Here is a 144,179-nt window from a genome sequence, read left to right on the forward strand (position 1 = left end):
CAGACAAATGCAGCAGGCTCAGACAGTCCTTTTAATTATCAGCCTTAGACAAGGACCCAGAGACCATCCAGGTACTAGGTGAAGAGTTTTCTCAAGATATAATTAAATATCTAATATTCTTTGGAAGGTATGAGATTTATAGTTGGTGCCCCTGGAACTGGCACGGTCTCTCGCAGAGTGACAAATGTGGGCATTATAAACGTCTGTACCTAAGGTGATTCCAGCCAAGGTGATTAATTTCTGGGAGATTAATACAGGGAAGCCGAAGGCCATGTTTTGCAATCAAGTAGATTTCTCTTGCCTCAGCCTGTATTGAATTCCAGCCTTGGAGTGGAAAAAAATTATGGAATAGATATTTCACGAGTGCCATATACACAGCGGCACCCTCACCTCGGAAGTGAAGGAGTGAAATAAAGTGCTATGGTTTTGGGGAAAAGCTGCTGATGCCCAGCTTCCCATAACGTCACATACTTTTCTCAAGGACAACACAGCAAAGACGTTCGGTGGTGGGATGGATTTTTCTTGGAGGAGACCTGGAGTTGAGCTGTCATAGCTCAGGCTATTTTTAGTGGTGATGCTTTAAAAACTTAAGGAGCCTGTCTCCCCTCGCCAGGCTCCAGCACAGGGTTGCTATGCAACAGGCCCATCATCCTGGTGGCTCTCCCACTCTTTTCTCCCAGATATTCAGTGGACTGGACCTTGGCAGAAACAGAACAAGAGGGTGGAGCCTGAAAGGAAGAGCAGCAGCTTTGGAATCTCTCAGACCAGAATCCTGCCTTGGGCAGATATCTGTATCTCCCTGAGCCTCAGTTTCACCATGTGTAAAATGCGGATTCTGTTAGTATCTAACTCATAAGATTATTGCAAGGATCAAATGTGATTCTATATGTGAACCACTTAAAACAGGATTGTTCTATTACAGAGCCCAAGCTCACACTGATCACCATGTGACAGGCCAATAAAAAATAGAGAGGTGAGATGTTAGGGCGAGGAATAGCAACTTTATTCAGAAAGCTAGCAGACCGAGAAGATGGTAGACTAGTGTCCCAAAGAACCATCCTCTCCAGCTTAGGATTCAGGATTCTTTTATTCTAAAAGGGGAAGGGGTGTGCCTGGTTGTTGTAAACTTCTTAGCGCCAGAGTCCTTTGGTCTTGCAGCTGTTCATGTGGTCTAGTCACAACGTTTCTGTAAACCTCCAATAAGACAAATGATATTCTCTGTTTTGCAACTTTTAGTCTCTATATGAATGAAAATTGTGATACCTTTAGAGGTCAAGCCTGGCAGTCAGAGCCTTGAGAATGGGCTGCTATGTATATTTCAGATTTGTCCCTCTCTGTTACAGTTTCATAAAACAGCAGTCTGTTATAAGTTGCACAAAATGAGTTGATAAAGTCATGTGGGTAAAATCGAGGAAATCCTTTTGATTAAAACTTTAGTTCCCCTTCTGCCTCTTCTGTTTATTAGAATCTATCATAAGATGATTTTCTATAAAACCAAAAATAAAACAACAGTGAGCATATGATGAGTACAAGTGTTCATAATTAGAGACACTGTTTCATTGATTTTTTACAAAGAACCCTGTGACTTCATAGCTTTGCTGCCTGGGCATCATAGAGAAGCCTGAGTTATTCTGAAAGTAAGGTCCTGCTGCCTCTCTATGTAGGCTTCCCCGATTGCTCAAGTGGTAAGAATCCACCTGCAATGCAGGAGACACAGGAGACGTGTGTCCTGTAGGAGGAAATAGCAACCCACTCCGATATTCTTGCCTGGAAAATCCCATAGAGGAGCCTGGCGGGCTGCTGTCCATGGGGTCGCAAAGAGTTGGACATGATTGAGCATGAACACACCCCCCCCCACACACACGTCTCTATGTGTGTTTTAGGGCCACTGGGACAGAGTAAGCCATGGACCACTAAATTCTCATTAAGGCTCTCAGCTCTTTAATACTCATCTAGAGAATGAGAGAGAATGAGCCTTGCATGTCTATTCTTAGTTGCTCAGTTGTGTCTGACTCTTTGTGACCCCATGGACTGTAGCCCACCAAGCTCCTCTGCCCGTGGGGATTCTCCAGACAAGAATAATGGAGTGGATTGCCATGCATGTGTGCCCACCAGTGAAAATAACCTCCTTCACCTGTAAAGCTCTTCACAGTTTGTAGGGTACTTTCATGCAGATGATAACACCAATTGCTTGCTATGTGCCTGCAGAGTCCTGTTTGCCTTTTAAGTGTTGTAATAGTTAAATAACACTAACCATGTGTGTGTATGAGGGGGCAGGGAAGAGGGACAGTTCTCAAATAAATGCAAGGGTTTGGGTTTATGGAAATGCCACTGCAAACGATGATAAAAGATCCCAGTGCTAGTACTGATTTTGCCAAGAACACTGCGGTCTTCAGGGTAACTACTTGTTCTACCTGGTTTGGCCTGACCCCTCTAAACCACATTTCCCCAGCCCCCATCCCATCCTGAGGACCCTATTTTTAAAGTGACCTTATGCCCTGAGTTTTCTGGAGCAATCCTCATTTCAGTATCCTGTCTTGATTTCCAGCTTTGTAGCCAAATCTGCACCCCAACTTTTGGTTTTGAAAATATGGTCCTTGTGATTCTGCCGCAGCAAGAACACATAAATGGTTGGTTTGCTTAATTGATACTCTGTGTGTCTCAGTGGGGCTTCCCTGATAGCTCAGCTGGTAAAGAATCCACCTGCAATGCAGGAGACCGTGGTTCGATTCCTGGGTCGGGAAGATCCGCTGGAGGAGGGATAGACTACCCACTCCAGTGTTCTTGGGCTTCCCTTGTGGCTCAGCTGGTGAAGAATCTGCCCGCAATGTGGGAGACCTGGGTTCTATCCCTGGGTTGGGAAGATCCCCTGGAGAAGGGAAAGGCTACCCACTCCAGTATTCTGGCCTAGGGAATTCCATGAACTGTGTAGTCCATGGGGTCATAAAGAGTTGGACACGACTGAGTGACTTTCACTGTGTCTCAGTGGTTCTTAAGTTTTGGGAGTGGGGAGTCATGGAACTTTGGGAATTTGGTGAAAGCTATGGATCATCATCTTAGAAAAATGCACAAGGGCATAGATATGGAAAAAATTGCATTTTTCTTTAGAACATTTCAGACACCCTCTCAAGCCCATTCCAGTGCAGGACCTAATTGGATCCATGGACTCCAGATTAAGAACTCTTGCTGTAGATGGTGGATGCTGATAGACAGCTAGAGAGATGAACCATCTTTCTCTATACAACTTATTAATATGCCACCCACCATCTTAGCAGTTTTATTTCTGCCCCAGCTGCAGAGCATAGGTGATTTTTCACCCATGGAGGCAGAGTATAGATGGATGGGCTTATATGTGTTCTGAACATAAGCAGTGTTTCATTTTATCTAGTCATACTTTCCCAATTAATATGGTCAGAGCCTCTTCTCCACGGACATCGATTTGCTTGTATGTGAGTTACTCTTAAATAGAGAGAGAGAGAGAAAGATGAATAAATGGCTTTTCTAACAGCAGAATACATGTTTTCAAGTTTCTAAAACTAGGAAGAGACCTTGAGGTCTTTTCATCTGAGACGTGAAAACACTGTCTACCTTATTCAATGAATGAAATAAGCCTGTTGCATCATTTCAGTAAGCTCACACCCTGTTTGCATATGACGCACTTAGAAATAGCCTTGAGTTCACAGAACATGTTCTTTTTGCCACTTTTATTGAATCAAGTGGCTTTCATTGTCTACCTGCCCTTGTACATATATATATATATATATGGTTGCTCGGGCCCCATCTTAACTGGGTTGAAGCTGCACAGCTGTTAACAGCCGTGTCCACGAGGAATGCAGATGTATGTGACTGAACCTTTTGATAGTAGAAGCTGGGAGCTGGGAATTTGCTTGGACATCTGTTGACTTTAAAATTCTTGGCCATGTTGTTTTCTGCATTTGTTTGTTTTTATTTTATACTGTGCAACCCAAAGAAAACACGTCTGCAAATCCTGCCAGTTCGCTGCTAGTTTGTGATCTTTAATCTGGTCCAGTACCTCATTTCACAGGTCACAGTGCTAAGGAGAAAATGACATCTGTGTTTACTCAGTGAACAGAAATGTTAAGGGATTGAAACCAGGTCTCCTGATTTTCCATTTATTTAAATTCCTCTTCCATCATGCTGTTCCATGAATTTCATTCTCTGTAGCCATTTTGACTTTGTTGAGGGTGTGAAAAAAAATGTTGCCTGCTGTATCAGTAAACAAGGGATGTTGCAGCCATCAACCAATCACATTCCAGCCACGCTGACAGTGAGCCCTGAGGGAACTCAAGGTAGAAACAGGATGCCCACCGTCAAGTCATCAACCACTGCAACCACCGCTGACCGTGCACCCTGAGGACGCTGAGGATGGGGAGACACCAGATCTGGGCCCCGACAGGTGCACTGAAATTAGTGAGCCCAGACTTTTGCATCTTCCCAAACAGAGAGAAGCATGAAACTCATTAACTTGAGATACCTGACTTTCTGTAATTAACAGCAATCTTTTGAATTCTGACTACCAGGGTTTTTTTTGCAAAATCTCCTATATAGCCTGGCTCCCCCCTTTCCTTTTTAGAGCAGTCCCTCAGAGTTATCTGAAAGGCTGTGTCTAGGGCTCAAGCCCTTAGTTTTGTCTCCCAAATAAAACACAATTCTCAACTTTTAGGTTGTGCTATATATTTGTTTTCAGTTGACAAGGGCAAAGAGCATCCATAAATTTAAGCTATATGAGTGGAACTCTGAATCCTGAAGACATTCTTCAACCAAGGGCCAAAGGTTCTAGAGTCTCTTAGGTGATAATTCAAGTACACAGCAAGCACATTATTTCTGGCAACAAGAACAGGCAGTAAGAATCCTTCACACAACTTTCTTCTGTGCTCCACCACAGCATGCTCTCCCTGCAGATAATTTGCCTTAAAACATACTGTATTTAGAGACTCATTAAGCCATAAGTCAATTACTCTCCAGAGCACCCAATATTAAATTTATTCAAATCAAATCGTTTTGGTGGTCTGAAACCAGAGGCTCTTGCAAGGCTGCAGGATTGTATTATAGCAGAAAATGTATAAAATAGCTCTTTAGCCTGATAAAAATCATTGAAAATGCATAAGGGTTTGTCAGTATTTCGATTTAGGGCTTTAACATGATCTGGGGAATCGATAGAGCGTGACCTTCTTTGATAACATTTGGAGCAACAATGCATTGATTTTTCATATCCTGCATGATGACTGGCTAGACGTTCAGTCCTGGAGGGAATAAACAAAAAAGATGAGAATTATAAAGAATATTCGTTTCAAATGTCATCATGGGCAAGAAGTCATGCAAGAATTAAGGTAAAGGGGAAAAGGCCATGAGCCACTGTTTTCAGGAGATGGTTATGACAGGACTACAGAAACAAGTGGAACAGTCTTCTCTGTTGAAACAGTTTAATTGTGAAGATGCTTGGTTCGTGATCAGAAAAAGCCTTGATTGTAAGATCTTTGGGCCCGTGCCAGTCTTTTTCACCTGTGTCATCCAGTCATTCAACATAGGACCTGGTGCTTAGTAAGTGCTTGATACATATTCAAAGCCTTTTATTTTTAATTTATTAAGTGCCCGCTCTCTTTCTTTGTGGGGGAGGGGTTTCTTCCAACTGCCAGAAAAAAATCAGAGTTGAAAGTACCTCAAGTACCACTGATGCAGGCAAGCACTGATCAAAAACATAATGTACTCTTAAAAGTGTGAAGATCAACAGAAAATATACACACATTTATTCCTGTGAATCCTAGGCTTTTTGCTCTGCTGTTCTGCTGAAACCTCTTTGTGGACTCCGTAGCTTTCCTGGAGCTATTTTCATTCATAAACAACAGTCTAACTGTGCCTTGTGGGGAGGTGGAGGCTGGGGTCTCCTACGCCACCGTCTTGATCCAAACCACCCTGTGTTGATGTGCCATCTGTTTTCTGTCAAGACACTAACAGATAAACCATGATCACACTAGGAAATCTGCTCAGAGAAGGATGCTGTTAGAACTGGGGGAAATATCTATTTAATAACCTTAAAACTTAGGGGAAAAAAATAAATCAGGGTAGCAGTTTTAAAGTGATGTCTCTGCAGACTCATCATGGATGGTGTGGAGTAGGGATCCAGAGTTCAGGGGATGGCTGCCATTGCCCAAGTCAGAAATCACAGGAGGGAAACTGGGACTAGGGGGGTGGTACTGAGAGAGATGGAGAGACATGTGTGGGCTCAGAGATACTTAGCAGGTAGAATCTACAGTGTATGTGTTGGAGAGAATTGCAGAGGGAGAAGAAGAAATTGCTGATGAGGTTTACTGGCTTTCTGGGTTGTCCATTTGATTGGACAGTGTTATTGTTTACTGAGATAGGGGACCATGGAGGAGGGTATATGGAAGGGCAAGGGCCATATGTTCAATTTTGGATACACTGAGTTTTTAATATCTGACAAACCTAGACAGCATATTAAAAAGCAGAGACATTACTTTACCGACAAAGGTCTGCATAGTCAAAGCTATGGTTTTTCCAGTAGTCATGTATGGATGTGAGAATTGGACCATAAAGAAAGCTGAGCACTGAAGAATTAATGCTTTTGAACTGTGGTGTTGGAGAAGACTCTTGAGAGTCCCTTGGACTGCAAGGAGATCCAACCAGTCCATCCTAAAGGAAATCAGTCCTGAGTGTTCATTGGAAGGACTGATGCTGAAACTGAAGCTCCAATACTTTGGCCACCTGATGCGAAGGACTGATTCATTGGGAAAGACCCTGATGCTTCAAAAGATTGAAGGCAGGAGGAGAAGGGTTGACAGAGGATGAGATGGTTGGATGGCATCACTGACTCAATGGACATGAGTTTGAGTAAAGTCGGGGAGCTGGTGATGGACAGGGAGGCCTGGCGTGCTGCAGTCCATGGGATCTCAGAGTTGGACACAACTGAGTGACTGAACTGAACTGAACTGAATGGGGATGTCAAGTGGTATACCCCAATGCAGGAAAAGTTATAAAAGTCAAAGAAGAGGTCAGGGCTAGGAATATCAATCCTGGTATACTCAGTCTGCAGATTGAACTCACACCTGTGCGCATGGGTCAGTTCTCCTACCAAAAGGTTACAAAGTGATACAAAGTGTTAGTCGCTCAGTCCTGTCTGACTCTGCCGCCCCATGGACTGGTAGCATGCCAGGCTTCTCTGTCCATGGGATTCTCCAGGCAGAAATACTTGAGTGGGTTGCCATTCCCTTCTCCAGGGGATCTTCCCGACCCAGGGATTGAACCCACGTCTCTGGCATTGCAGGCGAATTCTTTAGCATCTGAGCCACCAGTGAAGCCACAAAGTGGTACAGAGCAGAGTTTCTTGTTCTCAGAGCCATTGGCAGTCCTGTGCTGGGCAGTCCTCTGCTGTGTGGCTGGCCTGTGCACTGTGGGATGTTTCGGAGTGTCCGTGACTTCTTGGCTGGTACACACTACACGCCATAGCACACTCTCTGCCAGTTGTGACCACTGGTATGTCTCCAGTTGTTCTCTCCTGTCCCCTGGGTGGGGGCAAAATTGCTCCTGGTTGAGAACCACAGGTGTGGGGTAAGGGTGGTGAGCTGAGGTTGTGATACCTGACTTGGCTCTGTCTAGGATGAGCCCAGGGTTGGAGAAATGTGTGGAATAGAGGCAAGTGCAGGAGGTGATACATTTGCTTTAATGCAAGAGCTCGAGAAAATCGTGTAGAGGAGAGTCTGGCTCATATTAAGTATTTGTTGTTGTTGGGTTTTTTTTTTTTTTTTTTGGTGTTACTGAGAAGTGGATAGGATCTAGAAGTGAGCCTTGAAAAACTCCAGCAGGAGGAAGAGCCAACAGTGAAGACAGAGCTAATGAATGAGTAGCTGGAAGGTAGGTGGAGAGATGAGGTGACACGATGTCACAGGCGTGAGGAGAGGATGGGGTATCAGAGGAGGGGGGCTCGGTGGGCTTCTCACCCCGTCTGTGAAGTCTGAGCTCCTGCGTGCCCATCACCACCTTTCCCCCACACTTGGGCCTGGGAGAAATCAACTCTGTATATTGTATTGAGACAAAGTACTCTGGAATGTCTTTGTTACATTGATTGGAGTTTAGGGTCTAGGAGTCTGGATCTCATGTTCTTAAATGATGCTCAGAATGTACTTATGACATTTTGGTAAAGACTTTTTTCTTGGTCTCAGGCTGATATTCATTTTCAAAAAAAATTTTTTTTTTCTAATTTATCTATTTTTGGCTGTGCTGGGTCTTCACCGCTGCACAGGCTTTACTCTAGTTGTGGTGCACGGGCTTCTCACTGCAGCAGTGTCTCCTGTTGCGGAGCATGAGCTCTGGGGCCTATGGGCTTCAGTAGTTGCAGATCCTGGGCTTAAAGCACAGGCTTAGCAGTTGTGGTGTGCGGACTTAGTTGCTCCAAGGCATGTGGGATCTTCCCAGAGCAGAGACCCAACCCATGTCTCTTTCTTGGGCAGACTGATTCTTTACCACTCAGCCACCAGGGAATTTAATATTGTAAAGAAACATACGTTTCAACTGAAATTATGAGCTTGACGTTGATAGCCTACGGTGAACGATATTGGATTTCTGATCTCTGAAGAAGAAGATTTAGCTTTGGGATCAGGAACCAGGCTTGATCACTCAAGAACTTTAGTGTAGCAGAGTTTCATTAAAGTGAAAAAGGGACAGAGAAAAGTTCTGACACAGACATCAGAAGGGGGACAGAGTGCCCCCCACCTCACTGGTCTTAGCCAGAGAGCTATATACTTTTTCAGTTGGTTATTACAGTAAATCAAAAGAATGTCTCAAGGTTGTAAAGGTCTTACCAGACCCACTCCCATAATATACATTTTAAGATAACAGGATTAGTCAGAAGGTTCTCAAGAAGGAGAAACATGTCCTCAAGCAGGATACATTGTTGTTATATAATCCTTCAAAAAAAAAAAAAAAAAAGTTAAGTCACTCCATCATATCTGACTCTTTGTGACCCATGGACCAGGCTTCTCCGTCTATGGGGTTTTCCGGGCAAGAGTACTGGGGTGGGTTGCTATTTCCTTGTCCAGGGGATCTTCCCAACCCAGGGATCAAACCCAAGTCTCCCACATTGCAGGCAGATGCTTTACCTCTGAGCCACCAGATCAGTTCAGTTCAGTTGCTCAGTCGTGTCCGACTCTTTGTGACCCCATGAATCACAGCATGCCAGGCCTCTCTGTCCATCACCAACTCCTGGAGTTCACCCAAACTCATGTGCATCGAGTCAGTGATGCCATCCAGCCATCTCATCCTCTGTTGCCCCCTTCTTCTACTGCCCCCCAATCCCTCCCAGCATCAGAGTCTTTTCCAATGAGTCAACTCTTTGCATGAGGTGGCCAAAGTATTGGAGTTTCAGCCTCAACATCAGTCCTTCCAATGAACACCCAGGACTGATCTGCTTTAGAATGGACTGGTTGGATCTCCTTGCAGTCCAAGGGACTCTCAAGAGTCTTCTCCAACACCACAGTTCAAAAGCATCAATTCTTCAGCGCTCAGCCTTCTTCACAGTCCAACTGTCACATCCATACATGACCACAGGAAAAACCATAGCCTTGACTAGACGAACCTTTGTTGGCAAAGTAATGTCTCTGCTTTTGAATATGCTATCTAGTTTGGTCGTAACTTTCCTTCCAAGGAGTAAGCGTCTTTTAATTTCATGGCTGCAGTCACCATTTGTAGTGATTTTGGAGCCCCCCAAAATAAAGTCTGACACTGTTTCCACTGTTTCCCCCTCTATTTGCCACGAAGTGATGGGACCAGATGCCATGATCTTTATTTTCTGAATGTTGAGCTTTAAGCCAACTTTTTCACTCTCCTCTTTCACTTTCATCAAGAGGCTTTTTAGTTCCTCTTCACTTTCTGCCATAAGGGTGGTGTCATCTGCATATCTGAGGTTATTGATATTTATCCTGGCCCAAATATATAATCCTTAGTACAGAGTTTAATCCTTAATCCTTAGTACGGAGATTATTATATATATATATAATATAATAACATATAATAATATATAATATAAAATATATAAACATAATATAATTTATAATATATAATATGTATTATATGCATTGTATGTATTATATATAATATAATATATAATATGCATTATATAATATAATTATATATAATATAATAATTATAATAATTTTGGGGGGAATGCAACAACTTTATTGAAAGAGAAATGCAATGTAATTTATCAAAAGCTTAAAAGGGGGAACTTAAAATTCCTCCTCTCAAGTGCAGGACCAAGTGCAGAGTGGACTCTCTGGATGTTGTATTCAGACAGGGTGCACCCATCTTCAGCTGTTTCCCTGCAAAGGTCAGCCTCTGCTGGTCTAGGGGGATGCCCTCTTTGTCTTGAATCTTGGCCTTGACATTCTCGATGGGATCACTGGGCTCCACCTCCAGGGGGTTGGTCTTATGGTCTAGGTCTTCATGAAGATCTGCATCCCACCTCTGAGGCAAAGGACCATATATATATATATATATAATATATATATAATATTTTATTTATTATTTTATTTATTATATAAAATAGATAATATATATTTTATATTTTATATATAATATTAATATACATTATATATGGTATAATTATTTATATATAATTTATAATTATATATATTATATAATTATATATTATATATATAATTATATATTTTTATTTATATATAATATATATTATATAAAATATATACATATTATATATATGTATACATATATATAATATATATACAATATATATTATTGTATATATACAATATAATATATATACAATATATAAAATATATACATATTATATAAAATATATACATACAGAGTTTAAGCTGAGTTGTTTTGTTGTGTAATCATAAAGTCCATGCTCAAAGAAAAAAACGTTTTATGTGATTACGACTAAGGAATGTAGAAAAAAAACTTTTGTCCTTTCCTCCTCCTTGAGAATTCCAGACCTGTATCTCCTCTTCAAGAGTTCCAGACCCCTTTCTCCTCCTTGGGGACCCCGGACTTCCTACCTAGAAATCAACCTACCTAGAAATTGACTCTCTCAATGTGCTGGTATGTTTTTACATAATACATGTTAAACTTCATACATGATTTTTAACATATGAAAGGCTCATCTATACACCCCCTGCCTCACCTCAAGCATGCAATGTCTGTCTCTTTAATAAGGCTGTAGGTAAAGAGAGGGTGGAGGGTTATAAGTGAGTGCGTGATATTTCCACATCCATGTTTTAGAAGCACCACTCAAGTGGCAGTGTGGAGAGAAGAGTGGAAAGGGAGTCAGATTTTCAAAACGTTTGTCATTCATTATCTGCAAAGTTCCAATAATTCACAAACACATTTCCTCTACTCTGCCGGCAGGAACACTGGAGGTAGGGCTGAGGAGAATCGCTGTTATTGAAAACATCTGATTTTGTGATGGAGGCATCACCAGCCTCTCCCCTTCAAACCCGAGAGCCTGTGATTCTGCCTCATCTCATGATAATTCTGTATAAATTCAAGATTTATGATGCTTTATGATAGAAAGTGACATCTTTTAGTTGGAGGAGAATGTTATTGTGAAAATGCAGGTTTTAAGAGACACTGTCTTTTCTGTCGGGGAGGAAAATTTCCCCTCTACCCTTGTGGGTTCTTATGGCTGGCTTAGTCATTAAAGTGACGTGAGACAGGTGAACAGGAGAAAAAAACAAATGTAATGACATACATATGGGGGCTCCATAAGAATGTGAGGCTGCAGAACAGGTTAGGAAGTTGAGGCTAATCTGGCATCTGAGAGAAGGAGAAGGGGGCAGGGGGTTGGGATTTCAAACAGTTTACATGAAGGTTGGGAAATGTAGATCCTTGGTAAACATGTGCGTCATTCTGTGCAGACACAACAGGACCCAGGGACTTTGATCAGACGGGCCTGGCTGGTTTCCCCTCAGTCAACCCTACCTAGCTCATGTTCCTTGTAGCTGACTCTGGGGGAAACTCTTTTCCGGGGACCCCCACCCCCACCTCCACCCCATGGAGACTTCTCATTTTTTAAGTCTGTTTTTTTTTTTTGGTGTGAACTTATTTTGGGGGTCTCCCAGATGGTATTAATGGTAAAGAACCCACGTGCCAATTCAGGATACATAAGAGACGTGGGTTCGATCATGGGGTCGGAAAGGTCCCCTGGAGAATACTGGCATGGCAACCCACTCCAGTATTCTTGCCTGGAGAATCCCATGGACAGAGGAGCCTGGCGGGCTGCAGTCCCTGGGGTCACAAAGAGTCGGACACGCCTGAGACCACTGAGCATGCACGCAGCACCCTGGGTCTTAGTTGGAGCATGTGGGGGTTTTATTAATATTTGCGGCATATGAACTCTTAATCGTGGCACGAGGGATCTAGTTCCCCCACCAGGGGTGGAACCCAGACCCCCGGCATTGGGAGCTTGGAGTCTTAGCCAGTGGGCCCCCAGGGAAGTCCCCTGAGACTTTTATTTCTTAAAAACAGCCAACCTAAAAGAATCCTCACGCCAAAGACACACATCGTGCAGTGGCACCTTTTGCTCCCCTCCTTTCCTGAGGGAGGGACCCTGGTGACAAGTCAACTCAGATCTGTCCCTTCCTCAGGAAACACAGGATGCCTGGGTGGCCTGTTGTGGCTCGAGACCACCGTAGTCCCTTTCTAGCAAGGTAAAGGAAGTCTAGAATGGTCAAGTATGGTTGCTCACCATCAAATATAGGAAAAAATCCTTTCATAGAATCAAGGCCCAGGGTCAGATATGCAGATGCCCGCAAGGAGCGCACAGGTGCTTATAATTAATGATGCAGAGCTGGCAGACTAATGCACCTGACCCTATGGGGTTAACAGTTACTCAGCAAAACCTGCTAGTTACCTAATGTGGCCAAATGGAATGGGCCCAATGTCTTTAGAGTTCTGGCCTTTTAAAGAATATCTGGATTCTTTATCTCCTTTTCCCCTCCACTTACCCCTTAAAAAAAAGCAGACTCTATGGACCATACATTAATAACCTCAGAGCTACCTTCCCATCTGATTTTGCAGCATTTCTGATAGTACCAGCTTCTGCTTGGTCACCCCCAGAGACAGGGAGTTCATTACCATTCAAGTCAGCCCTGTTAGACAGGAAATGTTTGTGTTCAACAGGATGTCTTAAGAAATGGAATATTTCCTTCCGTATAAGCAAACAAGGGTGTCACAATCGCCAGCAATTGCAGCCACTGTGGATAGAGAGCTGGCGAGCCCTGAGGAAGCTCAGGGTGTGAAAACACAGGGTTTGTTGTTGTTGTTCAGTCGCTCAGTCGTGTCTGACTCTTTACAACCCCGTGGACTGTAGCACACCGGGCTTCCCCCTCCTTCGCCATCTCCCGGAGTTTGTCAAACTCATATCCAGTTAGTCGGTGATGCCATCCAACCATCTCATCCTCTGTCACCCCCTTCTCCTCCTGCTCTCAATCTTTCCCAGCATCAGGGTCTTTTCTGATGAGTCACCTCTTTGCATCAGGTGGCCAAATTATGGGAGCTTCAGCATCAGTCCTTCCAATGAATTTTCAGTTGATTTCCTTTAGGATGGACTGGTTTCTCTCCTTGCTGTCCAAGGAACTCGTAAGAGTCTGGCCCCAGATACCTGAGCTGCTTATCAAAGGAATGATTTCAGTGAGCCCAGACTCTTGCCATCTTCCCATACACAGAAAAGTGCTAAATTCCTAAACTTGGGATATCTAGTTTTCTTTTATTTCAGTAATCTTTTGACATTCAGACCATTTGCCCTTTGTTGCAAAACTTCCCTTGAACCTGGCTCCTCCCCTCACCTCCTTAGAGCAGCTCTCTCAGGGTCACTTGAGATGCATCTCCTGGGCTTGAAGTCCTAAAAATTCCCACCCAATAAAACAGAACTCTCAACTTTAGTCGTGAATATATATTTTTAAGTCCACAGTCTTTATGAAAAAAAAAAAAAAAAAAAAACCACAACCCACATGTCTTAGCTTGCCATTCAGGCTTCTTCCCTGCACCCGTCTGCACGGCACATACCTCAGGAGTCATCCTCTGCTCCCCATAATGTCGTTTCAGTGTCTCCCAATTTGCCAAATGTCTTCACCAGGGTTTTCCTTACCCACCCCCACTGTCTAGACTCTCCGGTGCTCCGCTCTCCGATATTCTAAATTTAATAGCCCATTTTTAAAAGCTAGCAAAATCATGTCTGCAAAAGCAATGTGCTTCATTAAAAAAGGCAAACTGTGGATTCTGAATATGGTTTTGAATAGCTCCTCAAGCTGAGCCTGCCTGTTTGAACACTTCTAGTCAAAATCATGGTTGGTTTAAGGAAGGAACACAAAAATGAAATTTGCAGGTGGTTTCCATCCTAAATTATATATGTATGTATTTCTCAGTAAGTTGGCCAAACTTTAGATTTATTGGAGAGAGAGGAAAGGTGAGAAAACCCATAATTTGGCTTGAGTATTAGAAAACATTTTCGTGAATTAGATATTGATTTTTCTAAAGAGTTTTTCTCTGGTGGTGGTTAGTGAGCAGTGTGCAACAGCATGCTGAGTTGGCAGGAATGTAGGACTACCTTATCACCATCCCTTCCTGAGTCCATTGCAGACCTCAGTGGAGTAGACCACACCCACCACATTCTGAGCACAGGCCCTCAGAGGGCAGGAACCATGTCCCATCTGTCAAGTGCAATCTCATGTTTCAGGTGCACCCATCTCTCCAGGTCCTCGGAGGACAAAGAGATGCTTGGCAAAGGTGGAGTTCAGGCATCGCCAGCTCCCTTGTCCTAATACTATCTTAATACCATCAAACCTCCAAGATCACCATGTTCTCAGTTGGTATTATGCTTGAGAAGACCATCCTATGAACAATTTAAAGGAAGAGTTGGCAAGGGGACATGTGGAAATGATGCAGCCTCATGAGAAATAGAATAGTCTAAGGAAGAAATGACAAGGCTTTGAAATCGGGAGATGGACAAGAAGGAATCATAGTTGAGAGTGTTGTTGGGGTGGGGCTGCCATGTTTGGCAACTCGAGAGAGGAAAGAGCATCAAGTCTTCTGGAGACTAGAGAACTGGGTTAAAACCTTTCCATTAAATGGTGAATAAACTTTATAGGGACTGTTGTTTAATTCCTCCAGGCGTCAGTTTTCTCTTGCGTGTATTGCTAGGTCAATGATTAGAGTATCTATCACAAAGGTTTGATTAACACTGGAGGCTAAACAGGCAAAATAAACTGTTTTGATCTTAGGGAGCTGTGTATCATTAACTGGATTTGAAGACATCAGAAAGCAAAGATGAAGGATATTTTTGGCAGCCAGAATTGTGAGGCTTGCATATTGACTCAATAAGGTGTACGATGCAGCCAGCAGAGACGGATACTCTATGCTTTGTTTTGTTTAATTTACAGACATATTATTAACTATTTTAAGGGTTAGTGGGAGTCATTGACCAATGTTGTTCAGGGAGGAAGAAATTTTTCTCTACCTTTTGAGGTGCTTCTGGCTGATCTAAGAATTAAATTGATACAAGACAGATTTATAAGAGAAAATCAGAAGTTTAGAAACATCCATCCGTACGTAACAATTCCTCGTTAGTACAGTGGTTAGTGCCCCCACCTGTCACACAGCCGTCTAGGATTCAATTGCCTAATGGAGATGGAGATGTTGGTGATCTTTTGGGCTTCTCTGGTACCCAAAATAGTGAAGGATCTGCTGGAAATGCAGCAGACCCAGGTTTGATACCTGGGTTGGGAAGATCCCCTGAAGGAGGGGATGGCTACCCACTGCAGTAGCCTGGAAAATTCCATGGACAGAGGAACCTGATGGACTACAGTCCATGGGGTTGCAAAGAATTGGACACAAATGAGTGCCTAAACAACAACAGTAACATACATGGCTGAGACCCAGGAAAACTGAGTAACTTGTCGAAGTGACTGAAACCCTCACTTTAGATACAATCTTTACCTGAAAACAAAAGAGGATGTTGGGGAGATCGGTTTGGGACTTCAAAGAGGAGGAAGACAATTCACATGGATGTGGTAAAGCAAATATTTGGTAAACAAAGAACGTTTGGTGGGCCACACAGACAGTGGGGACCAGGGTGGACTCAGGGTCTCTAGGTCCTGCCTAGAGTTTCCCCACCACTTAGCCCAGAGGCTTTGCAGATATCGGTGGCGACACCTCCATTTGCAGAACAGGCCCTTGATCTGAATTCTTTTAGGCATTTATGGGAAAGATCAAAGTTGCTTGCCAAGTCTTTTGGGCCCTGATTGTTTTCATCAAAATTATCTTCATGCCAAAGGAACATTTGGGAGTGGCAAGTTTTGCTCCCCAGCTCCAGTGCATTTGGTTTTGAGCAAAACAGTTGGATGCTTGAGAAATATATAAGGATCTACCCTTCTCTGGGTATTTCATTATTATCTTTATAACCTCCTGGGCCCCCAGATGGATAATTCTCTTTAACATCCAGTAGCTGCTATTGTATCTGCACCTGGACTTAACTGCTAAGCATAATGTCAGCCAAGTATTTTTGTTTTCCCCTGTCACTTTAGCACCGAGGGCTGTGTGACCCGGAGTTTCCTTCCACACATTTCTAAAAGGAAGTGAACTAGCACTGTGGATGGACAGGCCTTTTCACATTTGCAAAGCATTCTTTTGGGTCATTCCAACTCCCACTGCTTTGCTTTTGGCAGGCAGTGTAGCTCCCAAGCAAGTGGCAGACCATCTTTTATTCTCATAAAGCCATCAGGAACGTCTCGTAGTGCCGTCGTGATGAGCAATTTGCAGTTGGTAAATTCACGGCCCTTGGACGTGTCATGGGCGGACGGCCACTTCCTCCTGAGGGCAGACTGACCTCTGCACGCTTCCACCACGGCTGGTGATGTGGGGAGACGGGGTGTGACAAGCCCTCTGAGAAGGAGGAAACGTGCACCGTCGCGGACAGAAGAGAAGGTAATGGAGGTGTGTGAGCCTCTCGGGGTCGAAGCAGACTTAATTTACCCATTAGAAGCATTTCCTATAATTAGCTGAAAATGGATTTCGCCTCTATTAGATTAGAACTAGATGAAAAAATTGACAGAAATCTCAAAGCAAGTGAAAGAAATGCCCTTCAAATACTCTCATTAGAGAGCAAATTATCTTCCCTTAGAAGAGCTTCCGCCCTCAACAAGACAGCGGGGAAGGAACACCGCTGACATCCCTGGTTTTGCCACACGGTGTTTTTAGTGGCTTGTGTGCACTGAAGGGGTCAGAACAGCCTCCCCACAATGTGCCACTCTGGCATGTGGATTGTTTTGAGCCGGAGTCAATCAAGGCCCTAAAGACACAGGAAGAGCTTTTCATCTCCCTCTGTAACTGCCTCAATCTGAGTCACTTTGCTGTACGTTGGAAAGTAATACAATGTTATAAATCCACTATACTCCAATATAAAAAAAATTAAAAACCGTTACATAGAGAGGGTTTCCCAGGTGGCTCAGATGATAAAAAATCCTCCTGCAATGCGGGAGACCTGGGTTTGATCCCTGTTTTGGGAAGATCTCCTGGAGAAGGGAACAACATCATGGTATCCAGTTCCATCACTTCATGACAAATAGATGGGGAAACAGTGGAAACAGTGACAGACTTTATTTTCTTGGGCTCCAAAATCACCGCAGATGGTGACTGTGGCTATGAAACTAAAAGATGCTTGCTCCTTGGAAGAAAAGCTGTGATAAATCTAGGTAGCATATCAAAAAGCAGAGACATTACTTTGGCAACAAAGGTCTGTATAGTCAAAGCTATGGTTTTCCCAGTGGTCATGTATGGATGTGAGAGCTGGACCATAGAGAAGACTGAGCGCCAAAGAATTGATGCTTTTGAGCTATGGTGTTGGAGAAGACTCTTGAGAGTCCCTTGGACTGCAAGAAGATCCAACCAGTCCATCCTAAGGGAAATCAGTCCTGAGTATTCACTGGAAGGACTGATGCTGAAGCTGAAGCTCCAATACTTTGGCTACCTGATGTGAAGAACTGACTCATTTGAAAAGACTCTGGTGCTGGGAATGATTGAAGGCAGGAGGAGAAGGGGACGACAGAGGATGAGATGGCTGGATGGCATCACTGACTCACTGGACATGAGTTTGAGCAAACTCAGGGAGATGGTGAAGGACAGGGAAGCCTGGCGTGCTGCAGTCCATGGGGTCGCAGAGAGTCAGACACGACTGAGCAACTAAAGAGCAACGACAGCAACATATTTGGAATGGACTAACAACAAGTTCCTACTATATAGCACATATTCAATATCCCGCGATAAACTGTAATGGAAAAGAGTGTGAAAAAGAATGCGTACATGCGTAACTGAGTCACTTTGCTGTGCGTTGGCAACTAGCACAATATTGTAAAGCAATTATCCTTTGGTATAAAATTTAAAAAACTATTATATATAGAATGGATAGGACTTATTGTACAGCACAGGGAACTATATTCAATATCCTGCGATAAACTATAATGGAAAAGACTCTGAGGAAGAGTATATACATGTGTAACTGAGTCACTTTGCTATAAAGCAGAAATTAACACAACATTGTAAATCAACTGTACTTCAATAAAATTCTTAAAAATAAAGAATTTTGATAGAGGGGCTGTTTCAGGAAGAGAGCTGTCACCCAAGACAACTACAAATGATTGGGCTTGGTGTAGGAGGCTGGGAGACCTCAGCTAAGCCTGTTTGTTCAAATTCCTCTCTGGATCTCACTGTCTGTTTGCGCCAAGACTCAGATTTGTTTACCAATCTTCTTGTAAATTATCTTCCTTCCCTTTGAAGTCCCAGACCCCTGCCTGCTTCTCCTTAGCTCAAGATGGCATGTAAGCTTCAGTGTCAATGTGAAGCTCTTACATGTAGGAAATTCAATTTGTTTTTCCTCCTGCTAATCTCTCTTAGGTCAATTTAATTAATAGACCAGCCAAAGAACCTAGAAGGTTAGAGGAAAATCTCCCCTATGGTGCCAAGAACTGAAGATAAGAAGACGGAGCCAGGAGCAGGAACCAGGAGCTTCTCCCCTTCTCTGAGCCCAGCTCTGTCTCCTCCAGTCTCTGTGTGATCCCAGCCGAGATGCTGGCCCTATGTACCCTTCTGTTTACCCTTCTCAGAACCCAAAGCTTTCCCAGTTTGTGATTCTGTGAACTCTTTAGGGAGACGCCTACGTACCAAAAAAAGATGGGTAATTCCACTGTATTTCATGTAAAATCCAAGTCGCAAGTATGTTAGGAGGAGGGCAGAAGAAATCAGTGGAGGCTGCAGTGTTTGTAACTTGAGGGAAAGACTGGAGGAACCAGGAGGGGTTGTAGTCAATGGTACAGAATCTGAAGACAGTCCTGGGTTGAATCCCTACTCTGCCTCAGTGTTCATATCTGTAATATGGGGCCACAGGGTGGGTAGTAGAGGTAATTGACATCATGTGTGTGTTCAAAAGTTAGGATAGTGACTTAACAGTGTTCCTGTAGATCTGCCCTGCCTTTTGAGCTGCTGAACATAGTCACACAGCCTCTTCTACTCTTTCCCTTGAGAGGTAGAGACAAAGTCCCCTTTCTTTCAGTCGGGTCTAGCCTGAGCATCTTCATGACTAACAGAATGATGTTCTGGGACTCATGAGGCCAGGTCCTAAGAAGCCTTGCACTTTCTGCCCTGGCTTTTGGTAAACTTGAACAACTTGAGCCATGAGCCATCACGCAAAAAGTGTGACTGCTGTGGAATTCTTGTGCTAAGGTGAGCCTAGGTGGAGGCACACGGAGAGACCCTGAGTTTGCATCCAGAAGGGTGCTCGGCAGTCCCAGTGGTCCAGCCTTCAGCCATGGGGTCAAACCAGGGGAAGCCCTAGACATCATGCAGAAGAGACAAGCTGTCCCCTCTGTTCCACCACCCACCCCCCACCTGCCCCCAGAACCCTGAGAGATCATAAAAGACAGCTGTGGCTTTCAGGTGGTGTTACACACACCGAGGGGCTGCACAGATACTCACATTAACGTTGTTGACATTCAAGGAAGGTGAAGTGGGAGTCCTTTCCTTCTGGCTCTTCCCAGCTTGTCTCTTTCATTCCCAAATTTGAATCGGCAGTTCTGTCTGAATTATGCTTGGCTCTGAACCCTTGTCTCCCTTTTCTAGTTTCAGTGCAAATAATACACTGAAATCACAAGGAGGACATAAAATAGAGTATGTATATACATATATATATATATATATGTGTGTGTGTATGTGTGTGTGTATATATATATATGTACATATATATATATCAGTAGCAGTGTGTGAAGGAAGTCCCTGACCTAGTAAAAAGCGAATTGAATAAAGATCTGATTCCTGTGAGAATCAGCCAAATAAATATCTCATTCATTGAATTAGATCATTTTCATAAAACTAAGGGGTCCACTGGGACACAGCTTTTGTTGTAACTCGGAATGCTGGGCATGGATCAGCTGACTTCTTTATTTGGAACATCTAACCCAGTACTGTGTTTGTTCCTTCAAATGAGAGAGAATTCCAGGCATGTCTCTCTCAAAACCTAGAGTTGGATAAAGGACAGAATCGGGGTGGGATCCTTGCCACAGAAATGCTTCTTGCATTTTGGTAATCGCACAAGGTGGGAAAGAGTAAACACACTTTCTCTGGAGGAGATGGGGTATTTTTCACTGGAATACAGTCAATTGGTTCTTTGTCTTGCTTAGTCTGATCAGTTTCTGACTTTCTGATAAAAGTTATAGACTCTTTCAAGAGATGCACTTATACACACCCAAACAATATGCTGCTTACGCTTATGGAAAGAGGGGGAATGTCCCAGTCCTAAGAAGTCTATTTTTATGTTGAGAATTCTTGACCTAAAGAAAGATCTTGTATTTTGATAATACCTCTTCCTAGACAGAATAGCCTTCAAATATATAGTTATATTTGTTGTTGCTTGTTTGATTTGTCTGCTTAGGTTATATGGTATAGAATAATTCATCCTCCTCCCCAGACTGTCAGAGGTTTCAGTATGGAGTTGAGGTTGCTAAGACTTTGACAATCTTTTATACAGTTAGATGCATGTGTGCGTGCTCAGGCACGTCCGACTCTTTGCGACTCCATGGACTGTAGCCCTCCAGGCTCCTCTGTCCATGGGATTCTCCAGGTAACAGTACTGGAGTGGGTTTCCATGTCCTTCTCCAGGGGATCTTCCCAACCCAGGGATTGAACCTGCGTCTCATGCATTGGCACTGACACCACCTTGGAAGCCCATACAGGTAGGTGATCAGAAGTAATTAGACTGAATCCTTGCCTTCTTATTTGTTGTCTTTCTCTCAGAGGCTTCTTGATTTTGCTCCATTTATTAGAACCACACTCAACACTTCTGAAAGCATCTGCTTAGGAGCGGAACTCATCTTTATCCGAGATCAGCTAAGCGAACTTCCCTCCAACGACACTGATTGCAGAATGCGATGCATAATTAAGTGTTTACTGAAAAAGCCAGCAAACAGGGCCGGTGGGAATATGTCAGAGCAGCTCTTGTCTCCATAGCAACACCCGACGAGCCTTGCAGAAAAATGAACGAATTCGCAGGATCACTGATGCAAAATGATAAAGCCGCAACTAACAAGCACGCAAAATCAACTCCATCGTTCTGTTTGGGGCCTTAAATATTTAATACCTTAGCTTTCCACATCATCATTCAATAATCCTAATTCATTTTTGGTTGTTTCTAAGTTGCTTAAGTGGAGAACAACTGACATCTGTTGATTACACACACTTCATGACTGCAAGTCTCAGTGTTATTTGCACAGGATGGTAGAATACATTTTATAAGCAATTAGGAAAATGCATTGTCATAGAATTATACTAGCCACGATGCCAGACAACATTCTCCCCTTGACAAACAAATATTTATCCTTCTCTGAAATGGAAGAACATTCCAAACCACTTGGGGCAATGATCTTTCCTCTTTTGACAAGTGTGTTCTGGGATTTCAGTGGGCTTGGGAGAACGTGAGTGGGGTCTGAGGAGCTTCCGGTTGTCTGAGGTGTGTGTTTGTTGAGCGTTCTTCTCCCCAGTGTCTGGAGGGCCATGCCCTTATCTCAGATGCTTGAGTGTAGGTGGGGCCACTATCTGCCATCTTTCTCTCCATTGCTTGATGTCATGGGGTTAGCCAGGAAGCAACAGGTCTGGGGTGGCCCCATCCTCCACAAGTCCATTTATTTTGCTGTCTCAGTGACACTGACATCCATCACAGGTAATCAGAATCTATATGTGAAAAAAATTAGCTTAGAGGCAATCGGTGAATGCAAACAGAGTACCAGTGTAAAAGAAACTCTGCAAATGAAGTGGGGACAAGACCCAGGAAAGCACTTACCTTGATCTTCTCACTTCTATGTTTGGGAGCTTTATGTCACTGGTTATGTATTAATAGGGCTTCCCTGGTAGCTCAGATGGTAAAGAATCCACCTGCAATGCAGGAGACCTAGGTTCAGTCCTTGGAGGGCATGGCAGCCCACTCTAGTACTCTTACCTGGAAAATCCCATGCGCAGAGGAGCCTGGGGCTACAGTCCTTGGGGTCACAAAGAATCAGACATGACTGAGCCACTAAGCACAGCCCAGCATAGCATGTTTGCATAGATATTGTAGAATAGTCACACATATTACCTTTGAGTGACTGTGATTTGTCATACACTTTACTGGGAAATTTTACATTTATTATATGCAGTTATCACAATGACTCAGCCAAGTAGTTAAAAAATTTTTTTAATTGAGGAGTAGTTGATTTACAATGTTGTGTTAATTTCTGATATATAGCGAAGTGATTCAGCTACACAGATATATGTACATATCTATTCTTTTTCATATTCTTCTCCATTATAGTTTATTACAATATATTGAATATAGTTCCCTGTGCTCTACAGTAGGAGCTTGTTGTTTATCGATTTTATGTGTAGTAATTTGTATCGGCCAGTCTAATCTATCCCTCCCCTGTCTCCTCCTTCCCCCTTCAGTTTGTCTTCTATGTCTGTGAGCCTGTTTCTGTTTTGTAAATTCCACGTATGACTGACATCATGTGATATTTCTCTTTCTCTGTCTGACTTCCTTCACTTAGTATGATAATCTCTAGATCCATCCATGATGCTGCAAATGGCATCATTTCATTCATTCTTATGTCAGCCAAGTAGTTGATCTTCATTTCCAAACAAGGAAAACTGAGGTTCAGAAAAGCAAAAAGATTTGTCCAAGACTAGCAAGTAATGGGGCTTCCCCGATGGCTCAGCAGATAAAGAATCTGCCTGCACTGCAGGAGACACAAGTTTGACCCCTGGGTTGGGAAGATTCCCCTGAAGGAGGAAGTGGCAATCCACTCTAGTACTTTTGCCTGGAAAATCCCATGGACAGGGTCACAAGGAGTCGGACATGACTGAGCAACGAAACAGAGACGGCAGGTGATAGGTGAGGACTCCAATCAAATTTTGCCTCCAAAGATGGCATTTCCCCGTAAATGTGCACGCGTTCGTATAGGGTTCTGTAGCCTCACAGGCTGCTTGATGCACGTTTCTGGGCCCACAGCCCCAAGCAGCCTAGCAGCCCTGATGTTTTCAAGTTGGGCGATGAGTCGTGAAAGCGTTGCCATAGCCATGGTTTGCTCTCTCTGCCTGAGATTCCATAGAGCTTGCTGCTGGTGTTTGTGCTTTCCTCTGAGAGACTGAAGAGGTGGGTGGTGTTGGGTGAAACCACTGGAGACGAGCCGTAGGTCTTGATGGTGGCTGTTGTGCTGTAACCAGCCTCCCTTCGAGAACCTCCACGTGTTACCCAATGCAAGTTCATGTGCCCCACGCACAGTAATGCCAAACAAACTGACTCTGGAGCAGAGAAAGGTTTATTGCAGAGCCGAGCAAGGAAAAAGGGTGTCTTGTGTTCAAAAAACCCTGAACTCCCTGAAAGGTTTCAGCAAAGCATTTTTAAAGGCCAACTGAGGGAGGGGCATCTCAGGTCACATGATCAGCTGGTACAGTTTTCTGATTGGTTGATATGATCCATCCTTAGGTATCAGAAGGTCTGATCATTACTTAATTTCCTCCATTTGTTCGTGGTGGTTTTTAGTATCTGAAAAACTCAGGAAATATGCATCAGATCTTATTATTGGGGGACATCAGAGACGAGCTACAGCAAGAGGATATGGGGGTGGGGTCTGTCCCAGGACCTGCTCAGTTACACTTGGAAGCAAGTCCTGAAATTAAAGGGATCCACTGAGATATGACTAAAGTGGAGATGTGTGTATAGGTGTGCATGTGCGCACACACACACAGTATAAATATTCATGGTCGTTCATTATCTTTGCCTTTAGATCTTGTATTTCAGTCTCTCAACTGATGACTATAATTGGAGGTTGGTTGATGAGATTTGTTATATGATGTAAAACAACCTCTCTGGGGGTGTAACCTGGTACTCTCACTTTCTAGGATGGCCTATAACAGGGAATCACCCTGTTTACTCATATTCATAATGATTTTAATACTTATTCAATAAATGTTAAAATGGTGACATCACAAAGTAATAACTAAGGGATTTATGTGGATTATTTCCTTTAATCCTCACAGCAATGCTTTTAGATAAAGAAACTGAGGGTTAGTGAAACCAAGTAACTTGACTGAGGCCACAAAGCTGATGAGAAAGGGAACAGACAGGCTTCCTCTAGAGCTCACAGTTTTTCTTAGACCCTGGGACTAAATTGATAGGTTTAGTTCCTATTTCTTTGGGAAGAAAATCAGAAATTACCTAGACAGACATTTAAGTCTTTCCTTACCTGCATTTGTAACATATTTCCGTTAAATGAGATTAAGACCACGATGATATACTTAAACAGGTAGGTTTGTTCTGTGTTCATTGATTCATGCACTGATCCATAGAGATTGTTGAGTACATACAACGAGACGATGTCTGTGCTGAGTACCGAGCAGACAAAGGTGAGCAAAATGTAGTTCCTTGAGAGAGGCTGGAAAATTATACAGGAACAAAAGGCATGCATGGGATATTATAAGAACCATGAGAAAAGCACTTCTAAATTTGGGGGTCCGAGTGGAGTTCACCGTTGTAGCCTGCAGCCAAGAAGAGGTGCCAGGAAGCAGTCGAAAACAATCAGGAAGGGTGCAAGGCTGGGGTGATCATTTAAATAGATAATTTCTGGATTCTTTACTAAGAAGCCTAATATTCTTTCAACTCCTCTCTACCCATGGAGCAATAACAAAGTCTGAAGCATCTTAGAGCCAGAAAGCCTTCAATGGATAACAGAGAATTGATATTCTCGACATTGTGGAGTTAACTCCACTGCTCAGAAACCTCATGCTCCCATTACTGTGTCGGCTTAAAAGTGAACACCGTGGGAATGGAAAATGGTACCACTTTTTTTTTAAAGATCATTTTGATGTGGGCCATTTTAAAAGTCTTTATTGAATTTGTTACAATATTGCTTCTCCTTTATGTTTTGACTTTTTGGCCACAAGGCATATGGAATCTTAGCTTCCCCACCGGGAACTGAAACTGTACCCTCTGGATTGGAAGGCGATGTCTTTAACCACCGAATCGCCAGGGAAATCCCGGAACAGCTATTGTGGAAAACAGTTTGGCACATACACTTTCAAAAATTACATATAAGGGGAAAGTGAAACAAATAAGGTGAAAAAAAGAAGTTAAATATGCATTTACTATATAATCCAGCCATTCCACTCCTAGCTTTCTTCCGAGAAAAAGGAAAATGTATGTTGCCACCAAGACTCACGCTAGAAATAGATAGCAGCCTTATTCATTCATAAGGTGAGAAAGTGAAACAACCTTAAAGTCCATCAAATGGGAAATTAATAAGCAGTACATTATATATACAGTGGGACAATATCCAACAAGAAAAAGGAACAAAATTCTGTTACACGCTACAACATGGATGAACCTCAGAAACAGGCTAAGTGAAAGAAGCTGGGTGCAAGCATATTTGTCTGGTTCTGTGTATATGAAATGTCCAGAAAGGCAGACATTTGGAGACAAAAAGGAGATTAAGGTTTTCCTAGGGCTGGAAGTGAAAATGAAGAATAACTGCTAACTGGGGTAAGGGATCTCTTCAGGAGATGGAAATGTTCTAAAAACCAAACTGTGGTGATAGTTGCAAAATTTTGAAAATGTATTAAAAATCATTGAATTGTCTGCTCAAAAATGTATTTTATGGTGCATAATTATACTTTTAGAAAACTTTTAAACAATGACCAAATGTCCTACTAAAATTTCTGTTTGAGTTGGTTGGAGTGTCTGAAATGTCCATGTTTATCATTAACAACTGTAGCAGCCATCCTGGCTGTTTACTCTTTTAAACATAGCCTTCAAATCTGTTTTATTCTTTGTCTTTAGAAAGAACACAAGACTTTAAAGATGGCTCAGGGCATTAGTAAATCATGGAAGCTAAACCTTTTCACCATGTTAGTTAAAATGACAAGATTTATGATTTACAGATGTTTTCCAGCAGATCTGAACTTCTTGTCAGCATCTCAGATTCTGTAGGACTTTTTGGATTTGTGATGGAGTGATTAGTGCTGGCAGTCCTTTTCTGTAATTGTGTAGTATCTAAGGGAGGCCCTGGAAGTAAGTGCAATTCCTCAACCAAGAGCCATGAATTAGCCAACATAAGACTATGTTACTTTGGGCAGAATCCTTGGACTGCAAGGAGGTCCAACCAGTCAATCCTAATGGAAATCAACCCTGAATATTCATTGGAAAGACTCATGCTGAAGCTGAAGCTCTAATACTTTGACCACCCAATGCAAAGAGCTGACTCATTGGAAAAGACCCTGATGCTGGGAAAGATTGAAGGCAAAATGAGAAGGGGGTGCAGAGACTGAGACAGTTAGATAGCATCACTGACTCACCGGACATGCATTTGAGCAAATTCTGGGAGGTGGTGAAGGACAGGGATGCCTTGCATGCTGCAGTTCATGAGATCACACTGAGTCACACAACTTAGCAACTGAACAACAACAACAACAAAATGTATAAAATTAACATTTCACATTTTTTTTTCATATCTCTTTTGAAAAGCCCTGGAGCCAAAATCATGGGAAACATTTAAAAAAATCTAGTTGTCTTGAATTCCAGTTGTGCTTATCAAGCCAACTTTTCTTGGATAAGGATTGAAAAGTCAGTAGAGCAATTTAACTCTAGGAGAGGAATTGATAGGATTAGCACAACTCGTTCTCAAGAATCAGGTGGGTGTCATCTGAAATTGACTTGAAATTTCATCTCCTGGGTCCCCTGTTCTGTGCTTCCCTAGGGCAAGGAGATCCAACCAGTCCATCCTAAAGAAAATCAACCCTGAATATTCACTGGAAGGACTGATGCTGAAGCTGAAGCTCCAATATTTTAGCCCCCTAATGCAAAGAACTGACTCCTTAGAAAAGACCCTGATGCTGGGAAAGATTGAAGGCGGGAGGAGAAGGGGATGACAGAGGATGAGATGGTTGGATGGCATTACTGACCCAATGGACATGAGTGTGAATAAACTCCGGGAGTTGGTGATGGACAAGGAAGCCTGGCGTGCTGCAGTCCATGGGCTCTCAAAGAGTCAGACACGAGGGCTTAGGAACAAATAGGCACTGGTCTCCAGCAGGCTTGGTTTTAGTTCTGGTTCTATTACTTCTTACTTTTGTTGACTGAAGAAAAATGCACAGCCTAAAAGTTGAGAATTGTGTTTTCTTTGGAGGACTTTCTGAGGACCCTTGCCTGGAAGACGCTTCTATGATGGCTTTGAGGGGCTGCTCTGAAGATGTAAGGGAGGAGCCAGGATATGTGAGTTTTTGCAACAAGGACCAGGTAGTCAGATCATCAAAAGATCACTGTTAATTAAAGAAAGCAAGACATCTCAGGTTTATGAATTTAGTGCTTTTCTATGTATGTTATGGGGCAAGAGTCCAGACTCACTGAAATAATTCCATGGATATACACCTCAGCTATCCAAGACCAGGCTCCTGGTTTCTCTATCCTGAATCCCCACAGGTGCACAGTCCTGGTGTGGCTGCATTGGCTGATGGCCTGGTTGCCCCAGCATCCTTTCTTCACTGATATGATGACAGATAACATTACCTACAGTAACATTACCATGTGACTTTAGGTAAGTAACCGAATCTTCTTAATTCTCAGTTTTTAGAAAATCAGTAAAATGGAAATAATAATTATATCTATTCCAGAGGGTTGGGGCAAAGGCTTGCAGAAATAATTTACATATAGTGATAAGTGAAAGTCGCTCAGTCGTGTCTGACTCTTTGTGACCCCATGGACTATACAGTCCATGGGATTCTCCAGGCCAGAATACTGGAGTGAGTAGCTTTTCCCTTCTCCAGGGGATCTTCCCAACCCAGGGTTCAAACCCAGATCTCCTGCATTGCAGGCTAATTCTTTACCAACTGAGCTATCAGGGACGCTCCTGGCCCAAATTAGATGCCTCAAAACATGGTTTATCTGTAATAGTAGTTGCAGTATCCTATAGACCCTTCCATCAGAGGTAGGCCCACTGTTCTATTATTATCAGTTGAAAACGTATAGAAGGTGTTTGAATGTGAGCATTTTGAATAGAGAAATTGTTGTTACTATTGGTGTTCTGTGTCCTTAGCATGAAGCACAGTGCCAGGCATATTCTACTTGGTTCAAAAATATTTCTCTAGTAATTGAGCTGAATGATTCCTTATTTTATTTTTTATTTATTTTAAAATCTTTTTTGGAGCATAATTGGTTTATAATGTTGTGTTAGTTTAGGTGTACAGCAAGATAAATTTGTTATACATATATCTACTCTTTTTTAGATTCTTTTCCAATATAAGTTATTAAAGAATCCTGAGTATAGTTCCTTATGCTATACAGTAGGTCCTTATTAGTTATCTATTTTATATGTAGAAGTGTGTATATGTCAATCCCAATCTTCCAATTTATCTCTCCTTCCCTTCCACCCCTATTAACCACAGAATTGTTTTCTATATTGATTACTTGATTTCTGTTTTGTAAATAAGTTCCTTTGTGCCACCTTTTTTAGATTCCACATATAAGCAATATCACATGATATTTTTCCTTCTCTGTCTTACTTCCCTTGGTATGATAGCCTCTAGGTCCATTCATGGAGAAGGCAATGGCACCCCACTCCAGTACTCTTGCCTGGAAAATCCCATGGATAGAGGAGCCTGGTGGGCTGCAGTCCATGGGGTCGCTAAGAGTCGGACACGACTGAGCGACTTCACTTTCACTTTTCACTTTCCTGCACTGGAGAAGGAAATGGCAACCCACTCCAGTGTTCTTGCCTGGAGAATCCCAGGGACGGGGGAGCCTGGTGGTCTGCGGTCTATGGGGTCGCACAGAGTCGGACACGACTGAAGCGACTCAGCAGCAGCAGCAGCAGCAGCAGCAGGTCCATTCATGTTGTTGCAAATGGTATTATTTCATTCTACTTTATGACTGAGTGCTCTTCCGTTGTATATGTGTACCACATCTTTATCCATGCCTCTGTTGATGGACTTCTAGGTTGTTTCATGTTCTCGCTATTGCAGATAGTGCTGCAGTGAACTCTGGGCTGCATGTATCTTTTTGAATCATGGTTTTCTCTGTATATACGCTCTGTAGTGGAGTTGCTGGATCATACGGTAGCTCTATTTTTAGTTTCTAAGGGACGTCCATCCTGTTCTCCACAGTGGCTGCACCAGTCTACATTCCCACCAATAACACAGGAGGGCTCTGTTTTCCCCACACCCTCTCCTGTGTTTATTCTTTGTAGGTCTTTTGATGATGGCCATTCTGTTCAGTGTGAGTGGTGTCTCATTTTATAGGTGAGGGAAGCAAACTCAGAGATAGTGAATGGTTTTTCCACATTGCATAGATGTTCAGGGCAGCGCTACAGTGGAACTTAGCACCCCTGGCCATTCTTCTGGTGCAATCAGACCATTTATCAACAGAGAGTGAGGGTAGTGCTTGGAAAAAGTGAAGGCAGGACATTCACAGAACCTTGACCGGTTGAAGCCCTGGGGGCTTGGGCGGTGGGACTCATGTTGATTGTCTGGGCCTCATGGTTGATTGTCTGACTCACAGTCTCTGTGGCAACTTTTACCTCCTCCCCCAAATTCCACTTTGTACTATACCTAGCCACCAAAATCTCAACCAAAGGCCAGGGTTGAAATTGTCTTACCCTCAGGCTTATGAGTCTGTGTGGAAAATCACATGACTGGACAAGATGCCATCATTGAAGAATTATGGATAATTAAGTTCCAGGGACATAGTAGTCACTTTGTTGAGAGAGGATGTGAGTAAGAGAATGAATGAACCAGTTTTGTTTGCAGTAACACTGAAGAAGCTGAAGCTGAATGGTGCTATGAAGACCTATGAGACCTTCTAGAACTAACACCCAAAAAAGATGTCCTTTTCATCATAGGGGACTGGAATGCAAAAGTCAAGAAACACCTGGAGTAACAGGCAAATTTGGCCTTGGAGTACAGAATGAAGCAGGGCAAAGGCTAACAGAGTTTTGCCAAGAGAATGCACTGGTCATAGCAAACACCCTCTTCCAACAACACAAGAGAAGACTCTACACATGGACATCACCAGATGGCCAACACCAAAATCAGATTGACTATATTCTTTGCATCCAAAGATAGAGAAGCTCTATAAGTCAGCAAAAACAAGACTGGGAGCTGACTGTGGCCTAGATCATGAACTCCTTATAGCCAAATTCAGACTTAAATTGAAGAAAGTAGAGAAACCACTACACTATTCAGGTATACCCTAAATAAAATCCCTTACGATTATACAGTGGAAGTGACAAATGGATTCAAAGGATTAGATATGATAGCCAGAGTTCCTGAAGAACTATGGATGAAGGCTTGTGACATTGTATGGGAGGCAATGATCAAGACCATCCCCAACAAAAGGAAATGCAAAAAGGGAAAATGGCTGTCTGAGGAGGCCTTACAAATAGCTGTGAAAAGAAGAGAATCAAAAAGCAAAGGAGAAAAGGAAAGATATACCCATTTGAATGCAGAGTTCCAAAGAATAGCAAAGAGAGATAAGAAAAGCCTTCCTTAGTGATCAATGCAAAGAAATAGAGGAAAACAACAGAATGGGAAAGACGAGGGATCTCTTCAAGAAAATTAGAGATACTAAGGGAACATTTCATGCAGAGATGGGCTTGATAAAGGACAGAAATTGTATGGACCTAATAGAAGCAGAAGATATTAAGAAGAGGTGGCAAGAATACACAGAAGAACTGTACAGAAAAGATCTTCATGACCCAGATAATCACGATGGTGTGATCACTCATCTAGAGCCAGACATCCTGGAATGTGAAGTCAAGTGGGCCTTAGGAAGCATCACTAGGAACAAAGCTGGTGGAGGTGATGGAATTCCAGTTGAGCTATTTCAAATCCTGAAAGATGAGGCTATGAAAGTGCTGCACTCAATATATGCCAGCAAATTTGGAAAACTCAGCAGTGGCCACAGGACTGGAAAAGGTCAGTTTTCATTCCAATCCCAAAGAGAGGCAATGCCAAAGAATGCTCAGACTACTGCACAATTGCACTCATCTCACACACTAGCAAAGTAATGCTCAAAATTCTCCAAGCCAGGCTTTAATAATACATGAACCGTGAACCTCCAGATGTTCAGGCTGGATTTGGAAAAGGCAGAGGAACTAGAGGTCACGTTGCCAACATCTGTTGGATCATCAGAAAAGCAAGAGAGTTCCAGAAAAACATCTACTTCTGCTTTATTGACTATGCCAAAGCCTTTGACTGTGTGGATCACAAGAAACTGTGGACAATTCTGAAAGAGATGGGAATACCAGACCACCTGACCTGCCTCCTGAGAAATCTGTATGCACGTCAAGAAGCAACAATTAGAACTGGACATGGAACAACAGACTGGTTCCAAATAGGAAAAGGAGTATGTCAAGGCTGTATATTGTCACCCTGCTTATTTAACTTATATGCAGAGTCCATCATGAGAACGCTGGGCTGGAAGAAGCACAAGCTGGAATCAAGATTGCCAGGAGAAATATCAATAACCTCAGATATGCAGATGACATCACCCTCATGGCAGAAAGTGAAGAGGAACTAAAAAGCCTCTTGATGAAAGTGAAAGAGGACAGTGAAAAAGTTGGCTGAAAGCTCAACATTCAGAAAACAAAGATCATGGCATCTGGTCCCATCACTTCATGGGAAATAGATGGAGAAACAGTGGAAGCAGTGTCAGACTTTATTTTTTGGGTTCCAAAATCACTGCAGATGGTGATTGCAGCCATGAAATTAAAAGACACTTACTCCTTGGAAGGAAAGTTATGACCAACCTAGATGGCATATTCAAAAGCAGAGACATTACTTTGCCAACAAAGGTCCATCTAGTCAAGGCTATGGTTTTTCCAGTGGTCATGTATGGATCTGAGAGTTGGACTATAAAGAAAGGTGAGTACTGAAGAATTGCTGCTTTTGAACTGTGGTGTTGGAGAAGACTCTTGAGAGTCCCTTGGACTGCAAGGAGATCCAACCAGTCCATCTTAAAGGAAATCAGTGCTGGTGTTCATTGGAAGGACTGAAGCTGAAGCTCCAATTCTTTGGCCACCTCATACGAGGAACCAACTCATTTGAAAAGACCCTGATGCTGGGAAGGACTGAAGGCATGAGGAGAAGGGGATGACAGAGGATGAGATTGTTGGATGGCATCACTGACTCAACGGACATTGTTTTGAGTAACCTCCGGGAGTTGCTGATGGACAGGGAGGCCTGGTGTGCTGCAGTCCATGGGGTTGCAAAGAGTTGGAGACGACTGAGCGACTGAACTGAACTGAACTGAAAGACTCATAGTTGTCTCTGGTAAGTTTCTCTCCCATCCCCAAAGTCCTTAAAAGCAATAAGAACAGTTGTGAGCCCATTCTCTGCAGTTTAGATCCCAGCTTCATCAGCTCCCATCTGCACGCTCTTCAACAGTTTCTCTCTCTGTGGCTTTGGAACCTTACCTGGAAAATGCAGTGGGTGGAAGATTATAACGTTTTGCACATTGCCTGGCACATCCATGAATATTTGTTGTTGTTTAGTTGCTAAGTCGTGTCAGACTATTTTGTGACTCTGTGGACTATAGCCCACCAGGCTATATAGTTCATGGCATTTCCTAGGCAAGAATACTGGAGTGAGTTGCCATTTCCTTCTTCAGGGGATTTTTTCCCCAACCTAGGAATCGAACCCACATCTCCTGTGTCTCCTGTATTGGACGGCACATTCTTTGTGCCACTGAGAAGCCCTTCAGTGAATATTCAGTTCAGTTCAGTCCTTTGCTCTCTTGTGTCTGACTCTTTGTGACCCCATGGACTGCCGCATGCCAGGCTTCCCTGTCCATCACTAACTCTTGGAGCTTGATGAAACTCAAGTCCATTGAGTTGGTGACTGCCTGCAATGCGGGAGACCTGGGTTCAGTCTCTGGGTTGGGAAGAGCCCCTGGAGAAGGGAAAGGCTACCCAGTGCATTATTCTGGCCTAGAGAAGTCCATGGACTGTATAGTCCATGGCGTCGCAAAGAGTCAGACACGACTGAGCAACTTTCACTTCAATGAATATTCAGTTCAGTTCAGTCGCTCAGTTGTGTCCGACTCTTTGCAACCCCATGAATTGCAGCATGCCAGGCCTCCCTGTCCATCACCAACTCCCAATGTTCACTCAAACTCACATCCATTGAGTCGGTGATGCCATCCAGCCATCTCATCCTCTGTCGTCCCCTTCTCCTCCTGCCCCCAATCCCTCCCAGCATCAGAGTCTTTTCCAATGAGTCAACTCTTTGCATGAGGTGGCCAAAGTACTGGAGTTTCAGCTTTAGCATCATTCCTTCCAAAGAACACCCAGGACTGATCTCCTTTAGAATGGACTGGTTGGATCTCCTTGCAGTCCAAGGGACTCTCAAGAGTCTTCTCCAACACCACAGTTCAAAAGCAGCAATTCTTCAGTGCTCAGCTTTCTTCACAGTCCAACTCTCACATCCACACATGACTACTGGAAAAACCATAGCCTTGACTAGATGGACCTTTGTTGGCAAGTAATGTCTCTGCTTTTTGAATATGCCATCTAGGTTGGTCATAACTTTCCTTCCAAGGAGTAAGTGTCTTTTAATTTCATGGCTGCAATCACCATCTGCAGTGATTTTGGAACCCAAAAAATAAAGTCTGACACTGTTTCCACTGTTTCCCCATCTATTTCCCATGAAGTGATGGGACCAGATGCCATGATCTTTGTTTTCTGAATGTTGAGCTTTCAGCCAACTTTTTCACTGTCCTCTTTCACTTTCATCAAGAGGCTTTTTAGTTCCTCTTCACTTTCTGCCATAAGTGTGGTGTCATCTGCATATCTGAGGTTATTGATATTTCTCCCGGCAATCTTGATTCCAGCTTGTGCTTCTTCCAGCCCAGCGTTTCTCATGATGGACTCTGCATATAAGTTAAATAAGCAGGTGACAATATACAGCCTTGACATACTCCTTTTCCTATTTGGAACCAGTCTGTTGTTCCATGTCCAGTTCTAATTGTTGCTTCTTGACGTGCATACAGATTTCTCAGGAGGCAGGTCAGGTGGTCTGGTATTCCCATCTCTTTCAGAATTGTCCACAGTTTCTTGTGATCCACACAGTCAAAGGCTTTGGCATAGTCAATAAAGCAGAAGTAGATGTTTTTCTGGAACTCTCTTGCTTTTCTGATGATCCAACAGATGTTGGCAACGTGACCTCTGATTCCTCTGCCTTTTCCAAATCCAGCCTGAACATCTGGAGGTTCACGGTTCACGTATTATTAAAGCCTGGCTTGGAGAATTTTGAGCATTACTTTGCTAGTGTGTGAGATGAGTGCAATTGTGCAGTAGTTTGAGCATTCTTTGGCATTGCCTCTCTTTGGGATTGGAATGAAAACTGACCTTTTCCAGTCCTGTGGCCACTGCTGAGTTTTCCAAATTTGCTGGCATATATTGAGTGCAGCACTTTCATAGCATCAATCTTTCAGGATTTGAAATAGCTCAACTGGAATTCCATCACCTCCACCAGCTTTGTTCCCAGTGATGCTTCCTAAGGCCCACTTGACTTCACATTCCAGGATGTCTGGCTCTAGATGAGTGATCACACCATCGTGATTATCTGGGTCGTGAAGATCTTTTTTGTACAGTTCTTCTGTGTATTCTTGCCACCTCTTCTTAATATCTTCTGCTTCTATTAGGTCCATACAATTTCTGTCCTTTATCAAGCCCATCTCTGCATGAAATGTTCCCTTGGTATCTCTAATTTTCTTGAAGAGATCTCTCATCTTTCCTATTCTGTTGTTTTCCTCTATTTCTTTGCATTAATCACTGAGGAAGGCTTTCTTATCTCTTCTTGATATTCTTTGGAACTCTGCATTCAAATGGGTATATCTTTCCTTTTCTCCTTTGCTTTTTGATTCTCTTCTTTTCACAGCTATTTGTAAGGCCTCCCCAGACAGCCGTTTTGGTTTTTTGCATTTCTTTTCCATGGGAATGGTCTTGATCCCTGTCTCCTGTACAATGTCATGAACCTCCATCCATAGTTCATCAGGCACTCTATCTATCAGATCTAGTCCCTTAAATCTATTTCTCACTTCCACTGTATAATCATAAGGGATTTGATTTAGGTCATACCTGAATAGTCTAGTGGTTTTCCCTACTTTCTTCAATTTAAGTCTGAATTTGGCAATAAGGAGTTCATGATCTAAGCCACAGTCAGCTCCCAGTCTTGTTTTTGCTGACTGTATAGAGCTTCTCCATCTTTGGCTGCAAAGAATATAATCAATCTGATTTCGATGTTGACCATCTGGTGATGTCCATGTGTAGAGTCTTCTCTTGTGTTGTTGGAAGAGGGTGTTTGCTATGACCAATGTGTTCTCTTGGCAAAACTCTATTATCCTTTGCCCTGCTTCATTCCATATTCCATGGCCAAATGTGCCTGTTACTCCAGGTGTTTCTTGACTTTATACTTTTGCATTCCAGTCCCCTATAATGAAAAGGACATCTTTTTGCGATGTTAGTTCTAAAAGGTCTTGTAGGTCTTCATAGAACCGTTCAACTTCAGCTTCTTTAGCATTACTGGTTGGGCCATAGACTTGGATTACTGTGATATTGAATGGTTTGCCTTGGAAATGAACAGAAATCATTCTGTCGTTTTTGAGATTGCATCCAAGTACTGCATTTTGGACTCTTTTGTTGACCATGATGGCTACTCCATTTCTTCTAAGGGATTCCTGCCCACATTAGTAGATATAATGATCATCTGAGTTAAATTCACCCATTCCAGTCCATTTTAGTTCACTGATTCCTATAATGTCGACATTCACTCTTGCCATCTCCTGTTTGACCACTTCCAATTTGCCTTGATTCATGGACCTAACATTCCAGGTTCCTATGCAATATTGCTCTTTACAGCATCGGACCTTTCTTCTATCACCAGTCACATCCACAGCTGGGTATTGTTTTTCCTTTAGCTCCATCCCTTCATTCTTTCTGGAGTTATTTCTCCACTGATCTCCAGTAGCATATTGGGCACCTACTGACCTGGGGAGTTCCTCTTTCAGTATCCTATCATTTTGCCTTTTCATACTGTTCATGGGGTTCTCAAGGCAAGAATACTGAAGTGGTTTGCCATTCCCTTCTCCAGTGGACCACATTCTGTCAGACCTCTCCACCATGACCCGCTTGTCTTGGGTGGCCCCACGGGCATGGCTTGGTTTCACTGAGTTAGACAACGGTGTGGCCCTAGTGTGATTAGATTGACTACTTTTCTGTGAGTATGGTTTCAGTGTGTCTGCCCTCTGATGCCATCTTGCAACACCTACCGTCTTACTTGGGTTTCTCTTACCTTGGACGTGGGTTATCTCTTCACGGCTGCTCCAGCAAAGCACAGCCGCCGCTCCTTACCTTGGACGAGGGGTATCTCCTCACTGCCACCCCTCCTGACCTTGAATGTGGAGTAGTCTCTCTCGGCCCTCCTGTGCCCACGCAGCCACCGCTCCTTGGATGTGGGATTAGCCTATTATAATTTCTACTGGTTCAACCACCCCAACTGCTGAGTCAAAGTTGGGAAGACAGTCTTGCCCTCTGCTGGAAGGAGAAACTTGGAGCCATTGAGGTAAAAGAGCTCATGTTCAACCCCTACTGTCATGTTAAAAACCGAGGACACACATACTTCAGTTTGCATTTAGCAAGATCACGACTTCAGAAGCATTACTTCAGGTCAGATCAGAATGTAGTATTAGAAGTTTACAGGAGAAATAAGAACTGGAGGTCATCTAAGAGAATGCCTTCACTACACTGCTGGGGAAATTGAGACCTCATAGTGTAAACACGGACAGTGGGCTTTTCTTTTCACAAGGCAAGTGGTTGACTTAAAGTGGCTGAGACATCCACTTCAAAGCTAGCTTTTGAAATAAACACCAGTCACTCACAGGGCTAGACTGAAAAACCAGTCCTCTACCCCAGGCTTCTTTGTTTCAGAAATCGTGATTGATTTCAGTAACTGACCATTTGGCCTCTTGCCATGCTTTAAATTCCCCAATAAGGAACGAGCCTGCAAAACCCCAGACCCTACCCTGGACCTAGTTCTAGCAGAACCCGGTTCTGGTTCACCCTCTCTGCCCCTCTCTCCTCTTCTCTCCCCTCCTCTCTCCCCACGTGACTTCGCTGTGTGGCCTCAGGTGTGCCATGTAATTTCCAGGCCCCGTAAGTTATAAATCGTTTGCACTTCAGAGTTTCCTGATGGTTATTGCTGTGGGGGTCTTGCAATTATAATAAGAACCACAAGGGCCGGTCCAGCCGTGAGGACTTCACCTGAGGCCGGGTGAAGTGACTCCCAGATTGACTCTGGCGACCAGGTGTACGACTCCCAGTGTGGAATATTTCTCATGTTGTCATCTCTAAGAACACAGGCTATGGTTTGCTCTGCTTTGGTCTCCCTTGATGCTGGTAGGTCTGGACCATCTCTCCCGTTTTATTCCTAACTGGAGAGGATCCCCGGGTGCGTTGTGCAATCCTGTCCTCTGCTGGACAGCACGTGTATTGACGCAAAGGGAAGTCCACCTGGCAAGCCAGTCGTCGCACTGAGAGCCACGCTAATGAGAAGAGGCAACACTCGGGTGCTTTGTGGGTGTGCGTAGGGGGAGTTCCAGGAATCTAATCTCAGGTTGCAAAGTGTAGTGCTTTTATTACAGGATCTGGGTGAAAAAAGAAAAATGAATGAAGGAGCAGGGGCTGAGCACGGGAGCCCTAGTGTTTCCTTAAAAAGGAATACTGCGAATACCATTAGTTCGGTCACGTCACCACTGTTCTCCTGCTGCTGCTGCTAAGTCACGTCAGTCGTGCCCGACTCTGTGCGACCCCATAGACGGCAGCCCACCAGGCTCCCTGTCCCTGGGATTCTCCAGGCAAGAACACTGGAGTGGGTTGCCATTTCCTTCTCCAATGCATGAAAGTGAGAAATGAAAGTGAAGTCACTCAGTCGTGTCCAACTCTTCGTGACCCCATGGACTGCAGCCTACCAGGCTCCTCTGCCCATGAGATTTTCCAGGCAAGAGTACTGGAGTAGGGTGCCATCGTCTGTTCTCCTACTAGGTCTCAAACTCTCAGAATAATGGTAAGAAGTGTTTTGCAGGTCCTAACCTCTGGACCAAGGAATTCCCTCCTTTTTGTTTTAGAATAGGTACCTGCAACGTGGTTCATTGATTTGTAATTTCCTAGTCTTCTAGAATGTGTTTGTCAGCTCAGCCCAAGGAATCCATGGAAACTGAAAATGTGAATCGACTTTAATACTGTCAGTGTGGAGCCTATCATCTCCTTAAAAGTGAGACTTTATGAGCTTAATTGGATTATTTGTTGTCAGTGCAAAATGCCCGCTTTTGTGAACTAGAGTTTGATGTTGGGTCTGGCACTGACTGGCTGTGAGGATTGGGCAGGTTATTTATAAGTCAAAGCATTTGTTTTTCCATCTGTAAAATGGAGATGTAAATATTATGAAATAGTAACTATTTCATAGGTTTTTTTTTTCTGAAGAATAAATTATTTCACTTACTTGGCACCATGGCTGATATATGGAAAACGCTTAGTGAATATTATTGTTAGAAGAAGAAGAGCAAGGTGGTTGACTAGGGATGAGGATAAAGAAATAGTTGTATCAGATATAATCAGTGATTTCATAATCCTTGCTATGTTGCCAGTTTGGCTTAGATGTTATTAAATTTTGTCAATTAGTGTTACTTTTATTAATATATAGATAAACCAAATTTTGGAGAAGGCAATGGCACCCACTCCAGTACTCTTTCCTGGAAAACCCCATGGACGGAGGAGCCTGGAAGGCTGCAGTCCATGGGATGGCTGAGGGTCGGACACGACTGAGCGACTTCCCTTTCGCTTTTCACTTTCATGCATTGGAGAAGGAAACTGCAACCCACTCCAGTGTTCTTGCCTGGAGAATCCCAGGGACAGAGGAGCCTGGTGGGCTGCTGTCTATGGGGTCGCACAGAGTCGGACACAACTGAAGTGACTTAGCAGTAAACCAAATTTTATGATTTAACTTCTCAGATTATCTAGTTGGAGTATTTCTTTTTTTTCTTATTTCATAAAGTAATACATTCTCACTGCAGAAACACTGAAAAATGCATAAAAGCACCAAAGGGAAAAAAAGTGTTCCATTCAAAATTTACTCTATAACCATCAATGTTTTTGTATTTTATAAAGTTCTAATCATTAAATAACTCTCTTTTGCAATTTACTCTTCTCTATTTTTATCACGAGTCTTCTCCCATAACAGAAAAATCAAGTTTTAGAAGAATATTTAAAGACTATCCATTTATATGAACACACCATGATAAAGCTAAGCAGAATTCCCTGTTGTCAGATGTTAGGTATTACACAAACACACTGCATGATAGTGAATGTTGTGTGGAACCTTCTTGTGCCTAAATCTTTGCCCATTCTTAATACTTTTATTCAGAGGGACTGTTTCAGTGGAAGTCAAGTTGCTAGATTAAAAAAGTACAGCCAGTCTGTGAGAATAAACCATATTTATTTTCTCAATAAAATCCATGGCTTAATTCTCAGAACGAGGCCACAAATAATCCACTGAATCTCAAACATGGTGAAAATTAAAGCAAGGTCTGGCATCCAAGGGCTTCCCTAGTGGCTCAGATGGTAAAGAAATCTGGCTGCAATGCAGGAGATCCCGGTTCTATCCCTGGGTCAGGAACACCCCCTGGAGAAGGGCATGGCAACCCACTCCAGTGTTCTTGCCTGGACAGAGTCCCATGGACAGAGGAGCCTGGTACGCTACAGTCCATGGGGTCGCAAAGAATTGGTCACGACTGAGCGACTAACACAACGCTGGCATCCAAAGTCCAAAATCTGGGCCCCCTTAACTTCCTTGAGGCTTTCTTGTGGTCTGTGGATCCCAGACCCCTGCTATCCATTCTTTACCTTACCGTAAAGCTTTCTGAACCCCTGGGAGGCAGGATCAAGCCTGGGCCGTGGACACGTGGTGTGCTGGTAAACGGCTAACCGCCGGCTCCCTGGAGGGTGAGGGAAGCCCCACTTTACAGCCTTGTGCAGTTTTATGTTTTTTTTTTCTTCTGTGGAAAGAACTCCCACCATGGCAAGTTTTGCCAACAAGATGGCATAACTGAATGTGGAATTGGGAAGCGGACTCCACAGCGGGCTCTCAGGAGCTAGAAGGAGCCTGCTCCAGCACACCACCAAGGGGGTCCATGCCTGGTCCACATGGCCACCTGCTCCTCCTTCCCTCCCCGGGGGACATGTGAAGTCCAAGGACACGCTTCATTCCTCCTTACCAATTACGGTTTCAGGTGCCCAAGAAAGCACCTCCCTGTCTGCTCCCCTCCTCCACCCTCTTCTTGTCGACAAGCCATGCTCCAGGGACGTAAGTACCCAGGCTTCTTTTTCATTCCTGGTAACTAATATGTGTGCTGTGCTCAGTCGTGTCTGACTCTTTGCGGCCCCATGAACTGTAGCCCACCAGGCTCCTCTGTCCATGGGGACTCTCCAGGCCAGAATTCTGGAGTGGGTTGCCATGCCCTCCTCCAGGGGATCTTCCCAACCCAGGGATCAAACCCAGGTCTCCCGCATGGCAGGCGGATTCTGAGCCACCAGGGAAGCCCGTAACTAATGTGCATACCTCTCATTGTGGCAATGACTGACTGAAATCTGCTTATACTCCAGTGAAAATGACTACCCTAAGATTCTTTCCTGTTTAGATTGTGAGAAACAGAATAGATGAGTGTCAGATGTCAGACACATTCATTTGTATCAACTACTTTGCTCTGCATATTAAAAAAAATTAAAATATGAGAGGTCCTTCAGCATGTCCAGTCACATTCCAGTTGCATTTTGCAACTATTTCCTGGCATCCCTATATGTGGCAGGGCTCATACTGGCCGCAGGAGGGACACAGAGCCGGCCAACAGGAAGTGTCGTGTGTGCCGAGCATTTCCAGGTGCCAAGAGCCGTGCTCAGCGATTTACATATATCACCCCTGTAGTTCAGTCTTTGTCACGAGGCTGCATGGAAGGCTGTTTCCACCTTTATCCCACAAAGAAGAAACAGATGTTAGGACCTGACCTGTTCACTGATTACCAACCCCAGGTTTTTCTTCTGAGTCACTCTGTTCAATTCTGCTGGGGCTTCCATACCAAAGGACCACAGATTGGGTAGCTTCAACAACAGAAATGTGTTTTCTCACAGTTAGGGAGGCTAGAAGTCCCAAATTATGTCCCACAGGCTTAGCTCCTGGAGAGGACTCTCTTTCCGGCTTGCAGATGGCCATCTTCTCGTGGTGTCTTCATGTGAGAGCCTGGGTCTCCCTCTTTTTGTAAGACCTCCAGTCCTGTCAGATTAGGACCCTGCTTTTATGATGGCAGGTAATCTTAATTCCCTCCTAAGGACTCTATCTTGAAACGCAGTCATGTTGGCAGTTCAGGCTTCAACTCATGAATTTTAGTGGGGAGACACAGTTCATTCCATAGCCTGTTTTTTACTCTTCAACAGTTCCAAGTTCATATAAAGATTAGGGGCACACAGTAGAATGTTACCAGTCATAAAAAAAAGAATGAAATAATGCCCTTTCAGCAACATGGCTGGACCTAGAGATTACCACCTAAATGAAAGAGGAAGACAAATATATGATATCCCTTATATGTGGAATCTAAAAAAGTGATACAAAGGAACTGATTAACAAAACAGAAATAGAGTCACAGACATAGAAAACAAACGAGATAGTGGTTGCTGGGGGCAATAAACTAGGAGTTGGGAATAGCAGATTGACTATGTGGATCACAATAAACTGTGGACAATTCTGAAAGAGATGAGAATACCAGACCACCTGACCTGCCTTTTAAGAAACCTGTATGCAGGTCAGGAAGCAAAAGTTAGAACTGGACATGGAACAACACACTGGTTCCAAATAGGAAAAGGAGTACATCAAGGCTGTATATTGTCACCCTGCTTATTTAACTTATATGCAGAGTCCATCATGAGAAACGCTGGGCTGGAAGAAGCACAAGCTGGAATCAAGATTGCTGGGAAAAATATCAATAACCTCAGATATGCAGATGACACCACCCTTATGGCAGAAAGTGAAGAGGAACTAAAAAGCCTCTTGATGAAAGTGGAAGAAGAGAGTGAAAAAGTTGGCTTAAAGCTCAACATTCAGAAAACTAAGATCATGGTATCTGGTCCCATTGCTTCATGGCAAATAGATGGGGAAACTGTGGAAACAGTGTCAGACTTTATTTTTCTGGGCTCCAAAATCACTGCAGATGGTGACTGCAGCCATGAAATTAAAAGATACTTACTCCTTGGAAGGAAAGTTATGACCAACCTAGACAGCATATTAAAAAGCAGAGATATTACTTTGCCAACAAATGTCCATCTAGTCAAGGCTATGGTTTTTCCAGTAGTCGTGAATGGATGTGAGAGTTGGACTATAAAGAAAGCTGAGCGCCGAAGAATTGATGCTTTTGAACTGTGGTGTTGGAAAAGACTCTTGCGAGTCCCTTGGATGGCAAGGAGATCCAACCAGTCCATTCTAAAGGAGATCAGTCCTGGGTGTTCACTGGAAGGACTGATGCTGAAGCTGAAACTCCAATACTTTGGCCACCTCATGAGAAGAGTTGACTCATTAGAAAAGACCCTGATGCTGGGAAAGATTGAGGGCAGGAAGAGAAGGGGATGACAGAGGATGAGATGGCTGGATGGCATCACCGACTCAATGGACATGGGTTTGGGTGGACTCCAGGAGTTGGTGATAGACGGGGAGGCTTGGTGTGCTGCGATTCATGGGGTCGCAGAGAGTCGGACACGACTGAGCAACTGAACTGAACTGAACTGCTGTGTATAAAATGGAAAAAAAACAAGGACCTGCTGTATGGCACAGAGAACTATTATCAGTATCTTGTAAGAACCTATAATGGAAAGGGATCTAGAAAAGAATACATATGTATGTATATAACAGAATCACTCTGCGCCTGAAACTAACACAACATTGTAAATGAACCATACTCCAATAGAAACAGCTAAAAAATTAGGGGTATGCAAACGGTCATTGGAATTGAGCTGTCTGTCTGTCATTCTGTGTGGCATACGTGGTTAAGAGGAAAGGTAGGCTTTACCTTGCAAAGCCAAAATCTGAGCTGGGTGTCGAGTCCAGGTGTGGCATTCCTATTGGAAGCCGTGCTCATATTTTCTTACAAAGTGCTTTTGAAAATAAAACATTAGCATGATTGTAATAGTTGATCTCGCTATTACCATAATCCTTGACCCATAGAAGACAGTTGGTTACACAAATCTTATTTTTCTAAGAAACACAATTGAGGCTTTTAGAGTGAAGTGAATTTTTGGTTGTCCACCTAAGTGGATGATCTGTTTTTAGGAGCAGAAACCAGTTCAAAATCCATGATATTCAGTGACCGAAATTTTACAGTATTAGCCACTTGATACATTATAATCCAAAATTGCCAGTTTAAAAAAAAAAAAAGCTTTTATCATTAGCATAAAACGTTCCACAAAGCTTTAAGAATTGCTTGTTTTATGTAATTTGAGATGTTGCTGAAATTCACTGTATGATTCCAATGTGACAGTGCTGAATTGAATATGGAGGCATGTATAATCTTCCTCTTAGAAATCTAAAGGAGTTATAATTTCAAATTTTTGTGCAATTAGATTAAATCATAATGAATTAGATAAATTAATTAAATCAAATTAAATCAACAACTAAAAAAGAAGGTAGGCTTTAATCACATTTGTGCTAAGTCGCTTCAGTTGTGCCCGTCTCTGTGTGACCCTATGGACTGTAGTCCACCAGGCTCCTCTGTCCGTGGGATTCTCCAGGCAAGAATACCGGAGTGGATTGCCATTCCCTTCTCCAAGGGATCTTCCCGACCCAGGGATCGAACCAGTGTGTCCTACATCTAACCTGCATCGGCAGACAGATTCTTTACCACTAGTGCCACCTGGGGGGCTTCCCTGGTAGTTCAGCTGTTAAAGAATCCATCTGTAATGCGGGAGACCCCGGTTCAATCCCTTGGTTGGGAAGATCCCCTGGAGAAGGGAAAGGCTACTCACTCTACCCCTCGTCTCTCGTAGTCACACGTTCAGTGTAGCAATAAAAGCAAAAGGTTTAATCCCAACACAGATGAATCTCCAACCCACTCTACTAAGCCAAAGAAGTCAGACTCACAAGATGACCTAACACATGATTCCTTTTATATGACATCCTGGAAAAGGTTAAACTGTAGGAGCAGAAAACAGATCCGTGATTTGTTTTGATCTCTTGGGAGTTGGAGTTGGGGGTGCAGGAAGAAGTTGATATCAGAGGAGCATGAGGGAATTTGGGGGGGTGATGATGGAGCAGTTCCATGCCCTGACTATGATGTATGGTTATACAACTGCATGCATTTGTTAAAACTGACAGAACCAGGCCATAAAAGGGTTTTGTTTTCTTTTAACTATATGTAAACTTTACTTGAGAAGCGTCTGGGCTCCCTGTCAACCATGTGATGTCTCACAAAGTTTAGGGCCCACCATTGTCCATCCAGGCTCCATCCACTGTCCTCTTTGAGTTTATGTTAGACTCTTCACACTCAGCTTCCCTCTATCTGTGACTGTATTATGTCTTTACTGATTTCTCTGTTTAGGAAGCAGGCTTGGTCCAGGGCAAGCTCATTTAGATTGTATGTATTATACAACAGCCCCAAGAGAAGCCTGTGTGTTCAGTGGCTTCAGTCGCGTCCAGCTCTTTGCGACCCCATGGACTGTAGCCCACCAGGCTCCTCTGTCCATGGGATTCTTCAGGCAAGAACGCTGGAGTGGGTTGCCATTTCGTCCTCCAGGGGATCTTCCCGACCCAGGGGTCAAGCCCGCGTCTCCTGCCTCTCCAGCACTGGAGCTTTGCCACCAGTGCCACCTGGGAAGCCCTGACAGCAGTACAGTTATTCCCGATTTCCTGGTTAAGAAGCAGTTTCATGTTTTCCATTGAGGCTGTCCAAGCATGGCTTGGAAAAGAATTTCTAGACACAGGGCACCTCAGAAGGCAGTGAGTGAAGAACAAAGAGCAGAGATAATGAGCCCACTGCCAGCACAGCGGGCCAGCCCGACAGACCAGGGAGAGCCAGCAGGACACTGTTAGAACAGTTGGCCATCTCAAGGGAGAGCTGACGCTTTTCATGGTTTAGTAGCCAATTTTTATAGCCTCAAGATAAAGAAAATTCCACTAAAAGGTTGGCCTTAGGTGATTAGTTAGGATGTGAAAGGGTGACTGCTGGGTTGGGTGTTTTTGCCTGGTTTGGGGTCAGGAAGCCTCCTAGTGATGATCGGGGGGCTTTTGGCAAGTTACAAAGGGGCTCAGTCAGCTTCAGAGGGTTGTGGGTTCCACTCCTGTGGCCTTGGTACAAGCCCTCCCTTCTATAGCCCTGGGGCAGGACTCCACATTTTCTTCAAATAATTTGCCTGTGCTCACACAAGAGCTGAAATGGTAGACCAGCACTCCAATCTTGGTATAGTTGATGTGATGAATGTCTGGCTACAGTTTCCTGGTTAATTTGCCTTGTGTTAAGTACTCCCAGGTTTTCATTTAATGACCCAGTGTCCATTAGACTCGGAGAAGGCAATGGCACCCCACTCCAGTACTCTTGCCTGGAAAGTCTCATGGATGGAGGAGCCTGGTGGGCTCCAGTCCATGGGGTTGCTAAGAGTCAGGCATGACTGAGCGACTTCTCTTTCACTTTTCACTTTCATGCATTGGAGAAGGAAATGGCAACCCACTCCAGTGTTCTTGCCTGGAGAATCCCAGGGACAGAGGAGCCTGGTGGGCTGCTGTCTATGGGGTCGCACAGAGTCAGACACAACTGAAGTGACTCAGCAGCAGCAGCAGCAGTCCATTAGACTACTGCTTAACAGAGACCCCCACTCAGGAGGCCTGAACCATAAACAGAGTTTACCGGCTTGTGAATCTCAGAGTCTGTATGAATGTGGGCTTTAGATAAGTTTCAAGCCACTGACTCAATAACCTCTTGACAGACCGACTTTCATCCTCCCGCTGTAGTTTCATATAGGCTGTTGGCCTGATGTCTTCATTCTAAGGCCAGATATTCTTTGTGAACCCAAGACAACGGCCAACGTCAACTGATGCTTCTTTCTCCAAGCCCCTCGCCTCTTCCTTCACGTCTCATTCAACCAGATGCCCAACCCTGGAATGATTATTGTGGACACAGGGTTGCATACATTTGGTTGGCTTAAGCCAATCCCAAACCTAACCTCAAGGCTGGGAAATACATTTCTATTCAGAAGGAGAGTGTGGTTAATGGGGAAGCTTTCAAAGGATCTGCTACAGTATTCAAGCCCAACCAGAAAGCTAACTCACTGACCAAAAATATGTTTCCTATTATCTGTGTATGTGTTGTCAATGACTTATTTGTATAGGCTCAGACAGAATGGGAAGATGCCTTGTCTAATGTCAGCCTCTGTGGTCAGTTTCAGGAGGGGCACCCTGAACCTGCTGGGGTGTCATCACTTCCTTAGTTATGATGGAGGGCTCAGAGCTAAGAGAGTGGCTCAGGAGTGTGATGGCTGGTGGGTACTTGAGGGACTTTCCTTTTCAACTGAAGCAGTGTTACAAGTCACCAGATCTCTTCTTTCTGAATCCACAAGCATCTGAAGCCTTCCCTGGATATAATTCTGGTGGGAGTGGAAAAAAGAGAGTTGTGGTCACTTTTGTACAATAATTAGAATAAACATTTATTTAGTGTTTTATGCAGCTTATATTTATGGGATTTAGAAGCAAACAATGTGGAGATGGCCAAGTCCTGAGTTAAAATGCAGTTTTCTCAAACCACATTCCATTACCCCAAGATCTCCTCCATTTGGTATGCATTCTAGATCCAGTTGGGTTTAGCTGACTTACAGTGCTGTGTTAGTTGCTGGTGTAGAGCAAAGCGATTCAGTTATACACACACACACACACACACACACACACACGCATTCCTTTTCATATTCTTTTCCACTGTGGTTTATTATAAAATGTTGAACATAGTTCCCTGTGCTGTACAGTGGGACCTTGTATTTTTACCCATTCTATATACAACAGTTTGCATCCGCTAGTCACAAGCTCCCAACCCCCTCCCCCTCCCCTTGATAACCACAAGTCTGTGCTCTATGTCTGTGAGTCTGTCATAGTTTAGATCTCCCTTACAATTGACATCATATGGTATTTGTCTTTCTGACTTACTTTGCTCAGCATGACCATCTCTAGATCCATCCATGTAGCTGCAAATGGCATGATTCCATTCTTTTTATGGCTGAGTAATATCCCACTGTACTTATGGACCACATCTTCTTTATCCACTCATCCATCGATGGGCATCTAGGTTGTCTCCATGTCTTGGCTGTTGTGAATAGTGCTGCTGGGAACATTGGGGTGCCTGTGAGATGGCGTTTATGATCTTTCACTCTGAATTTGTCACAGAGACATCTAACCGTCCCCCAATATCTGTCCTTCTTTTTTCTGCAACAATAATAGATAAAGAATAACAGAATAAAGAGCTACACTTCCCAGTCTCCTTTAAAAGATACATGACCACAACTAAGTTTTGTTCAATGGGATGCAGCAAACGTAATGTGTACAACTTCTAGAAAGCATCCTTAAAGGAAGAGTGTGGCTTTTCTCCTCTCTCATCCTTCCTTCCCGCTGGAATGTGGGCAAATTGGCCGGAAGTGGGCTCACTGTCTTGGATCAGAAGGTGAGAGTTGTGTGCTGAGGTTGCTGGGCAACAAGATAGAAGGTACTGGGGTCTTGGTGAGAAGGGGTAATCCTCCCAGGCCTGAACCACCTGTGTTTATGTCAAAGAGAAGTAAGCTATCATTCACAGGCCCTTCCAATGTTGGCTTTCTGTCACTTGCTCCTAAACGTAATAGAAATAATAGCTAATGGTTATAACCATGCCTGGCACCCAGTGAGGCTTCTATAATTGAACCTGGGCAGTGTGGCTTCCAGAGTCCCTGCTCTTAATCTCTGTGCTGCCTTGAGTTAATACAAATACCACCCAACAGACTCTGCTGGAGGAACCGTGGAGGAGGAGTTTAGGTCTAGAGACAGCCCTGAGGAAGTTACTAGATTGAAGCCTCTTTCCAAAATTGCTTCTGATGAATCTAATGCAAATAACTGGGACCATCTGGATTGAATTGCCATTAAAATAGACGCATGGGTTTAAAAGTTGAGAGCGAAGCGTGTGGCCAAATGTGTGTCTCCTTCAGCTTGGAAGGTTGGCTTGTCGGCCTGAAATGTTGTAGGACCCGAGAACATGGAGGTTCATCTATTTCTAATTAATCGGGTTTTGTGGTGCTTTTGGAGGATCTTTGGCCAAATGACAGATGAGGAGGGAGCCACGGCCAGGACCTTCTCTCTCTTAGGCTCCCGAAGGCAGCTGTGTCTTCAGCGTTTCCAAATCTAATTTATTGTTGTAACCTGAGCAAGTTACTTTCTTGTCAGTAGAGTATTTTTCTTGTTCCTGTTCCAGGGTTTCCTACTTGACAATCTCTTACGAGTCTTTCTAAGCTGGGACAAGCAATCTCAAATCAGATAAAAATGAAAGGATTCATATTCACATTCAAAGCAACAGAGGCCTAGAAAAATTTTATGCTCATTCTTCTTAGGCATTCCAGTTTGTTTGTTCATTCATTCAGTGATTCATAAGCAAGCATTTGCTGAATTCTATTAGTAACATAACTTTGGACAAATTACTTCCCATACATTCTAAATTTGCAACAAATTTCTAATAGATTAAAAGTGTACATAGTAGGTGAATGAAAATGATAGTTGTAGTTATTACCATGATTTTCAAAGCCCTATGCTAGTCAATGGAAAAAATTAGCACAGAGCTAGAAAATATAGAACAAATAGCCCTACTCTCACTCAGCCTTGTCAGATATGGATAATCATTCACTTAGTTAAATATCAAAGAAATAATTCTTCAACACTTATTATTTACCATATCCTATGTTGGGAAGTGAACATAAAATAATTAAATAATCGTTTTCTATTTCCAGGACTTTCTTCATAGTCTAGAATAGCCCAGTCTAATAGATATATAATGCACATCACATATATATAAATTAGACTTTCTAGGAATCACACTAGAAAATAAAATGTGAAATTAGCCTATTAATTTCATAATCTTATTAATTTCAGAAACCAATTGTTACTGTATATTTGCTCTAAACTATCATTTCAACATATACTCACTTAAAATGATTCATAGATATTGTACATTATTTTTTTCATACCAAGTCTTCCAACCTAGTGTGTATTTTTACACATACAAGTACATCTCAAATCAGATGCTAAATTTCTGGAAATCCCTGATCTGTATTTAGAGTTCATAAAATTTATAATTTAGAAAGTTGTCTCACATTTTAAAAATTTCCACTAAGTAAATCAGCTTTAAAAAAAATTATTGGAGTATAGTTGCTCTATAACGCTGTGTTAGTTTCTACTTACAGCAAGAAAAATCAGCTATACATGTACACATATCCCCTCCTTTTCAGATTTCCCTCCATTTAGGTTGCCACAGAGCGCTGAGTAGAGCTCCCTGAGCTATACAGTAGGGCCTCATCCCCACCAGAGTGGTCCATGCGTTACAGTCTGTGAGCCCACACTGACACATCGTTATCACGCAAAGTCCATAGTTTACCTTAGGGTTCGCTCTTGGTGTTGTATATTCTGTGGGTTTGGATAAACATATAATGCCATGTCTCCATCACTATAGTATCACACAGAAGAGTTTCTCAGCAGTAAAGATCTTCTCTGCCTATTCATCCCTCCCCACCCCCACAACTCCTGGCAACCGCTGGGCCTTTTACCACCTCCTGAGTTTTGCCTTTTTTGATAATGTCATATAGTTGAGTGACTCAGTGTGTAACCTTTTCTGACTCACTCCTTTCACTTAGTAATGTGCACTGAAGTGTCCTCTGTGTCTTCTCGTGGCTTGATAGCTCATTTCTTTTTATGAGTTTGATGAAACGATGAAACAAATGTGAGAGTTTCATTGATGAAACAATGAAACTTTTTATTTCATTGTTTGATGTCCTACAGTTTATTTATTTACCTACTGAAAGACATCTTGGTTGCTTACAATTATGAACAAATTGGTAATAAACATCAATGAGCAGGGTTTTGTGTGGATATACGTTTTCAGCCCTTTGGGATAAATACCAAGGAGCATGATGGCTGTATCACATGGTAAGAGTGTGTGGCACCCCACTCCAGTACTCTTGTCTGGAAAATCCCATGGACAGAGGAGCCTGGTAGGCTGCAGTCCATGGGGTCACTAGGAGTTGGACACAACTGAGCGACTTCACTTTCACTTTTCACTTTCATGCATTAGAGAAGGAAATAGCAACCCACTATAGTGTTCTTGCCTGGAGAATCCCAGGGACGGGGGAGCCTGGTGGGCTGCCGTCTATGGGGTTGCAAAGAGTTGGACACGACTGAAGCGACTTAGCAGCAGCAGCAAACCGTCATCTAAAGTGCCTGGCCTGCTGTGCATTCCTTCCAGCAGTGAATGAGAGTTCCTGTCGCACCAGCGTGGGCTGTTATCGGTGTTCTGGATTTTGACATTCCAATAGGTGTGTTGTGGCATGTCCTTGTTTTTATTTGCAGTTCCTTAATAATGGTTTTTCCTGTGGTCATGTATGGACGTGAGAGTTGGACTGTGAAGAAGGCTGAGCGCTGAAGAATTGATGCTTTTGAACTGTGGTGTTGGAGAAGACTCTTGAGAGTCCCTTGGACTGCAAGGAGATCCAACCAGTCTATTCTGAAGGAGATCAGCCCTGGGATTTCTTTGGAAGGAATGATGCTAAAGCTGAAACTCCAGTACTTTGGCCACCTCATGTGAAGAGTTGACTCATTGGAAAAGACTCTGATGCTGGGAGGGATTGGGGGCAGGAAGAGAAGGGGACGACAGAGGATGAGATGGCTGGATGGCATCACTGACTCGATGGACGTGAGTCTGAGTGAACTCCAGGAGTTGGTAATGGACAGGGAGGCCTGGTGTGCTGTGATTCATGGGGTCGCAAAGACTTGGACACGACTGAGCGACTGAACTGAACTGAATAACAGTATATGGAGCATCTTGTTTTAAAATTCCTTTCCATTATGCTTTGGTACAGGATATTGAATATAGTTCTCTGTGCAATAGAGTAGGATCTCACTGTTGATCTATTCTGTAATGATAGTCTGCATCTGTTAACCCCAAACCCCCAGTCTGGCCCTCCCCAGCCTCCCTTTGGCAACCCCAAGTCTGCTCTCTGTGTCTGAGAGTCCGTTCCTGTTTTGTGGATAGGTTCATGTGTATCATATCTGAGATCTCACATATAAGTGATACCATGTATTTGTCCTGCTCTAACTTCCTTCACTTAGTACGGTGATCTCTAGGCCTATCCATGTTGTTGCAAATGTTATTTCATTCTTTTTATGGCTGAGTAGTATTCCATTGCATATATGTACCACTTTTTCTTTATCCATTCATCTGTCCGTGGATATTTATATTGTTTCCATGTCTTGACTGTTGTGAATAGCGGTGCTGTAAACACTGGGGTGCATGTATCTTTTTGAATTATAGTTTTGTGTGGATATATTCCCAGGAGTGGGATTGCGGGATCCCATGGTAGTTCTATTTTTAGTTTTTTGAGGCACTGTGGAGCATCTTTTCATATAGTCATTTGCCATCTGTGTATCTTCTTTGGTGAGGCATCCACTCAGTTCTGCCCTTTTTACGTCAGTTTCTTCATTCTCTTACTGTTGAGTTTTAAGAGCTCTTTGTATATTTGGATGACAGTCCTTCATCAGTTGTATCTTTTGCAAATATCTTCTCCAGTCTGTGGCTTGAGTCCTCATTCTCTCTAGTGTCTTTCACAGAGCAGAGGTTTTTAATTTTAATCAAGACCAGATTATCGATTGTTTATTGCATAGATCACGCTTTTGGTGTTGTATCTGCCATCACCATACCCAAAGTCATCTGGATTTTCTTCTATGTTATCTTCCAGGAATCTTATAATTCTGTGCTTTACATTTAGCGTTATGATCCATTTTGAATTGATTTTTGTGAAAGGTCTAGATTTTTTTCTTCTCTTTTTGCCTTAGACTATCCAGTTTTCCAATGCCATTTGTTGTAAAGCCTGCTTTGTTGTTTTTGAAGATCAACTGACTATATTTATGTTGTTGTTGTTGTTCAGTAGCTAAGTCACATCCGATTCTTTGAGACCCCATGGCCTGTAGCATGCCAGGCTCCTCGGTCCTCCACTGTCTCCTGGAGTTTGCTCAAATTCATGTCCATTGGGTCGGTGATGTATTTCATTTATTTTTAATGCACCACAGAAGAAGAAAGACCACTTAACCCAGCATTGGAAGCCATCCATCTTGTCCATGGAGAAAACCTTGGTGCTGGCCTTTACTTCGAGATTCTGCCCTTCCACTTTTTGGTGTGAAAACATCAAACTTCTATGAGTTTCAAGTGATGTCAGATGACATATATTTTCTATTCATCTTAGTTGGCAAAAAAAAAAACAGGCACAAGGCACGAACTGAACAAGGCTGGCAACTTCTTTTCCTTTTTTTTGCCGTTTTTGAGTGTGAAATTAAAGTTTCTCATTCCGTGGTCTTTGGACTTCCACCTCTGAATGATTTACGTCTTAACGAAAGGTCCGCTAGGGGGAGAAGTTTAGTAGCGTTAGAGCTCCTCCGCTCAGCCACAAGTGTTTTTGTCGACTCCTCACTAAACAAAAGATCGCTCTCGAAACCAAACAGTGCCAGGCCAGAAGGTTTGGTGTGCGTGTCCGGAGTTCTCCCGCGGCACCTTTGAGCCGACGCTGCGCAGAAGCACGGCGGGGCGTCCGGGAAGTGCTGATGCACCCGGCCGAGGCGCAGGCAGCCGAGCGCAGCGCGTCTGGGAGAAACCCCGGTGCTTCCACACTGAGAGTGCTTATTCACAACGAGTGAACCAAACTCCCGGAGTGTTTAGAATCAGAAATTGCTTAGGAGATCGCGCTGGCCTCCCAAGGGTTTGCAAGGGTGCTGCGCACAGAGCAGGGCTGGACTTGGCCCTGGTACCTGTCCAAAGAATAGACACATTTAAGATACACTGTAGGATTTTAGCAGCAAGTCACGCGCTCAGTGGTGTTCCGGGTATATACCTCCTAAGACGACATCTCTCCAAGTGCCAGAAGTCCCACCGCTGATGAATGACATTTTAGAACCCCTGGCCCCGGACAGTTATTATTATTTTTTTTTTTTGTAGATGCTCTTTCAATTCTTGCCATGGCTGTGTGCCACATTTCTTTAGCTGCCTTTATAGGATCAACTTTTTAAAATAAATTTATCTTAAAAAGAGACGTATAGCTATTATAAGTGGAAAATAAGTTCCACTTGCCATTGATAGAAAGCATGTGTCAAGATAAATTCAGCAAACAACGATATTACTTAGATGGATACTCAGCCCTCCTCAAAATTTTAAGCTTGAGACATGCTCCCTATTAAGGAAGAGGATTAGCAAGTGCTAGAAAGAGGTGTTAAAGACGTTTTAGGCCCCCTAAGAGATTTTTCTTTTCCTTGACAAAATAATCAAGAGGCCTGAAAGGAAACAGCTTTCCCCCAACATGATTCAGAATTATTTCATGTCTTGTCTGTGCAAATAGTCATCCTATAATCCGCCTAAAACCACCTGCCTACCACCAGCAGACCCTCTAATACCTTGGGAAACACAGCTTTAAATCACAGCTATTGCCTAGAAGCAAGAAGCCACTCAACTTCTTCACAAGGAAGAAGGAAGCTACAGATATAACTCCAAAGCTATCTGTGTTATTAAAGATAACTCATCTAGATAGACTAGAATTTAAGCGCAGCCCCCTCACCTGTCTAGCAGGCTGCAAATCTGTTTTTATTTTAATGTTTCATACTAAAAATAATTGAACTAGTTTCCAGGAACTTTTACTTGTTTTTCCTGCATCCCACATTGAATTTGCCAATATGCCACAGTTTTTGCAGTTTGTCCTCTGGTCTGTGTCTCTTGTGATCCTGCCTTAGTCTAAAGCTCATCTGCTCTTGATGGAACTGGCTAATGCTATCCTGCCTTGTCTCTCCACCCTTCATTCCATCATCTACATAAAACTAACCCCTCCAGTAACAATGTACATTGTTTTACTGTGGTCTTCCTCAGTTGAGAGATTCCTAAGTAAAATGCCCAAGGCCACACCCTTTGTAAGTGGCAGAGCTGGGAATCCAAGTTCATTTGTCCAGTTCCAAAGGGCATTCCTTAATGAGGATATCGGTGTTCATTGCCAAAGACGAAAGTTAAGCAGCTGACCTTCTGCAAAAAAAAAAGGTACTTAGTAGGCTTTAATAATCCAAATACATCCAACATTTCCAAAACTAAAAATGACTGTTAATTCAGTCAATATTTATGAAGCATTAAGCGAATCTGGGTTGTTTCTGTAGAAGTGACAGAAACACACTCAAACTGGTTCAAATACTGTGAGATACTATTTATTAGCTGTTCACTGTGTATAACTGAAAACTTTGGGAGGTAGGGCTAGCTTCTGGCTGGGCTGAACCGAGGAACCAGGTCCCTAGGACTTAGTCACTGGTTCTGTATTTCTCAGCCCCCGCTTGCAACTGCTTCTTCTTGAGCGGGTCTTCCCCTGGTGATGACAGGATGCCTGTCACTAGCTCAGGGAAGCCAGGGGCCTGAGCAATTCTCAGGTCACCTGACAGGACGCCAGCTCACTAGCCCCGACAGCCTGCCCAGAAAGAGATGACTCACTTCCTTGGTAATTCTTGCCAGAGTTTCGGGACTGAATCTCATTGGCCCAGCTTGGATCATGTGACAATCAGAAACCAATCATTTGCACCGGTAAATTGGCTTATGCTGATTGGTCCAACCTAGATCACGGGCCCATGTCTAGAATCAAGGGATAGAATTAAGCTCTCTGAAACAAATGAACTTACGCTGGAGGAGGGTAGGTTTCTCAAGGGAAACTGAGATACGGTTACTAGGAAAGAATTCGGGAAAGAGGGGAATAGACGCTGACTGCTAAATCCCATGGACAGAGGAGCCTGGTAGGCTGCAGTCCATGGGGTCGCGAAGAGTCGGACACAACTGAGCGACTTCACTTTCACTTTTCACTTTCACGCATTGGAGAAGGAAATGGCAACCCACTCCAGTGGTCTTGCCTGGAGAATCCCAGGGACGGGGCAGCCTGGTGGGCTGCCCCGTCTATGGGGTCGCACAGAGTCGGACACGACTGAAGTGACTCAGCAGCAGCAGCAGCTCTGGGGGCAGGCCAGAGTAGCAGGTGCTGCTGTGTGCTTATGATGGGTTGTGTATTATGTGGGATGAAGAGGCATTTCACGCATACTCATATTCTTAAAGAACTAGTACTCAGGAGGCAGATAAGAAGAAACAGTACGATAACAAGAAGGGGAATTATCTCTATATTAATAGTTCACCAGGTGAAATAGGAACCCCAAAAGGAGAGAGATTATTTGTGGGAATTAGGGCTAAATTCATCAGGGAGACATTCTAGAGAAGGAGGACCTTGAAGGATGGGCAGAGAAGGTTAGGAAAGATACTGGTCCACTGACCTTATCCCCTGCTGTCACAGTCGTGAATGTTTCACACCATGGCAACAGGGACTATGCAGATGAAATAAGGCTACTGATCAATTGATAGTCATCAGGCAACTCTCAGGCACTGGGTCACCCAGAAACCTCTCATTCCATCTTTTCTCTGCAAGTTCCCCTGAGAAGGGGTATAGATGAGAAAGGAGTGGTGCCTCTGGTACTTGGGCTTCCCTGATAGCTCAGCTGGTAAAGAATCCGTCTGCAATGCAGGAGACCCCAGTTCGATTCTTGGGTCGGGAAGATCCGCTGGAGAAGGGGTCAGCTACCCACTCCAGTATTCTTGGTCTTCCCTTGTGGCTCTGCTGGTAAAGAATCCACCTGCAATGTGGGAGACCTGGATATGATCCCTGGGCTGGGAAAATCCCCTGGAGAAGGGAAAGGCTACCCACTCCAATATTCTGGGCCTGGAGAATTCCATGGACTGTATAGCCCATGGGGTCACAAAGAGTTGGACATGACTGAGTGACTTTCAGTTTAATTGCCCTCTGGGCTTTCTTTTCCATCAAACTTCCCTTGATATTGATCACAGATTTCGAGGTCTGCAGATGGGTTAGAGGTGGGACTGGAGTGTGGCAGTTATTTAAAGTTGATACACGATGGTGGTTGGTGAAAAAAACATTTGAATTCTTGGCTTGCCCCATCTCAAGCCCTACTTCTGCATTTTGGAATAAGCGTTCTGAGTTTGTGGTTTATGGATAATTTTAGGGTGTACACAGAACTTCTGGAGGCAAGGCTTCAAACTTTGTGTCGATACATTTAGAAATTTTCCGTGGAAAAGCTCTATGGCCCGAGAAATATCAAAACCCACCACCTCAGAGACTTTTATTTATTTATTTATTTTAAGGGACCATGGTCTGTTCACCAGGATTCTTTGGGAAGAACTTGGACAAGGTTTGCTTCAAGTTTCATCTTTTAGTGAATTGGAACTCTAAAACCCCAGCTGCCAGCCCAACACCTTTCCTGTGTCTTGGGATTATGGAACTATTAAAGGAATTTGTTTTGCTGGATAATTTTGAGTAACTTGAGCTGTGTATTGGGTGAAAAAGAGAAAAATCTATCAAGCAGTCCTGTGCCCTGTGGTACAGACAACATTTGTCCAACCCAGATGCCCCCCAAATTGGAATCACTGTTACCCTAAGGACAATGGGTGGTCCAGGAAGGGGTATGCCTGATTTTAGAAAGCCAGACTCATCACTGGGGTGATCTTTAATAGAAGTCTTTGTTGAACAATGGTTTTTATCCCAGAATGTGATCACAGCTGTTTTATTTTAGCTAATGCAGCAATTCAAGCAATTAAATCCATATTCCACTGTGGCTATTTATTTTCACGAAGTAGTTCTCCATGCATTGTCATGAAAGAATTCTTTGAGACTTGCAAAGTCAAAACAGAATGTAGACTTTTTTTTTCCTTCTAAAATAGCCACATCTGCTTCTTCAAGTTGTCTTTTCTTTGTTGATATCTCATAAGGATGTCAACTTTTAATCTCCAAAAACTGGGTTCCATTGGGAGAAATGAGATTTATTCTTCAGAGGCAATAGAGTAAGTATGATGGTAAATCATAGTCCAGGAGAAAGAGGAGGACTGGTTTGTTTTAGTAGCAAAAGAACAAATCAGGGAGGTCATGTTGAAATCTGATATTGTTACAAAATTAAATGAGATGATTATTTCCTGGTTGTAACATTATATATGAGTAAAAGATTTGATGTATTTATTTTGTGACTCCCTTCCTTTTCCTTATGATTATATATTGTGTAATTATTTTATTCAATCATTCAACAGATATTCATTGAACTGCCAGTATGTGTCAGGAATGGTGAACAAGAAAGACACAATTGTATTCCTTTTTTGTTTTATTTTGACCATAATTTTTAAAAATTAATTTTTACTGGAGTATAGTTGCTTTACAATGTTGTTAGTTTCTGCTTACAGCAAAGTGAATCAGCTATATATACACATACATCCCCTCTTTTTTGGATTTCCTTCCCATTTAGGTCACCACAGATCACTGAGTGGGCTTCCCTGGTGGCTCAGATGATAAAGAATCCACCTGCAATGCAGGAGATCTGGGTTCAACCCCTGGGTCAGAAAGTTTCCCCAGAGAAGGGAATGGCTACCCACTCCAGTATTCTTTCCTAGAGAATTCCATGAACAGAGGAGCCTGGTGGGCTACATCCGTGTGGTCACAAAGAATCAGACACGACTGACGGACTAACACAGAAACATACATAGACTATTGAGTGGCGTTCCCTGAGCTCTACAGTAGGCTCTCATTAGCCATCTATTTTATACAGAGTATCAATAGTGCATATGTGTCAACGCCAGCCTCTCAATTCATCCCAGTTCCCTCCTTCCCCTGGACACAATTTTTGACCTTGTTCCATTTATATCATTTCTGGAAAGACCAACTAGAAGTCAGAAAATAAAGAAATGAATAGAAGAATCAGAGACTGTGGTACATGCCAGGAAGGAAGAAAGGAAGGAAGGGGGTAAAATAGGAATTAATTGGGAAAGGACGTTACTTTAATTTAAAAAAAAAATACACCCATAGACACCCCCTCTGTAGACTGAGGATTTAAGCTGAGGCTTAAAGGAAAGATGATTTAAAGGAAAATTTTACCTCTGTGTATAAATGGAGGGGGAGCATCACAGACTGATGGAATTGGCAAGGGCTTGAGGTGGGAAGCTTGGTGTATTTGAAGAACTGTAGGATGAGTGGCTGGAAAACAGTGAGTGAGATGAGTGTGCTGGGAAAGTGGTTACTCCTGTTCTTGCCTTAGTGAAATGGGAGTTCACTGTTGCATCTGGAGTTACACTGGCATAGTCCCTGCCAAATCTTGCTTGCCACTGCTTCAGGGGAAGGTGTGCCCAAACTCAGGATGTGCTGTACTGAGATCATGGCGCTTGGGGTGTTATGAACTAAATGTTTGTGTCCCCCTCCCATATTCATGTGTTGGAGCCCAAATCTGCAATGTGATGGTATTTGGAAGCATAGCGTTTGGAAGGTGACTAGATCATGAGAGTGGAGCCGCCACGAATGGGGTTGATATTCTTAAACGAAGTGATAGGAGCGAGACGCCTTCTCCCTAGTGCCTCCCCTCTTCTCTCAGTCATGGAAGACACAGTGAGAGGCTGGGTGGTCTGTCAACTAGGAGGAGATCCCTCACCAAGCACCCAACCACGCTGGCACCCTGATCTCAGACTTCCAGCCTTCGGAACTGTGGGAAATAAGTGTCAATTGTTTAAGCAACCCGGTCTATTTAACGTTCTGTTGTAGCAGCCCAAGCTGCCTAAGACATAGGAGTAAAAATTACTGGGATACTTTAGCAGGGAGCACATTGAGTGAGTGAGTGCTTCTGCTCAGTTGTGCTGAGAACAGCAACCAGCCTGCACTGTTCAAGGAGTCAGAAACCAAACAAGATGCTGGGGAAATTTCTCCAGCCCTTTGGGCTAAACAGGAGACTGTGGCAGGGAAATCTGGTGGCTCAGTAGGTAATGAGGGTACTAGGGTCAATGTGATTAGAACTGAGATTCAGAATTATCATTGACTACATGATGAAAGAGAAGAAATTGATGGTGAGGAGTGTGTTGAAATGGCACACACAGGGTTATATACAAAAGATCTGCCCAGTGGAAGAGAGGGAGAGACATTGCAAGAATTCCCAGAACTTTCCAGGAGCAGGGTTGAGTGGACTCATCACCGTCTCTCATGATTTCAACATGTTGGCAGACGCCTTACGTGGCCACTTCTGCAGACCCTGTCCCTCTGGGGACTTGGAGTTTGAGTTCGTGGGTGTTTTCAGCACTGTTTGTGACGTCCTGACCCCTAAGTCCCTCTGGCACACGGAGGAGCACTAAGTGATTAAGACGGAGGAGTGGAACTCAGATTTTTTGGGTTCAAATTCTGACACTCCACTAATGGCCTGAATGACTCTGTGCTAGTTTATTTCATCTCTTTGTGCCTCATTTTTTTTCTCTTGTAAAACAGATAAGATCAGCATCTTCGAGCCACATGTATGGGATTGAAGTGAAATAACATTTATAACAGGCTTAAATGCTTTTCTGGCAGACAATAAGCACTTGCTTAATGTTAGGATTCACTAAGATTGCTACTATTTTTTTTTTTTTTACTTTTATTTTTGTGTTTTCAGCTTCTAACCCTCATGACACCTGGACATGCTCTCACGAACTTCACAAGCCACAGACTTGTTCATTCAGCACGGAGAAGGGTTTCTGTATCAAGAATCTCCCTTTGACTTCCAGTTCAAGATGATGGAGTAGAAGGATGTGTGCTTATCTCCTTGAGAACACCAAAATTGCAACTAGCTACTGAACAGCCGTCGACAGGAGGACACTGGAACCCACCAAAAGAGGTACCTCACGTCCAAAGACAAAGAAGAAGTCCTAACAAGACGCAGGCAAGATCTTAGTTCCCCAACCAGGGATCGAACTCCCACCACCTGCACTGGAAGCTTGGAGTCGCAACCACTGGACCACTGTCAAAGTCCCTCAGATTTCTTTTTGAATCCTAGTTCTCAGTGTTATAAAGCCTCTTGAGACAGTCTGTCCTCACGGGACCAAAACAAATAATTAAAAACCAAAATGGAAAAAAAAAAAAAGAGTCTGCTGCTGAGGAAAGGAACTGTGGATGGTGATCAAGAAGAAATTCCTCTTCTGATTAGTTTTATTTCTCTTGTGACGTCTAAGTAGTATGAAGTAGGCTGGTAATTCAATCCTAGAAGGAAATTGGAATATTCAAGAAACAATTGTTTGTTGTCGCAATCCCATCAAACTTGGCTCTTCCAGTGGCAGTGAGAAGCTCCATCCTGGGTAAGCATTCCTTCTTACAAAGTGAGCAAGATGCTGCTCAAAAGAAGGGAGTGTTTCCTCTTTTTAATCCTCCTCTCTGGCGGTGGGGCTCCATGACTGCTATGTTGCTAACTTTTCTATATGATTCACATTTGTCTAACGACTACAGGATTGATATATTTCCCCCCACAGTGGTCAGCGCAGCCAGTCATACTTGTTGACTCTCATTAGCCTCTTTATTTATGTAGAATTGGGGCCATCAACGACATAAATCATGAGCATCCCAGGAAGGCTGATGTGAAGAAAATATGCTGAATTATTTAAAGAGCAGCTTTGCAGGTTGAAGAAGGGGTTTCTATTTTCTGGTTCCCTGAGAAAGCTAAATGCAAGGTGAGAGCAAAACTATGTGACTGAGACATATATTTAGAAGCTTGGGAAGAAGAGTCCAGATGGAAGAAAGAGGAAGTACAAAAATTACAGGCCTGTAGCCAGGACAGACTCCACACACTTGAGGAACTCGGAGGAGCCCTGTGTGTGCATGGTACACAAAGCGGGGCAGGTTGTGGGGGAGCAGAGAAACTTAAGGAACCAAGGTGTTCAGAGCTTCAACAACCGTGGTTTCATCCGGAATATGGTTGAAGCCATGGAACATTTTTAAACAAGGCATAAGATATTATGATTTATATTGAAAAAAAAAATCACTCTGGGGTCTAATACAGAATAGAATATAAAGGACAAAAGTGGAAACAGAGGTCAGTTAGGAGGCTAGGCTGCCAGGCTGTGGGTTAGAGTAGATACTCAATGAATTTTGTAAAAATACTATATAATTCATTTTCCCTAGGTGCTTGAGTTGAAGAGAATTACAGATTATTCTGAAGGTAGTTGACAATAAATCATTGCCAAGCCTTGGAGAGTTACAGACTCTTCTTGAATGTTCTAGAAATGGTTTCAGATTTCTGAAAATGGGCTTATAGCATCATCAGCCCTCATACCTGTGTGGAGGTGTGGAAGTTTCTGCACAACTTGGTTTGTGCAAACTGGTGGCTCTAGTGGTAAAGAAGCTGCCTGAACCTGCCTGCCAATGTAGGAGACGTAAGAGACACAAGTTTGATCCCCAGGTCAGAAAGTTCCCCCAGAGCAGGTGATGACAACCCACTCCAGCATTCTTGCCTGGAGAAGTCTATGGACAGAGGAGCCTGGCGGGCTACTGTCCGTGGGGTCACAAAGAGTTGGACACGACTCAAGTGACCTGGCACGCACGAGCAGAACACAGCAGAACAACTGTCCAGCAAGGGAGAAACCGCTGTCATAAAGAAGGGAACCTTCTGTCGGCTGAAGTCCACTTATTAAAAAAAATAATTAGCCCAGAGGTGGAAAGTCCAGCGGAAGAGGGAGTGGGAAGCCAGAGAAATGAAAACAAGTCCTGAAGGGTCATGGTTCCTGGCAGGAGTTGAACCAGGTGCTGGGGAAAGTGAGGACACTGGACGCAGGCCTCCGCAGAACAGCTGGGTCCATCTCACGCCCCAAGACTCAGGTCATGGACGTGACCCACCCCATCAGGAGCCCTCTCAGCATCAGACGGCCTAAGTTAATTTGGAAACTCCTGACATTCTTGAGTAATTGCAGACTAATTTGGCCAAGGGCAAATGACTGCCAAACGTGAAGTCATTGTGCGGATTTTTCCTTTCTTGCCCAAATCCTACAGCTGAAGGAAATAAGTGAAATTTAAGCAGTATATTGGACTCCCAGAGCGAAAGTCCTAAGGTAGAAATGAACACCAACTTACAGAACCGTAGCCCCTTTCAGAAACCCATGGAGTTAATGAAATCCAGCTTCTCTCCTCAGTTGACCCCAGTGTTCCCTTCTCAGCTCCAGGCCTGGGGCCGAGAATCAGGTTTTTAAAAGTGTATCTGAGCCTTCTTTGGAGTCACTTCATTCTTGTTGGCCACAGGCAAAGAAGCTCTGATGGGTGAAGACGAGTTATAGGAAGGTCTGTTTTAACTCAGAATTGGGGGGAAATGTTTTAGTAATCATAGCTGCCCAACAGTGGAACAGAGTGCCTTGTTAAATAATTAGAGGTTAATGCGTATTGAGCATATACTATGCATCAGATCCTGGGGTTAGTGCTTTACATGCATTATTTTATTTGGTCCACAGCATAGCTTGTTTTGCAGATGAAGGAGCTATGGGTGTATGAGAGGTACGTGTCTGAGGTCACACAATTATTCTACGTCATTATTCCTGGGGTGGAGCCAGGGATAGTAAACAGAGACTGCATGTTTGAAAGAATGAATGAAGGAATGAATTTGATTAAGTTCCAGAAATAGTTTTGAAAAGCTACTCTGTGCCAGACATCGTGTTAGGCGTTCAATGGTAAACAAAAACCAGTATGATCTAGATTATGACTGGAAGATCTTTCCAGACTAATAGGAACAATTTAAGAGATGCTTTAGAATTTATAAAATTGAACATTTACAAAGTTCTTAAAAATGTGGTGGCAGCGTTTGGTTGCTTTTTCATGTGGAGATCAATTTAGCTAAGACTTCCTGTGTGAAAATGGCATTTCAACTGGGCATAGACGGATCATCTGGAAGGCGGCTGGAGACAACCTGGGGACTGAAGAGTATTCTAAAGTAGGATATTTACATGTTATTCACTGCAGTGTGAGAAACGTATGAATGTGTTTTCTAGTAGGGAGTGATCTGAAAGTACTAAGAGTTATCTGTTAGCTAGAAATGAAGAGATTTAGTTGAAAGAGAGAGTGAAGGTCAAGGCCAGTGGAAGGTCCAAGAGAGGGGAAACAAGGTCCTGCACAGCAGTGACTGAGGGGAAGGAGAGCGGTGGGGCTGAAAGAAAGCCTTTCGAGGCAGCATCAATGAGTCGGAAGTAGGCAGATTGGCAAGGCAGACAGAATCAGTGATGTTGCTTAGGCTTTGAACTGATTAACTTGGAGGATGGCAGAGCCATAAATTAGGATCAGGAGACCATTTGAGGCCCTAAAGTCTGAGAGAAAGGAAGAAGGAATGAAAATTGATCATGGATTCACCATCTGTATGGGCTCATGAAAAACACTTCTCTGGCTTCCCTTCTTTCTAACCATGGAGGGTGGAGGTTGCTGGATGGATGGGTTCTAGTAATCTGTGGAGCCAGCAAGCAAATATTAAGTATACCAAGTATTTCCCAGGTACTACTGATGTCATGAACATGACAGCCTCAATCCTTGTCTTCATGGAACTTATTTTTCCATAGTATGTAGGATTGCTCATGTAATTATTAGCAAATAACAATCATAGTAAAGGCCTTGAAGGAAGAGTGTTAGCTTGAACAAGCCTTCTGCCAGGCTCCCGTGAGATATGCAATTCAAGTTGATACTTAAATGGTAAGTAGATTAATCCTACCATACATATTTTAATTCAAATGCTCTGTTGTCTTTTAAATGGAATAAAAAGCACAAGATGTGGGCAGTTGAGGCTTCTTGGACCTGTGAACTCCAGCTTTTGATGAAGTTCTTGATGTAGGCATACAAGATCTCCTTGGTGGGAGGTGTTGACCACATCCATGTCACCAATATCTGCCCTTCCTTCTAGCAGACTTGACCCACTGCCTTGTCAGTTAGCCTTAGGTTGCCTGGGTTGTTCTTAAATTAAATTCTGAAAATGTGCTTCATTTTCTCCAGAGCGATGACTTGGGGGAGCCCAGGAATGATGCTGTGGTCAGAGAATGACATTGGAATGTAGGCCTGAGGGCTGAGAGGCTGGCTGAAGATCACTCAGCCTGCCCACAAATCTAAAAATGTAATGCTGGAAAATATCTCCTCATACTTTGGCTTCTGCCACCAGGACAGAGAAAGCCCAAATCACGGATGGCAGCAATATTATTAATTCAGGGATCTTAGTGCTCCAGCGCCACTCATTTTTGCCCTAATGATTAAAGGGGGAAAAAAAATCATTCCATTGTGAGTTTGTCTCAGATAGCGTGCAGGTTAGTGACAAAAGGGGAGGAAACGGGGAAGGAAGGAGGCAGAGAGGTAGACTGAGGACACGCTGGGGAGGCTTCTTCCCCAGGCGACAAGGATGAAGTGGCTTTGAGGACTTATCCATGGAGGCCACTTCTGTCATCTTTCCTGGGACGTTGCCTTGTTGATTTGATTGTCAGATGCCTTTTCCTCATTTTGGAAGTGTGTGCCAAGGTTGATCCAAGGGGCTTGGAATTGGGCTGAGGTTTTCATCCCTGTGATCCAAACATATCAGCTGCCTTCAGTTTTCTTATTGTAAAAAAAAAAAAAAAAAAAAGCACATTTTTGCCTGTAGAGATAATTAGATCCCCAAGGGGGTATGCAGTCTAGTATCCATCTACTACAATGCCAGCCAGCAGGGAGAGAGGGCGATGCTCATCTTCAATTCTTCTTTACTGCCTTTGTGCATGTGTGATCTAGAACTGCAAAGGTCTTCAAGGAGTCTTTCACTGCAGGTGCTTTTTGCAGAGGACATACGTCTTCATTCAGAAACATTACCTGAGCACCGGCTGGATGGCTGGTCACTGGCTGGGTCTGGTGGGTGATACAAAGATGAGTAGACGTCTGTTTCTCCCAAGACCATGAGTTTCTTGAGGGTAGGAGGTAAGTGAACATAAATCCTGCATTCAGAGGTTAAGATGTGGAGGTTATCATTACAACAGAAAACCTTTGTTGATGACCTATTGTTTGGCAAGCTATACTGTGCTAGGCTTGGGGACCTCTGAGCTGTGATCAGAGAAATTGCTATGAAAGTTCTCTGGGGCTTGGGGCGCAAGAGTTCCCTTCTGACCAGAGAACTGGAAAGGGTTCCTTGGAGGCAGTGCTATGGAGCTGAGTCTGGAAGAATAAAAAACGATTTTTATAGTCAGAGAGTGTGGGGTGGGTGATTTGCAGTTGTGGAGTTAACCTGAGCAAAAATGGGGAGGCTAAACCTCAATGTCTGGCTTGGCTGGGATGAACTTTGTATAGAGCTGAGGTCATTCGTGTTAGAGGTCTGACCCCCTCTGTTTCAAAAGTCTTTTCTCAAAATAGAAACATAAAACAGACAAATCACACACACATCCCAAGGAATGTCCATTAACTGGATACACTCACAGAACCAAATGATCAAGAAACAGGACATTCTCAGGCTCTGTCACTCAACTTCCACTCACTGGCCCCCAGTCACCTCAAGGTAACCTTTTCCTGACTTCTAACAGCATAGATTTATTTGCTTGTTTTTGAATACTCAGTTCAGTTCAGTTGCTCAGTTGTGTCCAACTCTCTGCGACCCCATGGACTGCAGCACGCCAGGTCTCCCTGTTCATCTCCAGCTCCCGGAGCTTGCTCAAACTCATGTCCATCGAGTTGGTGATGCCATCCAACCATATCATCCTCTGTCGTCCCCTTCTCCTCCTGCCTTCAGGCTTTCCCAGCATCAGGGTCTTTTCCAATGAGTCAGTTCTTCGCATGAGGTGGCCAAAGTATCGGAGTTTCAGCTTCAGCATCAGTCCTTCCAATGAACACCCAGGACTGATGTCCTTGAGAATGGACTGGTTGGATCTCCTTGCAGTCCAAGGGACTCTCAAGAGTCTTCTCCAACACCACAGTTCAAAAGCATCAATTCTTTGGCAATATTCAAAATAATATTTTGAATATCATCTAAGTTATTATATAAACACATAATTTATTGTATAAATTACACAGAGCGTCCTGTTTATGTGTGTGGCTCCCTTGCTCTGGATTGCGTTGTGAGGTTTGTCCTGTCACTGTGTACACTTGCGGTCTGTCCACGTGTGCTGCGGTGCTGTATCTGCCGTGTGATTGCTGAACAGTGTTTATCCATTGCTGGCATTCGAGTTGCCTCACTTTAGGGAATTTCTGAATATGCTTCTAAGACTATTCCTGTATAATGTCTGTGGATGGACACATTGCTGCATTTCTCTTGAGTACATATCTAAGGATGGGATTTCTGGGTTGCAGGATTGAAAATCCCTTTTTAATAACAAAGACGCTCATCTCATATGATTCTAATTATGCTTTTAATAGTCCTCGGTTGGGAAATATACAATGATAAATATCTCCTGTGAATTCAATAACACTTTCGAATCAACTGGTATATTATCAATCACAGAAATAGATGTCCATGATGTATGTTGTCTGCAGACAACATTCAATGTACACATGGATACACAGATCCCTTACAATACCTCTGAGTCCCCGGTTGGGAGCCACAGACTTAAGAGAATGTGGGGCGTGAGGCTAAGAAACAATTGTAGGTTGAGTTCTCTGACACTTCTGCTTCTCTGGGCCAAGCCTCTAGTCTGAAGTCTAGTGGAATTTTTTTCCTCTCTGTCTTTTTCTTTCCCTGAGAAAGCACATATGTACCCCTAACAATATTGCAATTATTAGGAAGATGGTGGAGCCAAATAGAATGATGATGATCTTTAGAGGGAAATCTGGGCTTGAACCCACAACCTGCCACTTAGTCGTGTGAATGAGGTAAGCAGTGAAGTTCCTATGAGCCTCGATACACTCCTCTGTAAAATGGAAATGAGGATATTGACCTCATATAAGGATAGTGGTAATCAGATCAGGGACTGTTTCCTAAATGTGTAAGACCATGTCTTCTCCCCGAATGGCTACAGCCTTGTTTTCATGCTCATTTCATCATCTTTTCCTACCCGTGTGTCTTCTCCTTGGGGTTATCTTCTTTTACAGGCATGCAGTAGTCTTGTTTTGTTTCCTAATGCCTGCCCACCTCCGTCTTATTCCCCTAACTAAGGAGGGATATTTTTTTGAAGTAAAGTTGATTTACAATGTTGTGTTAGTTTCAAGTATACAGCAAGGTGGTTCACATATATAATATAGACATATATGTGTTCTTTTCAGATTCTTTTCAATTGTAGGTGTTTACAAGATATTGAATATAGTTCCCTGTGCTATACAGTAGAGCCCTGTTTATCTATTTTATACACAGTGGTGTGTATCTGTTAATCCCAAACTCCTGATTTATCCCTCTTCTTCATCCCCCTTTAGTAGCCATAAGTTTGTTTTCTGTGTCCATGAGTCTATTTCTGTTTCATAAAATAGTTCATTTGAATCATTTTGTTTTAGAGTCCACATAAGCTTCCCTAGTGGCTCAGTTGGTAAAGAATCTGCCTGCAATGCAGGAGACCCAGGTTTGATCCCTGGGTCGGGAAGATCCCCTGGAGAAGGAAATGGCAACCCACTCCAGTATTCTTGCCTGGAGAATCCCACGGACAGAGGAGCCAGGCAGGATACAGTCCATGGGATCGCAAAGAGTCAGACATGACTGTGCGACTTTTCACTTTTTTGTCACTTTACAAGTGCTACCATATACTTCTCTTTCTGACTTACTTCACTTAGTATGATAATTTCTAGGTCCATCCATATAAACTGCAAATGGCATTATTTCACTCTTTTTTATGGCTGAATAGTATTCCACTGTGTATATACATCACAGTTTCTTTGTCAATTCATCTGTCAATGGACATTTAGATCGCTTCCATGTCTTGGCTATTGTAAGGAGTGCTGCTGTGAACATGGAAGGTGCAAGTATCTTTTTGAATTAGAGTTTTTCCCTGATATATGGCCAGAGGTGGGATTGCTGGATCATATAGCAAATCTATTTTTAATGTTTTAAGGGCCTCCACACTCTTCTTCATAGTGGCTGCCCCAGTTTACATTCCCACTAGAATTGCAGGCAGGTTCCCTTTTCAAAGGAGAATGCATTTTGATCGCTCAGCCCCGTGTGCCCCAGGCATCTTTCCTTGTCAGATCTAAACACATATTTTGTGTCCATGATCCATTTTCATTAGCCCTGCTGGTGGCCACAGCAAATTTGCTAAGTTCCTTGTTAACCTAGGGTTGATAGCAGCTTTGCCTGTCCCCCATCTCCCTAGACAGTTGCCATCCATGTTTTCATCCAGAGAAAGGAACGGTGGGCGTTTTGGTCCCCTGGCATGCTCCTAAGGGAGTCACCTTTGGTCAAAAGGGACCTTTTCCATCACTGTCTCAAAGCATTCCTTGGAGGAGAACTCCTGTTTAATCTGTGGAGGGTGGTTTGCACTGCAGGGTGATGAGCTGTATGGAGTAGGTAGAATGTTTGTGGAGGGAGGCTTTGTGGGAGGAGTCATGGTCCGAAATGTGCAGATGGGCCGGTGTTGTCCATTGGCAGGAGCTCCACAGTGTGAGGTCGAGGTGACACAGAGCAACCTTTTCAGATGGACTCTCCATCCTTCAAAATGAAATCTGTCTTCAGAGCTAGGCTAGTAGAGAATCAGATGGTCTGGTCATTTGTCTGGGATTAAAGTCAGACCCCAGGAAGGTGGGAAGTTTCTGGCCATGGGGGTGACGAGAGCTGCGGATGGAGAAAGCAATTAGGAAGGAGCGACACAGTCACACCCTCATGGGGCACGAAAGGGGGACCTCTGGAAATGGATTTCTGGGCAACCGTGACTTTTCATGAAGAGCAGTCAGATGTAGTTGTGCTTTGAAACACACAACTGTTGATCCAGCCAGTTGTGAAAGGACTCAGAGCTGAGCAGATGGATTCTAACAACTTATTCATCCACTTGTCACGGCTGTGCTGACTGTTGTCCAGCTGGCCTCCGACAGCATGAGTCTCCTCCAAAGTGACAGGCAAGGGCTGCGTTTTCTCTGCCTCAGTAGATGTTTCCCTCCTCCCAGGTCTAAAAGGGCAGGTCTTCTGAAGCCCCTGTAGACTCTCTCCCTCTCGCCCTCTCTCGGTCTTTCTCTGTCCCCCTCCTCCCCTCCCTGTGAAAGTGTAAGCTTCTCTCATGAAGAGTTCAACCATAAATGCCCACCCTGAACAGAGGGTGCAAAATTTAAATATGGAGAAAAGTAGCATTCACCAAAATCAAGTATTAATTTCTTGAAAATCCTTCCATTAAAGCAAAAACCAGAAAATGCTTATCTGCTGACTTGATATCAACTACTGTTTAAAAAGCACACATCAAAGTTCCCTTGTAATTTCAGGGTTTGGAAACGAAAGGGGAAAAGAAGTTGCTGGGGGAAATGTGTTAGAGTTTACTGAGCCCCATATATCTGGAAAACAGTTTGAGATCCTTGGCCAAACTTAGAGTTCTGGCTGGGTGTTCATACCCCTGCTATTGACAGCTAATTTCTTGAGCAAATTTATTCACTGTTTTTGAAAAAAAAAAAAAAAAAAAAAACAAAACCTGGCTGCCTGGAGCCACCTCAGATGTGCAGCCTGTTCAGAAATTCCCGAGTCCAACTTTCTTAAGCATTTCTGTTTTCTTCTTAGCTCTCAAAGAACATTCTAGCAACATGACTGATTATTTGTCTGTGACCTTTCACTAATGGGGCACTCACATGGAGGAGCCCTGCTACTTTCTGAAGATAAGGCAAAATGCTTTATCTCTAATACAGCCTTATATTTAAAAAAAATTTTTTTTAGTGTAAGAAGGAAAAAAAAAAGTGTAACGTCTTGATTTTGACAGAATTTAACTGCTTGTCTCAGGAGAGAATGTCTATGTGCGCTGAAAACTTAGAATCTTGAGCTTGAATCTAATTTCATTTGTAAAAACCCAGTCATTATCACAGAGGGGCTTTAAGGCAGTGAAAGCATTCTGTATGATACTCTAATGATGTATACATGTCATATACATTTGTCCAAACTCAGGTTGTTGTAGCGTAGTTACCCAGTCATGTCTGACTTTTTGCAACCTTGTGGACTGTAGCCCTCCAGGCTCCTCTGTCTGTGGGATTCTCCAGGCAGGAATACTGGAGTGGGTTGCCATTCCCTTCTCCAGGGAATCTCCCAACCCAGGGATCAAACCCAGGTCTCCTGCATTGCCGGTGGATTCTTTACCAGCTGAGCCACCAGGGAAGCTCTGAATAACTCTTTGGGGTTCCCCAAAAGCAAGCCTGGGAGGAACTCATTAGGAGGTTGATCTTGGGAAGAGCAGGTGGAAAAGCAGGGGGAGGAGAAGGAGGAGGGAAGCCAGTAAGAGGATGGCTCACAGCCAGTCTTCCAGGTGGACTGGGCCGGGGACGGCAAACAAACCCCTGGGGCTGGGAAGCTGTCAGGGAGCTGGAAATAGCCTGGGTCCTGGAAGCCCTGGTGAGTCAGGGGAGACAGGGAGGCACTGGCAGACTGTGCTTCCTGTTCAGTTCAGTTCAGTCGCTCAGTCGTGTCTGACTCTTTGCGACCCCATGGACAGCAGGCTTCCCTCTCCATCACCAATTCCCAGAGTTTACTCAAACTCATGTCCATTGAGTCAGTGATGCCATCCAACCATCTCATACTCTGTCGTCCCCTTCTCCTCATGCCCCCAATCCCTCCCAGCATCAGGGTCTTTTCAAATGAGTCGGTTCTTCACATCAGGTGGCCAAAGTATTGGAGCTTCAGCTTCAACATCAGCCCTTCCAATGAATATTCAGGACAGAATATTTGGTGCTTCCTGACCTTGAGCCAATTCCATCATCCCCTAAGACCCCATTGTATCATCTTTCACCAGAAGGAATTTAAATTCCATACCGGGTCCCCTGGGTGACAGGTATTCTTTGCAAAACAGTTCCTTGGTCAAGTAAGTTTAAGAAGTATGAAGTTACACAATAAATATATTTTCAATTGCAGGGCATCCCAGAGCCTGCAATATCCAACAGCAGGAGAGTGTGGGTGGTGTTTCTCAAAGATATTTGATCATGGACCCCCCACCCCATTGTTATTGTCTGTTAGTGTCTTGAGAATCTAGTGGTCTGTAGTGTACAGCTGGGGGCATGCCACACCAGATGAGTGTTCAAGCCCAGCCCACCTCCATGGTCAACTGATGAGCAGTAATTCCAACTATGGAACTTTGGCTTCAGGGGACATGTAGAAGGCTGGAATTCAAAGGACTCTTGGCCCTCATATCCTATTTTCATCAACTAGACTTCTGAGTCAGTTTTATCTTGGCAAGTGCTTTCTGGTACTAAATACAAAACAGGAGATCCAGTCTATTGAGGAAAAGGTGCTGGAATGTCATATTGTGGGCATTGTGGGGACAGTTTTAGGGTCACAAGATCAAGAGGGCTGTGTTCACACATCTGCTGTAAAAGCTCCTCGGCAGCTTTGGGTGGGTATTTTTGGCCCTCATCACACCTTAGAATTGCCTAGGGATCTTTGACAAGAAGATCCAGGCTTGAGATCCAGGCTTTAGGTCACAGAACTACGGGACTATTTGCTGTATGGCTACTTTGAAAAACATTCCTCAATTGATTTGCCAAAACACATCGTGTGAAACTTGGGGCAAGTCTCTCTGATATGATTTCAGTTCACTGTTTTGTCCATTTGGCTGGGATGACATTAGAGTATAATGCATATGGAAAGCAACTTCATGCATCATAAACTACCAACCCCTCTAAGACACAGATCACACCAGTGGGGGAACCAGAATATTATTGTTGCTTCATTCACTCAGGGGTCCACTAGGCCATGTGCTTACTCAAGGTGTGGGTGAATCTTATTAACGCTTCTCTTATAAAGCCTAACCAGTTGCTACACAAAGCAGAAATTCAATAGTTGCTGCAGAATTAAGGAACAGGTAAAAGGTTAGTTGGACTTCCCTGGCTCAGTGGTAGAGAATCCACCTTCCAAGCAGGAGATGTGGGTTCAATCCCTGGGTCGGGAAGATTCCCTGGGAGAGGAAATGGCAACCCACCCCAGTATCTTTGCCTAGGAAATCCCACCAACAGAGGAGCCTGACTGACTACAGTCCATAGGGTCCTGAAAGAGTTGCACATGACTTAGTGACTAAACAAGGACAAAGAAAGGAGGGATAGAAGACTGCTAGGATCTGAAAGGAATGCAATTGTAGATAAGATAAAGTTCCTTATGTTGGGGAATTCAAGAGCTGGAAGAGGTAAACAGAAACATGCAAATAACTTGAGTGGAGTATAGTAAGTATTACAAAAGAAGCAGATGAAAACAGTTTTGGAGTTTCTTAGGACAGAGAACTCAACAGAGTAGAGCTGATCAGCTCAGTTCAGTTCAGTCGCTCAGTTGTGTCCGACTCTTTGCGACCCCATGAATCGCAGCACACCAGGCCTCCCTGTCCATCACCAACTCCCGGAGTTCACCCAGACTCACATCCATTGAGTCAGTGATGCCATCCAGCCATCTCTTCCTCTGTCCCCTTCTCCTCCTGCCTTCAATCTTTCCCAGCATCAGAGTCTTTTCCAATGAGTCAACTCTTCACATGAGGTGGCCAAAATACTGGAGTTTCAGCTTTAGCATCATTCCTTCCAAAGAAATCCCAGGTCTGATCTCCTTCAGAATGGACTGGTTGGATCTCCTTGCAGTTGATAAAAGTGAAAGTGGAGAGTGAAAAAGTTGGCTTAAAGCTCAACATTCAGAAAACGAAGATCATGGCATCTGGTCCCATCACTTCATGGGAAATAGATGGGGAAACAGTGTCAGACTTTATTTTTTTGGGCTCCAAAATCACTGCAGATGGTGACTGCAGCCATGAAATTAAAAGACGCTTACTCCTTGGAAGGAAAGTTATGACCAACCTAGATAGCATATTCAAAAGCAGAGACATTACTTTGCCAACAAAGGTCCATCTAGTCAAGGCTATGGTTTTTCCTGTGGTCATGTATGGATGTGAGAGTTGGACTGTGAAGAAGGCTGAGCGCCCAAGAATTGATGCTATTGAACTGTGGTGTTGGAGAAGATTCTTGAGAGTCCCTTGGACTGCAAGGAGAACTGATCAGGCAATGCTTAATTGACACTGTGACATCAGATGACAAGGTTTTAAAAATTCGTGGAACTCATAGTACCACTTCCCATCCCAGGGTAGACATGACTAATCAATATTGTACTCTTTCCTTCTGAGCCAGCGAGTCACCCACTGTTTGAAATTGACAAGCAGATTGAGTCCAGTTTATCCTCTTGGATTCTAGGTAGGATTTCTCTACTGGCAGCTCAGAGGATAAACTGTGCCTGAAGCTCACTGATAGCAAAGTGTTATCCTCAGCTCCTGCTTGGGCATCTGTAGTATCACAGCTCACTATTTGTAGGTTTCCCAGAATGAACATTCCCAGCAGCACAAAACTTTCTCTACGTCTCAGCACAAATTTTGTTCTGATTGAGAGCCAGGGTCGGAAGGTTCTGTCTACACCCGCAACCATGTAATTTGAGGGTCTGTTGCTGACCCCGTTGGTGAGAAGCCTGCGCTTTGCAAGCACAGTGACATATGAGTAACCACAGCCTCAAACAATGGGCCTCTTGTGAATCTGCTTGCACATCATCACTCACTGCTTTGTCCTCAAGTCTTGGTGACAACGTGATGAGCTCCATTCCCAGGTTTTCTCAGAGGACACCCCGTGCTTCTCTGTCTGCAGCGTAGAAGGGAGGGTTCCCCACATGGAAGCTTTTGGATGGGGAATAGAGGGCATGAGCAGTGAACAACCCTGGAGGGTGACTGGGTCTTCTTTCCTGTTCTGGAAAGACCTTACTTCTCAGCCCTTGAGAGAGGACTTATGCCATTAAACATAATTCACCTGACCCTGCTGCTGCAGCTGCTTAGCCACTTCAGTCATGCCTGACCCCGAGTCTGTGACAAAAATAAAGGATGGAATTATGCAGGCTCACTTGGCAATGTTTCTTTGTGCTTTGAAACCGTGACATGTTATTTGCTTTCCAGTAAAAGTGTGCAGAGACCTGTAGTCCAAAATGTTCATATGGAAAAAAAAAAAAAAATTCCCTTCAGCTGAGGATTTCTGTCTTTTAACAGTGGAAAGCATTAAAAAAAAAACAAAACATTTTCACCATCATAGCTCAGAAGAATTTTCTGTGTGTCTCTACAGATATACAGTATTGTTATTGGTCTGATGGGCAGTTACTTGGGAAGAAAGTCTATGCTCCCACAGAAAGGAGAATAGCTTTCTGAACTGGATCCATAAACTCCAAAATCAGAAACTGGTCTTTTTTTTTTTTTTTTTTTTTTTAAGAAAATCCATTTTCCTGTTTATCTGCAGGAATTAGATTACTGATAGATTGGCAATTGCCTCCTATTTTCATTTACCAGCCACTTAGTGGGAGCTTGGAGCAGGTTCTCCAGGTAAGAAAAGTGTAGTGGGGACACTTAACTGGACATTCCAGGCACTGATTCTGGCTGATTTAAGCAGAAATGATGTTTTGTTAAAAGGATGTTGTTAGGGCTAAACCAGTCTCAAATGTGCATAGCCTGAGACAAAGATCAAAATCATAGCTAGAACTGGTCTGGCAAAAAAGCTCAAGCCTTGAATACTTGGACTTACAGCCCTGTAGATGTGCCCTGGGAACTCAAGTTTGTTGCAATCTCTATTGCTTCCTGAGATGTTTCCACTTCCTGGTACTGCTAGGTCCTGTTCCAAACTCTGTTGAGAGTGTATCTGACTGGCAGTCCAGTTTGGTTTAGTCACTCAGTCGTGTCCAACTCTTTGTGACCCCATGCACTGCAGCACGCCAGGCTTCCCTGTCAATCACCAACTCCTGGAGCTTGCTCAAACTCATGCCGATTGAGTCGGTGAAGCCATGCAACCATCTCATCCTCTGTCATCCCCTTTTCCTCCTGCCTTCAATCTTTCCCAGCATCAGGGTCTTTACAAATGAGTCAGTTCTTCGCATCAGGTGACCAAAGTATTGGAGCTTCAGTTTCAGCATCAGTCCTTCCAATGAATATTCAGGACTGATTTCCTTTAGGATTGACTGGTTGGATCTCCTTGCAGTCCAAGGGACTCTCAAGAGTCTTCTCCAATACCACAGTTCAAAAGTATCAATTCTTCGGCACTCAGCTTTCTTTATGGTCCAACTCTCACATCAATACATGACTACTGGAAAAACCATAGCTGTGACTAGATGGACCTTTGTTGGCAAAGTAATGTCTCTGCTTTTCAATATGCTGTCTAGGTTAGTCCTGGCTTTCTTCCAAGGAGTAAGCATCTTTTAATTTCATGGTTGCAGTGACCATCCGCAGTGATTTTGGAGCCCAAGAAAAACAAAGTATGCTACTGTTTCCATTGTTTCCCCACCTATTTGCCATGAAGTGATCAGACCAGATGCCATGATCTCAGTCTTTTCAGTGTTGATTGGCAGAGCCTGAGTCATGTGTTCATGCAGTAGCTGCAAGGGAGAATGGGAAACAAGTACCTGTGCCTGACATTTGCAGCTTTTGTAGTGAAGCACAGGGAGAACTCTCCAAACACAGAAGAAAGTTGAGATGCCAGGAAGCCAGAAAGTGTCTACTTGAAGCAATTCAAGGCAGGGTCACCAGTATGTGCAAAATCATAGCTGTATAAAAGGTGACTCACACAGCCTGGCCCTCTCAGAGCTTATAGTTCATTTGAGAAGAGGGGATCACAGCCTGCTCTGCTTTGTCTTTTAATTATTTTTGTACAATTCAGTAAATAGAGGTATTTGGGGACTAGAGAAGAGAGATGTAACAGCCTGAAAATTATTACAAAATTATTAAATAGAATGTAGACATAATTACATGAAAATTATGTACAAGCTGGAATCAAGATTGCCAGAAGAAATATGAATAACCTCAGATATGCAGATGACACCACGCTTATGGCAGAAGGTGAAGAGGAACTAAAAAGCCTCTTGATGAAAGTGAAAGAGGAGAGTGAAAAAGTTGGCCTAAAGCTCAACATTCAGAAAACTAAGATCATGGCATCTGGTCCCATCACTTCATGGAAAATAGATGGGGAAACAGTGGAAACAGTGTCAGACTTTATTTTTTGGGGACTCCAAAATCACTGCAGATGGTGATTGCAGCCATGAAATTAAAAGATGCTTACTCCTTGGAAGGAAAGTTATGACCAACCTACATAGCATATTTAAAAGCAGAGACATTGCTTTGCCAACAAAGGTCCGTCTAGTCAAGGCTATGGTTTTTCCAGTGGTCATGTATGGATGTGAGAGTTGGACTGTGAAGAAGGCTGAGCACTGAAGAATTGATGCTTTTGAACTGTGGTGTTGGAGAAGACTCTTGAGAGTCCCTTGGACTGCAAGGAGATCCAACCAGTCCATTGTCAAGGAGATCAGCCCTGGGATTTCTTTGGAAGGAATGATGCTAAAGCTGAAACTCCAATACTTTGGCCACCTCATGCAAAGAGTTGACTCACTGGAACAGACTCTGATGCTGGGAGGGATTGGGGGCAGGAGGAAAAGGGGATGACAGAGGATGAGATGGCTGGATGGCACCACCGACTCGATGGATGTGAGTCTGAGTGAACTCCGGGAGTTGGTGATGGACAGGGAGGCCTGGCGTGCTGCAATTCATGGGGTCGGAAAGAGTTGGACACGACTGAGCAAGTGAACTGAACTGAACTGAGACATAATTACATGAAAATAACTTCTGCATTTTAAAAATTAATTAATTTATTTTAATTGGAGGCTAATTGCTTTACAGTATTATGGTTTTTGCCATATGTTGACATGAGTCAGCCATGGGTGTACATGTGTCCCCCATCCTGAACACCCCTCCCACCTCCCTCCCATCCCATCCCTCTGGGTTGTCCCAGTGCACCGGCTTTGAGTGCCCTGTTTCATGTGTGGAACTTGGACTGGTCATGTTTCACATATGGTAATATACATATTTCAATGCTGTTCTCTCAAGGAACATCTGCATTTTAAAAAAGATATCCCAAGAGAGTGGTTAGTGCATATTAGATTTGTTCTTTTCTGTGGCGCAATTTTTCCCCCCATTTTTTAAGAAAACTGGGCTTTGGAGAACAGAGTATTTGTGAAGAGATGACCCTCTGCTGATGGGCAGACAGCTCTTGCATTTCTGGGTTTGTTTTGAGAGATGCCCATGAAAGCCTCAGTCTAAGGATGAATAGGAGGTGAGGTCGCAAGTGAATTTTATTCCTGTTGTTATCCACCAAGGAAGAGATGGGTTTAGGTCAACCACAAAGGAGATGGGGGTCTCTCTCTTTGGGCTCAGTGTTTAGTTGGGAAATATAAGAGGTAAGACATGTATATATGAACTCCGAGATGCTGAGAGTTAAAGAAGTTTGAGGTTGTCTTCAGCTAATGGAACTACAAGCTGACAGTGAGTAGGTCATGCTTGGAAAGCACATGATCCGTGTTCATGGCAGTCTTGACTTTGGGGTTGGTTTCCCTTTTAGCAAAGTTGGATGTGACCATGTTGACAAAGTCTTAGTTAAGTTATAGCGTAAAAAGAAAGAGTCTTTTGCCCACATTTAAGCTAAAATGGGAATCATTTCTTCTGGTTCAACACTACCCAAGGCCACTGGGGGTGGTGGCACTGGGACTCCTATACAAAATATAAATCTTAGGACAGAGTTGGAGCTGCAAGATCTAACTGTCCTTATCAACCAAAGTCTCCTTGCAGCGGTGAGCTTGATAGTTCCAAATATTGTACTTGATAAAGATAAGAGAGAAGGGGTACTTTACATTAGATTGGAGAAGTCAGGAAATGTAGAGCCCTAAAGAAAACCGTGAAGCACCCACTGAAAGTTAGTACTCGCCAGATCAGCCCTCAGCACTCAGCTGTACTGAAAAGTGGGGAAGAATACGTTCAACCTTGATACCCTCTGTTCTCTGTATGAAAGGAGAACTTTCGTGGTACTCTTTGGAAGAAAGACTTCTTGTTCTTTTTTAAAGATGTTGTCCCAAATCACCCCGGCTTCTAATTGGTAGTGGTGGCGTTTGGCAGATCCTCTGATTTGGCCACTTTTGCAGGGTTTGCTTGATTTCACAGTTGTGGTTTTTCTGCAGGATGACATTATTTGATGTAGTAATTTTCATGCAAATGGAAGGTTGAAAGGACAGGCTGCAGAGCGAGTTACCAACGTCCTACATTTTGTGTGGAAATCAATTTGAAGGAGGACTAAAACCCCAGTGGGCAAGACTGTTGACTAGACATTCCTTACAAGAAATACAGTGGAGAAAAGCTGAAGAAAAGACTGGTGGCTGAGTGCTGACCACGACCCAGACATTTGGCATAGTTTTTTTCTTTTTTTTTCCCCAAAAGATCCTCACTACAGCCTTCCAAGGAAGGAATTATTGTTGACAGGTTATGGAGGGATTAAATCTGGTAAGACCCTTTTGGTAGAAGTCTGTGGGGAGGTGTAGCATCTTCCCTCCCAGCCAGCCTCTCTAAAATCATCCACACTGCCTTCTTTCTCACTCTGTGCTCTAGCCACATGGATCTTCTTTCAGTTCTCTGGTTTTTGTCCAGTCTTCTTCCTGTACAGGATCTTGGGACATACTCTTCCTGTTTGGGATATTCTCTTTGTATCCCTTAAAAAAAAATATTTAAATGGTTATTTATTTATTTGGCCTTTTGGGGCCTTTGTTGCATCCTGCGGAATCTTTCACGGCGGTGTGCGAATCCCATAGTTGTGTGAGGGTTTGGTTGTTGCCATACATGTGGGCTTAGGTGCTCCTGGCATACGAGGTCTTAGTATCCCATCAAGGGATCGAACCCATGTTTCCTACTTTGCAAGGTGGATTCTCGATCACTGGACAACCAGCAAACTCCCTCTCTTTGTATTCTGGACTGTGAAAGAAAGTGACAGTGTTAGTAGTCCAATCTGATTCTTTGCGACCCCATGGACAGGAGAGCCTGGCAGGCTACACCCCCATGGACTGTAACCCACTAGACTCCTCTGTCCGTGGAATTCTCCAGGCAAGAATACCGGGTTGGGTTACCATGCCCTTCTCCCCGGGATCTTCCTGACCTAGGAATCAAACCCTAGTCTCCCACATTACAGGCAGATTCTTTACAGTCTGAGCCCCTAAGGGAGCCCCTTGGGATGGAGACCCTCACATGAAACCCCAAACCTCAATGTGAAATGGACGGTAGAAACACTAGGTGGAGGAACAACTGGGAGCTTGATGCTATTTGGGGGGTCTGTATAGGGGAAAAAATTCCCCAAGAAGAGGCAAAGTTGCAAGTTTGTGCCATGCTTTAGTGTATAATCTGACGTTCTCATTGGAATTTGATTAACAAAATAATTGGTCTTAAAAATAATAGTGGTGGAATTAAATTTAAATATATCAATAATCATAATAGATGTACATTTCTTAGACCATGTATAAAAATATGACAATTTTTAGACTGGGAAAAAATCTGTATTTTGTTTACAAGAGATATTTTTAAATATGATAACACAAAAGAGTTGAGGGTTAAACTATATATATATGTATATATATATATATCAGGGAAAGATTGAGTGGTCCTATTAATGTCAGACAGAATAGATTGTAAGGTAAAATATATTGTATTAGTGCATGCATGTGTGCTAGGTCACTTCAGTCATGTCTGACTCTTCACAACGCCATGGACTGTGTAGCCTGCCAGGTTCCTCTGTGGGATTTCCCAGTCAAGATTACTGGAGTGGGTTGCCATGCCCTCCTCCAGGGGAATCTTCCTGACCCAGGGATCAAACCGACATCTCCTGAGGCTCCTGCATTGCAGGCAGATTCTTTACCGCTGAGCTGCCGGGGAAGCCCCTGTATTGCACAGTTAAGATTTATTAAATCCTAATAAAAGGAAATCATTATCCAAGAAGGTACTAGAAAGTTGTCCCTGGATGTGCATAAATAACAAGATAATCACAAAAATATATAGAGCAAAAATGAACAGAATTACAAGGAGAAATGGACAAAACTGCAGTAGGAGATTGAAGCATACTTCTTCTAGATACCAATAGATTAAACAGGGAAACACCACCCCTGAGCAACAGTTATGTCAGGGATGCATATACCCCTGTTTCAGAAATTACAGAATACTGACTTTTTTTCCAAGCAAACATTGAACATCTGCAAAAATTGATCCTATACCAGGTTGTAGAATAATTCTCAATACATAACCAAATAATTGATTATACCACATTCTTTGTCTGCAAGGCAATAAACTTAGAAATCAATGATAATAGCCCCTCACAGGCTGTATGTTTGGTAATTTTAATACTTCACTTCAAACTGAACATTGCTCAACTGAAAAACTCTGTAGTGGAATTTAGAAAATATTTAGAACCAAATGACAGTACAAACACTATATATCAAACACTTGAGGAATGGGGCGATGTGGCCTTTAGAGTGAAAATTTGAGCTTTACATGAATGCATGCTGCTGCTGCTGCATGCTAAGTCGCTTCAGTCGTGTCCAACTCTGTGCAACTCCTTAGACGGCAGCCCACCAGGCTCCCCCGTCCCTGGGATTCTCCAGGCAAGAACAGTGGAGTGGGTTGCCATTTCCTTCTCCATTGCATGAAAGTGAAAAGTGAAAGTGAAGTCGCTCAGTCGTGTCTGATTTTTCGTGACCCCATGGACTGCAGCCTACCAGGCTCCTCTGTCCATGGGATTTTCCAGGCAAGAGTACTGGAGTGGGGTGCCATCGCCTTCTCCGACATGAATGCATAAGAAAGATTAAATTTAAAATTAATTCACAAATGCTTAACCAAAGGATTTGGGACCTTCACCTAAATAAATCAGCTGATGCTTTGGGTTCTCTGTCTTTGACCCTCTTGCCTCCAATGAGGCCTTTCTTCACATTATTTGACTATCTTTTCTCATTGTTCCATCTTGAGTTGAGTGCTTGAGTGCTTAGTCGTGTCTGACTCTTTGTGATCCCAAGGATTGTAGCCTGCCAGGCTCCTCTGTGCATGGAATTTTCTAAGCAAGAATATTGGAGTGGGTTGCCATTTCCTACTCCAGGGGATCTTCATGATCCAGGGATCCGAACCTGCCTATCTTGCATCTCCTGCATTGACAGTTGGATTCTTCACTGCTGTGCCACCTGGAAAGTCATCTCAAGGTCCACATCTTAAATCTTCTGAGTTTGTTTCTACCTCAGGGATTTTGCAGTTCCTCTCCTCTCTACTCGGAATGTTCTTCCTCACTTCATTGAGGTTCCTTCCTAGAGGTTTCTTCCTCAGAGATGCCTTCCTTGACTCTTTTATTTAAATAGTACCTCTGACCATCATCCTTTATCCCTTGACTATAACTTTTATATATAAAGTAACAAGTCATGTGTGATACCTATCATCCCTATCTGTCTATCCATCCTTCACCCACCCGTCCATCTATCTCTGTCATTTCTGTTTATTTGTTACCCTAGCAGGAGTGTAAGCTCTTTGAGCTCATGGCTATTGTCGGTCTTTTTACATGTATCTATTTTTGGCTGCTCCGGGTCTTTGTTGGTGCACACCGGCTCACTCTAGTTGCGGCAAGCGGGGACTACTCGGACTACTCTCTGGCTGCGGTGCACGGGTTCTCATTGCGGCCGCTTCTCTTGTTGTGGCTCACAGGCTCTAGGGCGCGCCGGCTTCAGGAGTTGCGGTTCTCAGGCTCCAAAGCACAGGCTCAGCAGCTGTGGCCCAGAGGCTTAGCTGTGCATGATATGTGGGATCTTCCCGGGCCAGGGATTGAACCCATGTCCCCTGCATTGACAAGCAGATTCTTCACCATTGGACCACCAGGAAAGCCCTGGTTATTGTCCATCTCCTTCACAGTGGTAGCTTCAGCGTCTAGAACTGAGCCTGGTGAGTGATAAGAGCTTAGAAATATATTCTTTTATAAAATAAATGGATGAATTAATCTATGCCATTCAGAAAAATACTGCCTATCTGATTTGAAGGGAAAAATTATTCATAATCTGTGTCCAATAATTGAATTTCTCCTTTGGGATGATTTATAAAAGTTTATCTTTTCAGTGTCACCCACAATTATGAAATATATTCCCAGAGCCTTATACTTTAATAAAACCATAACTGAATGTGTAGTTTTGATGAAATTTGACAGGGAAAGCACTGTATTTGTGTGTGAGTTGACATTATCACTTTCGAATCTTCTTCTAAAACATATCCTTGCTAGGAAACTAACAGTTGGAGGGAGAACGAAAGTGAATTCAGTTTGTTTGTTTGATAATTAATTATTATGGGATTATTTAAAATATCAGCAGCCTACTTTACTCCAGAAAACATGTTTTCTATTATATAAAAATTGTATTGTTTGACATTGTATGCACTTTTCGAATTTGGATTTGTCCTTTATAATTTTTGGATGGTACCTCTTAAAATTTGTAATCATACTGTTGAAAAATGTTTTAAAGCCTGAAAGTATTATATATTGCAAAAGCTAGGCAGAAAAAAATACCATCTTTTATAGCACCAAGCCCTCTTTAAATTAGTAATTTGAATTTTTTTTTTTGTATTGTGGAAGAGATATATAAACAACAAAAGAATCAAATGTTTGCCTAGAAAATAGTGGTGCTTGGTAACTTTTAACCATTCCCGTCCCCATCTTGCTTTCAGTGGTAGTTCTGGGTCCGGCACAGTCACTGTGGTTCAGAGTATCTTATTCCAACACAGACTGGCTTGGGTCCCTGCCCAGCTATCCTGGAGAAATGAAAAATCAGCCATCAGCACAAGTTTTCACGGTGCCTGCAAAATTGTTCCCATGTATATTTCACCCTCATTTCCTTCCCTCTTCTCCTCCCCATCGTGTTCAAACCCGCTCTCTGGTCCTCTTTCGAGATCTCATCTCCAAAGATTCCCCCAGCATCAAGAGAGCTTATTTTTATCTACTTGTATGTTTAAAGTTTTCCAGAATCGAAGGGACCTTGATGAGGCCAAATTTTTCCCATTGAAAGTTCCCAGAAAGATTTTGCAAGGATTGCAAAAATGTTATCCTTGCACGATGTCTCAGAATGAGCTGCATTATGCTGAAGAAACAGCCAGCCCCTCCATCTCTATGACCTGAAAGAACAAAGGCTTATTTCTCATTCATTCTGCATGCTTGTATTTGTCAGGGTTCTCAGGGGAAACAGAACCAATAATATGCACAAATATTTATTATGAGGAATTGATTCACACACTTACGAAGGACGAGAAGTCCAGTGGTCTACTCTTTGCAGCCTGGAGACCCAGGAAAGCTGATGATGTAATTGAGTGTGAATCTGAAGGCGTGAGAACCAAGGGAGCCTATGGTATAAATCCCAGTCTGAGGAAAGGAGAAGATGAAATGAGATGTCCCAGCTCACATAGTGAGGCAGGGAAGAAAAGGGACAAATTCCTCCTTTCTCTGCCTTTTGTTCTGTTTTGGTCTCAGCAGATTGAAAGATGCCTACCTACATTGGGGCAGGTCATCTGCTTTACTGGCTTCATCAGTTCAAATGCTAACTTTATCAGGAGACACCCTTGCAGATACACCTAGAAAGAATGTTTAATCTGAGCATTCCATGGCCAGTCAAGCTGACACATGCAATTAACCATCCAAGTTTTTATCGTGGGTAGACTGGGGGACTTGAAGCACATCTGTGGAAGCCCAAAGCTGATATTGAACTTGCCATGTAGAATGATGCAGTTCAATCACTTTGATGCAGTGTAATCACGAACTGCCTCTTAGAAATCTCCATGTCTCTTCAGCTCCAGTAGCACTGGTCCTGGCCACACTTACCTTAAAGGGACTGGGCATATGTCGTTCAATATTTTCCTGTCATGCTCAGAAGAAGAGTGTTTAACGATTGCCTGGCACACCACATCTACTTGCTTGGGAGGAGCAGTCTAGAGCACCCTATTGTGAAGTCTTGAATATCTAGCCTCACTTATCTAGCAGGGCTGTGATTCATCACTATTATCTGTAATGCTAGCATTAGGACCTTTGAATCACATGGGCTGAGTCATTTCCTGGATGGTCATCAGTACACAATTTTGGTGCTCTTAAGAAGCGCTGAATCTCCATGGAGATTTCGACAAATACAGAGGCTCAGGTCACATTGCTTAGAGTCCTTTTTCCTAAAGTTCAGTGTTACTCTCTCAGATTTTACCGGTCAGATATGCTCCAGCAGAATAAAAAGAGAATTTGGCAACAATTTTTTAGTCCCACTAGTGAGAGAAGACTATGAAACCTGATAACTAATGAAGCGTGTTCTGTTTCATGGCAGAAAAAGGAGCTCCATGGCTTGGACTAATGATCCCTCTAGGCCAATATGGCATGTAAGATTTCATCTCATTTAGCAACTCTGATTGATTGGACAAGGCTGCCTAGAGTATTTTGTGGGACGGATAGAGGGCTGCATCAGAGCTTATCATGACAAGTGTGCAGTGGCTGATTAACAGTGTCTTTCACTGGTACAGCAGTTCATTGGTACGTTGACAGTGTACCAATGGTACAGTGTTCCAGTGGTACAGACGCTGGTACAGTGTCTTTCATTGGTAATAGTGGGACACCTGCCTGTATCTGCTTTGCTATTCCAGATCATCATTTCCCACTCAGCTCCCCCCTTTGGGGGGATTGCATTCTGACCTAACAACCTGATTACTAATTTGTGTCCATGTGTTCCTTGCTATTTGGGTAGATACGATATGAATGACAGACATCCATTTTTTAGTCACAAGATAGGTGTCTTCTTCAGAGTAGGGGAAAAATAAAGTGAAAACCAACAAATCCAAAAACCTAAAGCCAGAAGTTTGACACCATGATTTATATTAATCGTTCAGGAGTTTGATTAAATTGAGTCAGTTTCAGAGATCATGATCAAGTGATAATGTAAATTCCTTCATGTGAAAATCTGACCTTGAGCGTGATCGTCCCAGAAGACATTCCCTGTTTAGAAAACTGGTCAGTTTCCTTCTCTGACATCACTAAATTCTTTCTTTCTGAAATAATTTGGAATACTTCAATAATTGTCAACTAGATGGCATCAGAGGTGGAACCCATGAGAAATAACTCATTATGACTGAAATGAGAATTTTAAGGGAAAAAATATAAACCAATGTGAAGGATAAGCGACACTCTGATAATTTACGAAGAATAGGCTGAATATCTCTATGGTCAATAAGGAATGAAAGGTTGGAGTATTCCAAAGAGCTGTTTGGGTCTTATTTAACCATCAGTGTGTGATTTAGGGGCTGAGAAAATACATGCTTTCCTGACTGCAGAAGAGACATTTAGCATTAGGCTTTTTTCTCCACTTTTAAAGATGAGATGAGGTTGGGCTGTCTTTGTAATGTGATCGTTGATCACTGGAAATAAGTATTTGACAGGTGCTGCAGTTACAGACACCCTTATAAGCTAATGAGAAATGGGCTGTAGGTCAAGAGAAATTAGAACATTGCAATTTGCCCAGTTACATGACTAGAAGAAAAATATTTCATTTTTTTCATATTCCTCATGACTAAAAATTTTTTATACTCTCATAAATCTTCAATCTCAGAGTGTATACCAGTAACTTAGACATAAATCTGTTTCCAGGATGTAATGATATTTATCTAATGGGACCGAGTCTCTGGCCAGCTGCCTGTCTGTACTATTCAGGGAGCCTTTCCCAAATCCTTTGATTTAACCCATTATACTCCCAAAGCCTGCCAAGCATAATTTAACAATAAATAAACAATTCTACTGGCAACTTGAGTTCACATTTTATGTAACAAATTTGTAATTTTGTGCTTGTGCATGTGTGTGTGCTCAGTCATGTCTGACTCTTTGGGACCTCATGGACTGTAGCCCACCAGGCTCCTCTGTCCTTGGGATGTCCCAGGCAAGAATACTGGAGTCAGTTGTCATTTCCTTCTCCAGGGGATCTTCCTGACCCAGGGATTGAACCATCTCCTGCATTGGCAGGTGAATTTTTTTTTTTTTACCACTGAGCCACCAGGGAAGACTATGTAATTTTAAAGGTCTTACAGTATGATCTGTACTGATTTAGAATTATAGAATGTTAGAGACTAATTTCTTTAACATGTGCATTTTCAACAGTTGTAATATTTCTCCCGAGGATATAAATTGGTTCTTAAATATTAAGGGTCATAATACATATACAGATATACAGTCTACCTGTGGTATTAAAATTTCAAGGAGAAGGGGAATGATTAAGGAGAAAAAAATCAAAAAGAAGCCTCTTAAGGAGGCGATAATAAAATAGTTGAGAAACACTGCTCTATCTCAGTAATTTCGGAATTAATCATAGTTTTTAATAATAACTAACATTTGTTGTCTGTTTACCGTGGATCAGATATTGCTTTAAGTGTACTGCTTGCTGAAGCTGAAGCTCCAGGACCTTGGCCACCTGATACAAAGAGCCCATTTATTGGCAGAGACCCTGATGCTGGGAAAGATTGAGGGCAGGAGGAGAAGGGTGCAGCAGAGGATGAGATGGTTGGATGGCATCACCGATTCGATGGACATAGGTCTGAGCAAACTCTGAGAGACAGTGAAGTCTTGCCTGCTTGGAGATGGGGAAGCCTCTGCAGTTAGTGGGGTCCCAAAGAGTTGGACATGACTGAGCCACTGAACGACAGCAGCAACTTAGATTGTTTCGTTCTCCCTGGGCATCCCCCACCCTTCTCCTCCACCCCACCCCGGTGCAGAGTAGGTGCTTTTACACAGGAATGTGGAGATGCTACACAGAGAAGCATAAAGAGACCTAGAGAAGTAGTCAGGGCATTTGACCAAGCTCATTCAGCTAACAAGAGGCAGGGGTAGGATTTTAACCCAGAGCATCTGTCTTCAGCCTCTGAACCCCCATGATTCACTGCCCTGCTCACCAGCTGCCTGCTCCACCGCTAAGAAGTTGAAAGCCCAGGAAAAGCTTGTTGCTTTTCATCACCAGTCCCGCTAATCCTGGATGTGTGCTATCTGCCCCCTAGCAACTTGTCCGGTATTTTCGCTGCACAAGGGTTCTTTTGATACAGTATCCTTCCTGTTTTAGTAAAGGGGCCCTTGACAAAGGTCAATTAAATCAAGTTGGTTGAGGGTGTTGTTTAATTCTTCTGCATCCTTGCTGATTTGTTTGTTTAATCATGGTATCTACTGTTAAAAGAGAAAGTTGAAGTTTTCAGCTATAATTGGGAATTTCTCTGTCTTTCCTTTTCATTGTTAATTTCCCTTCAAGTATTTTAAAGTTCTGTTTTTAGGTGAATACACATTTGGTTGTTATGTCTCTTCATCAACTGACCTTTTTATCATTCTGTCACGTTCCTCTTTATTTCTGGTAATTCTCCTCCTTCTAAAGTCTACCTTATCCGATATCCATAGAGTCATTCCAGCTTTTTTGATTAGTATTTTCATGGTATGTCTTTTCCCATCCTTTTACTATTACCAACCTACAGCCATGTATTTAACGAGATATCTTATAGTGAACATATCCTTGGGCCTTATTATTTAAATCAATTCCGACAGTACTTACCTTTCATGTATATGTGATGGTATGTTTGGGTTTAGATGGACCATTTAAAATTTTTGTTTACTGTTTGTTCCTTCTGTTTCTCATTTCTAGGTTTCCTTTTTTTCTGCTTTATTCTGGATTTTTCATTTTTTTTTTTTTAGTATTCTACTTTTAACTTTTATGTTGAGATTTTTACTACATCACTTTAAAAGTTTTTGTGAGTTTTAGTTTTTTTATAAGTTGTGCTAGTGATTACAATACATAATGATAATATAATGTAATACAATATACTTAGTTTTTCACTTTCCACTCAGAATTAATATTTTCAACTTCAAGTAGAGTATAGAAATCTAACTACAATATAGATACTTTTATATTTCCCCTCTTTATTTATTGTATTTATCATATATTTTCTATATATTTATATATTGTATTATATGTAACTTATATACATTGTAATTTGCATCATGTGTATAATTACATCTATATATATTGAAAACTCCATTGGTCAGTGCTATAATTTTTACCTTAACCATCATATATATTTTGGCCATCTAAAGAGGAACAGCCTGCTTTACTTTGTTTACTGAGATAATTACCATTTCTTGTGCTCTTCCTGCATTTTTCAGGTTTCCTCCCAGTTCATTTCCCTTCTGAAAAACTTCCTAAAATCTAAAGAACTTCTTTTAGCATGTCTTTCAGAAAAAGTTCTGGTGGCAATGAACCCTCTTAATTTTCCTTCATCCCAGAATGTCTTCATTCCACCTCCATTTGTGATGCACAGTTTTACGGGTATAGTTTTCTGGGTTGACAGTTCTTTGATTGTTGTTGTTTAATCGCTAAGTCATGTCTGACTCTTTTTTGTGACCCTGTGGACTGGAGCCTGCCAGGCTTCTTTGTCCATGGGATTTCCCAGGCAAGAATACTGGAGTGGGTTGCCATTTCCTTCTCCAAGTGATCCTCCCAAGCCAGGTATCGCACCCATATCCATTAACATCTCCTGCATTGGCACCTGGATTCTTTACCAGTAAGCCACCAGGGAAGCCTTTTACCTGCAGAAATTTTTATAAGTTCTCATTCCTCTGGTGTCCATGATTTCTGATGAGAAACCTATAGAAATTTGTTGTTCCTTATGTGTGTGTTTCCTCTGGCTGCTTTTAAGACTGTTTTCTTTGTCTTTCATTTTCAAGTCATGTTATGATATGTCTGGATAAGATTATTTAAATATTTACTGTGTTTAGTGTTTGCTAAGGACAGAGAGGAAAAATGTAATGGCTATTTGCCTAATGCTGTGGGTATCATGTTCTCTGGTCAGGGAAAAGGATTCCCTTTCCCCCGTTTTAGGCATTGCTCCCAAGGTACTGCAATGTGGCAGGATTGCCCAGCAGCTGGGGCAGAACCTTAACTAAAAGGAAAAAGGGACTTCTTTTACTCTCTCTGATGCTTCCAGCCTCCTTTTCTAATCCACGGGTCAGAAAGCCAGTGTTCGCACCAGCATCTACTTGTGGGGTTTGGGCTATGTGTGTGTCTGGGCTGGGTGATACTGGAGGAGAACAAGTGAAAATATTACTACCGGTTTGGTGATACTTCCAATTCTGCTTCTCTGATCTGCCTCCTACCATATCTTTCTTAGCTAACTTGTCTACACATTCTGTCCAGGGTTGATATTTGCATTCAGTAGAAAGACAGACTGGATTGGGCTTACCCCCATCTTGCCCAGAATTGATTCCCATCAGTTTTGTTTGTTTATATTGAGGTATGTGAGTGAAGTGAAAGTTGCTCAATCGTGTCCGACTCTTTGTGACCCTATGCACTGTACAGTTCATGGAGTTCTCCAGGCCAGAATACTGGAGTGGGTAGCCTATCCCTTCTCCAGGGGATCTTCCTGACCCAGGAATCGAACCAGGGTCTCCTGCATTGCAGGCGAATTCTTTACCAACTGAGCTATCAGGGAAGCCCATATTGAGGTATAGTTGATTTACGATACTGTATTACAGTTTCAGGTTACAACATAGTGATTTGGTATTTTTATGTTATGCCCTATTTAAAGGTATTACAAAGTAGTGGCTATATTTACCTGTGATGTACAATATAGTCTTGTAGTTTTTATTTTACACATAGTAGTTTGTACCTTTTAATCCCCTACTGCTATCTTGCCCCTGGGAATTGCCAGTTTGTTCTCTATATCCGTGCATCCGTTTCTGTTTTCTTATGCTCATTTATTTTATTTTTTAGATTCCACATATAAGTGAGAACATACAGTATTTATCTTTTTCTGCCTGATTTACTTCACTAAGGACAGTATCCTTCAGGTCCATGCTTATCATTGCAAAAGGCAAAATTTAATTCTTTTTTATGGTTGAGTAATATTGCACCATGTATGTGTGTGTGTGTGTGTGTGTGTGTATCTCACATCTTTATCCATTCATTTGTTGATGGATACTTTGATTGTTTCCAGATCTTAGTTATTGTAAATAGTGCTGGTGTGAACACCGGGGTACATGTATCTTTTCAAATTAGTGTTTTTGTTTTGGGTATATACCCAGCAGTGAATTGCTGGGTCATATGGTAAATCTATGTTAATTTTTTAAAGAAACCTTCATACTGTTTTCCATGGTGACTGCGCCAATTTACATTCCCACCAACAGTGCATGAGGGTACCCTTTTTTCCACATCCTCACCAGCATTTGTTATTGGTTCTTTTTGATGACAGTCATTCTGCAAGCTGTGTTTTAAATATTCTTTGTTAACTTCTGACTGCTTGACATACATACAGAAATTTGCATTCTTAATTGCTTAAATTCCCTAAATTTTGAATACATTTCAAAATCTGATGTATCTTATGTTGTAGAACATCTATTAATATCTTCTTGCTGCCCTGGATATCTGGGAGTTCTGGAAAGAATTCTTGGGAAAAGAGAAGTAAGATTTAACAAAGTCCCTCACTGCAAAGTCCCTTATACACATTGTCACATTTTGCATCTTTATCATAGTCCTTTTTCGTGTGCATTATTTCCTCGTTTTAGATAAGAGGATAAGCAGAGTCACACTGCTCAGTCAAGGGCATGTCAAACTCCGGTATATTTGTCTAATTCCAAAGCCTGAGTTCTTTTTCATCATGCCAGGCTAAGGAAGAACTTATTTTATATTTTTAAAATATGGGTATTTTTTGAAACTGTGGTGTTGGAGAAGACTCTTGAGAGTCACTTGGATTACAAGGTGATCCAACCAGTCGATCATAAAGGAAATCAACCCTGAATATTGGAAGGAATATTGCTGAAGCTGAAGCTCCAGTACTTTGGCCACCTGATGCGAAGCATGAACTCATTGAAAAAGACCCTGATGATAAGAAAGTTTGAAGGCAAAAGGAAAAAGGAGTGGCAGAGGATGAGATAGCATCACTGACTCAACAGACATGAATCTGAGCAAACTCCAGGAGACAGAGGTGGATAGAGGAACCTGGCATGCTACAGTCCATGGGGTTGCAAAGAGTCGGACTTACTGACTTAGTGACTGAAAAACAACATTGTTGGAAATAGCCTTTTTTTTTTTTTAACCCGTTGATATTTGAAAAGACAATGAACACGTTGGTCGTATATTACATTAAGAAGGCTCAATCTCTTGCTCTGAGTAACTCAAGGACCATCTGTCCCCTGATTCTCTTTTAAGACCTTTCTTAGGTGTTGTGATTTGATTAATAACCACCTGATCCCCTAGTAGAATATTAGCCTGAGAAGTTCAGACTTCTCGGTTTATCAGGAAAGAAGCCAGCTACATTCCACGTAGAATGTTTAGCTTGGACAGGATATCAGACTCATAAATACTAATCTGTGAGAAGTCACTGGGGTCTGCACGGATAAGTGGATTGACCTTCGGCAAGTACATAACAGGGGAGCTGACTGGGCTGCCGCGTTGTCAGGAAGTCCCAGAAGTAATGGGCTTGACGCAGTGGGAGCCGTGGGCCCACTGTCCTCACGGCCTGACGAGATTGTCCTGGTGGTGGTAACATGTGTCCTTTGGCAAACGGCCATTTCCGCAGCCCCAAGCCAACAATTCAGTGGTTGAAAGCCGTGTCTTGGGAGGAGTGGCTCTAATTCCTTGGCAGCCTCCTCGGGGTTAGTGATGTGGAGAAGCCCTATGAAGACTGAGGAAAAGACAGGGAGGGAGGTTAGCAGGTCAGACTGCAATTGTGAGCTTTCAAACAATGAAACAGACAAGGCTGAACTCAGAGAGGTACCCTGGGTCCACACATGGCCTGGATTACATAGGATTGCTTGTCTCTGCATTTTCCAGGGAAAGGGACAGTTCTTTAAATTCATCAAGGACCCAACAGAATGAAGAATCCTTGGTCTTTTCTGTCAGTAATGCAGGTCTGTGGTCAGTGCCTGTGCTATGTTCAGAGGAAATCGTTACTGATAGCAGATAAAGCCTGAAAGGGCCAGCATGAACCTCTGCCAAGGGAGAAAGCCATGCCACCCGTGTGAGGTTCTATTAGAATACTAGGTGGGTTTTGTTTCTGCGTCCGCATCGTGCTGCAGTTCAGCTGACTTGAATTTGACAGTGATGACCTGAAGACCGAACAAACGTGACCTTTAGAGGAGCTGGATGAAGGATGGATGGAAACTGTACTATTTCTGAAACTCTTCTGTAATTCTAAAATTGTATATATCAAAGGGGATATATATATATATCCCTATATGTATATATATATATAGTAGATAGATATCTACTATATCGGTTCAATTCAGTCGGTCAGTCGTGTCCGACTCTTTGCGACCCCGTGAATCGAAGCACACCAGGCCTCCCTGTCCATCACCAACTCCCGGAGTTCACTCAAACTCACGTCCATCGAGTCAGTGATGCCATCCAGCCATCTCATCCTCTGCGTCCTCTTCTCCTCCTGCCCCCAATCCCTCCCAGCATCAGAGTCTTTTCCAATGAGTCAACTCTTCGCATGAGGTGGGCAAAGTACTGGAGTTTCAGCTTTAGCATCATTCCTTCCAAAGAACACCCAGGGCTGATCTCCTTGAGAATGGACTGGTTGGATCTCCTTGCAGTCCAAGGGACTCTCAAGAGTCTTCTCCAACACCACAGTTCAAAAGCATCAATTCTTCAGTGCTCAGCTTTCTTCACAGTCCAACTCTCACATCCGTACATGACCCCTGGAAAAACTATAGCCTTGACTAGACGGACCTTTGTTGGCAAAGTAATGTCTCTGCTTTTCAATATGCTGTCTAGGTTGGTCATAACTTTCCTTCCAAGGAGTAAGCGTCTTTTAATTTCATGGCTGCAGTCACCACCTGCAGTGATTTTGGAGCCCAGAAAAATAAAGTCTGACACTGTTTCCACTGTTTCCCCATCTATTTCCCATGAAGTGATGGGACCAGATGCCGTGATCTTAGTTTTCTGAATGTTGAGCTTTCAGCCAACTTTTTCACTCTCCTCTTTCACTTTCATCAAGAGGCTTTTTAGTTCCTTTTCACTTTCTGCATAGATATATAGATATAGAGATATCAAAGGAGATATATATCTCCTTTAGAATAAGATAAAGTCTAGAAGAAGGCAGGCTCTATGGTTTGAATGGATGAGGCTGACCTTGGAAACGCTGATAGCAAGGAGACTAGGCTAAGCACAGGGCAGTGTTTAAGAGCATGGAGTTTGGATCTGAGAATTCCTGGGTGTGATTCTCAGACCCAATATTCATGTAGTGTGAACTTCATCATTTTACACACCCCTATTTTACAGATGGGAACATTGAGGCTCAGAGAGTTTAATGATGGATAGTAGCCTCTGTGGTAGTTATAGGAGTTCAGTGAGATAAATAAAAAAATGCCTGGCACAGAGAAAGTGTCCCGTGAGTGTTTGCTGTTAGTGTGATTATGATAACAATTATCAAAGTAGAGACAGATTTTAGAAAACATGAGCAGGCTGGTGAGATTAGGTAAGTTCTAAGCCCTGAGAGCTGATGACATTTCTTTGTCAGGATGTTTCAAGGACTGAAGCTACAGAAAGAGGTGGTAGTCAGTGGGATAAAATGGGCAGAAAGCCAATGGATGTGGAATACACCCAGGAATACAGCCCAGGAAACAAAATGGGTTGAAAGGAGCCATACTGGGAATTTTCTGCATTTTAGGGACACATGGAGAAGGGCAGGCCAATCAATCATGGGACTCCTGGAAGCCCTATATTAGTAATAATTAATATAATAGACCCTAAACATCTCATAAGCCATTTGTTGAGATCATCCACTTGGAAATCAGGTAGGGATTACCTTTTTTTTGCTCAGGTGGGTTTTTAATTCATAAGCACTTTTAAGTAAGACTGTTGTTTCTTTCCATCTGTGTTTGGGGGCTTCAAGATCTTCCTATAATAGGGATCTGATCTGCCATCTTAACAAATTGTTGAAGTTCTAAGAAAACTTGCCTCTCGCCCCCTCCCCTTTTACCGCTGTGGACACAGTGACCCCTGAATGCTTTAGACCAACTTTCGAAATGTAACTCCATTAACCCAAACGCGACACTAAGAAACAAGTCCAAATATTATGAAAATGATGCAGTCGTGATCTGCACTCACTTTCCTTCATTCTAACTGTAGACAGAGCATGTTATTTCCCCCTTGAACTTAACCATGATTTCAACATGATATGTTATCATTTTAATGTCTGTGGCCTTACTCAAGAACTGAGTGATGAAACGCTAAGACACATGAAAAATGGTCCATGGTAAAAGCCTATATTAAGAACACGTTCAGAAAGAGATTAAACTAATTGTATCCAGGGGAATGTGGGTTAGAAGAGACTAGACTTGTGTTCCCCCTTATGGTGACCGTCTCTGAATGCTTTTCTTTATTTGATATGAGATTTTATTAGAAAGGAGTTTGCTTGAATAATGAGTGTAGTGGTAACAGAAAGGGAAAACATCATGAAGCCAGGGAACCTTGGTTAAGTGAGGCTGATGATGGTGACTGTGGGATGTGAACACGCCACATGCTTTGATTTATTGTTTTCACTGAGGGGGGCACTTCAGTTTCGTATGGTCCATAGACTTGCTTACTGAGGTAGTTAATATTAGAATGTTTTTTGGTGGCGGCGGTGGTGGTGGGGTATGTATTTGTGTGTGTGTGTGTGTGTGTGTGTGTGTGTGTAATGATGTGGCAAAAATCAGAGGTCCCTTAGAAGTAGGGAAAAAGAATAGTTAGAAATATTTTTTTAAGTAAAGAAAATCTTTCTTTTGAACAGGTTCTAGAACTCTGGGGTTATGACCAAACAAAATCAATGACATGCCCCCACCCTCCCCACCACAAAGTAATCTCTTTCTTTAGTTTTTTTTTTTTTTAAAATAAGCATCTCTACTTTTCTTTACTGTTAAAATCATGCTTGCTTAGAATATCTGGAAAACAAAGAAAAGATAGGGGGGAAAAAAGCCCCTACCAAATACAACATTGAGATGAACAGTGGCTTAAAGCTCAACATTCAGAAAACGAAGATCATGGCATCTGGTCCCATCACTTCATGGGAAATAGATGGGGAAACAGTGGAAACAGTGTCAGACTTTATTTTTGTGGGCTCCAAAATCACTGCAGATGGTGACTGCAGCCCTGAAATTAAAAGACGCTTACTCCTTGGAAGGAAAGTTATGACCAACCTAGACAGCATATTGAAAAGCAGAGACATTACTTTGCCAACAAAGGTCCGTCTAGTCAAGGCTATGGTTTTTCCTGTGGTCATGTACGGATGTGAGAGTTGGACTGTGAAGAAGGCTGAGCACCGAAGAATTGATGCTTTTGAACTGTGGTGTTGGAGAAGACTCTTGAGAGTCCCTTGGACTGCAAGGAGATCCAACCAGTCCATTCTGAAGGAGATCAGCCCTGGGATTTCTTTGGAAGGAATGATGCTAAAGCTGAAACTCCAGTACTTTGGCCACCTCATGCGAAGAGTTGACTCATTGGAAAAGACTCTGATGCTGGGAGGGTTTGGGGGCAGGAGGAGAAGGGGACGAGAGAGGATGAGATGTCTGGATGGCATCACCGACTCGATGGACGTGAGTCTGTGTGAACTCCGGGAGTTTGTGATGGACAGGGAGGCCTGGTGTGCTGCGATTCATGGGGTCGCAAAGAGTCAGACATGACTGAGCGACTGAACTGAACTGAATACATTTGGGGAGCAATAATTTCAAGTCAAATAACTGTTTCTTTCTACATAACTGCTGCTGTCATGAATATACAACTGTGTATCCTGCTTTGTGGGCTTCCCAGGTGGCTCATTGGTAAAAGAATCCGCCTGCAATGCAGGAGACTGGAGTTCAAGCCCTGGGTTGGGAAGATCCCTGGAGAAGGAAATGGCAACCCACTCCAGTACTCTTGCCTGGACAATCCCATGGACAGAGGAGCCTGGTGGGCTACAGTCCACAGGGTTGCAAAAGAGTCAGACATGTCTTAGTGACTAAACAACAACATCCTGCTTTGTATCCATGGTGGAAAATGCCCCCATATTAATGAAACTTTGCTGAAATATTATCTTAAAGTTTAAGGAGAGTGTGACTCCCACACATCAGAAAGGCCAGGTTCCCTACACAGCCAGTGCTGGAAGCAAGTGGTTGGGCAAACCCCCATCTTCTTCTAGATACAGAACATCCTTGCTCATCATCACAGTCCTGATCCAGGGTGGGGTGGTGCTGAAGAGAGGGGTCTCATGGCTTCTAATCCGATGCTGATTACTCATCTTATTTTTGCCATAGTTGAAACATGACATTGTTTCTGCTCTCTGCCTTTCTTTCCCACTTGATGATTGCCAAGATACTTTCATCTCTAAAATGCTCTGTCTCCAGACTTAGTTCCTTAGTACCATGGAGCACAGGCTTCCCAGGTGGCTGAGCGGTGAGGAATCCACCTGCAATGCAGGAGACCCAGGTTCAATCCCTGGGTCGGAAGATCCCCTGGAGAAGGGAATGGCTACCCACTCCAGTGTTCTTGCCTGGAGAATCCCATGGACAGAGGAGGCTGGTGGGCTACAGTCCAGAGGGTTGCAAAGAGTCGGACACGACTGATGCAACTGAGCGCACACGCACACACCAGGGAGCACAGGCTCTTCTCTCCCTGCCCCTCCTTCCCTCTTCCTTCTTCCGTTTTTGTTCTTTCGATGCCTTTCTATTGCATTGCTTGCTCTCTTTCAGACCCTGATTTATTTTTCTCACATCGCATTTATAATCACCCTGTAAAATAGGCACTCCTATTATTATCCTCAAGTGATAGACAAGGCAAGCAAAGTCCAGAGGGGCTGAGGGGTAAGTCGGGGAAGCTGAGCACTGCGCTGTCCTCCAGTGACTCTCCTGGAGACCGGCTGCTTGTGGGAGAACCAGCAGTCAGCCTGCCAGGCCAGTCTGCGGGTCACTCACTCACTCATGGGCTCCCTGGTCACAGTAGGCCGAGGACATCCCTGTATTAAGCCTCAGAAGGAAACGTGTTTCATGGCAGAGGGTAACTCAGGTCGCAGGTGAAAGTGCTTCCTAATCAGAGGTCCGTAGTGGAGGCGATTCCCTGTGAGTCAGGTGGACCCAGTAGAATCTTTAAGAGAGGAAGCGGGAGGCGAGGAGGAGTTAGTGTCTAGGGTCTACAGCTGGCGTCAGCCTTGCAGGATAGTGGGGTCAAGAGTCCCAGGGTGCAGGCAGCCTCCAGAAGCTGGAAAATGTCCAGGGATGACGGATTCTCCTCTGGAGGGTCCAGGAAGAAGTCCAGCCCTGCCGACCACCTGACCTTAGGCCTGTGAGCCTCTCCTCGATTTCTGACCTCCAGAACGGTAAGATAATGTGCTTTTTTTTTTTTTTTTTTAAATGCTGTTTGGTTTATGGTAATTTTTTATGGCAGCCATAGGACAGTAATACAGAGGGTGTGCCCTGAGAGAATTCTCAGGAGTCTGGAATGTTCCAGTATTGCCGCCCTGGGGATCTCTGTGGTCGGAGAAGGTGTTCTAACAGGGGTTGATATTTGGAGCAGGTGAGTGGGTTCAAGGTTCATTGGAGTTGCTTGATTTAGAATCAGACTTTGGCAGTTGTCAGGGGCCTGTCCTTCCAAAGTGACCCGGCAGGGTCTCCAAGTGTGAATCGGACAGGTCTGAAGGGACGTGTGAGAATGCTGTGGTCTGGAACGGCTGGAGCAGTACTGCCCAGGGACAGCATAATCGATGCGAGTAGGTTTTCAATCTGCGGAGAATATGCTTTATACTTCTTCTCTATCTTCCAAAGTTCAGAGAAAGGAGGCAAGTGTTGCTCAAGAAACAGTAATTGATTATTCTTGTGGGTATTCATCTCATTTTTTAATTGGACATTTATTGAACCGTATCTTTTTCAAGGACATGTTAGAGTGTGTCACAGATAAAACCCCAAAATATAGCACATGCGTGGGAATTGTGAACCTGGTCAGTAGTTCTGATGTTTTGTTACTTGCTGGTTAGAGGAACTTTTTCAAATGGGAATTATATGTGTCTGTTGTCTCAGAAGATATAAAAAGACAATGGAAATACACATTGTTTGTTTCAACACGATGAAACTAGAAAAGAATTCTCAACAAGAAAACATTGCCCAAAGGCAAGAAGCTGAAAGAACAATAGTGACTAATACACTAATAAAATAAATCTAAACCTAAATGGTTTCTCTTATGTTTAAACAAAAGGACAATAATAATTCTGCTCTGAAAGAATATCCCTGGGAGTTACACATGAAAATATTTTTTTCCTAGGCAGTATTTGGCCTTTCCTATTCTGTCATCTTATTTTTGAAACAGTTTAATATCTGGTAACATCTGCTCTGTCTGCATGGTCTGTACTTCATACTCAGAACTTGTGGCAGCATATAAGAACACTTTGCCACTGTTGTGAAGGATTCTATTATTTATTGACTGCATTTATAACTTTCTATTTTTCACAACATCAGGGTCTTCCCTGATGCCGAGAAAGGAGAAGAGGGCGGCAGAGGATGAGATGGTTAGAGAGCATCACCAATTCAATGGACATGAACTTGAGCAAACTCCAGGAGGTAGTGGAGGAAAGGGAAGACTGGAATGCTGCAGTCCATGGGGTTGCAGAGTCAGACATGACTTAGCAATTGAACAGCAACAAAATTCTTCCCAAAGAAACAAAATCCATTAAAATAAAAATAAGAAATTGGGGCAAGGAAAAGAAAGGAAACTGAGGAATGAATCCATATGATAACTCTGTGGATTAATATATTTATCATGACTGATCTTCCAGTTTGACTGAGTTTCCTAGCAGCAAAAGCAAAACAAACCCAAGCAAAAATTTTAAATACGCAAGGTTCCCAGTAACAGAAAATTAGAATGAATACAATTTTATAAGGGGTTTCTACCATCACTTCATTTTTTTCTCTTATTCTCATATTTTTTCACTCCATATTTTTATAAAGGATTCTACTATCACTTCATATTTTTTCTCTTACTCCATAATAAATATTTTTAATCGCAATGAAATCCAACAGCAGAGAACTATTACTAAGGTTCCAAGGTAGTAGTTCTCAAACTCGAGCAAGCATTGGAAATTCCTAGAAGGTCTATGAAAACAGATTTTGGGGCCCCATTCTCAGAGTTTCTGAGCCAAGGGGGCCTGAGAATCTGTGTTACTAACAAGTTACACAAATTTTACTAACCCTGAAGTCAAAGGTACAACTCTGAAGTTTACAGTGTGCTCACTTCATGCGGTCAGAAAATGTCCTAAAGTCTGATGTACTACTTCAATTCACAGATTAGAGTTTAGAGCTCCTAAGGGAATAAATACATAACATATTTCTCAATGTAGCTTGCATGCATGCGTGCTAAGTCGCTTCAGTCATGTCTGACTCTTTGTGACCCCATGGACTGTAGCCCTCCAGGCTCATCTGTCCATGGGATTCTCCAGGCAAGAATACTAGAGTGGGTTGCTATGCCCTCTTCCAGGGATCTTTCCAACCCAGGGATAGAACTGGCAGGTGGATTCTTCACCACCAAGTCACCAGGGAAGTGTGTGCATTATAGTTACTAATGTACATTGCAAAGCTGTGGAGGATAACTTCTTATCTTGCAGAACAGAACCTCAACAGAAGATTCTGCAGTGTCTTATACTTAACTAAAGTGATAATAATTAATTCATTCAACAGATATTTAATGATTACCCACTACGTTCCAGGTGCTATTGGAGGGAGTAGACCGTGAACAAGATAGATAAGCCCTTGCTTTCATGGAGTTTATATTTTGTAGAGTCACACAATAAACTAATAGATATAATACCAGGCAGTTAGAGCTGCACAGAGAAACTTCTATCAGGTGAAGGGTAATGAACTTGCTATTTTAGAAGGACAGGCAGGAGAGGCACTGTATCCAGTGGGCAATTTTCAGAAAGAAAAATCTATGGTTATCTTATCACCTTGGAACTCCTTAGCAACCAAGGTTCAGAAATATATAATCATTTTTCATTACTTTATCCCTTTTAGTACTCCCTTTGGGAAAGGTAATTGGACTCAGAATTCCAAGATGTTTCTCCAGGCCTGGAAGCCTGTGACATGAGACATATTGCAGGAGCAGCGGAGGTTCTTATCAGAAATCTGGTGAACCCCAGAGAGCACTCAGATTTTCAGATAGAAAGTTACGAGTCTCATGAAAGTGTCTCCATTAATGGTTCCTTCAGGTCCCATTGTGGGATGGTATGTGTGTGCACGTGTGTGTGCATTTAGATGTTAACTGTGTGTTTAAGGTCATGCCTGGGTGTTGACTCAACATTCCTGTCGTTTATGGCTCATTTTTCACCCCGTAACCATGGCTGATGAGGTCATGGAAAGAGAAGTGGTGGAAAGAGCGGAGGTACGGGCTCTGATGCAGGTATCTGATACCCTCCTGGTTGCCTGTTGTTTTGCTTCATGATTTAAAGTAATGAGATGCAGGTATTCACGTTTGCCCCTTCCTCTCCTCCCCTTCTCCTGTGAGGTCTTCCTCCTCATGGATGCTGTTGCTTACACGATGTTCTGACACTTTAGCCAACCTTCCAGCTAAGAATCTAGATAACACCAACTGAGGCTGCCATCTAAAATGGCATGAAACACCACGGCAAAGATGAGCAGAACTGTCCAGCGAGCCGAGCTATAGAACCACAAGAAAGAACAACGTGGTTGTTTGAAGCCAGTTAAGCGTTAGAGTGACTTATCGTGCAGTCACATGTGACCAGAATAGGCTCTCCACTTCATTTTCCCACCAAGCGAGCTGCTGAGATGGAACTGGAGGTATTTTGCAGCATTGTTCTGAAAACAGCAACACAGATCATGCCAGCGCTTTGTGCTGGATGCCAGCTGGCACCAGAAGGCCGTGGAGCAGCCCGTTGTGTGGAGGACTCAAAGGCTGCCCTTTGCTACGAGCAAAACACTTGGAGGCTGCTGAGATGAAAGTCAGCTCTGGGATGGGGTATCTAGAGAGCTGAGAATCCCTGTCTGGTTTGCAGAGCACCTGGAAAGAGCTGCCTGACTGTGCAGAATGTCTTGTTTCTGGTGGGGTATGGGTGGGAGGGCAGGATACAGTCCTAGACACCATAATGAGAGGATATTTTTCCGGAAATCAGTATACCCAAACAGAGGCTAAAAATAACTGAGCATTCTTTGCTGAGCTCAGCTGCTACCAGGGCTTTTGGCTCCTGGCCTGGGACTCCCCCTCAGCCCCACTTCCATGCTTTTCCTCTCCTCAGCATTCGATTCCTTTGGTGCAAAACTCCACATTCTTTATGTTCCCTTTAAACCCAAGTAGAACCATTCCTTCTTTGATGGAGTCCTGAGGTTTCAAGGGTATTACGGGTCTGTTTAACTGGGAGATGCTAGAAATATGTTCTGTCAGGCAGAGCAAATAACCATCAAATCATGCATCACCACATCTTTCAAAAGCTGTCACAGATTTAGAATAAAAGTTTTGAAGCTGGTGGCATCATTCACCTTTACAGAGGTGGAAGGCAAGAATAGAGAGATTTTGACTTTGCCAGAAGTCACATAGGTCTTAGACGGGGGGATGGGATGTTGTTGTTTAGTCAGTAAGTTGTGTCTGACTCTTTGTGACCCTCTGGACTGTAGCTCATCAGGCTCCTTTGTCTATGGGATTTTCCAGGCAAGAATACTGGAGTGGGTTGCCATTTACTTCTCCAGGGGATCTTCCTGACCCAGGGGTCGAACCCTTATCTCCTGTATTGCAGGTGGCTTTTAATGACTGTAATTATAGGGTTAGGATTCCAGAGAAATCAAGGTTTTGTTGTTTAGTCACTAAGTCCTTTCCAACTGTTTGCGACCCTATGGACTGTAGCTCACCAGGCCCCCTTCAGTCCATAGCATTTTCCAGGCAATTTAACCCTGTAATCATGGACTCCTGAGACAGGTACCACACAGAGCACACTATTCTTGGGTCCTTATTCATAGTGTCTTGATTATGATTGAGGGCAACAAGTGGGATGGTCAGAGGAGGGGGTAGACCAGGGGACCTTCCAAAGGAAAGGCACTTGATAGCCACATTGGAGTCCCAGGAAGCTTGGTTGTTAGAAGGATGGTCAAAGGCAGAGTGAAGACCCAAAGGGCATCAGGGAGCTCGTGATAGGTTTGAGAAGGCACTGAGGCATGCGTTTCTAGTGTTAAGTATTATCTTTTGTTCTCACAATGAGCTTGCAAGACAATGGAGGTCAGTCTCCCCCTTACTTTCCCCTCATTACTAACCTCTCCCACCGTGTTTGTGGGCACACGTGCCTTCAGTATCTTCTTGCACGTGTATGCACCACACTCACATTCGTACATATACAACCTAGATGTTGGTGTCTCCTCCAGATCTCCTTTATGGGGCTAGTGTGTCCACCCCGCAGCTGCTGTAAATGCTGGATCCTGAGGGCTCATGGCTGGCCTCCATTGCCAAAGAATTATCCTCCCGTGAGGGGAGCCTCATCAACCAGGAGAAATTAATTATTATCTCTGTCCTAGGAGCATCTCAGTATCTGATAATGAGGTTAAAAAGAGAAGCGCCCTCTTGCCTCATGATGGGGACTATTCTGCATTATGTGTTATGTGTTATGTGCCTGGTCCAATACTCTCTTGTGAGTCAGGCTAAGCCTAACCCCAACCCTGGCGCTAGTGGTAAAGAATCTGCCTGCAACGCAGGAGATCTAAGAGACGTGGGCTGGATCCGTGGGTTGGGAAGATCTCATGAAGGAGGGCATGGCAACCCACTCCAGTATACTTGCCTGGAGAATCCCAAGGACAGAGGAGCCTGGTGGGCTACAGCCCAGGGGGTCACAAAGCGTCGGACACGACTGAAGCGACTGAGGGCACACACATACGTGCAACCCTCACCGCATCCTTGTTCAGCACTTTGGTGTTCTCTCTTGCTTTACATCCCTTACAGGTTGGTCTCCCTCAGTTAATCACGTGGCTTTGAATCCTTGCCTCAGACTCTGTTCCTAGAGAACCCGATCTCTACACGCCAACTCACACACACACATCAAGTATATAACAACCCCTTATTTTTCAGATAATAAATCTGAAGCCACTGAAGGTAAAAAGAAAAGAAAAAAGGCTCAACCAATTTGAGATTAACTAATATAAAAACTATGACTAGGAACCTTTTATTCTGAATGCACGTCTTGCCTTTGTTTCAAACTAGACTGGCTTTAGTATATAATAGTCTTGGTTCATTAATTCGTGGGGGTTTTTTGGAATTGATTATATGTGGAAGAACCTGTTGAAAAATGTTTCCTTTTTTCAATCCTGCAAGGTCTGTTGAAAGTAGAAAAATCTCACTCTGGTTGATTTCAACAAGAAAAGCTAAAGACAGGTAACTTAACTGGAAGATGGGTATAGTTTTGTATAAGCTTTGCTCTGCCAAGTGAGAAATGTGCTGGCAAAGAGATCTTATCTGTCTCCAAGGTCAGACATCTCTCAACCTGCAATGCATGGAAATTGTGGAATGGGACTGTCGGAAATTTTACACATTCATAAATATTGATAGGCTGACAGAGAATTTTAATGTTGAGATGTCTGACTCTGATTATTTCTGAAACATAAACATCTTTCCCTTCTCCCCTAAGGGCCAAAGATCAAGCTTTGGCTGTCGTCTTTTAGATAAGGCATCTGACTGTTCAATGTAATTCAGATTTGTACACATTTCTGCCCAGGGAAGCTAACCATTCAGCTGTCAAAAGAATGAGAAAGCTGGCTCTTGCCTGGGACCTCCTTGTTTATTTTGCTGTGTTATTCTCAGCCAGACCCTCGGGGAGCACATGTGCCCAGGAATCTCCTAATTTGGGTGGGGTTAGAGAGAGTTCTCCAAAGTAACCCTTTCCTCTCATTTTCCTTTTTCAGATGAATTCTGATCCTCATTTAATTTTTTACAACTTTAGTTGTCATAAAAGCATGCAAGATTTATACTTTTGACAGATTTTTTAACTTTACAGTATAGTATGGTTTCCCATCACTTCATGGGAAATAGATGGGGAAACAGTGGAAACAGTGTCAGACTTTATTTTTGTGGGCTCCAAAATCACTGCAGATGGTGATTGCAGCCATGAAATTAAAATATGTTTACTCCTTGGAAGGAAAGTTATGACCAACCTAGATAGCATAGTTAAAAGCAGAGACATTACTTTGCCAACAAAGGTCTGTCTAGTCAAGGCTATGGTTTTTCCAGTAGTCACGTATGGTTGTGAGAGTTGGACTGTGAAGAAAGCTGAGTGCCAAAGAATTGATGCTTTTGAACTATGGTGTTGGAGAATACTCTTGCGAGTCCCTTGGACTGCAAGGAGATCCAACCAGTCCATTCTGAAGATCAGCCCTGGGTGTTCTTTGGAAGCAATGATGCTAAAGCTGAAACTCCAGTACTTTGGCCACCTCATGCGAAGAGTTGACTCATTGGAAAAGACTCTGATGCTGGGAGGGATTGGGGGCAGGAGGAAAAGGGGATGAGAGAGGATGAGATGGCTTGATGGCATCACCGACTCAATGGACGTGAGTCTGAGTGAACTCCGGGAGTTAGTGATGGACAGGGAGGCCTGGCGTGCTGCGATTCATGGGGTCGCAAAGAGTCAGACACGACCGAGGGACTGAACTGAACTGATAGTATGGTTAACTATAGACACAATGTTGTACAGTAGACCTCAACAAATTGTTAATCTTTTGAAGCTTTAAACCCATAGGTCACTGATCTCTGGAACGTAATCTTCTTGCATGACAAAGGCTGTACTCTTCTAATCTTTGAGCCTGTGAATTTGACTGTGTTAGATACCTCACATACACAGACTCATACTGTTAACTGCAACAACAGACAAGCGTTGGTGAGGATGTAGAGAAACTGGAACCCTTTACACTGTTGGGGTTGCGAAATGGTGCAGCTGCCATAGGAAACAGTATGGAAGGTCCTCAGAACATTACCAGTAGAACCCTTTGCTCTTCAGATGCAGTACTTCAGTGGCTTCTCACTGTGTTTGGAATGAAATCCAAACTGGTAACTACAGCCTGAAAGACCTCGCACAGTCTCTCCCTTCCCTCTTCTATCTCACGTTCTCCTTGTTCACTCCTCCAACCACCATGATCTTTCAGTTCCCCCAACACCCGATCTGCTGCTTCTCTGAGAGTCTCTGCTCAAGCTGTTCTGTCTTCTTGAGATCCTCTGCCCCTGCTGTGTCTCAATTGAAAGCTCACCTTCTCATGGAGGCCATTCTTGACCATCATGTTAGTCTGTGTCAGGGTGCTCTGCCTTATATTTTCCTTCAGGAGTTTCATCATAAGAAGGAAATATTAATCTGCTCCTCTAATTGTTACCGTGAAAGTAAGGACCATTTCTTTCTTGTTTCCATCCTCCGTTTTCCCCCTTCCTGCTTCTTTTTGGGTTATTTAAACCTTAATAAAAGTATCTACCTTTTCTTATTCTTTTAATTCTTTTATGTATTTTCTCTGTGTAAAGTGTTTAAGTAGTTGTTTTAGGGTTTATTATATTTATATATAAAGGATTTCCCTGGTGGCTCAGTGGTAAAGAATCCACCTGCCAAGCAGGAGCAGCACATTTGATCCCTGGGTCAGGAAGATCCCTGGAGAAGGAAATGGATCCCTTCAGTATTCTTGCCTGGAGAATCCCATAGGCAGAGGAGCCCAGCAGGCTGCAGTCTGTGGGGCTGCAAAGAATTGTACACCACTTAGTAAACAACAATGGCATATGTGTGTGTGTGTGTGTGTGTGTGTGTGTGTGTGTGTGTGTGTGTAAATTAGCTTTCCGCTCTTTACTGAAAATGAACATTTAACCATTTCCACTGGAGTGTAAGCACATGACCACAATATGCATCATAATATTTCTTTCATTATGCCATACGCCCCGTTTTACTTTCCACGTGTGCATCTTTTTATGCCCCCCTTGTAATTGTCTTATATAGTAAATTTAATCTACACATGTTAAAACTTCAGTCGTGTCTGACTCTTTGCAACCCTATGGACTGCAGCCCGCCAGGCTCCTCTGTCCATGGGATTATACAGGCAAGAATACTGGAGTGGGTTGCCGTTTCCTCCTCCAGGGAATCTTCCCGACCAAGGAACTGAACCCAGGTTTCTTATGTCTCCTGCACTGGCAGGTAGGTTCTTTTCCACTAGTGCCCCCTGGGAAGCCCCCAAAGTCCCATTAGATAATGTTTTAATTTTTCTTTCCACCTTCAAAAGAATAGTCTATTCTATTTATTCTTTCCTCTGTTCTTTCTTCAGTACTGATACTCCACATTTTTTATCTGACATAATTGCTCTTTTTTTCTGTAGAACTTCTTTTAGCAATTTGGTTAGAAGCAGGCCTGTTTTCTAGTTTTTATTCATCTGAGAAAGTCCTGATTTCACCTTTATTTCCGAAGGATATTTTTGCTGGATATAGAATTTGCATTGGCAGTTCTTTTATTTCAAAACTTTAAAAATATACTGTGCCATTTCCTTATGGCCCCATAGTTCCCAATGAGAAATCTACAGTAATTTCAACTGCCATTCCACTACAGATAATGAGTTTATTCTTTGTCTTTAGTTCTTAACTGTTTGATTATGCTGTGAATTTATCTTGGTTTATCCTTTTTGGAGTTCACTCAGCTTCTCTGATCTGTAAGTTTGTGTCTTTCATCAAATTTGGGACATCTTCAATCACTATTCTTTAAATAGTTGTCAGTACTATACTGTCTAATTTCTGGCATTTTGGTCATGTGAATGTTAAATTTCTAATCATTATCACACAGATCCCTGAGACTATGTTTCTTTTTTTTCCCCCCTGAATCTAAAAAGAGAAAACTCTGTGTTCAGGCTGGATAATTTCTATTCATCTATCTACAAGTTTGGTGAATTTCTTCTGCTATCTTTATTCTGCTATTAAGTTCATCCAGCAAACTTTTCTTTCAGTAGTATTTTCATTTCTAAAATTATTTGATTCTTCTTTATATCTTCTATTTCTTTGTTGAGACTCCTTATATTTCCTTTGTTTCAAAGTGTTTGTAGTTGCCTGCTCATACATTTTAATCCTAGTTTTAAAGAAGTCTTTGTCAGGTAATTTTAACAATTTTATTATCTCAGTGTTGATGTCTGTCAATCATCTTTTCCCATATGAGTTCAGATTTTTTTTTTTTACATGCTGAATAATTTTGGATTGTATTCCAAACCCTTTCAGCATTGTGTTAAAAGACTTTGGGTCCTTCTGAAATCCTTAGAAATGTTGATGGTTTTTGTTCAGCATTTAGTTGACCTATTTATGGTCAGGCCCCAAGTTCTATCCCACATTCTGAGGGCTATGATTCTCATGTTCTGTGGCTTTTAAGGCATCTTTAATGCTGTTCAGATCCATCCTGTGTGTGCTCAACCTAGTGGCCAGTCTGAGTCCTAGGAGGCAGTTTGATGCTGATTGAGGTGCTTGGTGTGGCTGAGTAGGATCAGATCTATGCGTGCATTGTTACAGGGTGGTGAACCCGAGCGTTCGTAAACACAGTTATGGGTCTGTTCTCTCGAGTGCCTCTGTTCTTGTGAGCTCGTCAGTGCTTTCCAGTTTCTTGGGGCTGTTCTTTTTGGTCCTCTGACTAGAAAACCAAGGATTAGTTACTTCCGTTGACTGTCAGGACCCAGTAGTGGCAGGACAGAGGCAGAAAAACACAGGTCCTCCCCACCCTCTTGACATCGCAGTTCTGCCAAGTTGACAGAAACATCCTTCTCCATCAGAGTTTTGGATCCCGTGAGTGCCTGCTCCTGGTCACTTCTATCACATTTACAGAATCGATTGGAGGTGTGAGAAAATGGAGAAAAGACACAGAAAACAAAAAAGGAAATCTCCATACTCTCTTTTGGAGTGAGAAGTTTCCCTTTTCACAGTGTCAGGTCAAAATGAAGTGGCCTCCCGAAAAACTGCCTGTGTTCTGTCCTGGTGTCCACTGCCAAGTCTGGAGTGTTGAGCTCGAGCCACAGCGTACTGGAGGGAGAAGAGGCGGAAAACCCACCACTGGCTCAGCGTTGCCTGAAGTGCTGATTTCATTGCCTAGTCTGTACGCCACAGTTTACCGTTCAGCGTCCTCACGTAACTGCTTCATGCAGCTGGCCCGTGTTTTATAGCTGTCTTCAGTGGGAGAGGCAGGGTGGAGTGTGTTTGCTCCATGTTTCATGGAATCAGAAATCCTTAATTATTCAGTTAGGCAGGATATGTAGCCTTCTGGTTTTACTGTTTATTCAGCAGCCCAGACAGCTGCTCTATTTTGTTCTCAGGGAGCAGGAGAAAATGGAGAAAACAGATACCAAAGACTTCTGGACCTGGAGGCCATGAGATCTGAGTCCTAATCCGAGTGCTGGTGTGGGGTAGTCATGTAATCCTAGACGAGTTAATATCTCTGGATCATTGTGTAAAATGCGAATGCTGTAGCATTGTCTGCCCAGCTTACGCCCTCCATGTGCGCCCAGTATCCTTGTGATGATAAAATAAGATAGTGGATGTGACAATACTCTGCACAAAGTGAAATAAAAAGAGAATGACTTCTTCCCTGACCTGTGGAGAGTGGGGAGAGAGGTATTCTCGGGCTGGGGCAGCAGGTGGCAGCCCTGTGAGGACGGAGGAGCCTGCAGCTTGTCTGTGGTGCTGGGCTACCCCCCCCTCCCCCCCCCCCCCCCCGCTGCCCCCGGCAGCCAGGACTCTCATCCACTTGTGCACTCTCTGAAGCATCATTCCCAGACTGCCCTCTTCCTTCTTGAACCTCTGTTCTTGCTCACACTTCTGGGCAGTATAAGTGGTGATTAAAAGGCAACAGGCTAGAGCTCAGAGATATGGAAGGATATAATAAGGATACGATAATTTTATCTAAGTGGCATACTTATGAATGGGTTAGGACAATGTTGGCTCTTTCTCACAGATTGGTTAGTCTTAGGTGACGTACCAGAAGCTAAGCGATTACGATTATTGTTGTAAGTCCTTACTGAATTTGTGACAAATGGCTTCTGTTTTATATTTTGGTTTTTTGGCCCCAAGGCATGTGGGGTCTTAGCTTCCCAGCCAGGAGCTGAACCTGCAGCCCCTGCATTGGAAGGCAGTGGTCCACCAGGGAAGTCCCCAGATTGGGGTTATTGTCAGGAGAACAGCCAGCTTTCCCAGTTTCAGTGCACATTATTGGAGCATGTCTCAGAAATATCATTTCAATTGTTAATACTAAATGGAAAGGAAATATAAGAAGAAAAAGGGGGTAACTATGTAAAGTATGATATATACACGCAACAGACTAGGGTCTGATTAGATCTTAATATTATTCAATCACACCGAGTTTTGAATCACAGGGATTTATCAGTCAGCTTTTTGCTGGGTTATATAACTTCTCCATCATCACAGAAAGCTGTATTTGATGATGCTGATCCAGCAAAATTAGTTAAAATAAATATGGAAGAAAACAATTCTTCTTTCACAGGAAGTAGGAAAATAACAAATTCGCACCATGCCCAGGTTCTGAAACTTGGACTCTAGCGACAGGGACTATTTGGTTGCTGCTCTGCTATTTCTATAATAGTTACTATTCATAAAAGTGTTATTTCTTTCAGAAGTTACTTTCTATTATTGACACACATTCTCTTTTCTTGATCACACAAGTTATGGAAATAAATATAATCAAATAAAATTAGTAATAATAATAACAGTCCCTGCTGTTTACTGAATGCTCACAACATACTAAACACTGCGCTAAATTCCTTAGGCAGGTGTGGCTGGTCTCAAGTACATGCACAGTGTCACAAAAATAACAGTTTCAATTTCTACGCAGGATGGAAAGCGACACTTCTTTCCCCTACACACCCCATCACACCCAGACCTCCTCGAGAGGTGTGCAGCCCAGCAGAACTTGAGGCACACGGCAGAGGCCGTGTTTCCCTTTCATGGCCAGCTGAAGTTCCCAATGAAAATTAAAGATTAATGATGCAAGGAGCTAAAAGTCAATAAGAAGAAAAGGCCAGGACCCTCCCCCATTTGTAAACAGTGTAAAGCTTTGTACTGAGCCAATGGCTGCAGACAAGGAAAGCTAATACCAATGCAGTAAAAGCCTGGGGCCAACCTTTCATTGTGTCTGGTGCTGAGCCTTCAGCATTTGATGAATGACTACCTTGTACCAGGAGGTCACTGGGGAGCGGTGGGGCTTTCATGTGGTTGGGACAGCTGTGGGCAATCTGTGTGTGTGGATAACCCTGCTGAGAGAAACATCTGTGTGTGGAGGCAGCGCGCTGTACTCAGGAGTCGGCAGAGAGATGACTGTCAAGAAGCAATTTACACCCTGGATGAAACCTCTCTGGGATTTTCATCTCGACAGGATGGGCTCCTTGGCTTTTGATGTCTCCTTGAAATGAGATCACTTTGTGTCCAATTTGATATTTACAGGAGCATCATCAGGTTTCACTGTAGGTTGTTCCTTTCCTCCTCACCCGTCGAATGAGACGGGCACTGTTTCTGCTGCCTCCTCCCTTTTATGGAGAGGCTCAGAGGAGCTCAGTAACTTGTCCAAGGTAGCAGAGCTGACAACCAGCCAGGATGAGCTCTGAACCTGGATCTGTCTGATTCCAAAGCTTTTACTGTCCTGCAGTGGAAAGTAAGCCATCGCTTTTGATGGAAGTAAAATGTAGTGCTTTCTTAGATTAAGAGCTATTGCTTTTCTTATTAGGGGAGGCTGCAGGGGAAGGTAGGGTGTGTCTCTTGACGCTGACATCCAAAAAGGGCCACGTATTAACCTCTATTTCCCGTCCACTTTGGCTTAATATCCCCAGTTGGATCAGAAATCCACAGAATGAGTTTCCCTTCATTGTGTTTAAGAAGGAAAATGCCTGCCGAACTTTGACAACACCCTTAACGATTGCCAGAGACCCTCGATTTATTATTCTCCTCTCAAGAGTCCTATATAAGTCTCCTTTGAAAACTGTCTCCTCATCAATATTAATAATCCCTTGATGTTGTGCACACTTGGTGTTGGTCAAAATGCCTTCACATATATGAGCTCATTTCTACTTAAGTTTTTGTTGGAATCTTTCTCCATGTTCAACGTTATGTTAAGTGTTGGGGATGTCAAAAGGCTTATGCCACAACCCCTTCCTCAGAGTTCAGGCTCTCCCCTGCTGTTGTCTTTTGGAGTAGAGCAGATATGAACACCGTTTCATACAGGTCATTTGTCTCAGCGTAACCTCCTGTTCTCAACTACCCACAGCTTCCTTGTCCTCTTTTCTCCTCCATCAACATTCTCATATTTCTGTTCCCTTAAACCTACTTTTCCGGAGAAGGTGATGGCACCCCACTCCAGTACTCTTGCCTGGAAAATCCCAGGGATGGAGGAGCCTGGTAGGCTGCAGGCCATGGGGTCGCAAACAGTTGGACACAACTGAGCGACTTCACTTTCACTTTTCACTTTCATGCATTGGAGAAGGAAATGGCAACCCACTCCAGTGTTCTTGCCTAGAGAATCCCAGGGATGGGGGAGCCTGGTGGGCTGCCGTCTATGGGGTTGCACAGAGTCGGACACGACTGAAGAGACTTAGCAGCAGCAGCAGCAGGGCTCCTTGATGGAGAAGGCAATGGCACCCCACTCCAGTACTCTTGCCTGGAAAATCCCATGGATGGAGGAGCCTGGTAGGCTGCAGGCCATGGGATTGCAAAGAGTTGGACACGACTGAGCGAGTTCACTTTCACTTTTCACTTTCATGCATTGGAGAAGGAAATGGCAACCCACTCCAGTGTTCTTGCCTGGAGAATCCCAGGGACGGGGAGCCTGGTGGGCTGCCGTCTATGGGGTCACACAGAGTCGGACACGACTGATGCGACTCAGCAGCAGCAGCAAACCTACTTTTCACTTGCTTTTGCTCGTGCTCTGTGTCTTTCTAGTCTGATTTCTGCAATTTTCCTCTAAGTCCAAATTAGACCTCTCCTTTTAAATTCAAGATGAAATCTCTCCTGTCCTCCATGACACTTACTTAAGAGTTGAATGACCTCTTTTTCTTCCAAATTTTGATGGCGCTTGTTGCCAAAATATTATTTTTGGTACTTAGACTATAATGTATTTGATACAAATGCATTTTGCCCTTCTCTGCATAGGTGGTTTCTTGGCACAATGCTAAATGTAGTAAAGACAAGATCATTGATAGGTAATCTAAATAATTATGAAAGTGAACGTCTCTCAGTCGTGTCCGACTCTTTGTGACCCCGTGGACTATACAGTCCATGGAATTCTCCAGGCCAGAATACTGGAGTGGGTAGCCTTTCCCTTCTCCAGGGGATCTCCCCAACCCAGGGAGGGAACCCAGGTCTCCTGCATTGCAGGCGGATTCTTTACCAGCTGAGCCACAAGGGAAGCCCAAGAATAATGGAGTGGGTAGCCTATCCCTTCTCCAGCAGATCTTCTCAACCCAGGAATCGAACCGGGTTCAATTATGTCTAATCTGCATTGCAGGCAGATTCTTTTCCAATTAAAATACTATTCGACATGCATGATATTTGCTGGACAGAACACTTGGAATAATGCAGAGGCCTGTGCCAGATTTAACACTGAAATATGTGCCTTTTAGCCAGCAAAATGTTGATACACATATTTTTTAAAATGTATTGCCAATATTGAAATTTGGGGAGATTTGACATAGCATGCAGATTTCTGGCTTCCTTCGAAAACTCAGGAGTTCTGGCCCCACTTGGCTTCCTTTTTGCAAGGTGACCATCCGCTCAAGTTGAGAAGAAGCTGTCCCTTAGACACGGGCCTCCTCCCCCACCATTTCCGCTTGGCCCCACCTCGCCTATCACCTCACCTCCTGAATATGAAGGTTGGCAAGGGTCCGTCTGCTGATCATCACTGTGGTTGTGCTGACAACTCCTTACAACAATGTTGAACACACAGTGAAATATTTCTTGTTAACTCTGGCTCTGTCTGCGGGCCAAACATAAGAGCTGAAAGGGCTATGTGTTTGGAGAAAAATGAGAAAGCACTATTATGACTTGCTGCTGTTACCGTGGTTGTTATTTTACTACTGTTTTTGTTGTTATTTTGGCAGAAGTGAAATATACAACTGTGGATCTCTTAGTCAAAGTGCGTCTGTACAGAAGCAAAGATAAACACAAACACAAGTTGCTGTTATTAGTAAACCTGACCCCCTGTGCTCTTCGCCTGGTGGTCCTCACGGGCATTTGTGGGGAAGGCAGTCTGAAGGCGGTCAGGGCTGGGGTCCTGGCTCTGGTGGGGTTCGTATGTGACCTTGAGTAGGTTATGTCTAATCTCACTTCGTCTCCATGAAACTGGAATAATATCCAAGGGTGGTGGTTTATGGATTTACACTGAGATGCAGGAAGTTGGGATTTTTGTGTTTTGAGTGTACTCCCAGAGCCTAGAAGAGAGTATGTATTGTACATACTTAATCAGCACTTATTGAGTGGATGAATGACATTTATTAATATGAAGCCTAGCCCCAGACTCAGGTCATGGAAGGCCACTGGCAAATTTTAACCTGTTTCTAAGGAGTTAATCATACTTGTCGTTAAGGGCAGAGACTGGTCTTCTTTTTCCTAGTACCTTAGGCCTGCCACCCAGCAGGTGATTAATTCTCATTTGTGGAATGAAGAGATAATGTCTGATAACCCATCCTTTAACGATCTTTATTTTGTCTAAGGATAGTTGATTTACATGTTGTGTTAGTCTTTGCTGTACAGCAAAGTGATTCAGTTACACATATGTATATTTTCCATTGTAGTTTATGTTGAATGTAGTCCCTGGTGTTACACAGTAGGACCTTGTCGTAAATATATGTATAATAATTTACGTCTGCTGATCCCAAACACTCAATCCGTCCTGCTCCACCCCTCCTCCTTGGCAACCACCAGCCTGTTCTCTATGTCTGTGACTCTGTTTCTGCTTTGTAGACAAGTTCCTTTGTGTCATATTTATTCCACATGTAAGTGATATTGTGTAGTATTTGTCTCTGGTGGTTCAGAATGTCAAGAATCTGCCTGCAGTGCAGGAGACTCAGGTTCGATCCCTGGGTTGAGAAGATCCCCTGGAGGAGGGCATGGCAACCCACTCCAGTATTCTTGCCTGGAGAATCCCATGGACAGAGGAGCCTGGCGGGCTACAGTCCATAGGGTCACACAAGAGTCGGACACGACTGGGCGACTAACACTTTCTGACTGACTTAGCAGGGTGATCTCTGGGCCCATCCATGTTGCTGCAAGCGGCATTACCTCTCTTTTTATGGCTGGGTAGTATTCTGGGGTGGGGTGTGTGTGTGTGTGTGTGTGTGTGTGTGTGTGTGTGTGTGTGTGATAGCTTCTTTATCCATTCAGCAGTCAGTAGACATTTAAGATGTTTCCATGTCTTGGCTGTTAAAAGTGGTGCTGCTACGAACGTAGCTGCTGCTGCTGTTAAGTTATGTCCGTCGTGTCCGACTCTGTGTGACCCCATAGACGGCAGCCCACCAGGCTCCCCCGTCCCTGGGATTCTCCAGGCAAGAACACTGGAGTGGGTTGCCATTTCCTTCTTCAATGCAGGAAAGTGAAAAGTGAAAGTGAAGTCGCTCAGTCGTGTCCGACTCTTCGCAGCCCCATGGACTGCAGCCTACCAGGCTCCTCCATCCATGGGATTTGCCAGGCAAGAGTACTGGGGTGGGGTGCCATCGCCTTCTCCTATGAACATAGGGGTGCATGCGTTTTTTCAAACCATAGTTTTCTCTGGGTATGTGTCCAGGACTGGGATTGCTGGGTCATATGGCAACTCTATTTGTGGGTTTTTGAGGAACCTCCATACTGTTCTCCATAGTGGCTGCACCAATTTACATTCCCATCAAGAGTTCTGTTTTCTCCGTACCCTCTCCAGAACATGTTATTTCAACAGTCTTTCTTAAGAGACTGCAGCATCGTTACATTAGGCTGCTGTTTCGGTTTGCAGCTTTTTTTTTTCTCCTTAGGATGAAAGGATTGCTCCCCTGCTCCATGTATTATAGATCTATACTTTTTCTTTCTTTTTCATAGTTCTGAAACATGGCTAGTGGAGGGTCGCATATGCTTAAGAATGTTTATTTCACTTTTTCAAGCTTTTTTTTCATCTTCTCAGTTGCCCTTCACTTTCCCCTACTGCATTGGAACCACTTAACAGCTGGCAGATGTGGTCTAGGTAACAATGAGTCTGACCCAAGGATGTTTAATAATAAAAGCTCAGTGTGACAGCTTGACCCACAGAGTCATGGGGTTTGTTGTTATATCCAAACACTAGTCTTGTCTGACTGGAGAGCCAGACATAAGTAACACGGTCAGGCCAACCATTATTTTGCAATATTGGCTATTCTCTGGGCATCTTTTCTTACTTGACATTAATGAGTGGCCTTTAAAATAAAGACTATGTTTGTGAAGGGGGAGAAAATGAGTCCAAATATGCCTCAGTGTCTCCTGCCTTAGACAAAGCACATACTCATGCAGGTAAACTCTCAGATGCTTTGTACTGGGTTAGCCAAAAAGTTCATCCATAAGCTGTTGCCTTTGCAACCTCCCAAGTTTATTTTGTGCCTTGACTTTGGTCTTCAAAGCCTGGGGCTTGATGGAGGCAGCTGGAATGAAGCCTATCAGGTGCCAAAAGTTGTCTTGCAGACTGCCGTAAATGCTGACTTGTTTATTCACAGAAGTTGCTGGCCTCGAAATGCCTGTTGAGAACGTCTCCAAAACAGTGTTGGGTTCTTCTCTACACTATGGTTGTGATTCAGCTTTATTATCTCCCAGGAAAATGCATTCCAGACTCTTGGAGGTGGTGGGCTCATTGGAACATTTAATCTCTTAAAGATGAGTCATTGTTTCTACTTTTTTAATATATCATCCTCAAAGTAGGTGGTAACTGCCATGGTGCAATTTGTGTGGTTATGGATATTCATTGAAGATTTGTTCTGAAAGGCATACAGTACTTGGCTTTCTAGGGGTGAGGGGAAATTGGTGATGTGAACTCACAGTAGGTAGTAAAGAAATATTTGCTAGATAAGATGTCAATTTCCATTCTTTGACTTGACTCATACTATTTTAAAATAGGGTGGTTATAAAAAATTCTGAGAGTAATGTATGTTTCTTGTGGATCGTCTGCTAGACATGACAAGAGAACCATGTATTCCGTCAACAGCGGTTAATTGAACACATACTATGTTCCAGGCTGTGTGCTGGGCCCAGGGATACACCAGTGAGCACCCAACAAGCACAGGCAATTGTGGAATTTCCATTCGTAGGGGGAGAAATGCAAGATAATTCTGTTGGGATTTTACCTTTTTTTTCTTCTCCTTCTTCCTCTCTTTACCTAAGTGCCATGAAAGGAAAACAAGCCAGAAACAAGTGGTTGAGACAGAGACTGGGAGGCGACCCCCGGCCCTCGGGTAACTGCTGCTCATGGCTCGGGGCCTTTCCACTGGAGCGTGTGTCTCTGCACTGAGTGTGAGTGCCTACATGCCAACATCTGGATTCCATTTGGTTTGATTCTGTTTCAATTAACGATTGGCTAATTGATAATAATTAATTGGTTAATTAATTTGATAACACGTTGGGTTATCAAACAAGGTGGACATGTGGACTCCAGCTCGTGTCTTCAGGCTCTTCTCACTGAGAGGCGGCCCCGCTTCCCACTAGGCTCCGTGGCCCTCCTCCTCCTGTTCTCATTCCTCAAGCCCACCATCCCAGAAGAAAGCCTGGCCCGGGCCCCGCACACCTGGGCCGGCCACCTGGGGCCAGCCGGTCAGCAGAGCCCGGCGGCACAGGCCCGCTTGCCCCCACCGTCGTGATCTCCAGACCATGGCTGCTTTCAGCTGAAATAGCATGAAAAATGAGTTCTTGTGGTGTTTGCAATATAAATACTGGAGATGCCACAGGAATTCCAGCGCTCCAGGGATGTCTTGCTCACTGGGCTTTCTACGTCCTGAGAAGACCCTGGGGTTCAGCCTCCCCAGAAGAGTGGGGAGTGGCTGGCAGGGGCCCCCACGCGGAGGGTTCCATCTGGTGATGCCAGCCCAGGGCTCCCTGGGCCAGTCGAGCCAAGGGAGGGAGCTTTGGGTGGGCTTTTTCTGGAAAGGGCTACGTAGTACACTACGTGAGGCTTTTCAGACCGGATGGTCTCTGTCCGACTACTTGGCTCTGCCATCATAACCATAGACGGTGGGCAAGTGGACAGGCGTGTCTGTGTTCCCATAAAGCTTTTTTATAAAGACAGGCGGCAAGCCAGATTTAGCCCACACTCTGTAGGTTGCGGTCACCTGCTTTGAACCAAAGGGCTGGATCCCAGCTGGGCTTCACCACTTTTCTGCTGGGATTGTAGCTGGGTGTTCCATCATTCCCATCTGTTAAATGGGTTAATAAGAGTCCCTAGTTTGTATTCTGGTGAGCCTTAGTGGGACGCTAGGAGAAGGCCTCCAAATACTGTCTCCCCTGTGATGGGCACTCGGCCATTCTCGCTGCATCCTTCCCACCGCCCACCCCCCCTACCCCCAGATGGCTCTGGCTTCTGGATAACATGACTTCTAGGCTGAGAAGGCATTTTTCCAGAGTTTTGACTCATTCCCCCTCTCTAGGATGTAAGCTGTCTCCTACCCACATGTCTGAATCTTGTTAACATGAAAAGCCATTTGGTCACGGAATTTTTCCTGATTTCTCTCCTGCAAGTCAGATTTCGCTTCTGTACCTTCTTTTCCCAGAACTTCAGCTACACTTTGAATGACACTTGTTCCTTTTTTTATTTTAATTCATTTATTCATCCACCTGGGACCTTGTCTGTCTCTTCTCTCCCTAGATCACTGTTGCTTTCAATCCATATCTTAATGGCACTTTTATTAATAAATTAGCACTCACTTATTAATATAATTCATAACAGGACCCCTGACCTCAAAGTACCTATGTGTATAGGTCGAGGGGGTCTTATTTTTTCTATCTTGATATCTTGAAGCCTTGCGTTTGGCTTGGCATGGAATATTTGCCTGATAAACTGTTTTATAGTGAATGAAAGGGGTTCATGTAATGTTTCTTACTCACCTTCCCAGTCCTCACTATTCTGAGCATGGAGCCTTGTATACTGTAGGCTTCAAATCAACATGTGTTGATCGAGTTTTGCCCCCATACCATCTACCCAGCCTGTAATATGCTTCTCTGCCTGAGGAACGTGGCTGCCAAATGGTATTTTCACCCCTTGCTGTGTTCCTTCTGGTTGAGAAGAAGGTTCAGCTCCCCGGAACAAGAAGAATCTGGAGGGAGGCGGGGATGGGGGCAGGGTGTGTTTAGGGCGCAGAATGGAGGGGAGGCAGCCTCACTGCTCTGTCTGGGTGGCCCGTGAAACCAGACAGGATGATTACCTCAGCCCCTGCGCTCTGAATTATTTACATTTCCCAGGCAAGACACCAGACTTCTCCAAATGGAAACTTCACTGCCCCGTTTCCCTTGCTGTCCTGGGAGCTTCTCTGGAATTCAGAAAAGGACACCATGCTGGGAGCCAGCGAGCTGTGGGTTTGAATCCCAACTCTGTGACTTTGAAGGTTTCCTTTACCCCAGAGGGATCTCAGTTTAGCCTTCTGTAGTAGTAATGAAAGTACCATCCTACATAGCCGTGAAGTTGCTCAGTTGGGTCTGACTCTTGGCGACCCCATGGACTGTAGCCCGCCAGGCTCCTCCGTCCATGGCATTTCCCAGGCCAGAATATTGGAGTGGGTTGCCATTTCCTCCTCCAAGGGATCTTCCCGACCCAGGGATCCAACCCAGGTCTCCCACGTTGCAGGCAGACTCTTTACCATCTGAGCCATCAGGGAAGCCCACTATCTTACACAGATGTGCTTCTAATAAGCAATCAATAAATAAAAACACCCCCACCCCTAGGAAATTAAACATGTAAATTGCAGTGGCCTGCATACAGTAGGTCAGTCAATGCATGCCGTTTTTCTTTTCTCTGCTTTGTTTACAAAGATTGGAATTCTTCCTTATCCTTGGGGGAACTGCAGTGGGAGACCTTGGCTTTAGAGGAGAAGAAATAAAGTTTGGCTGAACCTCTAAGCCAGGGCTGTTGTCGTGGTTTTAATTTTTATTGGAGTACAGTTGATTTACAATGTTGTGTTAGTTTCTGTTGTACAGAGAGGTGAATCAGTTATACGAACTCATGTTTGTATATCTACTCTTTTAAAGATTCTTTTCCATATAGGGCTTCCCTGGTGGCTCATACAGTTAAGAATTCGCCTGCAGTGCGGGAGACCCGAGTTCAATCCCTGAGTTGGGAAGACCCCCTGGAGAAGGGCATGGCAACCCACTGCAGTATTCTGGCCTGGAGAATCCCATGGACAGAGGAGCCTGGTAGGCTACAGTCCATAAGGTTGCGAAGAGTTGGACAGGACCGAGTGACTAACGCTTTTCCCATATAGGTCTTTATGGAGTATTGAGTGGAGTTCCCTAACACAGTAGGTTATACAGTAGAGTGTGTGTATCAATCTCAATCTCCAAGTTTATCTCTCCCCACACTCTTCCCCCCTGGGGACCAGAAGTATGTTTTCTACATCTGTGACTCTATTTCTGTTTTGTAAAGAAGCTCATTTGTAGCATTTGTTTAGATACCACAGATCAGCCAGGGTTTTTTCAACGTCAGTGCTGTTGACCTTCGGGTCTGGGTGACTGTTGAGGGGACCATCTTGCATATCGCAGGATATACAACAGCATCCCGGGCCTGGCCCAGCAGAGGGCCAGTAGCATCTGCTCCCCACTGGGGATGACCAAGAACATCTGCAGATGTTGCCAGAGGTCCCCTGGGGACCTCGTCATCTCCCTTAGGAACCAGTGGGTTAACTGAGGCATCCGCAGCCTGGTGCAGGAGACAGGCACCTGCAGAGGGAGTGGCCCCTGGAGGTGACCTTGTCGCTCCTTCTCAAGGACACGTGCTCTATGGGACCAAGCACTGGAGGGGACAGAGGCTGTCCTGGAGGCGGTTGGCCTGGGAGAGGCAGAGAGAAACCGGATGCTCAGGCTCGAGGTCACAGCCAATGGGGGCTTTGGTTCAGGTCCCCATGAGGACACTTGCGGCTTGTTTAACCAGGAATCCAGGGGCAGCAATGAGACAGAGCCTGCATAGCTCTCCGTGGGCGGCCTCCCCCCATGTGAGACACCTCACTGTTCTCTGCTGCTTCTGCTCTGATCTCCTCCAGATCCATTCTCCAGTGGCCAGAGGGATTGTTTTGGGAGGCGTTTAACGGCTTCTCCCATTCAAAATTTTCCAGTGGCTGCCCAGCTCCACGTGGAGTCAAGTTCAAACTCCTGGCCAGGGCCCCCAGGGCCTTGCATGCCCCTGACTCTTCTCCAGTCCCCCTCATGTCAACCTGCACTGGCCCCCACCGCCAGCTCCCAGGGCTGCTTTCTGCGCATGAATCCACCAAGCTCCTTCCTGCCTCACGGCCTTTGCACTCGCTGTTCCAGCTGGCTCTGCTCACAACTGAGCCCTCCCTACCTTCTGTTTTCAGCTCAAATGTCTGCTCTTCAGAAAGAGCATTCTGTCCCATTCTCCATGGCTCCCAACAGTTCTGTCACGGCCCCCTGATACTTTTTTTTCATCAATAGCACTTACCGTATCCTAGAATTATCTGATCTACTTAAGTGTATCTCTTTTCCCAACAAGACGGATCCAGTCTTACTGATTTCTGAATCTCTCACACTTATCCCAGTGACTAACATTCATAAGAAACATGTTTGCTGGATGAACAAACAAATTTCACTTTCCTCAGCCTTTCACATTATCAAAATAATCTCCCTAAAACCTGGAGACTCTTTGAGAGACTTAACAGTTTTTATGATCATGAAACATGTCTTACATGAACAAATTTATTAAAATATGCATTTACTTCGTCCAGGGGATCTTAGTAAATTTATTCTGTATCACGACTTGGAACGAATAGAATCCACTGTGTACTTTTTACATATGTGTGTGTGTGCATGAATGTATGGGATGGTGTTTTTTCTCTGAATCTCTGAACTGGGAATTACGCTGAACTTTCACCCTAGTTGTAAAAGTAAAAACTAATAGTAATATGAATACTACTGCTACTTGTAGTAATAATAATAATATCTAAATGTGAATGAGAGGAATTATGGGAATTTCTACATTAGATCTGAGGCCTGCCCATAATTAGAATCTGGTATGAGGCCCTGGAATGTTCACTTTTAACCAGGTTCCCAAGAAATTCTGATGCCCAGCAGAGTTAGGCTCCCTACTGTAGAGGGGGAGGGCATAAGCTTTAGGTATTATTTCAGGCTCCATCTAACTCCAAGCCTTACTGGGCGTGTGATCTTCAAAGAGCCACACTGAGTTGTCTCCATAAAATGGGTTCAACAATATTTGCCTCCCTGATACTCATAAGGACAAAACATCTTTTTTTCTTTTGAGCGTTTGCTTTGTGTCAGGCACTGCAGATGCTTCTTGTAGGTGATTTCAGTGTACATGTATATGATCTTACTAAGGAAGGGAGAAGCTTCCCTGGCGGTTCAGTGGTAAAGAACCCACCTGCCAATGCAGGGGACATGAGTCGGGAAGATCCCCTGGGAAAGGAAACAGCAACCCACTCCAGCATTCTTGCCTGGGAAATCCCAAGTACAGAGGAGCCTGGTGGGCTATAGTCCATGGGGTGGCAAATGAGTTGGACACAGTGACTTAACAACAACAACAAAAGGAATGGAATGATTTCACTTTTCATGACGGGATTCTGCTGGGGAAGAATCTTATGCCTATTTTATGGATGAAGAAACTGAAGCTTTATTAATGGTGACACAGACCCATAAACTGCTGGTTCTAGGGCTCAGGTCAGGGTTTTCTGACTCTGCATGGAGGATTTTCCCCACTGATTATTTTCCCTCGTGGACTGTGTGTAATTCCTGCTCCCAGCCCTAAGTCCATAGTCATATCCAGGATTCTGTTCAAGGATAACACAGAGAAGAACCTAACCAGATTTCAGCACAAGGATCTCAACTGAGAAACCAGTGCCAGCTTTCCAACACGGCAGGCAGGAAATGAGTCTGCTGGAATCTTTTGCCATCTCTAGAAACAGGGAGGGACGCTAAGATTGTCAGTAAGGGATGTCGGTAAGTGTTCTGTTCTGGGGGTGGGGATACAGTTCCGTTATAGCAGCTCTCTTTATCCCTGGCGCCCGACCCCATTTGCTTTTCCCTAATGCCAGTGCAGGGGCTTTTGCCCCCATCCTACGTATCCTTCCAGTGTCCGCTTTCAGTGCAGGAAATAACTGCTGGGGAAGATGAAGACAAAGGTCAGCCCACGTCATGTGAACTCCACTCAAGTCCCTCTTCTCTTCCTTGGGCCAATTAGCTGAGAAAGTCTGCAGGTCTCCCCAAGTGGAGCTGATCACAATCGCTAATTGGGACCTTTCAGGAAGCAGAGACAGAGATGAATTGATGGAAGTGGGCAGCGCTTTCCTTACATTATGGGCTTGGCTTGAAAGCTCTGTTCAGGAAACTCACGGGCATTATTTACTAAGTGCTTCTTTGACCTCAGACTTCCATGGACTCACTGGAAAAACACCCGATTGGTAAAACTGGGTTATTAGCTGAGCGATGCAGGGCCACCTGACATGTCGTCATAAAGGAAGCCCAAACATTTGCACAGATGCATGGTGTGGTTTACCTCTGGCCACTGGGGCTGCTGAAGACTCTTCCATCCATCATGCTGGTGCTGACTTGGGAACCATAGCTAGAAGTGGCCAAGTGGTGCTCACAGATGAGGAAACTAAGCCTTAGACTACTTATCTGGAATTTTAACCCACACTCATCTGGCTTCTAAAGCCATGCTGTTTCCAATTTATCACAGATTCATTGACTCGCAGCCTAGGAGTTTCATCCCCATTGAGAATTTCTTTTCTGCTCCGATTTATTGATATATCCATCATTTGGAGAATGAATTGTGTGTGGCAAGTGTGTTTTCATGCAAGATGACTTTATTTCTTAGATCTCCAAATGCTCAGAGCAGCAGAGACCAGGTACTTCTATAGGGTTTACTGAGAGCAACTCAATATGGCTTTTGTCTTGTTCTTGTCACATGGCCTAGCTTAGGGTTACTTTTGGAGATGGTTAGGGCTGCCGTCTATGGGGTCACACAGAGTCGGACGTGACTGAAGCGACTTAGCAGCAGCATGCTTTGAAGTTTGAGGATTTGGGGTGCTCACTTTGACTCATAATTCTTAGGGCCAGTAAATGGGGCAAGATGGATTCTCTAAGCAAACAATTTGTTGTTGTTTAGTTGCTAAGTCGTGTCCAACTCTTTTGTGATCCCATGGACTGTATAGCCCACCCTCTCTCTGTAGGATTAGAAGCAAGAAAATGCGTTGATCTTTCTAGAACTCGAAGAAGTTTCTATTTTCCTTCTAAATTCCCCTTTCTTCTTCTTTGCAAACTCCCTGTTACTTGAGCAGACTCCCAGGAGCCTTAAATGGTAGCAGGTAGAATCATCAGCTTTCCCAGGTGGCTCAGTGGTAAAGAATCTGCCTACCAGTAGATGCAGGAGACACAGGTTCGATCCCTGGGTTGGGAAGATCCCTGGAGGAGAAAATGGCAGCCAACTCCAGCATTCTTACTTGGAAAATCCCATGGACAGAGGAGCCTGGTGGGTTACAGTTCATGGGGTCACAATGTCAGACACCACTGAGTGAGCACGAACGCTGAAGAGACACCGATTCTAAAGGTGTGCTGTTTTGATGTCTGTCCACCAGGTGGCGACCTCTCCAAGGAAACTGATACCAAAATCTAGTTCTTAGGCAACTCTTAGAATTTTAATGTTTATTGGGCAATTCTAGCAGGCTTGGCACTGTACTGAATACTTAAAAGAATTAGCCTCTGCCTTCAAGGAGCTTACCAAGTCCTATTTTCAAAAGTCCTTTGATTTAGACCACTTTTCAGCCTCTTGATTCAGTCTGTCTCTGTATTCTTTAGGTCCGATTCCTGGAAAGAGAAGAGTAAGGTGTAGAACAGACAGAAAATAAACTTTACTGAGTCCTATTGTATGTCGGGTACCAAGCTAGGCCCTTTACAAAGTGGAATCGATGATCTTATTTGAAAAGCAGAAATAGATGTAGAGAACCAACACACGGATACCAAGCACGGAAGGGGATGGCTGGGATGAATTGGGAGATTGGGATTGACATGTATCCACTACTATGAATAAAATAGGTGACTAATGAGAACCCACTGGATAGCACAAGGAACTCTGCTCGGTGCTCTGTGGTGATCTAAGTGGGAAGGAAATCCAAAAGAGAGGGGATACATGTAGACGTATGGCTGATTCACTTGGCTGTACAATAGAAACTGACACGGCTGTGCAAAGCACTATACTCCAATAAAATCAATACATAAGTAAAAATTTTATAAAGAAGTTAACTTTAAAAAAGAATCCTATGCTATGGACTAGTGAGGAGAGTGGTGGCTGTCCCATTTCACAGGAAGGGAAACTGATGCTCATGTTAGTATTTGGAACTGCAGAGCCACAGGACTGGGCAGAGGCAGAGCCACAGCCAAGCCCACATTATCCGCTGCTCCCGTCGTTCCACTCCTCACCCCGTCCCCTTGCAGGAAACGTGTGGAACGCACTGTCCCGAGAAGTGTCCTGAAACAGACGGAGCCACGGACGCCTCTAGATGTTTTCTTGGATGTCACATCCCTTGAAGCTGGTTTTGAATAAAGACTGATTGTTGTGAGTCGTGCCTCGCTCAGCCCTTTAAGAATGATGCCAAGGGAACCAGACTGTTTTTCCCACAAACTTTTCTTTGAGAGAAGGAATCGTAAGATACTCATCTATGCTTCAGCCATAGGTTGGCTGCAAGTTTAGCATGTAGACATTTAATTCTTCCTGGTTAATGTTGTCTTATGCTAATTTATTACAGTAATAATGTATAATATATACATATATAGTATGCCATATATACTATAACTTCCCAGGTGGCTCAGTGGTAAAGAATCTGCCTGCCAAAGCAGGAGACATAGGAGATGCAAATTCAATCCCTGGGTTGGGAAGATCCCTTGGAGGAGGAAATGGCAACCCACTCCACTATTCTTGTCTGGAAAAATCCCATGGACAAAGGAGCCTGGCAGGTTGCAGACCACAGGGTCACAAAGAATTGGACAAGACTGAGCATCTAAACACACACACACATAAATACTATAATATATAGAATATATGATGCAGTATATACTTGTGAATATATAAATATGTGTGTATGCATATATAATGTAATACATAGATAGATGGACTATATTATATAAATATGGATCTGGGCCTCATTCTCACTGGACTGTCAGCTTAACGGAGGGAAGGGTCTTGAACGTGTTTTATATACTACACAGCCGCTTGCCACTTCAGGCCTTTCTATGTCAATGGTAACTCTTTTAATTGTTTCTCATGCAAACCTGTCTCTCCTTTTAATTTTATTGTGACAAGACCACAGTATGAGAGAGCTCCTCTCAACATGTCTTAAGTGTGCATACATTATTGTTGACTGTAGATGAAACTCCTACAAGAAAATACATGAGGAAAGATTCATGACATTCGTCTTGGGATGATTTCACGGCTCTGACACCAAAAACACAGGCAAAAAAATAAAAAAACAAACTAAAAATAGACGAGTGGGAATGACAGCAAGCTAAACAGCTTCTGCACAAAAAGGAGTCAATCAACAGAGTGAAAAGGCAACCCGCAGAATGGGAGAAAATATTTGCAAAGCATATATATGATCAGGGGTTCATCTCCAAAACATGTCTGCCCTTTCTCGTCCTCGTATCTCAGAATGCTGCTGCTGGTTTATCAGAGCTGATGGAGCTGAGATGACCCCAGCACAGACCTTCAGATGTCTCAGGTACAAGGCAAGGCTCCCGGGGTGGAGGTCATGGGGGACAGGGGAGCAGGACAGGGCAGAGGAACGTGTCAAGGAAGATGACAAGTTCAGGCTGAGTCCCACCGTGGAGAGCTTCAGGCTGATCTCATGTGCGGAACTTCGAGAAGCAAGCTATGCCTTAGCATCTGGGTCAAGGGAGGTGGGGAATCCCTATGACTGCACCTGTCAATTACTGGTTAAGAGCTGTCCCCAGGACAATGGGGACGGACATGAAATCCAAGGAACTGTAGCCTTCCAGGCCTGCTGAGCAAAGCCAGCTCCATCAGCCAAGGTCAGCCCCTCAAAGAGCCCCACATCTGGCTGTTGTGAATACACAGAAGCCAAGGTTCACACACGGAGCCCACGGACATCGGTGGGGTCTAGGTGGGGTATCAGCATTATCTGCTCTACTAAGTAGGCTCTTCGCATCTACCTTTTTATGTCAATGGTTTCAAATTGTCATGAGGGCCTGTGATTTGTAGTGTTTTGCAGCTATATTCTAGCTAATAGAGGAACAAGGTATTGGCTCACTTCCAAAATGAATGGATTCCAACCTCTTTCTTTTCTGACCAGCAGCCAATCTGCTAAAGATTCAAAACCTTGGATGATGCTATTCAATTTGCTAAGGTTAGCACATTTCACTCCCTCTCTGGGTGTCTCCAAGAGGAGTTAGCATGACTGGAGTGGTCTGATTTGCCATGAGACCATGCCTGCCACATCGCGAGATGCCCAAAAGGAAGGGGGATGGCTGAGGAGCAACCGAGAACGGCACTCACTCACTCGAGCTCATAGGTGTGAAGCACATGAGAATCTTTGCCCGCCTTGGAGCTAAGGCGGGACCCCACTGTGGGGTAATGCGTGAGTCAGGCAGTTGGGTCTGAGATGCTGTAGATGGATGTTTGCTTTCCAAGTCACTAGTGGCCTCTAGAATTTGAAGCTTCAAATCTCCACCTCCTAGGAATTCCTTAGAGTGCTTGCATTTTAGGGTCATGGTTAAGACCAGACAGCAAGTGTCTGCGAGGTCAGACCAGAATCGCCATGTTGAAAATGACACACCTTCAGTAAACCACCGGTAATGCTGTGAGGGAGGGTTGTTCAGTCGCTCAGTTGTGTCCAACTCTCTGCAATCCCATGGACTGCAGCCCGCCAGGTCTCCCTGTCCATCACCATCTCCCAGAGTTTGCTCAAACTCATGTCCATTGAGTCGGTGAGGCCATCCAACCATCTCATCCTCTGTCATCCCCTTCTTCTCCTGCCCTCCATCTTTCCCAGCATCAGGGTCTTTTCCAATGAGTCGGGTCTTCACATCAGGTGGCCAGAGTATTGGGGCTTCAGCTTTAGCGTCAGTCCTTCCAATGAACATTCTGGGTTGATTTCCTTTAGGATTGAGTGGTATAGGGGAGGGGGAGGGCTGTAAATGATTTTTGATGAATTTTCACAGTGAATCTTCTAAGGTGTTTGCCATGGATCACGTTGGGATTCCAGAAGCATTCAGAAAGTGCAGACCTTCACCTTTTTACACACCACGCCAAAGCAGTTCTTCCAATTTTCCAATCAGCTCTGCATTCTTCAGGTCCCTGCTGTTGGAAATTCTCACAGGTCCTGAGGTACCACAAAGGCACTGAAATCCTCTGGATAATCGCTTCAGGGAGGGCAATTACAGCTCCCAGTTCTCATTTCCACATTTCCACCAGCCACAGGCTTATGTTCAGGTGAAATTGCTTTAAACTGGAGTAGCCTCTGGCCATATGACGACCATGCGGTCCAGGTGTGGAGTCTCGGGCACCCTCAGCTCCACTTGTGTGCCTGTTTCCCTTGGCCAGCCCCGCGGCAGCTTCCTCTCAGCTTCTTACATCATGCCGATCGTCCACAGTGTGTAAGCTGATGCTACAGCCGTGGTGGAGGGGTGTGTGTGTGTGTGTGTGTGTGTGTGTAAGCTGATGCTACAGCCGTGGTGGAGGGGTGTGTGTGTGTGTGTGTGTGTGTGTAAGCTGATGCTACAGCCGTGGTGGAGGGGTGTGTGTGTGTGTGTGTGTGTGTAAGCTGATGCTACAGCCATGGTGGAGGGGTGTGTGTGTGTGTGTGTGTGTGTGTAAGCTGATGCTACAGCCGTGGTGGAGGGGTGTGTGTGTGTGTGTGTGTGTAAGCTGATGCTACAGCCATGGTGGAGGTGTGTGTGTGTGTGTGTGTGTGTAAGCTGATGCTACAGCCGTGGTGGAGGGGTGTGTGTGTGTGTGTGTGTGTGTAAGCTGATGCTACAGCCATGGTGGAGGGGTGTGTGTGTGTGTGTTTGTGCATGCGCGCGCTTAGTCGCTTAATTGTGTCTGACTCTTTGCGACGCCATGAACTGCAGCCCGCCTGGCTTCTCTGTCCATGGCGGAGGAGGCAGGCATAAACTTCGTATGGAGTGATGGGAGGGTCCGTGTGCTCTATAACCTTGGGGTCTCTGACACTGTGTTTTCCTGATATGGGAATGAGATGACAGTCAAGATTCTCATGCAGTTTGGGATTTTGAAGAACTTTTAAAGGAGGACATACTGACAGATTAGGAAAAATTAACCAGGGATTGGACACCCTCAGGGACCAGTCACGGTGGAAGTCATTCGCCCCTAGAACGGCAGGACAATTGAGAGATGCAGCCACGATAGAGAGGCTTCTCGGAAGGAGTGAAAGGTGCTCGAGCATCTAGGGAGACGGATGTTGCAAAGGCTAAGATCCTGGAAGGAGCGGGAGGTGTTTGAACAGGAAGAAGGCTAGTGGGGCTGGAGGGAGATGCTTAAAGGGACCGTGGAGCTGTTGATGCTGTAGAGTTAGGAATGGGCTGCCCTACTGGCCGTGGAAAGTAGTTTGATTTTCCTCCTGTAGACATGGGAAGCCATTGAAAGAATTTTGAAAAAGAAGGTACTACCTTGGGTAGTACCATCTTACCCTGCTAGGAGAAGCCCCAGAGTGACCTCTCCTTTGGAGATTCCTTTGAGAGCTAGTGCCTTTTAAGGGGCCACACCTAACAGGCTCTTCCGGCAAAGCTGATTTCTCTCTCTCTCTCACTCTAGTGGCGGGAACGTTGCTTGTAGCCATCACCTCTTTGAGCATCTCCATTGCCCGTGATCTTCAGAACCTTGCCACTGCCATCACATTCCAAGATGGTACCTCTGGTCTACCTGGAAGACCCTTTCCTCTCCTCTAGAACTGCCGGCACCCCAAGATCCCAGAGATCTGTGTGTCCTGGGCCACCTTCTTAGTTCTCAAAGTCTTAACCTCGGGCCTGGTGTCCTTCCAGCAGGAATGCGGAGCCATCGCCCAATGGCATATCTACAGTGACTGTGCATTTTTTATACATAATTTTACTTACTGGCTTATTGTTTGGCTGTGCTGGATCTTCACTGGCACACAGGCTTTTCTCTAGTTGTGGAGAGTGGGGGCTACTCTCCAGCTGCCAGGCACAGGCTTCTCCTTGCAGCGCTTCTCTTGCTGTGGAGCAGGGGTTCGGGGGCCTGGGCTTCAGTAGCTGTGGCATGTGGCCTCAGTATTTGTGGTTCCCGGGCCCCAGAACTCGGGCTCAGTATTTGTAGCACATGGGCTCAGCTGCTCCATGACATGTGGGATCTTCCCGGACCAAGGATCGAACCCATGTCTCCTGAAGTGGCAGGCGCATTCTTCACAACTGAGCCACCGGGGAATCCCTATGATGACTATTCTTCTTATCCGTGTTATAGTTCACTCAGGGACTGTGTTAATACTTGCATAGATTATTTGGTGATTTCTCGCAATAACCCCATCCATGTCTACTATGATCCTCTTTTCCAAGTGAGCGGTGAAAAGGCTGGGAAGGTTTGAGTCAATCGCTCCAGGGCTACTGCATGGCAGAGAAGAATTCAAACCCAGGTCCAGATCTTGGGCTCCGGACCTCTCTGTTCTATTGTCCCACCTAAAGATCCGTGTCAAGGCTCCAGCTTTCTTACATCATGCACAAACATTCAGCATCCCCCAGGGCCGTTAAAGGCTGGTCAACTCCTTTAGCCTCCGTACTGCAGACCTTGGGGTTCTCAGCACCATGGGGAGAGCAAGTGAGCAATCACCTCTCGCCCTCTGGGGCCACACTATCACTCCTTTGCAAAGAAAAAGAAGTTCAAGTCCTGGAAACAAAATGGGACCCTCTGATTTGGAGTCATAGACTCACTTTCAGGGTGATAATCTGTCAGGGTCAAGAGCAAGAAGAAAAGGGAAAATCAGAGGAATTAGCAAATTAGTGTTTTAGGTCCAACTGGAGGTGAGCCATCATTTGTGAATTAAGTTGACATCACTTAGATGACTTTACAGGCATGCAGCTCGATAGTAGACGTTGCCAGTGTTTATTTGCACAGATGCAATGGAGAAAAACATTTCCGTGGGGTCATGTTAGCCCAGCTGATGGACTGATAAGGGGAGCCGCACCATCTGTCGACCGCCAAGCCTCGAAGTCCTTTTGGGATCACCGTCAACCACACTTAGGATAATATGAGAGGAAATGGATCATTTTGGTTTCTCCCTCATTCAAGCTTTAATTTATATTTTAAACCAAATATGGGCCCTGTTCACCACTGGAGCCTCCCTGTATGTCCCTGTACCTTGCAGACTGTGCTTACTTCCAGGAACACTTGCTGGTTTGAGTTGTTTATGTCTCCTGAGAGGCTGGGCTTACATCACAGTCTGTGATCTCTCATCTGATGAAGCAGGCTCCTTGAGGTTCTTTCTGCAATTGAGCAAAGAGGAAGTATTAGCAACTGTGTAACAGAGATGCTGAGAAGCAATTAGCCCAGATGCTAATTTCATCAGAAATAGACATCAAAGCCCTCATTCCCACCTTCTTTGAAAATGAGGAAGGGAATTATGCAGTCTCTAAGGAATCCATGCGATTGTCCTTGTGCGTAAGCTCCGGTGCCTGTATCTGTGGGGTGGGCAAGGCAGAGAGGGGTCGGTTCTGGGTTATCATGGGATGCCTCCCCCTGAGCCGGCCAAGGAGGGATTATATTGCAGTGGGACCTGGATTCTCATCCTTCTTATTCCTGGATATGTGATGTTAGCCAGTCTCCTGTGCTCTCTGAGTCTCAGCTGGTGTTTGTAAAATTGGGTCGACATTACATGACTGCTCCAAACGTGCCAGTTCCTGCCTGCCTTTGAACACGGGCCTGACAAGGGAACACCGTGCTAGCACTCAGGGACCACAGTGTCACCTAGAGGGACTGATGGGCAAGAAAATCTAGTAGAGAGATGATTTCAGTGTACCTTAACAGTGTACCTGGGAGGGAGAGAAAGTGGGCTTGTAAGTCTGAAGGAAGAAGTAGAAGAAAGCGATAAAAAGTGCTTTATAAACCTTCTCTACATCTGAATAAACTTGAAACTTGGATTCTTTCTGGTTTTAAAGATGTATTGGTCAGTATAGGCTACCTTATGGTGCAGTAACCAAGACCACACGATCCAGTGGGTTGACAAAGCAAACATTTGATTTTTTTTCTGACCACATCCAGCTGGTTGCCAAGGGTCGGGCTGGTCCCCGTCCGTTGGAGTCACTTGGAGACCCAGCTCAGTGCAGGCTGTGGGTCGTCATGGAGTCTGATCTCCATGGCAGGAGATGAGGCTGTCCTCTTAAAATTTTGGTCTGTGGGACCATTCTCTCTTCCACTCCCATGTCATTCGCCCAAGTGTCACATGACCGTGTCTGATTTCAAAGAGGTCAGAGGAAGGCCACTTGCCACGTGCCTGGAAAGTGGAGAGAGAGAAGAAATTTGGGAAGACCTCTCCTGTCTGCTTCAGATACGTTCTATAGAAATACTGCTGACTCGCTTGAGAGACAGAAAATGAGTATTTGTTGTTTTTTCTGAATCACATAGTATCATAACTACGAATACTGTGTAACATTCAGTAATACCATCCCTGGAGGGGTGTGTGTGTGTGTGTGTGTGTGTATCTATCTCCTAGAGAAATGTTCTCATAGACCCGGGGGGATGAACGTAGAGGCATTATTTTAGTAAGGAACGGGAGTCTTCCACTCCCCTGGAGACAGAAACCTGGGTTAATTAAAATATGGTGGCCATACACCATGGGATACCATAAGAGGCAGAATAAAGCCCCCTCCATCCTCCCCACCACTCCTGCTAAAAGTCCACGTCCTAACCCCTGGAAGCTGTGTTGCCTTACACAAGCTGGAAGTAGGCTTGCCAACCAGCTGATCTTCAAGTGTTCAGTAGATTATTCTGAGCCCAGTGTCATCACAGGGGCCCTTTAAAATGGGAGCAGGAGACAAGAGAACCAGTGTCAGAGGGATATAGATGAGAAAGACTTGACCGGCCGTTTCTGGCTTTGAAGTTGGAGAAAGAGGGGCGGACTCAGGAATGCGGTGACCTCTAGAAGCTGAAAAGGGCAGGGAGACGGCCTCTGCCCTTGAGCCAGAAAGCCTAGAGAACAGATTCATTCCTGGAAAGACTGCAGCTCTGCCCCTGGCCTGGTGAGACCCATTCCAGACTTCTGACCTCCAGGACTATCAGGTTATACATTTGTCTGGTTTAAGTTTGTGGCATTTTTCTTTTTTTTTCTTTTTTTGCTGTAGCCATAGGAATCTAATGCAAAGACTCTGCAGCATTCTACATGAACTCATTAGACATCTAAGTTATAGCAACCTGTACAGATCTCATACAAATTCCAACTGAGAAAAGTAAGAAACGGGTTGTGATTTTGAACACCAAACCTTCAATGTAAAGGAAACACACACCCACATACATGAAAAACATAATTTACAAGGTCACAGGCATATAAAAGGCTATATATTGAATAGACTAAGGTTTATGAGGGAGAGAATGGGAGTAGAAATCACACATAAAAGGAAGAAAAAAAATTTAAAAAGACATAGGCGCTATGGACCACAAGGGAGAGTAGACTGATTTGGAGAGTGTGATTTAACAAGACCTGTTACGTTTCCTATCTTTGGGGCAGAGAGTTGAGCTACAGGACTTTTTTAGACATTATACAGCCCAGTGACTTGCTGTTCTTGCAGGGGCAGTTTGAATTAGTCAAGTCTGGATTTTGGAATATCGAAGAGAGGCAGTAGCTTTCCTTATAAATGTGTGCCCTTCTGACGGGCTTGGAAGCATGGATTTGAGAATATTGTCCGTTTCTTCCACCGTCACAGCCTTAGCAGCTGGTGCAGTGTCTGGCACACAGCAGGTCTTCTGGAAATAACGCAGTGATTAAATGAGGGACAGGACGATGGGAGGAGAGGACCAGTGAGCCAGTGAATGTTCTGCTCAAGTCAGAGCTAAGAAACAGTGTTCCCGGTCAGTCAGATCTCTTTGACTAATTTAACAATTCATGCCAAGCCCCATCCCCACCCCCAACCCAAGCAAGGTATCAGATGCAGAGTTATGTGTTTTTGGGGATTTAAAAAAAAAAAGCCAGGCATACGGTCTTTTTTTGTTTTTTGTTTTTTTTTTGTCTTATTTAAGATGTAAATAGGTGATGCCTTTTGCATAGGAAACCACACAGGTAAGAGCCTCAGATGGAAACAAAGCAGTCAGTGATGAATTCAGATGAGGAGGGCCATCCTAGAAGTGTGGGTCAGTACTTCACCATATCAACACGCCCCTGTTTACAGTGCATCCCTGGAGTGTTTGAATGGATGTTGAACTCAGGGAAACCCTCTCGACTTTGCCCGTCTGACTTTGAAGTCCACGATGCAGAAATGGGGGAATTGACCAAGGGTGCTCGAGCGATGAAGGGGGCAAGGGGCAGCGGGGGCAGGGGGCCTGGCTGCCAGGGGCCCGGCCGGGAGGGATGCGCGGAGTTGGGGAGGTGGCGGACAGGCTGGCCCGCCTCCCCGGCCCCTTCCCCAACTGGCCTCGGCCAGCGGCGCTGAGCCCACTGCCTGAGCAGTCTTCCTCTTGGGAAGAATTGGGGGAAGTTGCCCGGCTCGTAGATAAGGAGGCAGATGGGTTACCTTGGCCGCCGCTCCTGGCAGGCCCTCCCAGGATTTCCCTGGGCCATCTGAGCTGGCGGGTGGAGGTAAGAGGTCAGGCGTGGGCTGGGCGGGAAACTGGGAATCTCCGTGGCAACGTGGCAACTGATGGGAGGAAAAAAATAAAAGGCCTCTGGTGATCAGCTGAGATCTGCACTTTGGGTTAGTGAGGGGCACCCAGAGACTCTCCCTCTGGGGTGAAATGGATGATGTAGACACCATCCATGTAGACATCCAGGCACCTCTCCCCGACTCTCACTGAGGGGACACCTGGGAAGGAGAGGGCTTTGTGCAGACGCAGCGAAGATTTTGAGACAGGCAAACGCAGAACCCAGAACAAAACCGGCCCCTTTCCTTGGTTCCTCTTCAGTCAGCGAATGTTCAGGGTTTGAGGAAGAACCAAGGGGAACGGTGTAGCCAAAAACCACAGGATTCTGCAGCAGTGCATGTCCAGTCTGGAGCTTTTAGGAGTAAGTATGAGCAATGGCCTTCCGAGAAGGCCTTGGATCAGACTGGAACCACAGGCCCTGGGAAAACAGGTGCTTGAAGAGCTGCGGTGGTGGCTTAACAATCTATCAGCAGAAGGGGGAGCCAAGGTCCAGAGTGGGGAGGTGAGCAGGGCCAGCACCCAGGTTTCCTGATCGCCAGGCTCGGTCTTAATACCCAGTGGAAGGCCAGTTTTTCTCACATCACTCCCCTAGCCCTGGGTTGAAGAGAAGCTAAATAAACATTTCCTCGCTGAGTGATACCAAAGGGAAAAAAAAAAAGTCTTCACACAAAAACATTTTTGTCATATTTGTCTACTCTGGGCCCCAACCTCACCCTCAATCTCGCATGTTTTAGCATTCTTTCAGGTCGTGTTCCTTAGCTCATACCTGATCATTTTAAACGTCATTCTTCCCCTCTCCTCCTGCATTTAAAGTATTGCGTGTCTCTCGCCCTTCTAGAAAAATGTGGATTTTCAGACCTTTTGAAATCTTTCAGATTCCTGAGAATGAAAGACAAGTGAGTAACATTTATGGGTTGCCTCCTGCACGTCAGGAGTTGGGCTTTGCTCTATAATACTCTCCACACAGAAGTTCTGGCTCGTGCGGTGACTCCGCAACAGAAGTCTTGTGTATTGATGGGAATGAGATTCAGAGAGGCAAAAATAGCTCACTGAAGTCACACAGCCAGTAAAGCAATGGAGGAGCGTTAGTTCCGACGGCAAAGCCTTGTGTGGTTCCCGCACTGGTTCTCAGGGTAACACGAAATCCGGATGGTTTAAACCACGCTGATGGCCGTCAATCTCCCCTTTATTCTGCGCTTTGATTCCAACCGTGGTTTTAATGTTGGTACATGCTCTGAATAATGCTTGTTTGTCTTCTGATAGAAGGTGCATGTCAGCCGGAGCTCAGGCAGGAAAATGGAAACCAGCCTTGGGTTTTTCAAACAGAGGTGATATAATACAGGGAACTGCTTACACGGGTGATGGAAGAGCTGAGAAACGCAACGGGAGGGGAAATGACCCAGGGGTTAGCAACAGCTCTACCGCCTGAGAGCTGGGGAGGTAACGGGGTTAGGTGTTGTCACCAGAGTTCAGAAGCCAGGGGGATCCACCAGGAGCTGGAGCTGCAGTGGAGATTCTGCTGGAAGCAGAGGTTGGGGGCGGTGTCTAAAATGAAGCGGGGTGAGGGTAAACATCCCAGCCTTCTTTCTTTACAGCTTGTGTCGTCTTTCTGTGGGTAGTTGCTATACGGTACAGTATTTCATAAACTAAACAGGTGTATAATATAGTGATTCACAACTTTTTTTATTTCTAACTTTTAAATTGAGGTATAGTTGATTTACAACGTTATATTAGTTTCAGGTATACAGCTAAGTTGTCAGTTATATCTAAATATATATATATACACACTCAGCCACCAGGGAAGCCCATATATACACACACATACATAAATTCTTCTTCAGATTTTTTTCCCTTATAGGTTATTACAAAATACTGAGTATAGTTCCCTGGGCTATACAGTATGTCTTTGTTGGTGATCTATTTTGTATATAGTAGTGTTATGTTAATCCAGAACTTCTAATTTATCCCTCTCCACCCTTTCCCATTTGGTAACCATAAGTTCGGAGAAGGCAATGGCACCCCACTCCAGTACTCTTGCCTGGAAAATCCCATGGACAGAGAGCCTGGTGGGCTGCAGTCCATGGGGTTGCTAAGAGTCAGACATGACTGAGTGACTTCACTTTCACCTTTCACTCTCATACATTGGAGAAGGAAATGGCAACCCATTCCAGTATTCTTGCCTGGAGAATCCCAGGGATGGCAGAGCCTGGCAGGCTGCCGTCTATGGGGTCACACAGAGTCGGACATGACTGAAGCGACTTAGCAGCAGCACCAACCATAAGTTTGTTGTCTGTCTGTGGGTCTGTTTCTGTTTTGTGCATAAGTTCATTTGTATCTTTTTTTTTTTTAGATTCTGCATATAAGCCATATCATATGTGTGTCTTTCTCTGTGTCTCTTACTTAGTGTGATAATCTCTAGTTTCATGCATGTTGCTGCAAACAGCATGATTCCAGCCTTTTTATGGCTGAGTAGTATTCCACTCAATATATGCACCGAATCTTCTTGGCCTGCTCATCAGTTGGTGGGCATCTAGGTTGTTTCCACATCTTGGCTGTTGTAAATTGTGCTGCAAAGAGCACTGGGGTGCATTACTGATTCACAATTTTTAAAGGTTGTATTTCATTTATAGTTACTGTAAACTGTTGGCTGCATCCCTCATGCTGTACAATAGATCCTTGTAGCTCATTTTATGCCTAAGAGTTTCTGCCAGCGCCTCTGGTTGGTCGAACCCATCCAAGAGTCAGAAGGCAGTGGGACATGGGACATGTCGATTCCTCAAGTGTGGAGACAAGGAGGGGGCAGGAATGGATATAAGGAAAAGAGACAAACAAGTAGGCAGGAACGGCTAAGCTTTCCTCTCATTCCTCAGTGGATTAGAGGCAAACGCTGCAGTCCCTGGAGTCCAAGAAGCTTCAACCTGAACCTTGACGGCACTTGAACTGTCTGAGCTTGGATGGCTTTTACTCATAAATATCATAGCATTGTTGTCAAGATGAGAAAGGAATAAAGAGCTCAGATTCTAACATAAAATGAGTCCTCAACAAATAGAAACCATTTTCATTGCACTTTTTATAATAAGTGGATATAAAATCATTATTTGCATGTACACACATACAAATGATTTTGTAGGGAAATCCAGAACATAGATAAGAAACTATGACAAATTCAAAAGAATTGGATAGGGTAGCTGTTTATAAAACTGTAGAATTATCATATATAGAAAATTCATTGCATTTTAAAAAAAATCTGGAAAATCAGATTTGTTGGCAGTGTTTTGGGGAGGCTGGGAGTTACAGTGTATTACAAGCACTCAGCAAGGAATGATGTAGTCCATTCTCTTGCTCTATAGGCAAGCAGAGTGGTACTTATATACAATGAAATATTACTCAGCCAAAGAACAAAGTGATGCCATTTGCAGCAACATGAACGGACCTAGAGACTGTCGTTCTGCGTGAGGTAAGTCAGACAGAGAAGGAGAAATATCATATGACATCCCTTATATGTGGAATCTAAAAAGAAATGATACAAATGAACTTACTTACAAAGCAGACTCACGGACTTGGAAAAAGAACTTATGGTTGCTGCTAGGGGAAGGGATAGCTAGGGAATTTAGGATGGGTATGTACACACTGCTATATTTAAAATGGATAACCAAGAAAAACCTCCTGTATAGCACAAGGAACTCTGCTCAAGGTTATGTGGCAGCCTAGGTGGGAGGGGAGTTTGGGGGAGAATGGATACATGTATATGTATGGCTGAGTCCCTTTGCTGTTCATCATCACAATATGGTTAATCTGTTATACCCCAACACAAAATTAAAAGTTTAAAGTTTGAAAAAAAAGACCTTGTGAGTTAGTGACTCAAGTCTTATTTAAGGAGGGTGCTGTCTCTTTTCTCATGGTTCCTGCTGCCTTCCCTCCCTACACACACACACACACACACACACACACACACGCTTTTTAATTTAAACCCTGGTGGGTGTTAACTCCTGCTAACATTCTCTGGACCTGAGTTCTTTCACTGACACCTTACTTTGCCCACTCTTCCTCTGGGGACTTGGGGGAAGTCTGATTCTAAGCTCGCAGAGGAGGGAGCTTCCTGAGGCTGTAATTCAAACTCGCCTTCTGTCTGCCCCAGAGAGACACAGACAGTCTGACCTGAGGGTGAGGTCACCCCAAGTGCGAGTTTCTCGAGGACGCATGTTCTTGTCCAAGAACAATACTCTCACTTGTGACTCCAGCTGATGGTAAAGATGGAAATAATTCATTAGTGCTGGGGACAGCTGAGGCAGCTGGGGCATTGCACATTCCACAGGGCTCCCCCAGAAAGACTCAGCACGGCTGTTTTTGCAGGCTCCCTGATTGCAAATCATCTCTTTCTTCTTTTAAATGGAAGTACATTTGATTTACGGTGGTGTGCTAATTTCTGCTGGACAGCAGTGTGACTCAGTTATACACATATTTACACTCTTTTTCAATATTCTTTTGCACTGTGGTTGATCCCAGGAAATTGGATGTAGTTCCCTGTTGTATGCAGTAGGACCTGGTTTATCTGCCCAAATGTAGTTGTTTGCACCACTAAGCCCAGACTCCCAGTCCTTCCCTCTCTCCCACTCTGCCACCACAAATCTGCTCTTGAAGTCATCTTTTGAGTAGATATACTTTCTTTCGAAGGAAGACATGAGATGTTGCTACTGAAGAGGGACAAGTAGGGGAAATAGAAAGGTAGCCCATTAACACCGGAGTCCCCGAGGCCCCAGAGGTCTGAAGGCATGCCAGATTCTACCCAGGGAGCTCATGGTTCGAGACGCCGGCTGCTGGTAAGTAGCAGGACCTGTATTTGAACACAAGTGTGAAGCAACCCCTTGTTCATGTGTTATACCGAGGAAGCATATACTATGTGCCAACCTATTTCAAGGGCTAGGAATAGAACAGGAAACAAGAAAGACAAAATTCCCACCTCCACGGAGCTTTGTAGGGAAGATGACTCATTCACTAGTTCATGCACCTGATGTTTCTAAGTGCTGAGGAGAAGGGAGCAGAGAGGGGAGCTGGGGAATGTTGTCACAGTTTGGGACATGGTGGTCTCACTGTGGGGTGTTGGGGGACGCAAAGCCTTAGAGCTGTTCTGAGGGTGGCGGTTTCTCAACATGCAGAGTATCAAGGATATCGGACTTCTCGTTGTTAATCTGCAGGAAATCTCTGCACAGATTCACATCGCCTGTTCTTTCTACTCCTTTATTTTCTTCCTGGGACATAACCATATACTCATGCTTCTGAAACCTACAGGAATCTTAACCCATCCCTGGTTCCAAGTGGGTAAAAGAACCTGCTAAATAAGAATTCAGTTCAGTTCACTCACTCAGTCGTGTCCGACTCTTTGCGACCCCATGGACTGCAGCATTCCAGGCCTCCCTGTCCATCACAAACTCCCGGAGTCCACCCAAACTCATCTCCATTGAGTTGGTGATGCCATCCAACCATCTCATCCTTTGTCATCGCCTTCTCCTCCTGCCTTCAATCTTTCCCAGCATCAGGGTCTTTTCCAATGAGTCAGTTCTTCACATCAGGTGGCCAAAGTATTGGAGTTTCAGCTTCAGCATCAGTCCTTACAATGAACACACAGGACTGATCTCCTTTAGGATGGACTGGTTGGATCTCTTTACAGTCCAATAGACTCTCAAGAGTCTTCTCCAGCATAAAAGCATCAATTCTTCAGTGCTCAGCTTTCTTTATGGTCCAACTCTCACATCCATACATGACTACTGGAAAAACCATAGCCTTGACTAGATGGACCTTTGTTGACAAAGTAATATCTCTGCTTTTTAATATGCTGTCTAGGTTGGTCATAGCTTTTCTACCAAGGAACAAGTGTCTATAAGAATAATCACTATATAATAGGCTCTGGGTTCATCCACCTCATTAGAACTGACTCAAATGCGTTCCCTTTAATAGCTGATTAATATTCCATTGTGTTTATGTACCACGACTTCCTTATCCATTCATCTGCAGATGGACATATAGGTTGCTTCCATGTCCTAGCTATTGTAAACAGTGCTGTAGTGAACACTGGGGTGCATGTGTCTTTTTTAATTCTGATTTCCTCGGGGCATATAAGTCAGAAAAAGAAAGACAAATACCATATATTAATACATATATATGGAATCTAGAAAGATGGTGCCAATGATCCTACATGCAGGGCAACAAAGGAGACACAGATGTAAAGAACAGACTTTTGGACTCAGTGGGAGGAGGAGAAGGTGGGATGGTTTGAGAGAACAGCACTGAAACATATTCATCACCATATGTAAAATAGACGACCAGTGCAAGTTTGATGGACAACGCTGGGTACGCAAAGCTGATGCTCTGGGACATCCTGGAAGGCTGGGGTGAGGAGGGAGGTGGGAGAGGGGTTCGGGATGGAGGGGACATATGTATACTTGGGGCTGATTCATATTGATGTGTGGCAAAAACCATCACAGTATTGTAAAGTAATTATCCTCCAATTAAATAGTTTTTTTTTTCAAATAAAAGAAAAAAAAAAGAATAAGCACTGAATACATGGATGAGCCTAGAGAGTGTCATACTGAATGAAGTAAGTCAGAGAAGGAGAAATATCGAATGACATCCCTTATATGAGGAATCCAAAAAGAAATGCTACAAATGATCTTATCTATGTAATGGAAACAGACTCACAGACAACAAAACTTACGGGTGACGGGGTTGGTGCGGGCAAGGGGCAGGGGAAAGGGATGGTTAGGGAGTTTGGGATGGACATGTACACGCTGCCGTATTTAGAATGGGTGACCAACAAGGACCTACTGAAGAGCACAGGGAACTCTGTTTAACGCTATGTGGCAGCCTGGATGGGAGCGGAGTTTGGGGGAGAAAGGATACATGCATATGATTGGCTGAGTCCCTTTGCTGTTCACCTGAAACTGTCACAACATTGTTAATTGGCCCTGCTCCAATACAAAATAAAAAGCTGGTTTTGTTTTTTAAGAGTATGCATTGCAAAGGAACAGCTGCCTGGGAGATGAAGTCCTGCAGGGCTAGCCTGCTGGGAAGTAAAATGGGGAGACCCACAGGGCGGTGAAGTCACGTCATGGTTCCCACTGGCTACAGGGCTGTGGAGCCCCACCCAGAGCCCTCTCACCAAACAGGGGGACCCTTCTCCCTGCTTGGGGAGAGCTGGCTCTCATCTGCCCCCTTGCAGTGGATGGAGAATTTCCTCCCACTGGTAAGAGCTGCCTTACTCAGGAAGTCATCTCTAAAGGGAACAACCCCCCATCAGCTGATGGAGGCGTGGGTACCACTGCCCAATTCCCTCGTTTCAAGGAAGTCAAACCAGTGGTGCCTTTTTTGCCCCAGAGCCTTCCTGGACCAGGGCAGGGCCGAAACATACCCAAGTCTACCTCCTTATTCAGTCTTTTCTTATTCCTTTTCTGTCTTATCCGTTCTGTACAGGTTTCTTCCTCAATAAATTGTGTGCACTTGAATCCCAGCCTCAGAGTCTGGGCTTATGTAGCATCACCATCTGTACTAGTTACATATTCTGGGTAACAAGTTACCCCCAAACTTAGCAGATTAAAAAATAGACCTGTGTCATCTCCCACGGTTTTTGTGAGTCAGGAGTTTGGGAGCAACTTATTATAGAAACCTCTTGTGAGGTTACATTCAGGTCGTCAGCTGGGGCTGCTGTCATCTGAAGGTGCGACTGGGGCCCGTCTGTTTCCAAGATTGTTTACTCATCCCTAGCAAGTTGGTGCTCACCGTTGACCAGGGCTTTCAGTTCCTCGCCCTGTGTGGACCTCTCTGCTGGGCTGCTGTGTTTTCATGGGATGATAGTTGCTTCCTCCAGAAGGAGTGATCTAAGTAAGAGAGGCCAGAGGAGAAACTGCTGTGTTTTTTTTATAACCTCACCTCTGAAAGCATATGCCATCATTTCTACAGTATCCTACTGGTTATACCAAAGTGGGGGCTTCCCCAGTGGCTCAGTGGTAAAGAATCTACCTGCAATGCAGGGGACACAGGAGACACGGGTTCAATTACTGGGTTGGGAAGATTCCCTGGAGAAGGAATGGCAACCCACTCCAGTATTCTTGCCTAGGAAATCCCATAGACAGAGGATCCTGGTGGGCGACAGTCCATGGGGTCACAAAAGAGTTGGACATGATTGAAGCAACTAAGCATGTGCTGATTGCACAGAGCAGCCCTGTCCGTGATAGGAAGGAGCTACACAGAGGCATGAGCACCAGCCAGGAACTGAGGCTCTTGGTAGCCATCTCCTGGTCTGGCCTCCACCCCACCCAAGGTGGACTCTGCGTTGTGATGATGAATGCCCGTGATCTTAGGCTATTTGCCCTTTCTTCTGTTGTTGTTGTTGTTGTTTTAAACTCTTATGTATTTATTTTTGACAGTGGGTCATCGTTGCTGTGTGCAGGCTTGCTCTCACTGGGGCGAGCGTGGGCTGCTCTTCACTGCGGGGTGTGGGCTTCTCGTTGCAGTTGCTTCTCTCGTTGTGGAGCACAGGCTCTAGGAGCGAAGGCTTCAGTAGTTGCAGCACGTGGGCTTGGTAGTTGTGGCGCACCGGCTTAGTTGCTCCATGACACGTGGATCTTCCTGGACCAGGAATCACGCCTGTGTCCTCTGCACTGGCAGGCAGATTCCTGTCCCCCGCATGCCAGGGAAGTCCCACCTCTCCTTCTGGCACCCTGGATATTTTCCAGCAGCAAGCTTTTCCCTCTGAAATGGAGATCTCAGATCCTAGTCTGGATGTCTCTGAGACCCTAGACATCAACAGGTAACGGGTTAACTGATTTCTCCATCTTTTGTTGCTGGTATTGTTCAGTCATCAAGTCGTGTCCAACTCTTTGCGATCTGATGGACTGCAGCACGCCAGGCTTCCCTGACCCTCACCATCTCTTGGAGTTTGCTCAGTTCATGTCCATTGAATCAGTGATGCCATCCAACCATCTCATCCTCTGTCACCCTTTTCTCCTTCTGCCTTCAATCTTTCCCAGCATCAGGAAAGATCCAATGAGTCAGCTGTTCGCATCAGGTGGCCAAAGTATTGGAGCTTCAGCTTCAACATCAGTCCTTCCAATGAGTACTCACAGTTGATTTCCTTTAGGATTGACTGGTTTGACCTCATTGCTGTCCATTTTTACTGGGAAAAAGAAGCAACGGTATGAACAAGATATTGTATTTTGATAGCTCTGCAAATACATCATCCCTCTGAATGTCGTCTCATCACGGTGTGTGCTTGTTGAGAATGGTGGTGCAATCTGTATCAAATGTGAAACCTTATTCTCCCTTTGGGCTGCTGTGATCAGGGACGTTTGGCTTGGGCAATGTTAAGTGACTGGGGGAACAGTCATGCAGGATTGAGAAGTGGGAGATTTGGGCCAAGAGCTGTGTTTCTATTTTAGATACATGTCCAATGTACAGAGTTTATTGT

This window comes from Bos indicus x Bos taurus, chromosome 18 (assembly GCF_003369695.1).
Source record: "Bos indicus x Bos taurus breed Angus x Brahman F1 hybrid chromosome 18, Bos_hybrid_MaternalHap_v2.0, whole genome shotgun sequence".
Taxonomy (NCBI): Eukaryota; Metazoa; Chordata; class Mammalia; order Artiodactyla; family Bovidae; genus Bos; species Bos indicus x Bos taurus.